The 144,179-nt window shown below is 39.6% G+C and overlaps 1 protein-coding gene across 2 annotated transcripts; it reads right to left on the bottom strand.

Annotated features, from left to right (window-relative positions):
• Nucleotides 1-26,876: 26,876 nt before the first annotated feature.
• Nucleotides 26,877-98,928, bottom strand: pik3r1 (phosphoinositide-3-kinase, regulatory subunit 1 (alpha)). 2 transcript variants are annotated; one of them, XM_059974445.1, is made up of 16 exons: nt 98,796-98,928; nt 96,218-96,907; nt 52,911-53,003; nt 52,313-52,387; nt 50,740-50,871; nt 49,387-49,588; nt 49,099-49,193; nt 36,328-36,430; nt 35,716-35,814; nt 35,447-35,627; nt 34,422-34,547; nt 34,085-34,227; nt 31,854-32,030; nt 31,180-31,254; nt 30,916-31,086; nt 26,877-29,907 (listed from the first exon to the last, which is right to left on the bottom strand). In XM_059974445.1, exons 2-16 carry the CDS (start codon nt 96,546-96,548, stop codon nt 29,718-29,720), a joined length of 2,193 nt encoding a protein of 730 aa, XP_059830428.1. In that variant the 5' UTR covers nt 96,549-96,907; nt 98,796-98,928; the 3' UTR covers nt 26,877-29,717. The 2 variants fall into 2 exon arrangements, with proteins under 2 accessions (XP_059830428.1, XP_059830429.1); XM_059974446.1 differs by lacking the exons at nt 49,099-49,193; nt 49,387-49,588; nt 50,740-50,871; ... (2 more) ...; nt 96,218-96,907; nt 98,796-98,928 and adding an exon at nt 38,681-39,243.
• Nucleotides 98,929-144,179: the final 45,251 nt, after the last annotated feature.

Genomic DNA, 144,179 nt, shown 5'->3' with positions numbered 1-144,179 from the left:
GGTGGTGAATCTTGGTGGGAAATGGTGAATAGTGTAGATGACTGACAATGAATACAGTGTGATACAGATTAAGTTGCAGATATGGGCAGAGACATGGCGGATGGAGTTCAACCCAGGTCAATGTGAAGTGTTGCTTCTTGGTAGAGCAAATGCAAGGAGACAGTACACAATTAAGCATAAGATCCTTATCGGTATTGTTGAGCAGAGAGATCTTGCGATCCAAGTTCACAGCTCCTTGAAAGTGGCTACACAGGTTGACAAGGTGGATAAGGCAGCTTGTGGAACGCTTGCTGTTATTCGTCGAGTTTAAAAGTCAGGAGGTTATGTTGCAATTTTATATAACTCTGTTCTATACCACATCTGGAACAGTGCATACATCTGGTCACCCCATTATAGGAAGGATCTGGAGGATTTGGAGAGGGTGCAGAAGAGGTTTACCCGGGATGCTGCCTGGTTGAAAGGGCATCTGCTATCATGAGAGGCTGGGTAAACTTGGGTTGTTTTCTCTGGAGGGCCAAGGCTGAGGGGAGATCTGACAGAGGTTATGAGAGGTGTAGATAGAGTAGACAGGGTGTATCTGTTTCCCAGGTTGAGAATTGCCTAATACCAGAGGGCCTGCATTGAAGGTGAGAGGGGGTAGGTTCAAAGAGGATGTGAGGGTAACTTTATTTAACTCAGAGGGTGGTGTATGCCTGGAATGCACAGCTTGGTATGGTGGTGGAGGCAAATACACTGGAGGCTTTTAAGAGACATTTAGATAGGCATGTGGATGTCAGGAGATGGAGGGATATGGACATTTTGTTGGTAGGAGGGATTAGTGTTTAGATGCTTTTGATTTGCTTTTTAGCCAGTTTAGCACAACATTGTGGGCTGAAGGGCCTGTTCCTTTGCTGTACTGTTCTATGTTCTATGTTTTTAAATAGAAGAAGCAATTCAAGTGACAATAGATTGGGAGCTTTGACATGAGAATAAGATTGACCTCCTGTCAAAGACAAACTGGAAGGTATAGGGGCTGGACTCCAGCAGCATGCCGTCTGACAATTACTTGTTGCTGAAGCTTTGATGCGATCTTACTTCCACCCCCACCACCAACACATGTGGGTAAGGAATGAAGAGTTCAGCTCCGTGGGCACTCCACAATAGGCCCAGATGAGTGTGGGCATATGGGGACCCTGGGCATAGACTAGCACAGCATGGAAACAGGCCCTCGGCCCAACTCTTCCATGCCAACCAAGATCCCCATCTAAGTGAGGCCCATTTGCTCAAACTTAGTCCATATCCCTCGAAACCTATCTTATCTGTGTATCTGACTAAATGTTTTTTTAAATGCTGTTATGCTATCTCCCTGTAACATTTCCTCTGGCAGTCTGTGTCACAAATGCACCAGCTTCTCATGAAGAATTTGCCCCTTAGGATCTTTTTAACCTGTTCCCTTCTCAGTTTAACCCCAAGCCCTTTAGGTCTTGATTCCTTTTCATTGAGAAAAAAAAACAGCATGCCCTTTCTATGCCTTCATGGCTTTATGCACCTCAATTAGCCCATCCACTTTAGACCTGTAACTGGATCATGAGTGATAAGAAAATACACAATTTCAAAGAAAAGTTGAAACAACCTGCTCCAAAAATTTTAAAATTATTTTCCACTCTTGCTGAACCTCATGAGTAATATTTGATTTAACAATTTGAGTCTTGCTTTTATGGTTCAGTTCCTTCATGGCACAAAAGCAGTAAAACAATTGCTAGATTAATTTTGATCTTCTTGTCACACTTTGAATGGCATACCATAGGCGTTGTGTTTATGGACATACAACATTAGGATAATATTCTTTGTTCACCAAACAACAATTACTTGGGTCTAATGCAGTTGGAATAAAATGAAGGAGAGCGTTGAGCAATAGCTATCACTTCTCTGTATTAGCACAGTAGAAATACGCAGAGATCAAACAGGTCAGGCATGAGCAGGCAGCCATAGATACTAATTCAGAACATCAATGTAGCTGCTCCAAAATCATGTTGACTGTGGATATAATGCTTAATAACTGAAAGTTTAGTAGAGCATTTACAATAATATTACCAGATTTGTAAAACAATAACATTGAACTCAGAAAATTTACCACATTCCTGGCAAAAAAAAGGGTCAACAGAAGCAAAGAGGAAATATTCTTCAGTTTTGTGGCATATCTTAAAAAAAAGTAAGGTGTTTGTGGTCAGTAGAGGCTATTGATAAGAGACACAGGATACCACTGCAGACCGAGGGTCAACCATTGCCCACTTCTTCAACAATGACTTTCTTTTCATCATAAAGCTGATGGTGATGATTGCATAATCTTCAGTTCCATATGTAGAACATCAAGTGAGACAGCCCATGCCTGCATGCAGCAAGACCTGGACAATCTTCAGGCAGGGATTAATAAGTGACAAGTAACAATCATATTCACAGAAGTGTCAGGCAGTGGTAATTCCCAGCAAGAGTCTAACCACCAGGAGGTAGGAAGGGACAGCCATCACTGGACCAGCAACACAAATATTGCAGGTACAAGAGCAGGTCTGAACTGATGGACTCACCCCCGGCACCTTTCACCACACCTCACACCAACCACAAGGCAGGACTGCAATGGAATGCAAGACAAAGCCACCTACTTGCTTGGCTAACCTCAACCACCCTACGTGCTCCTACCCTCCAGCACTCTGTTATGTGTGTTATCTATAACACGGCAGTGTATCGCTTTACAGCGCCATCTGTAAGATTGGCGTTCAATTCTTGCCACTGTCTGTAGGGAGCTTGTACATTCTCCCCGCGACCATGTGGGCTGTATTGGGGGGGACTCTGGTTTCCTCCCACTCTCCAAAGACTTATGAGTTAGGGTTAATAAGCAGTGGGCATGTTATGTTGGCACCGAAATCGTGGCAAGACTTGTGGGATGCCCCAAGAATATACCTGATGCAAATGACATTTGTATGTTTTGATGTACAATAAATGCCACAAACAAAGTGGATCTGTTTTAGGACGGCCCAGTAGTGTAGCAGTTTACAGAGCCAGTGACCGGGGTTCGATGCCTGTTGCTGTCTGTGAGGAGTTTGGGTGCTCACTCTGTGACCATGTGCGTTTCCTCCAGGTTAGGGTTAGTAAGTTGCCCCCAGCACATGCTTGGATTGTGTCGGTCATTGATGCAAGCAATGCATCTCACTACGTGTTTCGATGTGAATGCGAAGAGTAAAGCTAATTGTTAGCATGAACTGTGGTCACTCACGCAGACTACTCTGATAACACATCTGAAACCTGCAGCCTCTGTCATGAAGAGAAAACACCAGCACATCTGGATTCCCCTCCAAGCTTCACATCATTGCACTCTGGAAACATGGTGTGTATCCTTCACCACAGCTGGAGCGCTGGAACCTCCGCAGTGAGATGGTGCTACCGAATGCATGTGGCAGGTGTTCAAAAGGTAAGAAATTTGACAAAAAACATCACTAGTAACAACTTTTCTGAAGTAAATTGTTCTAAACTATCACTGCAAACAGTGAAGAGGTGAGTGAAGGCGAAGTCCATGCTAGTACGATGCAGAAGGAGGGAGCCATTCAGAGAGAAATCGACGCCAATACAAATGGCCCAGGTGTGAGGTCGGGTTGCTCTGGGCACTGAGCTAATATGGAGGAATTGAGAGCAGCATTGGGCTGGGCAGCACAATCTGGGCCCAGAGTGAGTTGCTGTGTGATACGTTCTAGGCCCAGGGCAAGTTGCTGGGTAGTGTGTTCTGGGCCCAGAGCCTTACAGTACAGCAGTGCCCAAGTTCTACTGTAAAGTACAATAGTTTGTTTAGACAATTTAAACACTGGCCCAGATATATTAGGAAGACAGGGTGTTGGGATCAGAGGTGAGAGCTGATTTCACTTGTTCTCCCACGATGATCACTCTTCTCTCCATGGTGCTGAGGATATGAATGTCTTCTGTGTTCTGTGCCAATTAAAATGATAGACTGATACTCAGGTTTTGAGCCTATTCCAGACTGCTCTGGGGTTGGGTTCAGATCTAAGGACTCATTATGGTTCGGAACGTTGTTGCACTCTTCTATTGTTAGCATGATTTGTGTTTTTCTCCCTTCTCTGCACTTTGGGTGTTGGTCTTTATATTTTTTTTAAATTGGGTTCTTTCAGGTTTCTTGCTTTGTGGCTTCCTGTAGCCAAACAGATCACAAGGTTGTATAATTTATACATTCTTTGATAATAAATGTACTTAGAAACTTCGAAGCACTCAGCTCAACGTCACAGTGGTGCTAGAAGACATGCGTCAGTTTAAGAAGGTGACTAACCTGCACTTAACAAAAGCAATTAGAGATGGAGCAATAAATGTTGGTATCACAGCATCCCCCGGTCCATCCTTCATCTATTTTCAGGATCATACCCCGACCCCAAAAACGGAAGAAAATAAATCAGTCAACCCCAAAAAAATCCCAAAATCAGATAATTGTACCAAAAACTAGGAGCTACATTTTGCATAGTGCAGCAAGCAAGTGAAGAACAATACATTGTTTGGAAATTAGGTTTTGATAGGAGATTTATTTTCAATATAGTTAATTATTGTGAGTCAAAGTGTGTAAAATTTTGTGGAGAGATATAAGATTTTTATTAACAAAATAAACTGCCGCATATGCTGGTAAACAGAAAATTTCCAACATTCAAACAGCATCTGTGAAAGGATATTACAGTTATTATTTCATGTCAGTGACTTACTGAACATCTTTAGCATTTTAACACAAACTGCTAAAGGGTCTCGGCCCGAAACGTCGACTGTTCTCTTTTCCATAGGTGCTGCCTGGCCTGCTCAGCTCCTCCAGTATTGTGTGTGCGTTGCTTGGATTTCCAGTACCTGCAGATTCTCTCTTGTTTATCTTTAGCATTTTACCTGTTTTAAAAGTTTAGTCATGGCACATGGACATTACTGACAGTGCCAGCATTTTGATTGTCTATCACTTTGAACATTAGAATTGGAAGTCAGGTGTGTCTAGTCCACACCAGGTAAGGACAGCAGAGTTCTGGCCCTATAGGGCATTAACAAACAAGATGTATTTTTTAATGACAATTCAGCAGTTACCATTGCCTAGGTGAACTGAAATTCTTCAAATAATTAAATTAATCTGGAATTAAACAGAGTCTTTGGAATTATCATAAAACCCACCGTAGCAGCTGGAGTCCTAAATTCAAAGTATTCAGTTCATCTGAAAATAAAGATCGCTGGCTGCCCTGATGAGATAGAATTCGGGACTTGACGTTATAAGTTGGCGCCAGACTGATCAGGACACACTGGGATGTTCCCTGTAGTTCTGCTCATTCCTGTGGTGTGAGACCGCACCAGAGAGAGAGAGCAGAAGAGATTCACCTCTCTGTCCTAGAGGGTGTATTTGGAGGGATTTGATAGGGTGGGCTTGCTTTTTCTGCGAAGGAGGCTTGGAGATGACTCAGGCGCTATGGTAGCATGGTGGTTAGCACGGCACTATTACAGCTCGGGGCATTTTGGAGTTCAGTTCTGACACCATCCGTAAGGAGTTCATACGTTCTTCCTGTGAATGCATGGGCTTCCTCTCGGTTTCCTTCCACACTCCAAAGATGTGTTAATGATTGGAAGGTTAATTGTAAACTGTCCTGTGATTAGGCTAATTTTAAATTGGTGGGTTGCTGGGGACCCTTTTCTGCTCTGTATCTCTAAATAAAATAAAAGAATAAAGAGGTGAGACACAATAGTTAGGGTAAATAATCCATCTCTTTCTTCCTGTGGCAGGGTTATCACAAAGAGGGCAGAGGTTTCTGAGAGGACGGAGCCTGGAAAGGGCTCTGAGGGGGAAGATTTTCTCATAAAGAGTCAGAATCAGAATCAAGTTTAATATCACCAGCCTATGTCATGAAATCGTTTACCTTAGCACCAGCAGTACATTGCAATACATGATAATGTAGAAAAAAAATTAAACAATTACAGTAAGTATATGTGCATATTAAATAATTAAATTTAAAATATTGCAAAAAAAAAATAATATTCAAAAAATAGTGAGGTGCTGTCCATGGGTTCAATGTCCATTTCAAAGTCAGATGGCAGAGGGGAAGAAGCTTTTCCTGAATCGCTGAGTGTGTGCCTTCAGGCTTTTGTACCTCTACCTGATGGTAACAGTGAGAAGAGGGCATGTCCTGGATAATGGGTCCTTAATAAGGACACTGCCTTTCTGAGGCACCACTCCTAGAAGATGTCTTGGATACTCCAGAGGCTAGTACCCATGATAGAGCTAATTTTACCACTTTCTATAGCTTCTTTTGGTCCTGTGCAGTAGCCCCTCCATACCAGACAGTGATGCAGCCTGTCAGAACGCTCTCCACCCTGCGGAAGTTTTCAAGTTTTTAGGTGACAAACCAAATCTCCTCAAACTCCTAATGAAACATAGGAACTGTCATGTCTTCTTTATAGCTGCATCGATATGTTGGGACCAGGTTAGATTCTGGCACCCAGGAACTTGCAATTGCTCACCCTCTCCACTCCTGATCCCTCGATGAGGATCAGTATGTGTTCCCTTGTCTTACCCTTCCTGAAGTCCATAATCAGCTCTTTGGTCTTACTGACATTAGTGCAAGGCTGTTGCTGTGACACCACTCATCTAGCTGATATATCTCACTCCTGTATCATCTCATCTCCTTCTGAGATTCCACCAACGATGTTGTATCATCTGCAAATTTATAGAAGGCATTTGAGTTATGCCTGGCCACACAGTCATGGGTATAGACAGCAGAGCAGTAGGCTCAGCACACATCCCTGAAGTACACCAGTGTTGATCGTCAGCGAGGATGATCCGCACAGGTTGTGGTCTTCCGGTTAGGAAGTCAAGGATCCAATTGCAGAGGGAGGTACAGAGACCCAGGTTCCGTAGCTAATTGATCAGGACTGTGGGAATGACGGAGTTAAATGCTGAGCTATAGTAAACAAGCAGCATTCTGATGTAGATGTTTGCATTGTCCAAGTGGTCCAAGGCCATGTGAAGAACCATTGAGATAGTGTCTGCCAATGACCTATTGTGGCGATAGGGAAATCGCAATGGGTCCAGGTCCTTGCTGAGGCAGGAGTTCATTCTAGTCATGACCACCCTCTCAAAGCATTTCATCACTGTCGATGTGAGTGCTACTGGACGATAGTCATTAAGCCAGCTCACGGTACTCTTCTTGGGCACTGGTGTAATTGTTACCCTCTTGAAGCAGATGGGAACTTCTGACCATAGCAGAGAGGTTGAAAATGTCCTTGAATATACCCACTAGTTGGTTGACACAGGTTTTCAAAACCTTACCAGGTATTCAATTGAGGCCTGTCACCTTGCGAAGGTTCACCCTCCTGAAAGACAGCCTGACATCGGCCTCTGAGACAGAGATCGCAGGCTCACTTGGGTGATGCAGGAATCTTCACAGTTGTAGTTATACTCTCCCTTTCAAAGCATGCACAGAGGCGTTGAGTTCATCTGGTAGTGAAGCATCACTGCCATTCATGCTATTGGGTTTCGCTTTGTAGGAAGTAAAGAGTAGCTGATGTCGAGAAAGCTTTGCCAAAGGCATATTGACAGACGCTTGAGAAGGCAAGACATGGATGGATATAGTCCTAATGTGGAGACATTTGGATGATTGTTGATGGGCAAATGGTTTGGCCTGGATGTGGTGGCCTGAGAGGCTTGTTTCCATGTTGTGTGTCTCAGTGACTCAATGAGACAGCAGCAGGCAGCTAACAAATATGTACATTACACCAATAAATCAATAAACTACTAAAACAAAACAGAGAGGAGCCAACAGTGAATAAATGAAATAACAAGAATGGCAAAAAATCAATAATGGCTGAAGGAAATTAATAAATTAATGATCAGTGAATAAACAAATAAGAATTAATGGATTTAAAGGAGTCATGGGCAAAGGGATATGAATATATTAATTGAACAGCAGTTGTACCAAAATCATCAACAATTGAATTGATCTGGAGGCCTTTGCTGAAGGCTCAAACTAAAGTCTGCAGGTGGGCCTTGAAAATCAATGATAATAATGCAGTAAATGCCAGTGGCTCAACAAGTAAATAGAGCAGAGGATGGTCAATGAATGAAGGAAACTTTGGATGTTACAGAGAAATAATAGTTTAATGGAGATACACTGTGGGAGATAGTATCGTCTTGGTCCCATGACTGTTTCCTTGCTAAAGTGGCCCTGATTTTCCTTTTGTAGAACAAATCAATGGCTTGAAATGATAACTCCGTTTCTCTCTGCAGAGGTGCTGAATGACCTACTGAGTATTTCCACTCTTTCCTGTCTTATTTCAGATCTCTACTCTCTGCACTACTTTTAATTTTAGTTGTCAGTATAGTAACAGGCATTTGCCGACTTCAGAAGTTCACTCCATACCACATCAGGTAAATTATTTAGTAATATTCTTTGAAACCCCCATTGCCTTGGGAATCTGAATAAAACTAACAAAAAATGCAATTCAAAATTCTTTGTTGATATTTTATGTCATCAACCTGAAACTAAGCATTGTGTGTTTTGCTCAATATTTCCAGCATTTCGAGAATCTCTTGAATCTACATGAACTCTTTTTCCTTTTTCACAGATACTGGCCGAAGATTTGAATGTCTCAAACATGTTCTGTTTTCAGCATCTTTAGATTTTTAGTTTTCAGTATACATTGCTTTAGATTTATAACGACCTTTATCTTGCATTCCAAAAAGATCACATCATACCAGAAGTCAATCTATCTAGGTCTTTCAATATTTGCTGGGTTTCAATGAGATCCTACCCTTAAGATAAAAATTGCAACAGAAGGTTATGATATGCTATCATTTGCGTCATTCACTCAGTTCTGTGGCTTTGGTCAGTCTTGCATTATCTGAAGACTGTTAGTGTTGCTAATTGGGAAGATGACATGAAGTCATTTTCCTGCCATACTGTTTTTGTGTAGAGGAATTCAATCTAATTCTATCAGTGATGGCAAGGTGTCAAACAAAGGCAATTTCCAAAACTCAGTCATTAATAGAAAATGCAATGTACCAATTCAGAAAACATTGTGACCACCAAAAAGAAGTTTGCCAAATGCAGCTATGGATAATGAAGTGTCATAATTGCATTGTCCACCTGGATTCCATGATTTTTATTAGATTTTTCAATACATTACTTTAGAATTTCTGAAAAATAATAGAATTTACAATAGCTGGCATGTTTTTTTTTTAAAAAGGTCTGCTAATTATTGACTTCAATAATCAAATCTTTCAGAAAACTGACCCTACTTCGTTTTGGGCTGTCCCTCGTTACTGAAAATGACCTGCTTTTACACAAATGGAGGGCCTCGGCCCAAACGTTAACTATTCATTCCTTTCCATAGATGTTGCCTGACTTTTCCCTCTAGCAATCTAGGAGCTGCAAGCTCTGCCACAGGTGGATTAACTGAGTCATTATCTCATCCAGCTAGCACTCATACTCCTGCCAGAGAGATGCGAGATGCAGTGCTCGATATTTTTCTAGTTGCTTCTCCTCTTAGCAGTTATGGATCAGGGATTTCCATGAGATAGTAAGGATGCTGTATTTTATTTCAAGACAGCTCTAGAGGCTTTAAAGCATTTACTCTGTACTCGTAAAATCACTCACCATTATAGGTGCTGTCTCTGTGGAGTTTGCATGCTCTCCTCAATCCCACATGAGTTTTCCTTATTGCTCCAGCTTTATCATAGAAACACAGCACGGAAACAGACCCCGAACCCTAAATGCTGAAGGAACTTTGCAGGTCAGGCAACAACTACGAAGGGAAAGAAACAGTTGATGTTTTCGGACTGAAACATCAACGATTTCCCACCACAGATGCGGCCTGATCTGCTGAGTTCCAGTGACATTGTGTACATTGCTTGCGATTTCCGCTATCCGCAGAATCTCCTGTCTACAGTAACAAGCCCTTCAGCCCATCAGGTGCATGCCAATATTTTTGCTTATCCACCTGAACCAAATGCTGATTAGCATATCTACCCTCCTATGGCTTGCGTATTTAAGTGCCCATCTAAATGCCTCTAAAATGCAGCAATTGCATCCAGCTCCACTGCCTTCTCTGGCAGGGTGTTCCTAATATCAGTAACTAGAGCAGGCATGGGCAAACTACTGCCCGCGGGCCATATATGGCCCGTTAAGCTTTTTAATCCGGCCCGCAGAACTTGATGAAATTATATTAATAAACCTTGTTAACGTTTTTTCCCCGCAATTCTGGCGTTTTCCCAATAGATGACGCACTCTATGTACATTGACCTTTGTTGAGGTGCAGCGTATTACTCCACATTTGCGCTTTACTCTTTATTCAGCTCGACCTATTTGTGTGAACAGGCGTTCAGCGTCATGAACATCAACAAAGCCAGCCACAGATCCAAGTTAACTGACCAACACCTCAGATCCATCCTGAGAATCGCCACAACAAAACTAAATCCAGACTTTGATGCGCTGGCTAAAAAGGGAGACCAACAACACTGTTCCCACTGAAATTAAAAATAAGTTTCTTCGTTGTGTTATGTAAAAATGCATTTGGAAATATTTTTTTCAATAAGCCTTACATGTTACATGTCATTTCTGTTAAGTGATGGACATGAGTACTGCGCAGGTGCACGTACGTTCTCAAAATAAAAAATGCGCTCCAGATCAAATAACACGCTCCGCATACTGGCGCGTTGTCATTGTTCTGTCTTTCTGCTGGTTGTTGTTGAGTTTTGGCACAGGGGACAATTGAATAAGAAGGAGCAGGACAAGTAGACCTGCATCTCCTACCGTTTTTGAAATAAAGACGGTCAGGAGGAGAGTGATGATGATAATATCTTGAAGGGTAACAGCATTTTCAGTGCTTTAAAATAATAACTGTTACTATTTAAAAAAGCTGTATTTTATTCATTTAATTTTCAGTGTTTTAAAAGTCATTTCAATAAATAGCTAAATACCATGGGACTTCAAAGACAGATATTTTGTTGTAATGCATTTGTTCATTTTCAATTGAAATTAAAGCACATGTTTTCTACATATCCCAAGATATTTTATTTTCTCTTTTGAGGTGTATTACCAAAACACTCCGTCCATCTGCTCCTGGTCTGGCCCCCCTGTCAAATTTTAGAACCCTTTGTGGCCCACAAGTCAAAAAGTTTGCCCACCCCTGAGCTAGAGGATATCAGCACTGAGAGGAATGGTTTGAGATTCAGCACAGACTCGATGAGCTGAATGGCCTCCTAAAATGTTAGGAAGTAGATAAATGACAAAGCCTCCAACTAGAGTGTTTGGGAAATTGGTTTCCAGCTTTTAGATGAAGTAGGCCACACACTGTAACTGATTGAATGTGATCAGATTCTCATTGCTTTGGCTCTTGGTCCCAGGAATAATGCTAACATTAGGTCACCTATCCTCCTGGTGGATCTGCGGATTTTGCAGAGGTTTTGTTTCTCCGGACTATGAAACCCATCACTGCTTCCCATGTGCTGCCAATAAAAAAAAATCTTTCAGGATCCACGACTTTGAAACACTCCAGATGAATGATCTGCTCATCTACAATGAATGCCAGCCTTGTTAGGAATATAAAGATTTATTAAAGATTAATTAGAAGGGAAAACAGTTCTTTTCTATCCTGATACAAGTTATGACCTTTTGAAGAGAAAGGAGGAATTTAACCCAGTGAAAAAAGTTTTATGGGAAAAGGGTTATAAATTTAAATTGCGCCACCCGGCAACCCTGATAATTTTTTTGGATGACGGAAAAAGAAGATCTTTTGCTGATTATCGGGATGCGGAAGAATTTGCACAAGAACTCCCAAATATTCACTAACCACAGCCAAAGATTTAAAAGTGAAATGGATTAAAGATGAAGACAGGGACAGTGAATGGAGTTGATGGATGTTTAAGGACAGAAGAATATTTAAATATATTCTTAATTATATGATACAGGGGGAGAAAAGTAAAAATTTGAGAAATATTAATCGGGAGTAGTGATATTTTTTCTTCTCATATATACATTTTTATGTTACGGGAGAGCTGGGGGAACTTTGGATCGGTTGCTATGGGACTCACGTGTGTAATCATGGCGATTGCCATGACCTGCACAACGGAGGGGGGTAATGTGTTTTTTCTTTATTCACAACATTAGTAGGGAGGGTATTTTGCTATCTTTTTTCTTTATAATCTATTTTTCTTTAATCTTTCGTTCTTTGCCTGGACAATCCTGGGGGGGTGGGGGGGGGGGGGGAGAGACACATAGCAACGCGGAGAATTTAAAAAAGATTCCCCAAGGTACTACGAAAGTTGAAAAGTTAGGTATTACTATAGACTGGAGTAACCCTGTTAAAAATAATGACTAATTTACTGAATTTTTAAAGTTTTAATGTTAATGGGCTTAATGGACCGGTGAAAAGAAAAAGAATTTTAACATACATTAAAATGAAAATAGATATAGCTTTTAGCTACATTCCATTTGAAAAAATTACTTATAATTTAAGAGATAAATACAAAATATTTCTGAAAATTTGGCACCCTTATTTACAAAAGATTGGATTAAATATATAGGTGCTCCGAAGATAAAATTATTGGTTATTTGGGGAAATAAATAAATATATATACTAAAGCTATTATGAACTCCGTGGAGCATGTGGGGATCTTCCGATATCCAGGCATTCTTTTTCTTTTTCTTTCCTTTTTTTTCTCTTTCTACAGGGATATGTTAGGGGGGAGGGGGAAAGGGTTGATTTTTTTTCCTTCTGTAACCATTTGAAAACTCAATAAATTTTTAATAAAAACCAATTAATATTATTTGTCACATGTACATCGTAACATACAGCAAAATGCATCTTCTTGCATCAATTCAAATCAGAGAGGATTGAGCTGGGGTAGGCCACCAGTATCACCAAGCTTCTGGCACCAACCCAGCATTCTCAGAATTTTACTAATCCAATCCATAGATGTTCAGAGTGTGGGAGGAAAGCAGAGCACCCGGAGGGAACGGACGTGGTGAACATAGGTGTTCCTTCCATTCAGTGGCAGGAACTGAACACTGACTGGTCACCTGGTGCTGACCGTTACACTACCTTGCTGCCCTGTGGCACATTACATGCTACACTAAACTCCACTAGAAAATGTCACACTGACACTTGCAAGTCTTAAGTTGCATGAACATGAATTTGTCATTCATTTGACTTATCTTTGCTAGGTTGAATATGAATTTTTGCATGGTGATTTGGATTTCAACTGACAGCATTCAAATAAATCCACCTACACCAAATCCCAAGTATAGTAAACAGAAAGGACAATGCTCAATTACAGCTCTCTGAAGCTGGGAAAACCTTTCATCTTTGTTCATGGAAATCACTTTGGTGCCGCATGCAGACTGTTGGTGTAACTCAACAAGACTGGTAGCACCTATGAGAAGTCAACATTCAGACCCCTCATCTAGCCAATGCCATCACCTAGGACATACCGTCTTCTCATTGCTACCATCAGGGAGGAGATACAGCAGGCAGAAGGCACACACTCAATGATTCAGGAAAAGCTGCTTCCCCTCTGCCATCTGATTTCTGAATGGACATTGAACCTATGAACAAAACCTCACTACTCTCTTTTTACAATACTTCTTTAATTAAACTTTCCCTCTAAATGTATGCACACATATTTTAAAACAGGTCCTTTTCTTTTTACTTTCTTTACTAACCCTTTAGTTAAGATTCATAAATATAATTCCATTAATATCGTATGCAGTGAACTGTCTGTTATTTTGTGGCACTGATTTGTAATATATATGCAGATGTTTGGGCACCCCGGTCAAAATTTCTGTTACTGTGAATAGTTAAATGAGTAGAAGATGAACTGATCTCCAAAAGTTACAAAGTTAAAGATGAAACATTCTTTTCAACATTTTAAGCAAGATTAGTGTATTATTTTTGTTTTGTACAATTTTACAATTGAAAAAAAGGAAAGGAGCACCATGCAAAAGTTTGGGCACCCCAAGAGATTTGAGCTCTCAGATAACTTTTGCCAAGGTCTCAGACCTTAATTAGCTTGTTAAGGCTAAGGCTTGTTCACAGTCATCATTAGGAAAGGCCAGGTGATACAAATTTCAAAGCTTTATAAATACCCGGACTCCTCAAATCTTGTCCCAACAATCAGTGATCATGGGCTCCTCTAAGCAGCTGCCTAGCACTCTGAAAATTAAAATAAATGATACCCACAAAGCAGGAGAAGGCTAACAGAAGATAGCAAAGCATTTTCAGGCAGCTGTTTCCTCAGTTTGCAATGTAATTAAGAAATGGCAGTTAACAGGAACAGTGGAGGTCAAGTTGAGGTCTGGAAGACCAAGAAAACTTTCCGAGAGAACTGGTGGTAGGATTGCTGGAAAGGCAAATCAAAACCCCCATTTGACTGCAAAAGACCTTCAGGGAGATTTAGCAGACTCTGGAGTGGTGGTGCACTGGCTACTGTGCAGCGACACCTGCACAAATATGACCTTCATGGAAGAGACATCAGAAGAAAACATTTCCTGCATCCTCACCTCAAAATTCAGCTTCAGAAGTTTTCAAAGAAACATCTAAACAAGCCTGATGCATTTTGGAAACAAGTCCTATGGACTGATGAAGTTAAAATAGAACTTTCTGGCTGCAATGAGCAAAGGTATGTTTGGAGAAAAAAGGGTGCAGAACTTCATGAAAAGTACACCCCTCCAACTGTTAAGCACGGGGGGGGGGGAGGGTGGATCGGTCATGCTTTGGGCTTGTGTTGCGGCCAGTGGCATGGGGAACATTTGACTGGTAGAGGGAAGAATGAATTCAATTAAATACCAGCAAATTCTGGAAGCAAACATCACACCGTCTGTAAAAGAGCTGAAGCTGAAAAGAGGACGGCTTCTACAACAGGATAATGATCCTAAACACACCTCAAAATCCACAATGGACTATCTTAAGAGGCGCAAGCTGAAGGTTTTGCCATGGCCCTCACAGTCCTCTGACCTAAACATCATTGAAAATCTGTGGATAGACCTCAAAAGAGCAGTGTGTGTATATACACACACACACACACACACACACTGAATTGCCATTATTACTTACATCTTCACATACATGAGTAAAAATCTTAATGTTACGTCTGTGCCTAAATGTGCAATGTGCAATTATAGTAATTTATAATAAACAGTATGGACAACAGGACAGTCAATGTAACATAGAAATACAATTGTGTCAGCCTGAATTAAGCAGTCTGATAGCCTGGTGGAAGAAGCTGTCCCAGAGCCTGTTGGTTCTGGCTTTTATGCTGTTGTACCGTTTCCAGGACGGTAGCAGCTGGAACAGTTTGTGGTTGGGGTGACTCGGGTCCCCAATGATCTTTTGGGCCCTTTTTACACATCTACAGAGTGATCTCTGCAGAGTCCTGCGATTCAGTTTTTATTATTATTCTGCCACATTACAAACTTCACGACACATGCCAGTGATATTAAACCCGACTGATTCCTACAGAGCATTGGTGTTGATGACGATCTGGATTAAAAGAGGACTGGCAACCCTAGATCCCGATGTCCCTGATAAAAGTGCTTCTCAGTTTGTCAAAATTTTAACAGATTAGCAGTCATGTTGGAGCTACCACCATGTTAACCAGTTGCTGAGTAAAAGAGAGGGCAGTATCTCTGACATTTAGCGGAGATTGTGAGTATTTCCACAACCATTGATGGATATGTGAGACATTGCATTTGGTGGATAAATTGCAGCTTTCATTTTGGAGTGCCTCAGGCAGGTAATTGTTGCTTATGGTTAACTCCCTCTCTTTGCTTTGGGGAACACTCAGCAGATCCTGGGTTGGCATTTAGAAAATGCGATCCCTTGCTAGTAGGTAAATAAACAAGTTACTTAGGACTGAAGCTTACCTTTTGGAAAAGTTGAACTACCACAGAAAGCAACCAAGACAAACATGGACATAAAAAAGTCAGAATTCCAAACACCTATTATGTAACTTGTTGAATGCTCAGTTTCATTAACTTTAATTATAGCAATTTTTAATATGATGTATATCTGTATTGTATGTGACAATAGAATACTCATCAGAAATAGTCTTTGCAGAATCTACTGGACAAAATCAAACCTAATGAGTTAAGTAATTGTTAGTTGCTTTATTACGTTGTGCTCATAAATATTGAAAACTCAAAGGTTTTGCATCAGAAAATGAAAACCCATTGACTGCTTTGCCGGAGCATCTCAATCCAGCTTTCACAAGTGAACTTCAGCCTCAAGTTTGCTTTTCTAGTCTTCCTCTAACCTTTGTGTATTTGAACTTCTACATTGTTTCAATGAAATCCAAAGAACAGCATCTCATCTTCTAATTCATATAGTATTGTCCCTAATACTTAACACGGAATTCAACAATTGTATACAATTCCAGCTCATATCTTTCCTTAGACTTAGTCAGTTCTGATGATCTGTGACACATTAAGGTCTCCATTGCTAGGTAATTCCAGAACAGCCTTTCATTACTGATTCCCCACAAATCACATTTCCAGCATTGTTTTCATTCCTTCTCTTCTGTTCTTATTCATCTCCCATTTACAACCTTCTTCAGGCAGTTCACCTACAATGAACAAGTGCTCTCCATGCTCCCTGAGCCAGCCTCATTCCTCTTGTAATATCCATAGAGTCATACAGCACTGAAAGGGACAGCTTGGCCCAAATCATCCATGTGAACAAAGGTGCCTTCCTGGGCTATGATCCTGTGTTCATATACCTGCTCTCTTCAGGGAGGCGGCACAGGAGCTTCAGGACCAACATTGCCGGGTTCAGGAAGAATATCCAACCAAGAACTTCAGGATATCCAACTAAGAACTTGTACTGTAGAAAAGCTAACTCCTGTGGGAATGGAATTTGTAACAGTGAAATACAACGATCAACAAGCCACTTTGGGCTTGTGTGTGGTAAAAACACCAGGACCAGCAATTTGGAGCCATGATTGGCTGAGACAGCTACAACTTGATTGCAGTTCCATCCACAATTTACATACCACATCCCCTGTAATAGAGCAAACAGAATGTGAATTAGGAAAGGTACTGGATGATGCCACAGCAGTGTTCAAGGATGGCACTGGAAAACTCAAACATGTCAAGGGTAAAATAGTGTTAAATAGAAATGCCACACCCAAGTTTTACACAGTCCATCTGGTTGCTTATACTGCCTTTGTAAAGTAGCCGGTGAGCTAGGTCACATGGAGGCTCAAGGAAAGGTGTAATAATAACAGGGTTGTCGTGGTGGGAGATTTTAATTTCCCAAATATCGATAGGTATGTCCCTAGAGCAAGGGGTTTAGATGAGGTCGAGTTTGTTAGGTGTGTTCAAGGTGGTTTCTTGACACAATATAAACCTACAAGAGGAGAGGCTGTATTTGATCTGGTATTGGGAAATGAACATGGTCAGGTGTCAAATCTCTCCATAGGAGAACATTTTGGAGATAGTGATCACAATTCTATCTCCTTTAGCATAGCTTTGGAGAGGAATAGGACCAGACAAGTTAGGAAAGCGTTTAATTGGAGCAAGGGAAATATGAGGCTATCAGGCAAGAACTTGGAAGCATAAATTGGGAACGGATGTTCTCAGGGAAATGTATGGAGGAAATGTGACAAGTGTTCAGGGGATATTTGCATTAGAGTTCTGCATACGTACATTCCAATGAGACAGAGAAAGGATGGTAGGGTACTGGAACCGTGGTGTACAAAGGCTGTTGTAAATCTAGTCAAGAAGAAAAGAACAGCTTACAAAAGGTTAAAAAAAGACTAGGTAATGATAGAGATCTAGAAGATTATAAGGCTAGCAGGAAGGAGCTTAAGGGGCCATGAGAAAGCCTTGGTGGATAGGATTAAGGAAAACCCCAAGGCATTCTACAAGTACGTGAAGAGCAAGAGGATAGGTTGTGAGAGAATAGGACCAATCAAGTGTGACAGTGGAAAAGTGTATATGGAACCAGAGGAGATAACAAAGGTACTTGATGAATATTTTGCTTCAGTATTCTCTACGGAAAAGCATCTTGGCGATTGTAGGGACTTACAGTGGACTGGAAAAACTTGAGCATGTAGATATTAAGAAAGAGGATGTGCTGGAGATTTTGGAAAGCATCAAGTTGGATAAGTCACCAGGACCAGACGAGCTGTACCCCAGGCTACTGTCAGAGACAGGTCATATTCTGCATGGAGGTCAGTTGCCAGTGGAGTGTCTCGGGGATTTGTTCTCTTCGTGATTTTTATAAATGATGTGGGTGAGGAAGTGGACAGATGGAATAGTAAATTTGCTGATGACACTGAAGTTGGGGATGTTGTGGATAGTGTGGAGGGCTGTCAGAGGTTACAGCGGGACATCGATAGGATGCAAAAGTGGGCTGAGAAGTGCCAGATGGAGTTCAACCCAGATAACTGTGAGGTGGTTCATTTTGGTAGGTCAAATATGACAACAGAATATAGTATTAATGGTAAGACTCTTGGCAGTGTGGAGGATCAGAGGGATCTTGGGGTCCAAATTCATAGGACGCTCAAAGCAGCTGCTCAGGTTAACTCTGTGGTTAAGAAGGTGTATGGTGCATTGGCCTTCATCAATCATGGGATTGAGTTTAAGAGCCGAGAGGTAATGTTGCAGCTATGTAGGACCCTGGTCAGACCCCACTTGGAGCTCTGTGCTCAGTTCTGGTCACCTCACTGCAGGAAGGATGTGGTAGCCATAGAAAGGGTGCAGAGGAGATTTACAAGGATGTTGCCTGGGTTAGGGAGCATGCCTTATGAGAATAGGTTGAGTGAACTCAGCCTTTTCTCCTTGGAGCGACGGAGGATGAGAGGTGACCCAACAGAGGTGTACAAGATGATGAGAGGCATTGATCGTGTGAACAGTCAGATGCTTTTTCCCAGGGCTGAAATGGCTAGCACGAGAGGGCAGCTTTAAGGTGCAGAGGAGATGTCAGTGGTAAGGTTTTTTTTAAATGCAGAGTGTGGTCAGTGTGCAGAATGGGCTGCCTGCGATGGTGGTGGAGGCAGATACGATAGGGTCTTTTAACAGACTCCTGGACAGGTACATGGAGATCAGAATAATACAGGGCTCCAGGTAACCCTAGGTAATTGCTAAAGATATGTTCAGCACAGCTTTTTGAGCCAAAGGGCCTGTATTGTGCTGAAGGTTTTTTTATGGTGCTATGTCAACTGGAGCCCAGGAGCAATGCCAGCAGCCAAGAATAGGTCTGTCAGGATCTGTGGTGATTTTAAGGTCATTGTCAAGTCAATACTGAAAGTAGATCAATACCCTCTGCCCAGGATAGAGAACACCTTTGCAAACCTTTCTGGAGGGAAAGGCTTCAGCAAAATGGACTTAGTTGAGGCCTACCAACTGAAGGTGATGATAGGATTCCAAAGTGTTTCTCACCATAAATACTCACAATGAGCTTTATCACTATAAGAGGCTTATTTTTGGAGCAGCATCTGCCCCTGTACTCTGGCAGAAGGCTGTGACCAGGTGCTGCAAGGCTGCTCTGGCACTTAGTTTTGCCTGGATGATATTAGTGATATTGGTGAGGTTGACAAGGGACGTCTCCAAAATCTCAAAAGACAGTGTTAAAAAGATGGTAAGATTATGGGCTTAGAGCATGACACAAGTGTGAATCCTTTAAATCAACCATCACTTACTGTGGTCACACCATTGATGCACAAAGACTACGCAAGTGTGCTGAGATTCAAATTCAGGCAGTGGTGAATGCCCCAAGGCTAAAGGATGTGTCATAGTTGTGGTCTTTTTAGGAATTGTCAAGTACTGTAATGGGTTCATGCCAAACCTGGCAACTGTGCTCTCCTCCTTGAACTCAATACTACAGATCCAGAAGGCAAGCCAATGAACAATGCAGTGTGAAGTGACATTCTGAAAGGCAAAGGAAGAGGTGATACCGGACATAGTACTCACACTTTATGATCGACATTGTCCAGTGAAGCTTGCCTGTGACACCTCACCTCATGGTGTAGATGCAGTCATGTCACGTTGTGAGTGATGGAAGTGGAAGCCCCATAACCTCTGCGTCACACTCCCATACCATTTATGGGAGCAATACACTACATATTTGAGTTAAGGTGTATTCTATATCAAGTTGGAGTTTATAGCTAAGCAGACAAGTGTGTTGTGTATTGCCACATGATATGTACACACCTCACTAAAGTAAAACTGAGCATACAGGTTCTCCCCGGCTCCTGATTTTTTTTTCCTTTTGGTTAGTTTCTGGAGTTACAAAACATAATAATGTTGGTTTCCTAGAAAAGATTGATATATTCAATTGGCTGTGAGTCTTGCAGCTGATAATGGAATACATAAAAGTTATTTATTAACTAAATAACAGCAGAGGATGGTGATGGCAAGTGCAGGCCTGTACAAAACAATACTATACAGAAGGAAAAGAAAGCAAACCCAAATATCAATTCAAATGCTTTGATTGTGAGGAAAAAGCATTACCCGCAGCATACATGGTAAAGGCCAGAGTAGTCAAAGCACATGTGGGCTTTCTTACTGAAAGAAACATTTTGCATCAGAAAACCACAAGAGCACAAGTCTTACAGAGTATTGGGGTCAGTGAGAACAAAGGAGGACTGCTATTTAGTGGGATTACAGCTGATCTTTTATGCTACCACCTTTGTTGATGACAGAAATATCCAAAGTATCAACATGGTACCAGATTGCTAATTAAACTGACATATCATGCCAGTTTAAACACCAAGGGAGTAGCCTGAGCTTGGAAGCATTCAGATCATCTTAACTATGAGCACCATGTGGAGATTGCACATTCCCCCTGTGACCACGGGGGTTTCCTCGTACATCTGAAAGACTTGCAAGTTGATAGGCAAAGCGCCATTAGTGTGCACATGATAGGTGGAATGAGTGAGTTAACGGGCATTGAGAATAAATTGAGATTGGTGTAGGATTGAAATAGTTGGATGCTTGGTCAGCATGCACTTGGGAGGTTGAAGAATCCATTTCAATGGCGTACAGCTCTACACTAATCAACCAGTATTGTTGGGGAAAGATTGGGTCAGAAAATTTATACTGGAAAGGAGTTTGGCATGAATGGTTTAATATCATACTTAATGGAAACTATGAACATGTGTTCCCAGGTATCTACACAGGTGTTCCAAATCTGCATCAGCACAGTGGGAAACGTGCAAAAAGGGAACTTGTCAGAGTTCAAGACTAACAATGTTCCTGTCAGGGTAAAAGCTGGGTTAACAAGTGTAGGAAACTGGATATAGAGGAGGTTTGGGGGAGAAGAGTATGACATTTATAGGGGATTTTAAAACGGGAAAGACCTAACGGGCAAAAGGTCAGTTTTAATTTTGTAGACTCACTTTAAAGGCAACATACACAAAATTCAACAGATTAGGCAGCATCTATAGAAATGAATAAACAGTTAATGTTTCAGGTCAAGGCATTCTTCAGGACTGGAAAGGGGAAGATAAAAAGGTGGGGGAGGGGAAGGAGGATAGCTAGAAGGTGACAAGTGAAGCTGGGAGGGCAGGGCTGGTGAAGGAGGAATCTAATAGAGGAGATTGGATCATAAGCGAAAGGGAAATAGGAGGGGATCCAGGAAGAGGTGATAGGCAGATGAGAAGAGGCAAGAGGCTACGGTGGGGTATAGGAAAATTAGTAAAATTTAAAATTCCCTCCCCTCTTATTCAATCCCTCTCCTCCACCTTTTTATTCTGACATCTTCTCCCTTCCTTTCCAGTCCTGAAAGGTCTCAGCCTGAGACGTCAGCTGTTTATTAATTTCCATAGATGCTACTTGACCTGCCAAGTTCCTCCAGCATTTTGTAAGCACTGCCTTGGATTTCTAACATCTGCAGAATTTCTCATGCTTTTTATTAAATCTATGGAACCAGAAGGTATGAGTGAATAGGTTTTATCTGTATTCACAATGGAATAATTGAAGAATTCACTGAAGGTGTAGTTGAAATTCTAGTGCAGATCATCCAAGTAACAGAGGCTCTAGAGGAGTTGGAGGAAAGGGCTTAAAAAGGTAGATAATTCCTTGGTTGGCTGCTGTGGTAGGCAAGACAAAAAATTATGGGGTGGCTAGGATGTTAAAAAAAATCATTGCCAGACACAAGTACTAGATGAGTGGAGAAGAGCAAACAAAGATGATAACTCTAGATCAAGAAGTGTTTCATGAACAGGGGGGAAGATACTAGAAAAAAAATATTGAACAAGGATTAATGGCCACTTGGAGATACGCAAAATGGCTTTGTCAAGAGCAGATCTTGTCTGGCCAATTTCATTGAATTCTTTGAAGGAGCAAAAGATGGTATCGATGAGGACAGGACATATGTAATTTACATGATTTTAGTAAAGCTTTTGACAAAATCACACATGGGATCCAGACCAAATTGGGAAATTGGTTCAAAAATTCAGTTTGCCATTAGGATTTAAGGATGATGGTAGAGGGATGTTTATTTATTTTGATTACTGAACAAGTCCCTCCCTGCCCAACAAGCTATGTCAGCCAACAACCCACTTACTTAACACTAGCCTAATCATAGAACAGTTTACAATAACCAGTACAGTGCACCACTAACCAGGATGTCTTTGGACAGCAGGAGGAAACCAGAGCACCTGGAGGAAACTCACGTGATCACAGAAAGAACATACACACTGCACCAGAAGTGAACTCCAAAGCCCACCACCCTGATTTGTAATAGCATTATCCTTACCTGTTGGCATGTGGCCAAGTGGTTAAGGTGTTCATCTAGTGATCTGAAGGTCGCTAGTTTTAGCCTTGGCTGAGGCTTCGAGTGTTCTTGAGCAAAGCACTTAACCACACATTGCTCTGCGATGACACCAGTGTCAAGCTGTATGGGTCCTAATGCCCTTCCCTTGGACAATATCACTGGCATGGAGAGGGGAGGACTTGCAGCCTGGATAACTGCGGGTCTTCCATAAGAAAAAACCTTGCCCAGGCTTGCGCCCTGGAAACTTTCCAAGGTGCAAATCCATGGTCTATCGAGACTAACGGAGGCCTGCATACATCCTTACCACATTACCATGATGAACAGACAGATTTAGGGCAAGTGATGAGGAGATATGAATGGGATTGATTTTTTAAAAGAACACACAAGGGGAAGGAACTGGAAAACACTGCTAGAGATACACAGCATGGCAACAGGCCCTTTAGCCTCATTCATGCTGATCAAGGTCATCTTCCTGAACTATCCACGTGTGCCTAGGTTTCTCTCATATCTGTTTAAACCTTTTCTAACTTTGTATCCATCCAAATATCTTTTGAACGTTGTAATTGCTCGCACCTCTACCACTTTCTCTAGCAGCCCATTCTGTATACATACCCACCACCTTTGAAAACCTTGCCCAACAGGTTCCCTTTCAATTCTCCTCCATTCACTTTAAAACCAATGCCCCCTAGTTTTAGACTCCCCTGTTGGGAGGAAAATTAAGACTGCAGCCAGTCACTTTATCTACGTCTCTGAACCTCCTTGGCTGCAGAGAAAATAGTCCCAGCATATCCAGCCTCTTCTTTTATCTCAAGCCCATCTTTCCGAGGAACATTTTTAAATTATTTTCTGCATCCCCCATTAGCTTAATGACATCCTTCTTATGAGATAGGCTATGCTGGGGGTATCCAGAACTAGAGGGCACAGCCTCAAAATTGAGTGGCAATCTTTTAGAACAGAGGTGGAGGATTTTTTTTAAACCAGAGTGGTGAATCTGTGGAATTGTCTGCCACAGATTGAAGTGGAGGCCAAGTCCATGGGCATATTTCAAGTGGAAGTTGATCATTTCCAGATCAGTCAAGGAATCAAAGGGTATGGATAAAGTAGGTGGTATGGGGTTGAGTGGAAACCAAGATCAGTCATGATGGAATGGCGGAGCAGACTCAATGGGCTGAATGGCCTAATTCTGCTTCCATATGTTATGACTGTCAAAAGCATCTAAGAAACATTGAGACAACCATCTGATTCAGCTAGGTATAGAAGGCTAAGGACCATGTGCTATTAGATGGGATACAACGCATCTGACTTCGCACTTTTCATCTACACTCTGTGGCCACTTTATTAGGCACCTGTACACCTGCTTGTTAATGCAAACATTTAATCGTCCAATCATGTGGTAGCAACTCAATGCGTAAAAGCATGCAAACTTGGTCAAGAGGTTCAGTTGTTGCTCAAATTAAACATCAGAATAGGGATGAAATGTGATCCAAGCGACTTTGACTGTGGAATGATTGTTGGTGCCAGATGGATTGGTTTGAATATCTCAGCCACTGCTGATCTCCTGGATTTTCAAGCACCACAGTCTCTAGAGTTCACAGAGAATGCTACGAAAACAAAAAGCAACTGGTGAGTGACAGTTCTGTGGGTGTAAATACCTTGCTAATTGGAGAGATCAGAGGAGAATGGCCAGTCTGGTTGAAGCCAACAGTAACTCAATTAACCACACAGTACAACAGTGGTGTGCAGAAGAGCATCTCAAAATGCACAATATGTCAAACCTTGATGTGCATGGGCTACAGCGGAAGACCACACTGGGTTCTACTCCTGTACCTAATGAAGTGGCCACTGTGTATACCTCCTCCCTCATGCCATCTGGCAAAAGGTACCGAAGCATTCAGACTCTCACAACCAGACTGTGCAACAGTTTCTTCCCCCAAGCCATCAGACTCCTCAATACTCAAGAGTCTAGACTGACAACTACATCATTTATATTGTAAGTTGTCCTCTACTATGCCTGTTGTCTTGCTACTAATTATTGTACTGCCCTGCACTGTTTTGTGCACTTTATGTAGCCCTGTGCAGGTCTGTAGTCTAGTGCAGTTTTTATGTTTTACGTAGTCTAATGTAGCCTTGAGCTGTCTCACATAGTCTAGTGTAGTTTTGTGTTGTTTCATGCAGCACCAGGGTCCTGGAGGAACGTTATTTCGTTTTTACTGTGTACTGTACTAGCAATTTATGGTCGAAATGACAATAATCTTGATTTGACTATTTCCTCATTCACTTTCCAGTGTACATCCTCGCACAACTCACAATGCCACCCAAGTTTGTATCAACAATCTTGGAAATAATACATTTGAATTACGGAAACAGCAAGGAATTAGCTATAAGCCTTCCAACCTGAAAATGCTTTGATTATTCCTATTTTGTCTTTTAAGTTCATTTTGTCTATTTAGTTTGCAGATCATGCTAATATACACGCCTACAATCTATGGTCTCTCATCTTACATGGCCCTTACTGAAAGCCTAAGAATTCAAATTTAAGCAGCAATCCCCAACTTCATTCTACCATTTAAACAAGCTAAGAGATTTATTTGCCAGACCCAGTTCCGCATTCATTAATCCACTCTGATTCTGCCCAATCCTATAATTTTCCCAAGTACCTTACTACCAATTAATAAATAAATGAACAGATACTCAAGATCATTGATCAGGTCACATAAGGTTGCATAATAGATACTGGTTGGAATTTTGAGCCCTACTAACTGCACCAACATCCCATCACCAATAGCCTAGTGAGCAAGTTAAGCACCTAGATTAAGCATTGTTGATACCATTTGGTAGCCCTTAGGTACTTAAGTCACTCAATAAATTGGGACCAACAATCCATTTACCACAGTACTATTCCTAACAAGGCCAATCAATGTAGATTAGAAATCGTTCACTAAATAGAAATTTAGTACAAAATCAATCCAAACTAATTAGGTAACCATAGCTTCCTACAGTAAATCAGGCACTGATGATCAATACGTTGTAAATATGCAAAATTGACTGAAGTTTGTAAAAATACATCAATGTTGCAAAATTATTGGGCAGCTTGAAGAATCTCCCCCTCCCCCAATTCTCCAGTAATATTAGCATTTACCGGTGGTAAATTGTATACACTTCCCACTGCTCAGCACAGATTTTAGCTATATTTCCAATAAATTAAATTGTTACAAACAGTACTTTTTATGCAGTTTTAAAGCAATGCTTAGAAAGGTGTCCGTTAGACATAATCCAAATAAAACCCATAGTTAAAGAAATGGTAATTTCATAGTTACAATAGGGCCTTCTCAAATAAAAGGGGTTTTTTAGCTCTAATGCCATTAATTAATTCATAGGTATGCAGTTACTAAGGATTTTCACATTTGTAACATCCCTCTATGTCAATATCCATAGCAACTACACACCTTCAGTCTTCATGGCTATTTAAAACAACGTAACACAAATCTTTAAGAATTGCACTTTGTAATTACATGAAACCAGTCACATTAGGCCATGGAATTCTACACTATGTATATCTACTTCCTCAGTTCCACACAGACTATTTCAAACAAAAAATCTTTATTCCTTATGATAGCCATAATACATGAATTATACCAAATTAAAATGAAAAACTATTAAACCTAGAACAAGCATAGCTTTGAGGATGTATTTTACAGTAATTGTATTGTCTTTTCAGACCATACAACCTATCCTGCTAGCTTCTGTAACTCTTTAATAAAGGGCATAGGCTTTTTAAACAAAGCAATCTTAACTAATATACAAACATTATTTGTACTTAAGGAATTTAAGTTTTTTTTAAAGAACTGAAAGGTATAGCAGCACATTGGGTCATAACTGCAGTCTCATGGTGATGAACCCACCAAAAGGCATAGCAGAACTGAAGTTGTTTCCAAAATCTTTTGAAAAATTGTTGATCATAATGAATTTAAAATATGCAATATGGAATTAATGCCTCAAGATCAACGGTACACCCTTTCCCCACTTTGAATGTACTCTACGTTCAAAGCAATCACTCAATGGAAGGTGGAATAAATTCCGGGCAGGATGATGGAAATTTTTTTAAACTCCCAACGTCAAGGACAAATTATGCAACTACATTTATTACTTCAAGAAATAAAATGGCTCATGAATAATTACAAGATTAATATCCTTTCAGATCAGTTTTGTTAAGATATGCATCACCATGTGAAAACACGAAATTCCACAATGAAGGAAGTTTCACAGAAATGCAACACTGAACAAAATGGCACACAATGCAAATCTTTTAAAAAGAGCTCATCAGCAGTAGTACCATTAAAAACAAAGAAGCATTTACACACATTTAAAGTCGCAAAGCTTCTTCAAAAAATACAGCTACAGCAAAATACGGAGAACATACACTGTAGAGACACAAACAACTGAATTTCAATACAGAAAGAAAATTCTGTGCGCATACCCATTTCAACACCCAAACATTTAACAGTTGAATTCAATTGGTAAAGCTCATCACGCATGGTACCTTTGGAAGAGCTTAAAGCATGCTCACGGAACCACAATTATTTTGTGCAGACTTTTTCTGTATTGTTTCACACTACCAAATGCATAAGCATTCTGATGTTGAAAATATTCAAATTGCAGAGTGGTGCACACAGAAATATAATATGAATAATACTAAAGCCTAGTACATTATAGTCTAATATCTTAGAATTAACATCTTCATTACACATTAAAAGTAAACAATGCCATTTCTCCTCATGCTGACATTGAACAAAATGACTGCAAATTGGATTACAAAATGTGCATAAAGGGTAAGCAAGCCCTCACTAGTTTTAATTTACCAAGATATCTTTTGTTTAAAAAATTAGAAGACCAAAAATGGCTTATCTGTAGAATTAAATTAACATTTATTTTTACACGATTGTCCTTCAGCAAGTTTAAGCTGTGTTCCGTGACAACTCAAGTTGCATAGTCATGGATGCTTGGCTATGTGCAGAATTAATTTAAGTTTATAAATTATACAATAGAACACTCTTTTAGCTTAGACAAACTTTGGCTCTAAGAAACGTTTCAATTTTCCTGCCACCCCTCCCTCAGCACTGGGACTTCTCTTAATTTCCACCACAAAAAGTTTATGAAGTTCTGAATTATCCAATTGTAAGGTTACAATGACCCTGTAAGCTGGATGATCCAAACTGTGCTTCAAATGAGCTTTACAATTTGGGATTGAAACATGAAACACCTCATATGCGAATAAAATCCACAATGGTACTGATGGTCAAGTTCAGAAGGTTGGCACATTACTATTTTATGCTACACGATGTAGCAGAAAGTTAGCACACAAGGATACTGCATTCTTTGCAAGGATCTTAAAATGTGCACCATTTTGCTACTGAAGTTCCAAAACACTTCTGCTTTTGCGTTGTGTGAAACAATAAACTGAATTACAGCAATGCACTGCGTAAGAGTAAGGATTTTGATATCAAGCATGTTGTTTTCCACTAACACGACCACTAAAAGTTTAGGTACACGGTTGCAATTATGCACATTAAATGGCTAATTTTGTTTTAAATACAACTGAGGTAATAAGTTAAGGGCCCTGGGCCATAAGTGCAGGACCATGGCCGAAATGAAAATAAAGATGAAGCAAATCAGAAAGAACAATTTGAGTATAGCAAGTTTAAAAGCCTGAAAACTGTAGAAGGCATGGAGAACTGAGTGACTCAAAGACTTCCAGTTTTTAAAACTGGAGCAAGAAGCTATTGTTAGCATTAGACTTGGGATTTTGTTTTCCTTTCGAAAAGGAAAATTTCTTTAGTGTTTTCGAGAGACATGAAATATGGTTGCTTGTTAGGAGAAAACAACGTGGTTAAACCAGCTACATAATACATTTTGGAAATAGATTGAAGTCTCATTTTCTAAATTTGCTTTTGAAATAGCCAAATTGCTATTCAGATAGAATTAACCAGTGATTTCGAACACATTCAGTTCCCACCCCCCCACTTTCTCAAAGCTGCGTTCGCAGACAACTTGTGTGTTCTGGAAACACCAACAGAACACTGCAAAAACAGACAACACTTTTAGGCAACAAAACAAAGCTTATATTGTGGGGTACTCTTGAGAATATGATATGCAATATGCAGGCTTGCATAGCAATATCTAAAAAAAATAGCTTTAAAATAGGAGAAACGATGTAAAATCTGCTGTGATTAGGATGATAGCTTTTCATTTTACTTGATCCAACTACCCCAGAACGGGATATTCCATATACATATATACAATGGTTTTATATACTGTACTGTGTGCCATTTTTGTAGAAGTCCTTTCCTTCAGATTTTAAACAGTTAATAAAACAGGCTTACATTGCCTCAACTCTAGAAACCTGGCACTGTTTGAGAGTGTCCCATTCACACGCACAGAACCCTTCCGAACAAAACATTCCCTTTTTCATCATAAACCTGGTACAAATGTTCAAAGTGCCAGCTTGCTACATGTGAAGTTCACTTTCGTTGCTGAATTATTCCATTTTGACATTTTTATCTTGATCTGGATCAAGGAGAAACAGGTCACTGGATTTTTAAAAACACTGATGTTCCTGCTTCAGATTTTTAAATATATTTCCATGGATTTGCAGTATCCAACATTCCAACCGGTAAATCCTTATGAAGAATGTAAACAAGCACCAATAGAAACAGGCCCCAACATCCCCAAAAAGGAGATAGTTCTGCAGTCCTCAATTAATAAGTGCTTTCTTTAAAAAAAAAAGCACTTTAGGAATTTATATTCAGAGGTCTAACACGGTCACTTCTCGCTCGTCTCTGGAAAGCTCAAGTCAACTTTGCACATCATTTCCCGAACCGGAATCAAACCGAATCAGAGCAAAGTGGTAGGAGCCATTTCAATGACCATCTAGCAGTCAAAAGCCAAGCCTTTAGCTTTCATCTTCTCTGATTGCCATATACTGGATAGGCTAGTGTGACATTAAGGGAGTCATTGTGCTGTACAAGTGATGTATGCTGATAATGTAGCACCAGTTCTCTAAGTGAGCTGTACAAGTTGTATGGCTCTGCAAATCCATATCCTGTGGGAGTTTTATTTATGACACAGTGTTTCACATCACCATCCACCCTACAAGAGAGAAAGAAACATTGTAAATTAAAATGCATTGGAAATAATAGTGCATCAACCAATAGCTTTAAAAATACTTTTTTCTTTCAGGTGGAGAAATATCAACCAATATTTTAAGCTTGGGTAACGTTGCCTGTCATTAAATCATACTACAGGATGCAACAGGAATATTCTAATAGCATGTTGAATTGTACTTTTACACTCCACATTTATCTGTAGTGGATGAGTTCACACCAAGCACTTTAATGGAGGTGCTGAACAGAGATGGTCAGAAAAATATAAAAAGGAATAAAAACACCAAAACAAATTGTTAAGGGATTGGCCCAAATCATTGGCTGAAAACTGCCTCTGACACTCATGCCCAAAATGTTCTAACATTACAGGGCTAAATCGTATGCTGGATATCATAACTCGAGCTCCCACTTCAGGATAGTACTGGGGTAATGCTTCATTGCTGAAGATAAAGCATCTCTGATGTAATGTTAAACCAAGGCTACATCTAACTGTTTAGTGCAGGATAGAGTCAATGCCAGTTTCTGAAGAAAGGGGAGTTTATGTTGTGGCCCAGGATATTCCTTAAATCAATATCAAAATCTCGTATGTAATCCTGTAACGTGGTTGCTGTATTCACATACAAGGCAACAGTACTGGCTGTGCCTGGTTACAAATACTTAACATAAGGAGGAACTCGCATGACATTAAATTTAGAAGTCCATTCCTATGAACAGCAGAACTAGCTTCCTCGTTCTCCACTTTTAGTAACACACTTCAAGCCTTTTGATGGCATTTATTACAATGTTCTGAAGTATTGCTACCATAGTGATTTTCACCTTTATGGACTTCTGTTAAATTACAATCTTTTGTTAATTGGAGGCAAGCTGTAGTTTGAAAGATAACACCCCGGTTGGAGAAATTTCTGTAGTATCCTGAGTATAACAATAAATTACTTCATAAAGGCAAGTTTTTAAACACACATAGTATTTGCCGCAAAAGGATAAAATTACATACACGACTGAACATGCGTAACAGCCTGGTTTGCTACTTTCTCGGACCAAGAATGTTCCATCCCGTTTTCCTCTCAGTAAGCTCTCTGCCCGAGTCCTGTTAATACTGCCTACATTCCATGTTCGCTCATCGTGATGAGGTAGATCTTCATCATCCTCCACCATAGAGTATTGACTAAAACAAATAAAACATTCCTTGTTCAAGCATCGATACTCATAGAAACAGTGCATAACCTTTTAATAGTAGTTAAAAATGGAAGTTACTTACTCTTCAGCATTCTCATTCTTAATGCCAAGCCACTCATTGATCTTCTTCTGTCGAACTCCCTTTTGTGTCAACCACCTTCAAGATTAAAAAAGTAAAATTGAGGGAAATGAACATTAGTGAGCAAGGAGGTGCAATACTTATAATCTCATTAGTACAATGGGTAAAAGAACAATCTAGTTATGACTGTTGATGTATTTGATGTCACAATCTAAACTTTGTATTGGAGCTATCTCAAAGACTTTAACTTCTCTAGTCTTCCCAGTGAAACGAACTACAATGGATATTCTAGATGATAAGCTTAATATTTTGATCTAAGATCGATAGGAGTCTGGAGAGTTATGGTCCCAGTGCAGGTCAATGGGAGTAGGCAATTTAAAATGGCTCGGCATGGATTAGATGGGCCTAAAGGCTATTTCTCTGCTGTTCTACTCTATGACTATCAGAAGCATATTACACCCAAGTTACATTCAATCATAGCTACTACATATTTGCTTTCTAATAATGAAAGAAAAGTTTCAAAGCCCAAAATACAGTGGATGGTAGAATTCAGAAATTGAAACACAAAATGCTGGTAATACCCAATAAGTCAGGCAGTATCATGGAGATATTCTGCCTTACCGCTTGAGTATTTCCAGCACCATGAGGTCTAAGTGACTTTCAGGCATTTTGCTTACGTTAGGTATTGGTCTCTCGTTTTCCTTAGCTGAATTAGGTCAGGTTTGATGCTATTCATCCTTTTGTCAATTTCCCTGTAATCAGCTGCTTGCTTCTTCAAATCTTCCTCCAATCTTCGTTTGCTGTCAACAATTTCACTGATGCGAGACTTCAGTTTTTCATAATTTACCATTATCCTGAAGAAAAATAAAATACATTATGAACATTGACTTTGAACACAACACTTAACACAAGACTGCGAAGTTTCACTTTAAGTGTTATTTCACTTATGTAATCAAAACACCATTTTCCTTTGTTGTGAAACTGTTCAAAACTCTTCTGAAATACATGCCACTAAAATTCTGATGTAGCTAGGAAAATATAAAATCATATAGAAGATGCTCAAAAAGAAAACTTCAACTGACAGTAAAGAAAACAGAAAAATGAAATAATACTATTAAATAAAAACATTTTACTATAAAATAGGCAAAAGTAAAAGCCAGAAGCTAGAAAACCAATATTCAAAATAAACCAGATTCAAGAAAAGAGATATTTTGTCTAAGCCTTCAAAGTTAAAGAATGAACACTGAAGAGGGATACAAAGCTTAATAAACTAGAGGGAAAACTTCACCAGGGATGGTTCCAAACACAGCTGCAAAATGAGGAGTAACCTCATCCCTTTAAAAACCCAGTGTTAGAGAAGTGCCAACAGAAGCTCTAAAGACCTCATCCCTGGGAAGGAGGGACACTCCAAGGAGATGGTCTACACCCAGAGACAATGTGAAGGACTGGTGCAGGACAGAGGACTCTGGCGTGCGGTTGTCAGTGGCGTATGCCGCAGATGGGGCTTAAGAAGGGAAGAAATCCCAGGTTTAAAATGATTGCATAACTAGATATTCAGATATCAAATTAAATATAATATCCAAATACATCAACTAAATGGGGAAAATGAATCATAGATGGATGAAAGGAATGTAATTCATACTGTCTAGTGTCCATAAAAAAGGCAAATTCCTGGATTAGTTCCCCCCACAGACTATTTGTATACATGCTTTGTCTTAAAGCAGACCAGACATTAGAGGCATTGTGAAAGATGGTAAAACATCTAGAAAGCCAAATGAAAAAGAATAGATTACACATATTCTTAAAATAGCTCTATTTATATAACCAAGTTCTAAGATTCATCAGAAAATGTAGATAAGGGCTGTATAATGGAGTCACAAACCAAACGTACGGGATGAGTGTTTTGTGGAAGAGTTGGGTTTAGTCCGCAGAGATGACAATGAGTTTAGTTTTGCCTATTTGCCACGCCACAATGACCTGCACATGTCCTCTTGCACTGTTATAATACAAGTTTGTGGACCAACACTTCATACTGCATCTGAGGATGATTCATGGGCTCTATACCAATTTTGACAACTTCAGGTTTGTAACTAATCCATTTGTATATTAGTTCAAGTTGTTCTTTTACCTGTTGCAAATATTTACACTAAGTTTAAAAGTAACTTCTGTCAGCAATGGTAACAATGTAGATGTCAGGACCACAGGGAATGACTTATTCACAGTCAATGGAAGCCCTTTTCATAACATTATTACTGTCTAAATGCCCCCACTAAACTACTAACCAGAGGATCTCTAATTTATTTCAAACATCCCATTGAACCCCATAGATGTTTGCCCCACCTTATCCTATCCTTCCCTTCCATCTCAGCAAGTTAGTCCTTCTGTTTATCCCAGGTGAAGAAAACTGAAATATTAACTGTTGTTATCAGATGCAGTATCTGACCTGCTGAGGAGTTTGCTTTTATTTTGGCACACAAGGCAGCTTCTTTTCGTAGGAATAAAGACTCCAAATTATTTCTTGGAAAGTATGAAATGAAATGGAGGTACTGAGTAAAGAGATATAGGAAAACGATGCATAATATTAAAAATAGCCAAGGAGTGCAAATACCAAGAATCTAATAGATACAAAGCCATGGGCAATTTGTATAGAATGTGGCTAAACAATAATTGTAGTGGGTGCGCGCATTTCTGAACTTCATAAAATACTACGAGGCTCTGCAATGAATACGGAAAAGATGAACTTGAGAGGATAAAACTAACAGAAAGGTTACTTCAAAGCTTAATGTAAATACCTGCAAACTACATTGCAAATAAAATGGTAAGATTTTATACATGGTTTACAATTGCCTGGAAATTAAAAGAAAATACAAACGTTTTTGTTCAATAGTTAAGTTGAGCAAATACGTACCTCTGGATTTCCTTTTCATTTCCTTCTCGCCTGAATTTTTCAATGTACTCCTTGCTGTACCTTTCCTGTGTTTGACACTGCTCTTCAAATATCTTGATTGTTTCATTAAATGCTTCAATAGCTGTCCTTTTCATTTGAATTTCCTAAATGAGAACACACAAAACATTCACAGATGTTTGGTAACCAAATCTTGCTAGTTAAAAAAATGTTTTCTTAAATGAGAAGGATCAGTGATTCAACTTAGTCACTCCCATAAACATACTTTCACTGATGAAATGCTTTGCAGAAATTCTCATACAGAAAAACATTCTTTTTTTAAAAAACTTGCAAGACTCACTTGAGATGTTCTTGTACATTCTTCATAAAGTCGGTCATATTCCCTGCTTTTCTCCTGGTACTGAGTATGATACTCGTGCAGTTTCTTGCCCACTGCTTCAATATTATCCTCTTTTACCACTTGATCCTGAAGGAAACAAAAATGTGACATTAAATAAATAACACTGGTTAACCCATGGCATTATGCAAAATGCTCATTTATAAATCAGACCTTGCTGGTTAGTAGATGCAGTTTCAAACAAAGGAGAATTGGTTTTTAGCCACATGGAAAACCAAGACTTCCAAACAAGTTCTAAAGCTCAGTGACAGATACAGACAGAATGGTATATTTTTCACTTTCCACTGCCATTGGGAATCAAATGTCAAACTCAATCCTGCTGAGATAATCCAGGTCAGACCTGGCACAGGATTTGCAAACTCAGTAGATTTTAATGGGGATTGGAAGGGCAAGGCAAGCTCCCTTTTTCCTAATTACTTCAGTCGAGATTAATATGTTAAATTGTGTTTTAAGCCAAGCCTTCTTTATATCTTTAAGAAAAAACACGACACAATTTTAAATATGGGTAATTTAAAAACTATTATAAATGAAGTTTCAGAACATCAGGTATAATCAGGGGTATTTAACCACAAATGGCAGAGGTAGCAAAGCTGATGGTGCAGCTTTGTCAGCGTCAAAGCTTTTTAATGGAGTGTTTCATGTACAAGACCCATCAGTCTCCCTTGGAGATGGTGCTGCTAGTGTACATTGTTGGAGCCAGGATACCATGGGCCAGAAGGCTATATCTTCCACATCTGTGCATAGTACAATGGGTATGCGGTAACCATGGATGGTGATCATAAAGCAGTGATACTTGTCAGCCAAATCTGGCCCAATATCATTAACTTTAAATTTACGTTAAATACAAACTTAAAGGATCTATTTTGTATTTTGAAGGCAAAATTTTCAATTCTACAAAAACCCAACAAAACATGTCTGTCTTCAATTGATGACACATCATTTAGAACAAAAGCACACAAAAATCATACCTGCTGGAACTTGGACACAGGATATAATAGTTTAACATCTAGCTTTGGGTTGTATTGTGCCAACGATTCATGACGATAGTGATTTATAAGCTCCACTACTGAGTTAAAAGTCAATGGGTCTGAGAAGCCATATTTTCCATCTCGATGAAAGATTTTGATCAACTTATTGTTGCCCCCTTTTCTGTAAAACAATTACATTTTCCAGTTTAAGTTTTGGCAAAACACTATTGCGTTACTTGAAGTTTATAACAAATATTCAGAAAATTTACCTCAAGGTAAGAGTGTAGTCACCATGCATTTTTGTAGATGCATCACGGACTAAGAAGGTACCATCAGCAGTATCACGTAGTTTTTCATTGACCTCCTCCCTAAAATAAAGAATTGTTTAATTATACATTCTACATTTAGCAGGATGCAGGTTAGGAATAAAGCAGTAAAAATAAAATACATATTGCTATGAAGTACAGAGATACCATTTCAGGAATTAGTTAACTTTATTTAAGCAGAACCAATTTATTCCAAAAAGAGTGCATGCACCTCTAATTGCAAACCACCACAGCCAAATGTTTTCCAGGTCTGCAGAGTTTTGTTTTAACCTACTGACTGGCAGGGGAAATATCCTTTTATCAAAGCTCTGATTTTTCACCATTTCTTCACCAACTTAATTAATATCCTCAAATGTTCCTTGTTGACACATATACAATGACTCAACTTTAGCTATTCAAATAATGACAGCTTCTAGTTTGGTGTTTATGTTTATTAATTTTTCCTGTTTTGCACGTGTACTTATGTTAGGCTAACAGTTTTAGCTTCATATCAGAGCTGATGTAAAATACTTATATATTTTTGTATACAAAGAACTTTTAAGGTTACAAACTCACCTTGAAATGTCTCCCCAGTACCATTCAGCTTCTTGTAGAGACATGTTACTACTTATCCCGTTATTAGTTACAGGTGTAGCTTTTGGTGGTTTTGGAGGCAAAGCTGTGTGAATTGAAAATAATGAAATTTAAGGATAATTTCAAAGTGCTAAAATGTTTCTTTTTCCATACCCAATACAAGTTTATAGTAACACAGATTTCAAGTTTCAAATAGCAAAGAGAATACAGTTTAACTTGCTATTCTCAAATGTTTAATTATATACTCTGTAGTTAAATATAACAATGTATTAACTTTAGACCATTGCAGTTGGTTAGAGTTAAAAATGTATGCCCGTTAGCTTCACCAGAATAACATTCTATGCTAACACACTTGCAATAAGCAAAAAAAAACAAGTATTACTTAAGGGAGTTGATTGAAACATGACTACAATGCAGGGGTCAAATACACTATTCCATCCCAAGGAAATATAACAATATTCCACAATATGGAGAAATTATCTAACTGCAATAAGAATGAGCATATCTCTCCAAATTAGCTTTGCAGAATCCGTTTTTGCTTTAGGATTCTGTACACAGGTATGTGCAAACCAAAAGATGCTGAAAATGAATTTAACTGATAGTGTCAAATTTCAACATAATTCTGAAATATCTTGGCTTATTTTCTGTAGGACAATTCTCACTCTACTTACACTACTAAATTCTAAGGAATTCTCAAAGCCTGCACCAAATTATATCAAAAACATTCTACAGCACTTTTAAAACAATGAAAAAATATGCATACACATTGTTTTAAGAAGCTTGCCAAGCAAAGATGTTTAAAATATTCAGCATTACACAAATTATATAGCATCGGGAAATAAAAGTCAATGACGTTCTTTTAAATGAAGTATTCAGAACACCAAACCTTAGCACATGTCAGAATAAATCTGACATTAAGGCATATTCTGCTTAAAAATTTCAAATATTCTATCAAATCTTTGCTTTCCAAAAAGTATCTAAACTCTATTCCAGATCCACTTAAGCCCTTCAATTGTTTTAATATGGGGGGGGGGGGGAGAAAGAGGATGTGTAAGAGGAGGAATGGGAGAATGGAAGCAGGGAGGTATGGCTTTGAAAGAGTTAAGATACTGACTGAAACCCTGCTCCAAAGCTTTTAAATGAACCATACAGAAACAAATTCTACAGCCAATAAAAACAATACTGCAGAATTTTTTTCAGCTCCAGTGGATATTAAACCGTCAAAGATCAGTCATTAATATACAGGAACTAAATACAGTCAGGCTCTTTATAGTTTTGAGTTGCACATTATGTCACAGAAAGAAAATGAACCAGCTACTATTATATAATACAAGTATCTAAAATGCAAATTAAAAACCTATGCCTTTTAGCTAACTTAAATTATTCTATAAAAATATTCTTGCTTAAGAGATATTTCCCCCTTTTAACACAATTTAACAAGCTTACTGATTAAAACTGCATATTATTCTTAATCTCTAAAAATATTCTGTAAAATTTAGAATTTAGCAATAATATTCTGCACTGATTAATTAGAACTATATACAAATTAAAATTAAAAGCAGAAAAATCAGCCTTGTAATATTTGGTCAATGTTAAGAGTTTAAAGCGAAGCAGCATTTCATCAGTTTGGCTGCTGAAATGTAGGTATTCTCCAGCACGAACAACCCTGGAATGCGCAACTTTCCTCTTAAAATTCAGCCCTTGTATCATGAAACTAGAATTTAACATTGCACATCATTTCAAATGTCAAACAAATCCTGCACTGGTCTCAATTAAAAAAAAAATTGCTACGACGCTTATCAAATACTAGTTTAATTTCTCAGTGCAGTTTCAGGGGCTTCCTTGCAGTCATTATTAGGTAATCACTTACCTCGGAATAGTTTTTTTTTTAAACTAAATGCACTCTTTAGTAATTCCAAGAAAAATAAACTGCAATGCATTTTGCTAAACATCAGCTTAGTTATCAACCTTGCAGCAAGATGAAACAGTTTTGGAAAATTTCTTTTGACCAGTATTATTGTAAGAATAAATATAGCTAGTTTTAGTCTATCATTATATAGAATTACAAGAATAAGTAAAGTATCCCCATGTAGCTCTGAAGTTAAGGGTCCAGTACAAAGAGGCTGGGGGTGGGAGAGGGGAATGGGGGAAAATAGGGGTTGTGGGTTATCTTCCTCATTCACAGTAACCAAGTCATGTTCTCCCGAAAAATTAAAACATTTCCAAATCCCGCATTGCTCACATTTAAAAAGGATAACATACATGTTTCTAATACGGAAAGATTGCACATATATACATTAAAACCAAATCTGGCTTGGTTTTATTGCAGCTTTACCTGGTGGATCCATTTCTATGTAAAACATCAAATCTGTAGCACAGTGAAGTTCTGTTCTATGGTAGTCTAATTCTAGTTCTTCCATATTCCAAACAGTATTGTACAATAAGATTCAAGCACTGCTGTTCAGGGTCAATCATAAGAACAAATGCAGTCTTTTTATAATGGTGTCTTGGAATTCATTTTAAAACCTATGAAGGGCTGCACTGTAACCTCTTACATCATACAGCACAGCCAATCCAATCAAGATAATGTCACCAGACCACTCCTGCTCATTTCCTATATGCAGTGCATTTCAGTATCATTTTATTTCTATTCCAAAATTCAGTAAATGGAAAAATTACATTTAAACAGACCTAGCAGACAAATCAAAATCCAGCAGATTATATTAGCACTAAAAATTCCCTTTCACATTTAAGGGCTCCAATTTGGTACATCCCACTTTTGGCAGGCTGACAAAACCTTAACTGCAGCACGTAGGCTCCTCAATGCATTTGGCAGTAGACAGAGCTAGTTCATTTCAAGAAGTGTTAGGACTTACACTTTTTTAAACATATTTTAACCCTGGAACACCAAGTTGAAGGTGAACTAAATTACCACACATTTCAAAATACCTATAAATTCATTAAAACATTAACAAAATATTAATTCTAGTTAAATGAACTAACAGCTTAAAAAAAAATATATATACATCAATTGACCTGAACAAACAATGGTATAGGCAAGGGTAGTGGTAGTAGTGCAAAGTCCAACAGGAATAACACATACACAGGACAAAACTCCGCACATATGTGCCTACATATATAAGAGCTTCGCTTTGAAATACTTTGGCATTTGGGATGAAGCATTTACTTTCTCCTAGCAAGATTACAAGATCAAAGTAGATCTAAATCAAAGTGAAGTATTTAATGCCACTCAAAAGCTGACTTCACTACAACAGTGCCATTTGGTAATTAAAATCACAGTATCAGCCAAAAACTCAACTAGATACAATCAAGAACCTATTCAAAATCCAAAAAAGCAACGATACAAGCTTTTAATAAACCATTTATGAAGAGTACTTTACAAATTTATAATTTTTGATTTTTTTTTTACTGCTATTTTGTCTGCTGGAGGAAGACTGCAACAAGATTTTATTTTGAACAAAATCCAATACTGAACAAGTGTTAACATAAAACCCATCATGGAAGCACCTGCTGCTTTCCTGATTATCAGCACAAATTATTTTAAAAAGTTCACTTTATTTAAATAATTAACATTAAAAAGGTACCATTAAAATAAATCATAACACTGCAGAAAAACACACTGATTAAATTCAAAGTTATTGATATTACTAGTGGAAAAAGATTTAATTTAGTTTATGACACCAAGACAGGAAAAATTAAACCTTCAGGGCTTTACCAAAGAGCCTAGGCCTTTGATGCGGACAACTTGTACAATCAAGTTAACGCTCAACTCAAACCAGTCTATCTTCCTGCACCTAAATGCTAAACTAGTACAGGTACAACTGACAGGTGATTTTTCACTGCCTCTACATAGCATAAACCGCATTCAAATAAGCCAGGGGTTCCAGCACCCCCATTATGGTAGGGATCCATGGCATAAAAAAAGTTAGGAAGCCCTAAACAAAACTATGCCAAGTACCATGAACAATGTGGCTGAGCTGGGTAAGGCAAATATAACTTAAAAAACACACTACGATTTGTAAGGGGGAAGAAACAAGATCAGAGAGTTTACAAGAATGCATTCATAGATAAACTAACATTTTATGATGCATTACCACTAATGTGTTTTTTAATGAACTATTTTCAGACAGGTTCTTCTACAACATTCTGGACAAACGAATGTAGAACAAAGTCAATTGGCTTCTGACTTTCCCAAGTGATTTCATGGCATCTTGCAGTTAATCACTCCAGAAATGCATGCAACTTAACGTATGAACTCTTTGCAATGACAGTGCAGGTACCTCTGCAGAGCACAAAGTTAATTATTAAAAAATGAACCCAAGTTCTGTACTTCCAGCACAGCCAGTGGTCTGTATTTAACTAATGATAAAGATCTTGCATTAAACATTAACCCAGGTTAGCTCAAATATTTGCTGAGTTTGGGATTTCTATCTTGTGTGCATGCTTGGAGGGGGTTGGTTTAGATGGTGGGAAGGAGAAAGACAGCAAGTTAGCAAGCTCTCATTAGTAAGAATTTTATTTTCAAGTGGTATTTCCAATGCATAAAATACCAAAGCCTATTTCAGAAACACTAAAAAAAACTTTAAAAACAGTCCCTGCAGGAAAGCAAAGTACCTCAAGCAGCTACATGCAGGAAGCAGCTAAGCTGGTTCAGCAAAAATACCAAAGCCTTCCTCAAGCCTCTTTCTTCCTCAAGCAATCTAACTTTGAATCTATCAATCCCCTCAGGTCAGACTACAGGTGCAAAACAAAACTGCATTACTTTAGATAGCTCATATTTCAGTCCACAGTGTATTTCAATAGAAGTGGCCACGTGGCAGGAAACACAGCTCACAGACTTGAGGAATACTCTCCAGAAGCTGAACTGCTCTAGGAAATTAACCTTCCAAACCAGCGAGATGTACTTAAAGGACAACTTTATTCTGCAAAAATCTTCTCAACTTGCTTATAGCTAGAAGCCAATTTAGACTTGTCACATTTGAGTATGAATGGGAATGGCCAAATCAAAAGCAGCAACACTAAAGACATTTGTATTCTTAAGGATGTGAGGCCCACCATAACAGCAACAAGACAACCATCTAACACATGTGCTGAAAGAATGACCTATTTTACAGGCCTTCCTCAATTCTGTCACAGTAACTTGTCTTTAGTCAATTTTATTCACATAAAAATTAACATGAGCCCATAGAGCGCAAGTTGAAAGTTCAAGCAACACTGTTGCTCTAATAACTTTGTTCAAGAAGCAGCTGCTAGTCAAGTTACTTTAGTGTCACATCCTGTCCACACTCCAAACCAATTTTGACTATTTTTTGCTCCTCTTTTAACCATCTTCAAAACACTGGAATGGGATGTAAACCATGCTTTCACAAAGCACTTCCCAAGAAAATGCTAAACGATGCTTTGTTTTTCACCAGGTCCTCAACTTGGGACCTTACTCTATTTTTGGTCCAAACATAGAAAGGCAGCCAATTCTGTCCAAGGGCAAATTGAGGGCATATCTTTTATGTCATATCCTGATCCTTTCTCCTCCCACCCCTTCGTAACATTAAAGCTCTTAAAACTGAATTTGATGATAAATTGGGGTAATCTCCTCAGTAGCTGCTGCCTTGCATTGTACGAAGGAAGACAGTGATCATATGGATCTCTCAGCTCCAGAATAAGTTGCACGAGTTTCAGTCCCAATCATCATCAGACCTTTCAGTATCATTCCTTCATAATATCCGAAATGTCATGTTTGGTGACTGGCACACTTTGTTCTATTACAAGTACAGCTCCTTAGCCAGTGAAAGTTCATATTCCTACACATCAGGACCTTAGAAACATTTAAGGTTGCTCTGACAAGTGGCAAATTACATCCATGGTGCACAAGCATTGGGCAATCTATATCAGAGAATCAAACAACCACCTTTTGATATTATGCTTGACAGAATGAATCATCAATATCTTGCAATCATTAATGATGAGATGCTTAACTGAACAACCAATATTGGGGCTGCAAGAGCAGATCAAAGGCTGGGTGTATAAATGACCCATCTCAATTTTTTAAAAAAATCTATAAAAGATGTAGCTTTTGAAAGAATACTTTACTCTTATCTGTTCAAGTCCAACTCCTAATAACATAAAAAGATTATCATCCATGATATTGTACTCTAACCAACTGATACCCAAACTTAATTATCCACTCCTTCCAGTTTACCATGTCTACCATCTGTACCATTTACAAGACATACTGCAAAAACTAAAACCTCTATTCAACACACTTCAACTCACACACTCTACCACCTATGAAGAGGAGAATGGCAGACATATGGAAACCATGCCCACACAACTGCTAGGTTAAATAGCTGAAACTGCCTCCCAATGAACCAAGGAATTTAATTTGGCACCAAGGTGTACAGGTTTAAGACCACTAGCTTCTCAGGAATAATTGGAGGTAGACTATATAAAAAAAAATGCTGGCTTAGCAGTAACTTTCACAATCCATACATGAAAAGTGCTTGATCATTTGTCATTCAACCACCAAATTCACTCTATGATTTATTCATTTGCAGTACGCTGGGAAGGATGGAATTTATTATGCATTCATAGTTCCCCTCGATATAGTTTAAGAGTCAACCACATTAACATGTTAGTAGTCAAATATAGATCAGACTGGATAAGGATAGCAGACTTGTGTAACTGATAGAGAGTAGTAAAGTGTGTGCATTTGTGTTTTTACAGTAGCACAAGCTTCACTAATCATTTTAGATTTAATCACTTTTACTTCAGATCCCATCATGACACCTGGGGAATTTAACTCCTCTCCAGACCAAAGGTTCTTCAAAATACCCAGCCCCATAACTTCAAATTCCAACAGACAATGCGACTAATGAAGTTATAATGAACTCTGAACTAAGTTTGGACATTTCCTAATTTTAGAAAGGCTTGAGGTATTAGATACAATGGTAGGCAGTTTTTTGTTTAAATATTGTTTACAGATTCTTAATTAGTGGGAGGGGTCATTTTAGAGGCTTCTATTGCTCAAAGCTTACTTGTACTGTCCAAAGCATTGCATCATATCATTCTACCTTTTTTCCTCCCAGTAATCTCAGACATTCATCTTCAAACTTAGCACTACTCCTAACATCTCAATGCATTTACCGTGTCAGTGCCAAGACAACCACATGACTCAAATACTGCATGCCACTCACCAACTCAATTCCCCTTCTCATGCAGGGCAAATAACATGCAAGGGATACCACTGGCTTCCATTGGACCACAGCCTTCAACAAGGTTAGGAATATCAAACAACACACACAAAATGCTGGTGGAACACAGCAGGCCAGGCAGCATCTATAAGGAGAAGCACAGTCGATGTTTTGGGCCAAACCCTTCGTCCTGACGTGTGCTTCTCCTTTTAGATGCTGCCTGGCCTGCTGTGTTCCACCAGCATTTTGTGTGCGTTGTTTGAACTTCCAGCATCTGCAGATTTCCTTGGGTTTGCTCTAGAAATATCAAAGATGAGTGTTACAGTGATACAGAATCCCCTTTCTCACTCAAGCATACTTCTGAGCAATCCTTCCTCTTTCTCCACCACAAACTTTTCCAGTCACAACTTCTAGTCATATGCCTCGATCTTGAGGTATCCGCCAGTTAACGCAAAAAAATTTCACAAAGACAGATGCTTGACTTCAGTTGCTGGCCTCCAGCTTACTAATCTGCATTGCTTTTCCTGTAGTTGTAATATAAAGGTGAAACCTACAAGAGGTTCAGACAGTAGATATTAGTGGCTCATTGTGGGCAGGGCAATGGTAAAGAATGCAAATACCAAACTCTTAAAGGTCACAATTGTGCACACCCTGCCCAGCAGGCTCGGATACTTCAATAAGATGCTAAGTGAAAAGGCTCAACGTACAAAATTCAACACTTGTTACATTGGGATGGCCTGAAGAAATCAGAGTACAGAAATCATTGAAACAAGTCGAATACAAATTTGGTATAGGGTTTTACACTGAGCTTGGAGCACAGCTTGCGGGAGCTAACAGTTTCATAACTTGTGAAACAAATTGAATGCATTGCTTTAAGTCGCAGCTCCCAAAGAATACAGCAAACAAAAAGCTGAGAGAACAAACATTCAAAATCAGGGCAGCACTGAGTATAGAAGTTAGTCCAACGCTATTACAGAGACAGTGACCCAGGTTCAATTCCACTGCTTTAAGTAGTCTGTAGTGTGTTGTCCTCATTACTGTGGAGGTTTCTTCCAAATGCTAGTTTCCTCCTAAATTCCAAACACAAACTGTAGGTTAATTAGTTACATGGGTGTAATTGGGCCAGAAGAATCTGTTACCTTGCTGCAACTCTAACAACAAACACCAGTTAATGCCATTAAGATGGAAGATCAGAATGCAAAGTATCTTGCAATTTCTCAAGGCAAACCAGTCTTTCAAAAGGTTATTTTAATTTGTTGCTATGATGTTTACACGGGAGTATGAACCAGCTACATTCTCTCCGGCCAGCATTTACCCTACCACCCTTGCTACTCTACTGGTCTCTATTTTGCTGATTAGTAGATAGTCCACCTGGATTGCTGCTACCCATGCTGAGCTGGTGGAGTCCATAACCAGGTCTCTAGACCTGCTCGGGAGCTCAAACAGCTAAGCTACCAGTCTGCCCCAGAAGAGTCAATAGCCTGTCTTTCACTAGCTAAGCTCTACCCAGCAAGGTTAATTTAGAGCAGGCAAAAAAGAGAATTCATATTGAACATCCTATGATTTGTAGAAACTTAACTTGGTGGCCAAGCAGGCAGCATTAAGGACCGTGACAGAAAGGAAGGCAAAGCATGTGACTGTCAATGGGGAACTGAGATCCCAGGTAGTGGAATTGTACTGCACAGACAGGAAAGAGATGTCTAGGTTGTACTTCCTCCTACTTCTCAGCTGGTTTAACCACATACCTAATTTTCTCAGAGCAACAAAGCTCTGAGCAAACAGCAGATAAAGCTTAATAAAAACTGACAAAGTACCCTATCAGAGCAAAGCTCCATCACATTTTGTGAAGCAGCAGTGCTTTCACTGTATGCAAGCTGCCCAAGAATCATTTGTTATGGTTCCCATTACGACTGAAGCCAGGAAGGTGGTATGCAGCATGATTCATTATCTATGATCTTGTACCAATTGCACATTAAAGTCCGTGGATTTTATTTGGTTTCAACATTAGTACTGCTTTCACTTGAGCACATGAAAATTATTTACAGTCAACTGCACACTGTTGCATGGGGAAAGACTCATTCTTGCAAAGCCAGTGTACTTTTCTCTAACTCTGTTGGTCTCTGACAACACAACAGTTGACTTTTTTTTAAAAAAAAGAAAACCAACAATATTCCTTGTGTGGAAGTGAATGGTGAAATCAAAAGATACAAATATTTCTCACTAGCTGAAAGATGCCAGATGCCGAAGTTTTTACTAGTCAGCTAGTGGCAACAATAAAATGTAGACTTACTACAGCTACATTACTGCTTGTATTCAATTGCAATTTAAACCACCTTGCAAAACCACAAAACACATGCAGAAGTGTAGCATTGAAGAAATAAATCAACTAAGCTGTAAAAAATTCATGAACTTTTAAATAACGCTGTTTGGAGTGGGGGTGATGTAGACTGGAGACCTTTTGGCTCAGTGGCTGTTCGATAAAGTGCATTAGTGCATATTCATTGAAGCACTAAGCTTCAAAATGGCAGCTTTGGCAACAAATCAGATTTGGACACTAATGGACATAATCTGGCTACTCAGCATACTTTCTGTGGATGCCTCAAACTAACACCTTCAAACAATATGATGCCCAGCAGTGACTCATCCATCATATACACCACTGTGGATGTATAGGTAGTTGTTGTGTCTAAAAATGACCATCATTTATTTCACTTAACATTATTAAAATATGAATTTTAAATAATGCAGCTAAATTTCACGGTGAGGACATGATTAATGGGAGGGGGTGTAATATAAAATTTCACAAATATCACTTCAATTTTCCTTAGACTCAAAAGCACGTTCATTTTCTTGATAACCCAAAGAAAGGAATAACGTCCAAAAGGAAGGAAGAAGCATGGGTTACAGAATAGAATCAAGCAATGCCCAGAGACAGTTTTGTTCAAAGTGATGAGTAAACTTCAAACATATTCATTTCCCAGAAAGTTTGGCAGCACGGCAATCTGGAGCTAAAAATCTCTTTCCCTAAATTACTGTTCTGTGATTTTATAGAGACTAGTTAAGTTAGTACAAAACAGTTGTTGAACTTTGGACTTCCTGGATTGCTGGGTATAAACAAACTAACCTCAGTGACATGAGAGGCAACCATTTCTACTTACAAGGTGACTTTAGGAACAAAACTGGAGGGCCCTTCACACATGAATATAACTATTCTGATGACCAAGAGTTTGGATAAAAAACCGTTTTGAAAAGGACAGAAAGGAGCAGGGAGAAGACGAGGACAGAAGATTTCCAAAACTGACAGTCCTTGACATGGTTGCCAAAGGAGGAGCGATTAAATTCATAAATGACCAGAATTTGAGCACTGCGAATATCTTACAGGTTTGTAGAGCTGGAAGAGTTTAGCTTTTGCTACCTAACCTGCATTTTGTGCTTTCATTTTGGTGTTGCAACATTAAGTTAGTTTGAAATACAAACAGAAAAAGCTGCAAGTAGCAAGTCGACAGCCGCTGCACAAAGAAAATTGGAGCTAATATTTTTGACTGATGAGGATAAGAACTGGGGAAAAATAAAAACACAAAAGAGATGATAGTGTATGGCAACCAAGTCCAGAGTTGGTGTGAATGCACAATTATGCAAGATGACCAAAAGGAATGGAAAAGGAATTTTGTAAATTGAAATTAGAAATTTGAAGCCATTTCAAGTCAAGAACATTATGGACTTAGATGAGGCTTTGTTCCTTGTGCTTAAGGTTTATAGAACAGAAGGAAGGAGATAAAGAATAGAATATTTTGACTTCAAATATTTATGGAATTGTAACTGACAGCACTAAATATATGACTGTAACAAATCATTGAGAAAGTAATTCCACATCTATTGTATTCTGATACTAGCTCAATGGTAAGCCACATTTTAAACAGACTATGGATAACTCATCGGGATCCCAAGAATGTTATAAATTTGCTTTTGAGTCCTCTTCAGGTGTTAAATAAATAAAATATTCCATTTATGGGAGACTTCTATAATGGTTAAGGCCAAGAAGAAAATTGGCAAAAAAACTCTTTTCACTAATGTTCTAACAAATGCTTGATTTTTTTACTTAACTACTGGCTTAAAGATAACTACAGATAAAAATTATGCAAATATTCATTTAGAAATTATTTAGTATGGACATTCATGTATCCAGTAACTGACACACAAATTACAATCATTTCAATGTACTGGTCACTGCTGAGAATACACGTGAGTCTTTAAGGCTTAACCATATGGGCTACTTTTCACCACTCCTATATCTGATTGACAAAGCAGGATAACTATTCATAGCTGCCACCATCCAGCACCCTCATTGAAGAGTCATTAAAAACAGGTTAAATTTTAAGACAGGGGTCGGCAATCTGTTTGCCTCTGTGGGCCAGACTGCGTATTAATGAGCGGACAGCGGGCCAGATAAACGCCATAAAAAACTTGAAATATGAGAATTATCCATTTAAATACATCTAGTTATGTACTGCCTCAAATTAATGAATAATGCATGCTAGAAAGTCATTTGTGCTTAAGGTTGCCCAACCCTGTTATAAGACTTAACCATGCTGTATAATATATATAATTTTAAATTAAAATTCAAAATTTTATATTCATTAAAATCTGAGCACAGGTCAAATTACTTCTCCTTCAGCCCACCAAAAACACATAGGCGGGAGGAACAAATGATTCGGCCTGCTAGAACAGTCTATGCAACATATTTGAAGTTCTACAGAACAAGTAGTTACTTAGGACACTCTTCTCAATCAGGGAAAGGACGTTAAATCATTTCCCCATCTTATTCAGATTGCTGGTTTTGACTGAAATTATATTGATAGTAAAATAATGAGATTTACACAAGAACATAGATAATACAAAGTATTAGTTTTGTATCATGAAATGGGTATTTAAGAACACCTTATTTTTCATGCAATTGATTTACTAAAAAGTTGCATGGAATTTTGATTTTTAATGTTTAATATGCAAGCTCAAGTGGCTAAAGGGAAAGAAAGAAACCAAATGTAAGGAAGCTGATTCTTCAGGTGGATCACTGGCATTCTTGCTGACTAGCTTCACATTCAATTCATTACTTAAAAACATTAAAAATGAGATCTACTATAAAAAAACTCAAAGTTAGTTCTTCACAGCGATCAACGTAAGACAGAAAAATAAATGGCTTTTCTGTACAACAAAACAAAATTATCCAGTGCCAGGTCAATCTTGTAGAATAATTTCAAATAACAGAATTTGAGGGTGGAGGGGGAGAGAGGGAAAGCTATACCAAGTCATCTTATTAAATGAGAATAAACTAAAATAGACATTAATGGAACAAACTTAGAAATACAAGATATGCATTAATTTTTTTTCTGAAATGAATAGTGTAGAACTAGATTAGTTCTTCATTCATAATACAAACTAAATGAGCTAGAGTCAGAACAACTTTTCACTTAACATAAACCATACGTTTTAAATATTCAGGTTTGACATCAAATCCTGAGCAACAAGTAATCACATTGAATCTTACCTGGTGCTGGCGCTTGTGCAGTCTGGGTTTCGTGGCATTCACTGGCTATAAGTACTTCTATAATTTTCGTGAGATATTCAGGATTTATATCCGAACTAGATAAGATTTTTAAAAAAAAGTTCAAAATCTCAAACCGTGGAAAGCAAGACATGTTTAAAATATTACAACAGTAAATTTAATCTTAAACAGTTAAAAAAAAACTATTAAATATCTAACCAGCAAAATGTTGTAATGTCTTGTGATGTTTCTCAAATACTTCAGAAACTCACTTCCTAGTAGCAAACATACCTTGCTGCTTGTTGTCTAAAAAGCAGAGGACTGAAAATTTCTGCCAAGACTCGTGCAGTTAGGTTGTTCTTCCCAGAACTTTGACAAAGTTTGCAGAAGTGCTTGATCAAATAATGAAGAGTAAGCCAATACTGCTGAGGCACATTATGGGATCGGATAGCTCTCCTCAGCAACTGTGCACACTCCTCTGTATTGAGTACTTCTGTAGTTAAAAAAGTTAGGTATCATGGCTGTCCATAACCAGGCAAAAGATCTACGAACATACTGCATACATTATCAAAATACATTACATCCAAATTCAAGGAAACAGATTAATAATGACAGTTAGTAATCCACGCCTGTTTTAAAAGAGAAACTTTAAGGTACTGCGGGCAACTAATGGAAAACTGCATGCATTGAGACACAGACCACAAGTACTTAGTATGTGCTGTACTATAGGTCTGCTATTTCTCTAATGCAAATGATTGGACAATTGATAGATAGAACAGATAGGATAAACCACATCCTTTCATTGCATTGTGCACTGACGTTAGTCACACACTGCAGACTAACCAGCACTACCGATTGTACAGAACATCATGCCCCTCATTTTTATATTTGTTACATAACCACACCCCAACTTCATATACCACAGGGTACATGTGGTGGTTTAAGTGTCTGAGAACTATGTACCAGATCAAGATCATGTTAGATGTTCACATCTTTATCCAGGTGCTGCTCAAGTAATTCATGGACAACTTACAGTCAAATAATTTTTTATTTATTCTAGTTTGTGCTGAATAAACTAAAAATCAAATTCTGACTTAAGTTAAGCCACCAAATAGATATAAAATGAATGAAAACATTAATAGTTTGGCATGGAGATAGGCCAAAGGGCCTGTTCCCCTGCTGTAGTTTTCTATGGCTCTTTTCATTTTGCCAACATGCACAAACAGATTTGAAGTTAACAATCAAAGCAAAGGTACAAGTGACCTGCCAAAGAATAAGACCAGGGCAAAAAGAGTGAGGTTGGGGACATAAAGTAGATAAGAAAAATAAGTCACTGAACTTTTCAAAAAGCTAAATCTATCCTCCAGCTACCTTGATCTTTTGCTTGCCCTTGGAAATCTGTTGAAATCTTTAAATCATCTTTGATAGTCAAGTGCAAAATTTACTCCTGAACATTTGGCAAACAAGTATCAATATATAAATGATATATATTTATCCCACCCCAACATGGCAACCTTCAATTCCTGAATGATTTTTAGAATTAACGTATTTATTTAAATAGGCTTTCCCTTTCGATTTCAATGCCCGAGATGTTTGTTTTAAAACAGAAAACTTCATTATAAATTCAAGTTTTTTCTTTCTTACCTTGAGCTATATAAACCATATCACTGTAGATGGATGTTGGAATGACAGGGCTTGGTAATTCCTGAAGATATTGCTTTAATGCCTCAGTTAGCGACTGCAGATCAAACTGTTCAACGTCCACTGAAGCTACATCTACCATAGAGAAATACATATAACTACACAGAACTATTTTCAAAACAAATCGGTTGTTGTGAGTTTCACTGAACTCTTAACTTTGTAGGGAAAGCACAGATTTATATGCATGGCAAATTCTGTTTACAAAAAGCAGAGGCATTGTTATGGGATACGTTTTCAGATAAGCCCAAGTGCAAGGCAGCTTTTCAGCATTAAAAAAAAACAAACTTCCATAAATAGCCATTTGAGGACACCCCAGAGGTAGGATTGAATAGTGCTGGTGTGTTTTATTAATCAGGAGGAGCCAAAGTTCAATCTGTAGTCCATTCTCATTCACAACTAGAGTAGTACCAATGGATACAAATACTGCCTTACTCTTCAGCAGGAGAGAGAAAAAAAAAGACATGGGTTTCATTCCACTGAAGTGTATCCTGGCATACAGGAGAAAACAAGTTAGTGGTCAACTAATCTGCCTTTGTTCAATGTCTAGATAAAACTGGTCTCAAATGTGAAATTCTAAATGTAGCTGGTACCTGTGATGTAAAGTTTATGTGAATAGTAAATATTGTACTGTATTGTAGCTGCAAAATGAATTTCACGACCTGTCAGTGAAAATAAGCCCAATTCTGATATTTATTAGAATAGACAGAAAGAATTCCTGTGCAATTTTTATCAGTTTTTGAATGTTATTAAAACATCAGTTCTTTACAAGATTTGCCTTTTAATTCTAAATGTGCTTATTGTGTAAATCAACACAAAACTGGATATAATTAAAATAATATGCAAAGGTAGAATTGACAGCAACAACTGTAATCTCAATGATTAATGAAATAAATTTATTTTAGAAAAATGAACTGACAGCATGTGTCCCTTGGTAATAATGTATTTTCACTGTTACTGCTGCTGTAAAACACCAAATTCCACAAAAGACAGTGAAAATAAACCTGATTCTGAAATTATTTCTGCAATACGGTCAATTTGAAACAGTACTAAGCAGCCCCCTAGTGGTAATCAAAAGAATATATAAAAGTAATTTTGTATGGAAAAGCCGAACCTATGACTACCCAGATTAGTTGTTTCTCTCAGGAGCTTCACGCCAAGGCTACATGAAGGCTATCCAAATCTACATGATTTAAAAAATTGTTTTAGTGAAAAGTAGAAGTTGTAAAGTTTTAGCCATAAACTATATTCTCTTCCACTCCTCCCCCAACTCTTTTTTGAAAAGTGAGAAAATACAATGCTTCATCAGTTTTGTTTTGTAATAGGTGTTGATGGGAGGGGAGTGGGGGAAAGAAAGAGGGAAGTTCAGGAAGGAAGAGTAGCAAGAGAGATCAAGAGACCATTTAACTGGTGATGCATGTAAGTAGTAATATAAACGCTAAAGGAATGCTGTGTATACATTTACATCATGACTTAAGTATTACAACTAGAAAAGGAGCCAAATCCAGTGCACACTTACCATAATCCAACAACTGCTTTAATTCAGCACCACCACATGAACCAGAAGTCCGATATAAGTTGACACTCTCAAGACCTAAGAAACAAATCAAATGCTTGCATTAAGTGAGCTTCAAGTTCAAATCGTACTGGAAGATTTAGAAACAGCAAGGCTAAGTGACAAGTTAACCTATCAGTTATAACTATAGAAATCATAAGAAATCACTAACATTACCAGATAAGGAGCCAATTTCAAGTGTAGAATAGGTCCTTCATTTCCGCAAGTTGCACTATCCTCAAACTACTGCTTTTATTAATGTTGCCAGCAACTCGCGCATTCAACATCATTCATTAAATTTTCCATCTGATGAATCAGCAAATCAGTTGGAAGTTGTAGTGCTAATGTTATTAACTAAAAATGACAATTAAAAATTGAAATATCTTAGTTGACTACAAATTATTATTTTGTTTGTAATTTTCTTACAAAAATGTAGTTACAAGCCATTTGTTCAGACTAAGTGTTCATTTTGGTAATCGTTTAACAAACATAATTCTATTATTAGTTTTAATCCAAAATTCTATTTCAGAAACTTGAATTATGTTTGGTTTAGCCATCTTACCGGTTCTTTCAATAGCTTCTATTAACTTCACAAGGATTGCTGGAGCCAGACTTGGGGGAGAGAACTGCTCTGTTAAATCTGGTAGAGCATGACCTGAAGAATTTCAAAATGAATGTAATTGTTAATACTCAGAAAATAATTATATAAATGTTTAAATTTTAAACAGCAAATAAATTATTGACAGTGTCAATATTGCACATTCCCTCTATCACTCTGGCACTCAGATTATATCTTCATTGCAATTTCCCCAAACATCACGAGAAGTTTTAGTTTAATGTTTGACTTTATGTGGCCTGAAGTACACCTTATCATAAAGACCAAAGAGCTACTCTGTTCTGTTTAAACAACTCCTAGGTTGTAATTTAACAGGTTATGAAAAAATCTGGCATAAATCGAGTTCAAACTGTTACTAGAAGGTAGAAGCTCTTTACTGTTCAACTAACATCAGATTTGTGAAACGTGCATCTAGTCAGACCAGCTCCAAAATAGTGTTTTAAATTAACTAGCAAAACTGGAAATACAGTCTGAAATTGAAAGGGGTTGATCAGAATTCATATTTGTTTAAACAGTGCAGCATGACTGTCACCAGATGAGGGCACTGCTGTGCACTTCTGTTTCTAGAATGATGCTCTGCATGGCATTAAACAGGAAAAGATGGCTTGTAACTGTTGTCTTATTTCAGTTTCAACTGTCATTTCATACATGCCCTTATTTCATATTTAGTTTTGCACATAGGTTAACAATCGAAAACAGCCAAAGTTAAATTAAAAGCATGCTCAGGGATGAAATAATATCCCTGTAAGAAGCCCGAATTATAATAGTATCAGCAATAAGGGAAAGACAGAATATTAACTATAAAAAACAAGTTTCTCTGTATGAGACACAGGAAAGCAGAATTGAATGATGTGTTTGATACAATATAAATGCTCCGAATGCAAGATTTCTATGAAATTCTGAGAAATATATGGTTTGCTGCTTGATAAATTCTACAAAACTGAAGGTTCCCCCCCCCACACAGGCAGGCAAGCAGGTCAAGAAAGCTGGTCAAACTTTAAAATTACGTTTTACAAAATATCAGCAAACTTTTATTACCTTCTCCCTCACTTATCTCAATTTCCTTTGCATGCTTCTTTATTTCTCTTCCAACTACTGCCTTTGGCAGCAGCTAAGTCCAAAGTACAATTTATTATCTAAGTACACATGTCACCATACACACCCCGAGTTCATTTTCTTCACAGTAAATACAAGAAACACAACAGAGTCAATGAAAGACAGCCCCCAACTGGCCAGACAAAGAATCAATGTACAAAAGACACACTACAAATGCAAGAAAAAAAAAGTATTAATAGAAATAAAGCAGCAATAAATATTGAGAACATGACACGATGAGTCATTGAACGCCAGTCCATAGGTTGTGGGAACAGTTCAGTGTTGAAGTGAGTAAAACAAATTTTTTTAAAATTCCTTTGTTTTGACAAGCCTGCATTGATCACTTACCAGTTGGCTACACCCCACAGGTGAACGTATTATCTGCCAGAATTTTTCTTAACATTTTCAGTTCAAACTTGGAACTGCTTTTCCCAAAGCTAAATTTCAAGCTTTCCAAACTTTTTAAACAGGAATAACCCCAAAATTCCCTGCATTGTCGTGATGAACAATTCCCTATACTTTTAAGTGCTACTATATGCTGTTAAATGTGAAAGATAGAATAAGTTGTACTCTTAAGTATGGCCCAGTGGATTTGACAAATACAGAATTAGAGAGATGATTTAGAAAAGTACAAGTGCTTTCTTTGTGTTTGTTTTTTTTTAAAAAGGTGGTCTTACTGACATCACTACTTCTTGTTATGACATGCATTTATTCTTCATTTCCTTTGATCATATTTAAGTGATAATTTGTGCAATTCTAAAATCTAAATTAGTGGTGCAAATTTCAAGGAAAGTGGTATACTGATCTCTACAGGACCCAATGTTTCACTTCCTAAATAGGAAACATTTAAATCCCTGTTATCGTACTACTTGTCCCACATTCCAATATTCATTGATATACTGTGTGATATCTTGCCCAAGACTTTTAATAGATTAATAAATGGAACATATTACCTTTGCTGACTTGACCAACTCCACTGAATTAAATGATTGGATAGGAAGTCTTAATAGGTATTCATTGCTTTTGATCTTGTTTATTAATTTAGAGACACAGCGCAGATCAGGCCCTTCTGGCCCAATGAGCTGCCCTGCTCAGCAGCCCACCTATCTAACCTTAGCCTAATCACAGGACCAATTAACCCACTAAATGGTACATCTTTGGATCTCTGAACTTTCTATTTTCCCCCTTTAGAGTGCATTCCATTCTGTGCAGTATCAAATATATGCCACTGATGGCATCCATCTGTTCTGATATTAAACTGGGGTCTTCAGTTAAGGATCTGTTTTAAAAACAGTAAGTGCTATTTTGGCTCTTTCTGCCTGCCCTATTATCCAATAAGATCATTTCTTTTGTGTGATACAGTGCAGAGTAGGCCTTTCCTATGAGCCACGCCACCTCAACAAACTCCAATAGACTCGATTAACACTAACTTAATCATGGGACAACTTGCAATGATCGATTAACCTACCTGGTAAATCTTTGGGCTGTGGGAGGAAACCGGAGGAACTAGAGAAAACCCTTGCTTTCCACAGGGAGACAGAGTTGAAATCCGGATCGCCTGAGCTGTAAGAGCATCACACTAACCCCCTCACTACCATATTCCCATCAACAACTATCCACATTTAAACCACACATTGATCTATTGTGACAGATGGCACATTTAAAGATGCAGATTAGTGCCATGTATGAACACTAGTTATAATGTCAAAACAATACAAAGCTGGGAGACCACTGCTTTAAACACAAGCATTTTCAATTAAAAAGATACTCAGGTTGTGTGGCCTCGATATTATCGCTCACTTGCTTTACCATACTTGAGGTGTTGCTGCCAACTAGGATTGATTGGGGTCTTTCCATCAAGAAGACCAAGATCCAGTTGCAGAGAGGGGTGTTGAGTTCAAATGAGGACAGTTTACCTACCAGACTTAAATGCTCAGCTGAAGAAGATGAACAAAAACCTGGCCTATGAGGCATTGCTTTCTAGGTGGGACTGGATGGAGTGATGGGCACCAGTGAACTGGTTTGAACAGTAGGCGAACTGGAAGGGGTTCAACGTAGCTGGAAGATGGGAATTTCTACTATTTGTTAAGCATTTCATGACTGCTGACATCAGTGCCGCTGAGCAGTAATCATATAGGTCCGTTACCGCTGCTCTCTTGGCCACTGGAATGATGACGACTGCCTTGAAGTGCATCAGAGATACTAAAGATGTCTGTTAAACCCTCTGTTAGCTGGGTTACGCTGTTCCTCAGCTCCTAACCAGGTACGTTGTCTGGCCCTGCAGCTTTGTGTGGATTTACCCTGTCACACCATTCAATTGGTCAAAATGGGCATAGAAAGCATTCAGTCCCTCAGGAAGGGAGATGCTGCTGGCATTGATGTGCAGGGTGTACTTGTAATCAGTTAGTTAATATACCCCACCACATGTACCATGTCCCCCTGGTGTCACAAAGTGTTTGTGGATTTTCTGTGCACACTCATGTCTTGCCTTCCTGATGGTACAGGAGAGCTTAGCTCTCGTTGAATTTTGAGTCATCCCGTCCCCCCGATCGGAAGTCAGCATCCCGATGCGACTTCTGGTTGTGAGGTTGACATGTCTGTAGAACTTTAGCAGGCAGGGCTGTTTTTAAGCTGACATGATTGAAGGCACCAACAACAACAAAGACACTATTGGGGTGAGTGGCTATGAGGTTGCAGAATGCACCGTGGAGCTCCTGGAGCTTCCCCAGCAATAGCAGAAGGTGAGGGGTGGGGGAGAGATGTTAACAGCAATAATCTCACTACCCTTGAACTCACTCAGCAAGTAGAAGGGCCATTTAAAAACTATGTGTGGTGAGCAGTGGGTCATTACTACTGAGGCACTCACCCAACAATTCTTATTGATATGGACACACAAACATCCTCCAGGAGGCTTGCTCTAGGTTAGAGCATTTCTGTCCACCCACAAGGAGATTAAACCTTCGGGCTGAATGGCAATCAGAAATGGTGTCTTGAAGCCATGTTTCTATCAGGATGGGTGTGCAACAGTCCCTCCATCTCCAGCTAGTCCAGACGCAGATGTGAGTAATCCAGCTTATTTTCAAGCGATCAGATGTTAGCAAGTAGAACTGACAGAAGTGCAGGCCTGCAGGGTTTCTGTTTTTTTAAGTCTTGCTTTGATACTGGCATGCTTTTGCGCCTGAGTGCACTGATTGAGAAACCTCTCCCCGTGTTAATCTGTAACCACATAACACTTTCCTCATTCCACTGGCTGAGGTAAACTCACAGATTTTAGTGTTCTTTATGATCAGCAGTGTTTTCAGTCACAGAAAAGATAAACAGAAATTTCACCATTGGTTGCAGCCAGAGTGGCCAATGCTACCATGCACACTGCCATCTTGTGACATCGTATCTTTGCCCAAGCTCTGCAATTCCTTTGTTAAAGAGGGGGATCTGGAGAAATTTAAGATATTCAAGTTGTCCCTCTTGCAGTAAACTTTTGATCACCTCTCAAGTCTCCTCCTTTGGTGGTTTCAGTAAAATTAAGTATGTGACACACTTTGGAAAGAGGGCAGAAGCCAGTAAAAAGGATGGGTATGGAGCACAAGCTGGTGGTGAATGCGAATTCCAGTTGAGAGGCAAAGACACAGTAGGTGGAGGGGCAGAAATGGAAATTAATTGACATCATCTCCAAGATTTTCACATCATTCCCATCCCCACCTATCTTCCTCCTCTCAACTGCCAGCTCATGTTCCCTCTCCTGCACCCCCCCAGCCTTTCATCAGGGCTGAAAAGAGGACAAAATTCAGAATCAAGAGTCTCAGTCCAACATGTCAACTGTCCATTTCTCTCCACAGATGCTGTGTGACTTGATATTCCTTCATTTTTTGCATTGCTCCAGACTTCCAGCAATGGTCTTGTCTCTATATTACTGTATTCAATGCAACTTTGTCACCAAACCAAACTTTGTAAAACATGGCTGATTTTCATCTGACAGCATTGTTCACTTAGATTATTTTATATCATTCAGAACACAATTTTTCATATATAATTGATGATTTGGAAGACGGGGCTCAGTATAGCGTAGCAAAATTTGCTGATGACACTAAACTGAGTGGAAGAGTAAATTGTACAGAGGATGTGGAGAGTCTGCAGAGGGATATAGATAGGTTAAGTGAGTTGGCCAAGGTCTGGCAGATAGAATACAACGTTGGTAAAAGCCAGATCATCCACTTTGGAAGGAATAATAGAAGAGCAGATTATTATTTAAATGGTGAAAGATTGTAGCATGCTGTTGTGCAGAGGGACAGAAGTGCTTGTTCATGAATCACAAAAAGTTGGCTTGCAGGTAACAACAAGTTATTAAGAAGGCAAACGGAATGTTGGTCTTCTTTGCTAGAGGGATTGAATTCAACAGCAGGGAGGTCATGCTGCAACTATAAAGGGTACTGGTGAGGCCACACCTGGAGTACTATGTGCAGTTCTGGTCTCCGTACTTAAGGATAAACTGGCTTTGGAGGCAGTGCAGAGGAGGTTCACCAGATTAATTCCAGGGATGAAGGGGTTAACCCACGAGGAGAGATTTAGTTGCCTGGGACTATACTCCCTGGAATTCAGAAGAATGAGAGGGGATCTTATAGAAACAAGAAATCTTGAAAGGGACAGATAAGGTGGAAGTAAGAAAGTTGTTTCCATTGATAGGTGAGATAAGAACTAGGGACATTGCCTCAAGATTCAGGGGAGAAGATTTAGGACGGAGATAAGGAGAAACTTTTTCCCAGAGAGTGGTGAATCTATGGAATTCTTTGCCCAGGAAAGCAGTTGAGGCTTCCTCACTACATATATTTAAGGAACAGTTAGATAGGTTTTTACATAGTAAAGGAATTAAGGGCTATGGGGAAAAGGCAGATAAATGGAGCTGAGCTGAGTTTACAGACAGATCAGCCCTGATCTTACTGAATTGCAGGGCAGGCTCGATGGGCCAGATGATCTACTTCTGTTCCTATTTCTTATGTTCTTATAACTGCTCTTCAATAGCAGAAGGCTGCTGACTTATCTGACTTATCCTCATTTTTTGGCAGCCAATTTAGAACTAATGCCAACAATTGCAACCATGTCAAAACTTTCCATGCATCAATATACATCTGCTTACAAGAGTCAAATTGCTTAGCAGATGGTGTTTCTAATCAATTTAACACCACCACCAGGATATCCCAGTTAATTCTACCATACGCAACACATTTAACTCTTTCCGTAAAGAGTACAACACTGTATGTTTCTTCAATGCATTGAATTACTCAAGTACCGAAAAGATGAAAGGACATTTAAAGTTCAAATATATTGACGTACATGTGTACCATATACTACCTTGAGATTAATTTCTTTGCAGCCATTTACAGGAAATACAATAGACTTTCATGAAAATGTATAAAGACTAACAAACCACCAATGTGCAAAAGACTTGCGCAAATAAAAACTGAGAATGAGTTACGAAGAATCTTTGAAAGAGAATCTCTGCTTAGAATAGTGACCAACACATCCTAAATTTTAATTTTTTGGGTTAAGCAAACAAAATCAATGGTTAACTATTACAAATAGTTTTCTGCTCACCCTGGATAAACCAGTTACTACAAGAACTAAACAAGGATGGATGCATCCAAAATCTAATTTAATCTTGTGCAGTCAAAATGATAAAGATGCTGGAAAGAGATTGTTGGGAATGAATTGCTCTGCCCATCATGGTGAACACTGCTCACAGCAAACTCACATTAAATTCAACTTCCAAAGTAAGTCAACCACAAAAAGGGAGCAGAATGTATTGCAATCTGCAATGGACTGGGGAAGTAAAGAGAACTGCTAGCTATTACCTGTGAGGGCCTTGGGAGCATGCTGATTTGGGCATTTGAATGTGGGGTTGCCAACTCTGGGAAAAGTGACATGTGTAAGCAGGTGTGTGAATTACTTCACATTAACAGTTTGTTAGTGCAGTGTTCCATTCAAATCTATTTGAATAGTTTTAGATGGCATCACTTGGATTAAACATGGAAATTCAGATTTGTACACAAGATTCAAATATGGCAAAGGACATCATTCTGGTCTCCTGGTTACATTCAACAATGAACTCAAAAGTCCAAGTTTGTCATTTCTATCCCCCCACCCACTCCCTAAACTGCCTTTTTATTGCTTAAAGCAAAATTCACTATGCAAATTAACACTAATCAGTGTGACAGATGGATTCCAGTTTCCAGTGGGTCAAAAGAAACTTCAGCACATCAGTAATATTTGCATGAAATGTATTTAAGAAGTAGCCCACCGAAGTAGCCAGCCTTCTCAACCATCCCCTTTATCTGAGGGAGCTAATGGTGCAAAAGGTTATCGATATTCTATTAAACTATTCACCTGCCCTAATTATATCTCAATTCCATTTATCATCTGTCTTTGAGTAGTGGCTTCCAAAATTTCAATCAATGATGAAGGAGTGACACTTTTCCAAAGCAGGAAACCGGCAGGTGGTGTCATACCTCTGCATCTGTTGGCCTTTTCCTTCCTGCACTGGATTTTGGTAATTATCCTTAATATATATGCATCATAGCCTTGCACATTGAAATGCTGCAATAACTGGTTTAGGATAGTATTCCAGCTTTCCATTACCCCTTATGATGAGATGCTTCTTGGTATCAGCAATAAATGAACTGGCTCTAATTTTACTATGTCCCATACCTAATTCATTACAAACATAATCATTAGAATATTCTGAACCTGTGCTTGAAAATAAAGCCCAACAGTCTAGATGACAGACATGGCTACACTCAAATGAGTCAACATCCAACGGGTACATATTTTCTAAAGTTACAACCGATTAAAAAGACCTCTTTCTTACTTCCATTTACCATCAAGATTGCAAAAGCATCATTTAGTTTATCTCTGAAAATTTTAGTCTTCTTGGGATTTAGAAAAATCTTCCCTTTTTGCTCCCTTATGAACAGTAGAATGTTCTCACACAGTCATATAACCCAAAAAATTCTGCTCATGTAAATGGATGGTATGATAAATGAAAAAAGGACATAAATGGAAAGCATTAAAGACAGACACAGCACACGAGAATAAGGTATATATAAGTTCTGTCCAGCAATACCGCCATGGAAGGTTAGTCAGCCACAAAAAGAAAAACAAGGAATGAACATGGTTATAAAAGGTTTGTATCAGTACAATGATGGTTCAAAACTTAAGGTGATTCACAACTAAAATCAGTTCCATAACATGCAAGTGTTTTATTCCCCTATTTTTTCCTGCCCTCCTCCAACCCAAATTCAGAGATTATTTCTTTGCAATAGCTCTCATCTTCAGTATTGGCAGTAACAAATAATTTAATCAAAGATTGAAGTTAGTAAATCTACTATGCCAACAAGACACTACTACATGCCTGGTGCAAAACTGACTTTTAAAAAAGTGATTAAAACTACTACGGGCATCAGTTATGTTTTGTACTGTGCAGAACTTAAACAGTCAAAGCCAAATACAGCTACAGAAAAAATGTGCTTACAATGAGAAGGCTCCTTTCGTGGAATCAGCAATGAAGCACGAGAATAACGAGAAGCAAGTTTGCACTTCAGAATTTGTGTAACTTTGTAGATTCCTTTACTGCTGTTCAAAATAAATTTCTCACTTAAAGTAACCATCTTCATCAAATTCAGGCAGATCTTGTCATCAACTGGATGTTTAAGCAGAGGCACTAAAAGAAATCGGTAGCCTAGCTAGATGGAGTGCACATACAGAATCATCCAACGGTCCGCACTTTCAAAGTTTGCAATGAATTTGATGCCAGTAAGGTTGGACTTCTGATGACACATCACAACTGTCAGATTCCACAGGTTCTATTTTTTAACCAGGCTAAGCAACAACCAATCATACATATCCTCCCATGAAAACCTTCCCATCCAAACTACAGATCCTGGCAACAAATTCTTAAGCAGAAATAAGCAACACTGCCTTGCGTGACAACAAACTCAGTAAAGTAGTGATGTCCTATATCATCTAGCATTTCAAAAGGACATGCTCAAATGGCAACTTGTAGATTAAAAAAATACAAGTTATTCTGTGAATTCTATTTAGATTACAGTGATACAATTCCCTTTAATGCAAATTGCATTCTTCCCAACTATTTACTAATGACATACTAATTTTGTACATTACATTTTGCTGACAAAATCATACAAGAAATTCCTGCAGCTCTTAACCAAAGCAAATTCTCATGTGATTTTTCTAATTTTCTTCTTTCCATGCAAAATGGAAACACCATCAAAATTGTCTTCTGATCCACAAAACCAGGTCGGCTTTCAAATTTGATCAAGTTATTGTGACAAAAATAATGGAGTTGTGATAGTAACTAGTTAGAAGGCAAGCATTTTCAATGTTTCCTCCTCTTCCTCAGCTGTACAAAACATTTGTTAAGCCACATTTGGAGAAGGTGCAGAAGAGGTTCACTAGGACATTGCCTCGATTAAAGAGTCCTAGCTAAGGAGGGAGATTGGACAAGTTTTCATCATTTTCTCTGCTGTCAGAAGCGGAGGGGTGCATGATAGAAGTTTATAAAATTATGAGAGGCATAAGACAGGATGGATGGTTCAAATTTCTCCAAGGTTGGAAATATCAAATACCAGAGTGCATAGCTTCAAAGAAAAAGGAAGAAAATTTAAAGGAAATGTGCAAGTTTTTATTTAAGCGCACAGAGATAGGAAGGTGTCTGAATTATAGCCAGCACAGGTATTGAAAGCCAAAACGCCCACTCCTCTGCAATATTCTAAATCCTCGGTAAATGTCAAACCTCTTTATCTAAATTGATTTGTTGTGACCAGGAAGCACGAGTAAATTATTCGAACTGTTGAGGTAGAAGTAGAATTTTCATTTCCAAATCTATTACTTACTTAAAAGATGATTCTATGCAAGCCTAGAAAAGTAGTATATTTTGTAATTAACATTTTATTAAACAGCAAAAAGGGCAAGCTTGTCAACAGTCAACTGAACATTGTAGACACAATTGCCCTATAATTACAATTTCATATTCCTTAGTGGAGAACTCAAGTCAGTCCTTTAATGGCATTCCAAGCTTTTTAAAAGAAATATTCATACACTTTAGCTCTGTTTTTGAGAGCAAAGAACAAATTGAACAATGTAAAGAGAATGAAAAATTAATCCCCTCTTCTTATACTTCTGAGGTGGAATCAGAAATGGTACCCAACATGAACCCACCGATGGTACCCACTACAAGTCCTATCAAGCAGAACAAAGACTTTCTAATTACTCAGAAAGACAAGGTTAAAAACAAACAAACGCAGTGGCATAAAAACCAATTAAAATGCACTCATATTTCAGTTGTGGACTTATTTTTGTATTGAACATTAAGCTAAAGTCTTTGGAGGGGTGGGTGAGGGGAGGAGTTGGAATCATTGTCTATGCTAATATGAAGATAAACATTCTCAGAAAATAAGAGGGGAGAATACTGGTAGAAAAATTCACTGGGCTACAGAACCTGGTCAAGTAGTTCTAAATATGCATTTTGTTCAAATGGTTTACTTTTAAAACAACTAACAGTAGGTAAAAGCAATGCTTTGCAGAACAGAGCACAGGACTCCCAAGAAGTTTTAAACTGGAAATTCCATTACAATTAAGCCCATTATACTGTTAACACTTTACATCAAAAATCAGAATAACAATTGTTTGAAATAATGAACAGTAGTTTACAATGAGACACTTCATGTTTATGCTCTTAAATGACATAAAAGGTGAACATGAAAAATCTGCCCAGTCTTTACATATTGTACAAGTCAACACACTATTTTCAAAAACAGTAAGAATGTACAACAAACAAAATGCTGGAGGAACTCAGCAGGCCAAGCAGCATCTACAGGGGTAAAAAACCATTTCAGATCGAGACGCCTCAATAGGGTGTCGACTGTTTTCTTTTTCGATCGCTGCTGCTTGACCTGCTGGGTTCCTCCAGCATTTTGTGTGCACCGCTTGGATTTCCAACAACTGCAGTTTTGGGCTGATCCCATGCAAGAAGGAAGCTTTCAAACCCGCCATGATCCTAATATATGAACACTCTGATTTCATACCCCTATTCCTCTTCACCTCTGCTCATTTCTACTGTACAACATCATGGTGCATTATAGTCAGGAAATAAATACTGTTATCAAATTTATTCCCCAATTTTCTAATTAGATATGATCTTATTTCAAATGGAACAAAACTTAAGTCCATCATGTATGATTTTCCGTTAACACTGGAATCAGGATGAGAATGCAGCCCCAACTTCAGTGAGTCATAGTGAAGAATATCACCAGTATTATAAAAGATAATTCACCAAGTATTTCCTTCATTCGGTTTATTTAAAAAAGCTCAGCCCTATACCCCTCTCTCATAATATCAAAAAATCAGATTTCAGGGGTTAACAAGCAGTTTACCAAATGTATTTTGAGCTCCCAGTAATCCATCCAATTCCAACAGCATATATTCTAAGAAAAGTATGCTATAAATAACAACAGATGGTTTTTGTAAGGTCTATTGATAATTACTGCAGCTCCATATCACAGGCCAAAGATTCATCAGCATGATAAATTAGGTTGTCCTCTATAAGCATATCATTTTGTAGCTTCTTAAGCATTAAAGTTTCCATATACCCTAACCATAGTCCAGATTCCCCAAATCAGGAGAATGCAGTTTACATATTGATTAATATGAACTTGACCTTTCAATCGCTGCAACTTTTGACACATTCAACTCTGATTACAGTATCAGTATCTTTATTTTTTCCCTGGCAATAATGAGTCAACTATAAAAAGGGGAAAAAGTTAACAATTTTCATAACTTGCAGAGGAACTCAAAGTTTGAGGTTCCAACTGCCAACTTTCTACAACTGAAAGCTTCTAGAAACATAATGAAATCTAATTGATTGCATGTACTGTGCATGATTCAGGGGCTTTAGATATAACCATTTTAAATTTGGATAGCATAAAATTGAGTGTTCTCTCTCTAATCTTCCTTCCAGCCAATTTTAGTGAATTCCTTAACATACCTCTATACACCCCAAGCTTTAACTACTAAATAACAAATCACTAAAGAACAAATAGTATGCCCATCCTATTCAAACTGAAAATTAAAACTAATGTGGACAAATGTACCAAGAGTAAGCTGACTGATCACTCTGGAGATGCAACACAAAGGTATAATAAAACTCCATTAAATCAGTCATATTTTAGGACTCTGGTGATGCTAGCCATCAGATTTTCCAGACTATCTAATACTATTGTACTAATTCTCCAATGTGCATATAGCTCACTGTTTCTTACAGGTTACACAAAGTATCGTTTCAATAAGTCAGGTTAGAAGATGAGAAACATCACCTGGTGGGCAAGCAGCCAAAATATTAGGACTCCAGAATAGTTGGATTACAAATTGTTAGTGTTTTATTGTTCTGCAAAGCATTTAAACAATTAATAAATGCATAATTAGTGCACATAACCACAGCAAGTTATATTTGAACCAATAATCAAGATTCCTTCCCACACGCCCCCACACCAAGTTTGACCACAGTCTGCAAAACCTTGTAGAATAAGAACCAAGCAATGATTCATAATGAAACAACCACATCATGGTGATAAGGAAATTGATAATCAATAAAGTCCTATTCATTTTTTGCTGAGTTCCAAATCAAAGGGTGATCTTATTGAAGTGTCTGGTGTTCTGGGCCACCTAACTGCTTGGTTGAGAAGAGCTGAACATCTAAAGACTGGAATCAAAGGCTCTCAGGAGAGAAGCAAGATCATTATGAATGTTTTCCACTATTCAAATCTTCCCAACTTTGAATATTGAATATTTTAAGTACTCATCCCACTTCTGCCTTCGTAGTAACAAAGTTAAAGTTAAAGCAATTCAGCTAAAATAGCAAAAGATTTCCCTTGGAATGATCACACTGGGTTAAAAAGTTTCCTTTGACAAAATTATGATCTTACCACTAGGAGCCAGCATACACAATCAAACGTGCATCTGACTTCCACATAGCTACAGTCTGCGAGAGCTGGGGTAAGAAACCCAGCTAGTATTAGAAATATTAAAAATACTTGAATTATACAAGATGTCTGTAGGCACTCAAAAAGAAAACTGGTCTACTTTGATTTTATCGTACTCTTCCCTCTCCCAATCACTCACAATGTTTTGGTTCTGAGAGATTAGGAAATGGACAAATAAAATGCAACAAATAAAAAACAAAACAAATTATACAATGAACAGCAGTTAAAACAATATTCAGTCTGTATTGAGCCCATGAAGACCACGTTTAATCGAAGTTGAGGTCGAGATGGGCTTCTGGCTATTAAGGCAGTAACAGAAAGTAGAGAATGTGCAGGAGAATGAGGCTGAGACAGAAGAGCAACCAAAGCCTTGATGAGTTTGAACAAGCCTAGAACAAGTTTGAAGGACCAAATGTCACTTCCATGACTTTTGATTTTATGGTACATCTTCAAGCTAGAATAACAGATCAAAGAGGTGAAGAGTCACATCAATTTATATTTTAGCATCAGAGCTTCAACAACTTTTTAAATGAAAACTGTAACCACTTGCTCATCAACTTGCACTAAGTAGTCTCAGCTTGCACAAGGTTATAATGCATTACTCTCAAGCTTCCAAACAACCACAATCTGTATTAAAAGTCCTCCCATAAAGTTATCCCAGCAGATGGATCAGAATATGCTTAACCTAAAATAATGATGGTCAAACATTAACATTTTCACAAACTTTCATTACAATTTTGCTTTTTCTAAATTATGTTGGTAGTCCTAATTGCATTGCAGAAATATTTAAAATACCTCATGTTCATTTTCAGCTGAGAATATGTTAGTCATGAAAAAAAATGGCATTAGAATTTTAAAGCAAAATGATACTAAAATGCAATAGAGTGTAGAGTGAACCACAACAATCCCTATAACCCACAACCACCAGTTTCCAAGGAACCATTCACAAAGGAAGGCAGTTAATAGATTCTGATCTGCAGTCAGATCTAATTAAAAACTATCTTTATTCAGAACAGCAATTTTAAAAAAGTTTGTTATAGCTTATAAAAACTGTTCAAGTTTTTAATTAATCATGACAGTACATTCACCTGGTTGACTGCAACAGTTTAACTCAAATCTTCATCTCACCTGCAGAAGGTATACTCATAAGCAAAATTTGCATCACATGTCTGAATAATAAAGAGACTTGGGTAAACTTTGATATCAAGTGCTAAGAATTCCATGACTCCCAGTTTCCTTCACGATTTTAGTTACAGCTCACCCTGTATCAAGACAGAATTTTATGTAGATTGCCCAGAAAGCTTAGCATTTCTGATTATCAAAATTTAGGATAAGTAACAATAGCATTTATGATTTTTTAAGATATTAAATTGTACTTGAACAGAAAATAATATTGGTTTATGGACCTTCACAATTAGTTTTACATCTAGCCCCAATACTTGCCAAACCAAATTCTTAACATGAAAAAGAATTCTGATTCTTTACTGATTGGGGTGGGGGGGGCACAGATAAGGGCAATGCTGGAGATGATCTTGAGGAAGTCTCTTTTGCAATAACACACAAATAAAAATAGGCATTTTATATTTTGTTCCTTGGCCTGCTGCTCAATATCCTAAATAAGCAACAAGCTTCTATAGATGTGTGGTAGAGGGTATATTGACTAGCTGCATTCACAGCCTGATATGAAAACACCAATGCCCTTGAACGAAAAATCCTACAAAAAGTAATGGATACAGCACAGTCCATCACGGGTAAAGCTCTCCCCACCACTGAGCACATCTACACGGAGCACTGCCACAGGACAGCAGCATTCATGATCAGGGTCACCCCCCCATAACCTAGGCCATACTCTCTTCTTGCTGCTGCCATCAGGTGATACAGGAGGCTTGGGACTCACACCACCAGATTCAGGAACAATTACTAACATTCAACCAGACTCCTGAACCAGAGGGGATAACTTCACTTGCCCATGACTGATATGTTCCCACATTCTAGGGACTCACTTTCAAGGATTCTTCATCTCATGTTCTAGATTTTTATTGCTTGTGTATTATTTATTTTCTCTTGTTTTTGTATTTGCACAGTGTGGTGTCTTTTGTACATGGGTTGTCCGCCCTGTTGGTGCAGTTGTTCATTGATTCTTTTACGGTTATTGGATTTATTAAGTACGCCCAGAAGGAAATGAATCTCAAGGTTTATATGGTGACATGTATGTACTTTGATAAATTTACTTTGACCTTTTGAATTCACAGAAAGCAATACTTCTTGGAAATTGTAATCACATTAACACCTTAATTGTGAACTTGATAACCAATTGAAGCAAACTCCTCTAATATGACTTGATTCTATCTGTTCTCCAATTGAATTACTTGGTATGGATTTAAAACTAAATGGATTTGCATTCACGATCAAACAAACCTCAATTTAAGTCAATCTGTAGTATTGTTACCTGAAAATTCAGCAATGCATTAATCTCCTGTTTTAGTCAATAATCAGTCACTCAGGTACATCTGAGGCCAAGATGTCAGGTTACTGAACTGGAAGCAAGAAGTCATTCCCTTCACACGTTGCACAAGCAAATCCAGCAAGTTAGAGGACTAGAAAAAACATTCCTTTGAAGTTAATCCAGACAAATTATGTAAGAGCTCAAATGTTAGGATGAATCAAAATGAATGATTCCTTTGGATCTGACATTTATCCAAAGCATGTTGGGGCATGGCCAAGTGATTAAGGCATTCGTCTAGTGATCTGAAGGTTGCTAGTTTGAGCCTTGGCTGAGGCTGCTTGTGTGTCCTTGAGCAAGGCACTTAACCACACATTGCTCTGCAACAAAACCAGTGCCAAGCTGTATGGGTCCTAATGCCCTTCCCTCGGACAACACTGGTGGTGCGGGGGGAGGGGGTGGGGGGGGGGGAGAGACTTGCAGCCTAGACAACTGCCGGTCTTCCATTAAAAAAAACCTTGCCCAGGCTTCTGCCCTGGAAACTTTCCAAGGCGCAAATTCATGGTCTATCGAGACCAACGGAGGCCTACACATACACTATCCAAAGCATTAAAGGGACCCAAATAAACATGAAGGATTAATAATGACGAGGGAATCCACAGACACTGGGAAACATGGAAATAATGCAATCAGTTTCTTGGACCAGAGGAGAGAGCCTCAGATTTTAAAAACATTCCTTTTAAACAGATGAAGAGGAATTTCTTTAACTGGAGGGTAGTGTATCTGTGCCACAATTCACTGCCGCAGGCAGCCATGGAGGATGCAATGGTGTCTAAATGGGGAGAAGCCAGAGAATAGGGTCAAGATGGATAATTAATCAGCTAAGATTGAACAGCAGAGCACTCGATAAGTCAAAGATCCTAATTTTTGTCCTATGTCTTACGGTTTTCAAAAATGCAGACAGATTTTTTAAAGGAAGAAATATATAATTATTAGTTAAAAATGAATTGTGTGAAGAGTCTACTTAACTTAATTTATTCACTTTGGGGCAACTGCTGGCCAGACCCACGATCAAACCAATCCCTCCCCATAAATATGCTTACCCCATAGAGATGAGCGGATCCAAACATTCAGGGTCTCCCAACCTCAGACAAACTATGATGCTTCAATCAATGAGTCACTAAGACCCTGCCTCATGTCTTTAACAAGTGTTATGCAACAGAACAATATTATATTCTGCCACAAGTGTTAAGACTCAACTACAATTAAGTAATTTTTCATGAAATGTGAAAACTGACATTCTGATTTGTTTAAAATAATTTAAAGCATTAAAATGAAGTAAACAAAATACCCGAGTTACAAACAAGAGAAAGTCTGCAGATGTTGGAAATCTGTGCAACACACACAATATGCTGGAGGAACTCAGCAGGCCAGGCAACATCTATGAAAAAAGTACAGTCAATATTTTAGGCCGAAACCCTTTGGCAGGACTGGAGAAAAAAAAGCTAAGGAGTAGATTTGAAAGATTGGGGGGGGGGGGGGGGGGAGGAGGAGGAACAAGAGGAGGGGGGGAGGAGGAACGAGAGGAGTGGGGGGTGGAGGCATTACTGGAACTTTGAGAAATCAATGTTCAAGCCATCAGGTTGGAGGCTACTCAAATGGAATACAAGGCATTGTTCCTCCAACCAAATGCGGCCTTATCCTGACAGATATGGCCATTCCCATTCTGATATGGCCATGGATGGACATATCAGAATGGGAATGAAAAGTGAAATTAAAATGGGTGATCCCACTTTTTCTGGCAGATGGAGCGTAGATGCTCAGCGAAGTGGTCTCCCAATCTACATTGGGGCTCACCAATATACAAGAGGCCACACCGGGAGCACCAAACACAGTATTCGAGTTTATCTCTTTCATCCTAATATCCAAGTTAGGAAGTAGCACCAGAACCATTATACACAGCCAGTCCGCAGTAAACTCCATGTAATATTTCCAAATGCCTTTCAGAAGGCAGATACTCAAAGCCAACTCAGTGCACAACAAAGATAAAACTTTAGTATGACGCAGTTATTAGATGAGTTCCGATGGTAGAATTGTCAAGGAGTCTGACAACACTTGGTACAGAAGGTCAATGTAATGGAGGCGGCAAATTTTCGAATGATTGGACTAAGTATACACAAAAACATAGAGGCCAGATCTGTAAAAGCCTCGGTAGAAGTGCTAAAGTAGCCTGAATGGACTCAAACATTTTGTGTTTGATAAGAAGGGGCTCCACATTGTGGTGCCAAAGATACTGAAATGAAACAAACTTGTACACATGACTTTGAAGCTTCTTCCAATCAACAGGTTGCACCAAAAACACAAAACTGTCACGTAGCATAGTCTATTGAGTTTACAGTGGGGAAAAATAACATTAATGTTTACTCTGTAAATATCTGTGATGTTGCAGCGTAGACATTAACTGATTATGGATAGAAGGTATTCTAATGATGGAAAAGGAAGTCCATGCAGTCGAAAGGAAGGCAGAGATTTAATTTTGTTTTAGAACCCTTGAGGCAGTGTAAGCAACCTAAATTACGTTTACTACCACTACTTAAAATAGCCACATTAAGGATGGTGAATAACTGAAAATCAAGGTGTAATGATTTCATATTTTATTCCTTTAAATTTGAAGAAACTTTCCTGGCTAAGAGTATAAACAGTAAAAGAAAGTAAGAGACACACTACTGTTAAGTTGATTTTATTCTTCTACCTCACTCACCAGTCCCAATCTCATTCATCTCACAGGAATTTAATGAGACATTTATTGAATTAACAAGGGATCTGGTTAGTTTGAACATCAGATTTTAGTTTGTACAGCATTCTATGAGTCAAAAACGATAAAGTAGAAATGAGCAGATTGGCATACAGTAAATCCATATTTCACTTTAAGTGTTGGCACTGTGATCTCCTGCACCAGCTGCGATCAGTTTAAGTAGAGCTTCTTTGAAAGAATTCAGCCCTGATGGTACACGTAGCCACAACCATAGGGTCTCATGGAAAGATCAAACTTTACCCTAATGAAAGAGGGTCAATGATAAACCAAGAACTAAATGAAGCAGTAACCATGCATCTTTTAACCAAAAAAAAAGGGATGCCAATGAAGCTCAATTTCTTCTGAAACTTGCATGCTGTCTTGATTAGTATGTTAATATTTTACAAAGCATAGTAGATTGGACAGCATGTGAAGACACAGATATGGCTATGGGTATTCCTGGTAGTTTTCAGGAATGGATTAAAACAAAAATCAATTTCTTTAAAATTAATCCACCAAAAACAAAACAACCAAAAAGCCATATATAAATAACATCTTTACAGAAATAGTTTTCTTATATATTCTCTAGGATAACTTGCTTCTAAATTAATTTTAAGAAATAAGTAATTTTCCACATAATTGCTTAAAGTATTGTGTAGGATATGAGCAACTATTCATACACTTTGAAAGATCTATCCAGATGTCCCAAAAGAGTAGGAAAAATCTAATTTATAACTATTATTCAGTGTAATTAGATGAAGCAGTTACTGAATTTATTATGCAAGCTTTGATCCTTGATCAGTAAGAGCAAAAGCTAAATTTCTAAAGCAACTGGGAATACTAAATCAAAGGATGCACTGTACAAGGATCTGGGAAGGTACAGTTAAAGTAGATCAGCTAGGATTTCATTAAACAGACCAAAATCTATGAGCTGAATAGAGTACAAGTTACCAAATTTATGTTTGCTGTCAGCTTAAAAGTTATAGCAATTTTCCAAAAAGGGAATAAATATAATTTACTAAGTGTTCAAAGATATTATATTTCACACACTTAAAGTCCACATCTTTAAAGCTGCTTTGAATAAGTTCCAACAGTGTCCAGTGTTACTTCACCCATGTTTGCACTGTTTTCTCTAGCAAAAATAACTAGAATTTTCTTTAGTTCACATGGCCCTTTTTGCCTGCCATGCAGTTAATCTGCCAGCAGACAAACTGTGCTCCAATTCTATGCTTTGCCAATTTAAACAAAAGGCTCCTTGAGCAATCAAGTAATGAAACACACATGTATATACTTGCACGCACATACGAGGGAAAAGCAGGCCTTAAAGCTCCCAAATTAATTAGAAATCCTAATGGCATAATTAAAAGGAGGAGGAAAATATCAAATCTGCATTCCCTGAAGCTTCTTAGACTGCAGTTAAAACTTCAAAAATACAATTCATGCGCTGTTCAAAGCACCATTGGAGTATGGAAAAGCTAGTGTTGCAGCTCCGGTGGATAACAGTAAACAATAACCCAGAACCCATGAAAATTATGGCACAAGACAAATTTTAAAAAATCAGTTATAACACAATGGTAGTGTAAAATCAAATGAAATTTGGTGGAACACAGCCCTTAATCCAAGCAGTACAGCTGCAAGAGACTCCACAATACCTTGTTCCAAAGGCATGCTTAATTGAGACCATTAATTAATCACCATTACACTCACAATTAAAGAAATTGCAAAGTAATGCATTTTTTAACATCTTAATTGTGCAAGTTCAAAAAAAAAAGGAGCTTGAACCAGAATTAAGTAAATTGAAATAAGTCACTGGAATATCCAAGAGTTCATACTTACCTGTGGTGAAATTGTTTCAATGAGATTTCTGATGCAAGACGCTCAATGTCTAAACTATTTTAAGTACATTGTTTTCCAGTTAAATTCTTGGAGAATACTTGCAATACTTTTCCTGTCATATTGTGGCAAGAGTGCACCACAACCAAAAATGTACCACTGCAACACATGGGCTACTTCAACACCACCAGAAAAACCCACAACCTCCACCCCCATGATTTAGGTCATCAGGCATCCAAGAACCTGCCACTGAGATGTTCCATGTCACACACAACCCCAACTTTGAAATGCACCACTGTTACCCAACTGCAGATGGACTTAAATCCAGCAAATTCCTACCTGAAATATTGTGGGACTATCTTCAATGGGACAACCGCAGTTCAAAAGTGTTAGCTTAGCTGCACTTTCTAGGGCAATTAATGGATGGCAAAGTGGTCCCCTTCTCACTAATAAAAACCCACTGAAAGGACAAATTTCTATATGCTGCATACCCAAGACCTTGGATCATACAACAGATAAGGCATTACCAAGTAATAGATCCACATCCCTTCTATCATTAAAGAAGCCAAACTGCAGAACCTTGTGAATGAAGGCAAGCCATGAATCACCATACTCACCCACTCGCAACACATCAGCCCGCAATGGTTTATCAAAGTCATCAAGCATCTTTCCTCCACCACTTTTATTCTATTAATTACAGACACTACAAGGCCAGACGACACACCATAACGGCATTAAATCACAAGCACCTTGCTATGACATTCCCTCCATCATTTTGATTATCATTCCACATCCTCCCTTATGTGGACATCATTCAAATCAATGATTGTTCACATCCTTCAACTTACATAGTTTTTCTTCAAAAGGATGCTAGAATGCTTTGTGAAAACATACTTACAACTGCTAGAACACTAGAAAATAGATCAATAAAGTTAAAATGTCAAGCAAAGAAAAGTTACTAGCAACACAAAGAATGCTGGATGGTCTTAGCAGGTCAGGCAGCATCCATGAAGGGAAATAAACAGTCACATTTGAGGCCGAGCTCTTCTAGCATTTTGGACGTATTGTTTCAGATTTTCAGCATCTGCTGTCTCTTTGTACTCGTATTAAGGGATTAAAAAAAAATACTATTCTGCTGGAGATGCTTACCATTCAGCATCTGCAATCAGAAAATATTAGTCAATGCTAGATATCCATCTTTCACTAGAAATGGAATGAAGCCATACAGCTTGTGGTTACACTTCAAGAGTGAGTGAGTGAGTGAGTGAGTGAGTGAGTGAGTGAGTGAGTGAGTGAGTGAGTGAGTGAGTGAGTGAGTGAGTGAGTGAGTGAGTGAGTGAGTGAGTGAGTGAGTGAGTGAGTGAGTGAGTGAGTGAGTGAGTGAGTGAGTGAGTGAGTGAGTGAGTGAGTGAGTGAGTGAGTGAGTGAGTGAGTGAGTGAGTGAGTGAGTGAGTGAGTGAGTGAGTGAGTGAGTGAGTGAGTGAGTGAAAATAAAAAATGACTTTTCTGCAAAATCTAAGACAGTAGAGATGAAATGTTATTTTAACATCTCATTAGTTATAAACTGTTATTAATAATCATTGCACCATTTTAAAGAAAATTACTTCCATCACGAAGTGATAGGGAACAATAATTTAAAGGCAACTCTCCCCAGCAAAGCAGTGTCAATGTTAGACTAAATGTTTACACACAGTTACACAAAAATTGGAACAAATTCAGCCTTCTGCATTCCAACTGTTTCTTTGGGGAAGTGTGGTACGAAAGGTCAAAAGGCCATGTTCCAAAAGCTAGCAAAAGCCCATAAGCATTTATACCATGCATATAGCAAGTATGGAGTCAAGTCCTTTTTGGGTAGCTGGATTTTCATTAGTGCATTAAAGAACTTTGAACACCAGCAAAGGGAAGCATTTACAAATAAATTAGGCAAGAATCAGGTTAGATAGCACCCCAAATGCTGACTGAATAATGGAACAATTGCAAAAAACAGTTCACAAATTCTGTATTATGCAAGGGGTGAGAAGAAGCACTTGATTTAATGGTGACAAATTAGGTCATCAACTAAAAATTGGTAGGCTCTCTAGGACAGGAGTTCCCAATCTTTTTTCATGCCAGTGAGCCTAACATTAACCGTGGGGGTCCATGAAATCCAGGTTGGGAATCCCTGCCCTGGGAAATTATTCCTCCACCACCCCCCCCCCCAACACTGTTCCAAATCAATTAAAATAAATAATACTCCCAAGCTACCCAAGACTGGCAAGATGGGGAAAACAACTGCCCTTTAATTCTGTATAGCTTGTTCCATGTTTGCACTCTAAGCAATATTTCATAGAGGACATTGATCACTGATCAAAGTATTTCAAAAAGAGCATGTGTCCTCTACAAAAGTAACATTGTAATGTTGTTATACATTAAACAAATTGAAAGCAGGATTAATAATAGTTTAGTATGGAAGGCATTTATAGCAGTTACTAGTCATTTTGCCCATTCACCAATCCTTGATCTTCCACTGTCCAAATCCTTTCTACATTTGCTTGCCAATTAAAAGTGACCCTTTTCAACGGGAAGTTTCTGCTCAAGGGGTCTCATTATTTTATGCTTTAACACAATGTGTTAACATTCTTCAATTTTTCTGTTCAGAAACAACCCAGACAACTCACTAATTCAGAAGACATTCATTTTCTCTCTCAAAACATTCTGTTGAATGCATCTTTTGCTCGTCCTTTGTATTTTCATAGAGGCCACAACCCAATCAGATGATATCATATCATGAAGTTCCATTTCTAGAATTCCACTAGTTGTTTACTCTAAAATTCTAGCTTTAAAGATATTCTACAGATGCCGTGGTCAGAAATGAACACAAGTGCCAGCTCCATGAGCATTTTTCTCTAAGAAAATTGCTGCAGTATGGTATAGGAACTTAATGATCAAGTTAGTGGTCTATAATCTAAAGGCTCGACCATGCTGGCTAGGAAATTCTAGCAACTAAATCAGGGGTAAAAAGCAAGCAACAAAAAAGAAAAAAGATGGCTAAAAAAATATTTTTCACCAATGCCGTTCTGTGTCTAATCCCTATCCAGGGGTTATCCCTCATCTTCAGAAACATTCCAGCAAGTCATTTCCACACATTCTTCACTTCTTCACCCAAAGTTCTGTGCTGAGAAATGGATTAGAGTTGCAGCAGAACTAAGTTTTATATGGGTTTGGCTGTAGTTTGTCAAGTCTGCATTAGCAGCAGAACTCATTGAATTTTTCAGCTGGGCTTAAGAAATATAATCCAGTCTGGAAGAACATCAAGTATTACTTCCCCACTCCCCACCCAACCTTTTCTTGGACTTAGCCTGTCACACCCTGAGAATAAGCAGTTCAGAATTGAGATGTTTAAATCTTGCCTTAAGATAACAGTTTGACCTGACTTAATGGGAGATAAATTCAGATTCTTTATTTGCAGTTTTATTTCAAGCAACAGCTCAATGCAAACAGGCTTAGGAGAAATTTAACAGACAAAATGAAAACTGATAATGCAGCACATCATTGAAGTTATCCAAAATATGTTCACCATGGAAACCATGTGGCATAGCAAGCCAAGTTGCAAGTGAAGATTTCCATTTCCTCAATTCCAGCAGAAGCAATGTACTTCATTACTTCTGCAATACAAACATAACATTTCTAAATCACTGATTTGGCCATGGATTTTGAAATGATCTCCACAGCTTACTCTTTGGATACCCTAGCTTCAAAGAATACTTATGCAGTGGAGATTTCCAAAGTGTCAAAACACACCAAAAACACAGGAATAGGCTACAGATTTTCATTTCATATTTCATACTTTTAAAACAATATAGTGTATTGGTCATCTAGGCCACCTTCTTGAACTACTGAAGATAACAAAATTAAAAACTCAAAAATGAAATAGGGGAAACAAGCTATTTTCTTTCCTAATAATTGTAATTTAAGTTATTGTTACATACCCCATCATTACATACTATTTTTTCCACATATGAAAACAATGCAGAATACACACCCTTGCAAAAGGGACCAATCTGTCACAGATGGGAACATAAAAATCAAAGAATACAAGTCATGTTAGAGAAGTGCAGCCACAGACATACAACTTTTCCAATGAGTAAAGCTTCACTTCGTGCAAATAAAATTAACTGAATTACTTACTGTGAACTTCAGCATTAACCAACTGCCCAATGCCAACTGCCACTGATTCCAATATAGAAAAGTTTCATTTTAAAATAATATCCACTTTGATCAACCTTTAAGACTTAATTTAATACTTCAACTTTCACCATCCTTTAAGGGATTACATTCCAGATAATGACAATCTGCTGCACAAGTTCTTCATTATGCCATGTTAATAACTACTCATACCTCTAGAATAAGACGAGGATTGAATAGAGGGCCACATAATTGCAAACCATGTCCTCTATTCTGTTACATCTCAAGCTGAAGTCACTTTTCTGCTTAAGGCAGAAAGAAACTATTTAGGCTGTTTATTGAAACTAGTATTTTGGCAAGCCCTTAAGATTTCAATTTCCAACAGATGTATCTTTAAACTCCAACAGAAATGGCCCGCAGCACCCATTTCTCTTCATTTCAGAGGTCTAGTCAAGAGTGCATCAGAATATCTCAACAATGCAGCGTATTATCTAAAGCTTTCAAAACTTTATATCCCTTGAAAAAGATCAATGATGCTACTTTCAGAAAAGTAAGGCAGTTGAATCTCTGAACAGCTCTTCATTTTCAGTCAAACTCAAACCATTATCAAAGCATATCAAATACAATGAACATTTCTTTGCAGTCTTGTTTCCTTCTGGTACAGTATAACCAATAAACTACTTCAATTCTTTTTCCATTTTAAAGCACAGAACAGCATGAACAAAGCATGGTTTACACAAAGGTAATAGGACAGAATTTATACAGCAAAAACATTAAAATTATTGATATACATTATTTATCAGAGTGAGGATTACTTCAAGATCAGTCTCCATTACTGAGCAGCTAGTAACAAATGATAAAATTACTGTATGCAAACACAGCCAATGATTATTTCCACAAATGCTAGATTGAAGTGAATTCCAAAGTAAGCATAAAGTACATACAATCATACTAAATCATTCACATCCTCAGAATATCCTATTCTATGCCAACTAATGATTTTGATGAAAACAAATCAAAATACATACATTTGGAATACCTGAAATACAAACAGAATCATGCTAAAGGGGTGGGGGGGGGGGGAGAAAGAGAACAGTCAATATCAGAGATCAAACTCTGCTATAAACAGAATTCCATACAACTGTTGTATTTGATACAGAGACAAGGTTGTGTTGAGACAACCAGATATACCAGGTGATGTTTCACAAACTTACAGTGAATCTCAATACAACAGGGCAGAGACCACAGGTTGATAGGTCAGAGGGGGAATGTGACAGTATCAAAGGTTGTGCCACAAGTAGTCTGCAAAACAGTCACACAATCTGCATCCGGTTTCTCCAATTAAAGCAGCACATTGTGAACATTGATTGCATGCAGTTGACTAGATCTGAAGTGTTGCTGCATCTCAAAAGAATGCTGTGAGGTAAAAGGACAGGTGTGACACCTGCTGCAGATGTGTGCAATTCAAAGTACCCTGAAGGGAAGCAGCTGGTAAGAGCAGATCAGAGAGTTGCATAGTGAATTTTCCTTTTGGACTACTGAAAAGGGATGAATGGGACAGGTCCACAACATCTGGTGGGGAAATGTCATTGAAGGCAATGTAAAGTAAGTACAATTTGTAAAATGCAAGGCTGGTGTGGTGAAAATGACCAGAGAACTCTATCATCGATCTGAGGAGAAAATGAAAGCAAAGTCCAAGAAACTGATATTAGATCTTGTTTTTGCAGTTTCCTTCTATACATAGTGTACCCCACCCCTATTACAGAGGAATTGCATTCTTCAAATAAAATGCCTGCATTGCAACTTTCTGTAAGGCAAACCTTTTATCACCCCATTGAATCCCAAATGGAAGTGTCTCTATAGGAAGGATGGTCAATGGTTCAAAAGGTTCATTATCAAAGTACGTATGCAAAATACAACCCAGATTTGTCTTTTCCAAATAACCATAATACAGAAAACTATAGAAGTAATGAAAAAAGACATCAAATCCCCTCCCCCACACGAAAAGAATCAAGAACTCGCAACCCCCCTCCCCCGCACAAAAAGTAACAGATCACCCACACCCCCGGCCCGCCAACTGGCAATAAAGAATGGGTGAGAACACAAATCAGAACTGAAAGATGGCAATATGAACTACAGCCCAATCTATAAATCTCAAAATTTTGTTAACATCTCTGAGAGCACCAGGACCCAGCAGTAACACCCCCACCCTGTGGAAAAACAACACCAACCAGCGGTTCAAACAGTACTGTTCCCCAAGGATATGCAAAATTTGGGCAAGGGAATTCTGACTGCATTGCGAGTGAAAGTAACTATTGTAATGTAACAGAATTGGACTTATCATCTGATAAAAAATGCTGTACAAGTATCAAAGCTGCCTAGTTCAAACAGAACCACTTATGTGTCCTGCTGCAGCCTGCAATCCTCGCCTTAGGTAATCCAATTCCACTTTCTGTACACATTCCATGTTTATATATTTCTCCTCCACTCCCACCCACCACCACAAATACCATAAGTGATTATTTTCATTTCTTTTGAATTTTTTGTAAATCCCATAAAGTGAACTTGCATTAATCAAACTATTCTAATAGCCCAGTAGCGAATGTGATCAAAAACAATACTAGTTTTGCAGAATATAGAAAATTTTCCTCCAGCTCCAATTTGCCTCAACTTTAAAATCAGATTTTGAATTGCACCAACATGCCAAATGAGTGTAATAATTATCATAGTAGCCTTATTGTATAAAATTGCATTATACAAAACACCGGTGTCCATTTTCAGCACTCACTACCATTCTTTGATTTACAAATATTAACTCATTAAATGACGTGCTCATAGGGAGTATTACAATTTAGTTGCTTATGGTAGGACATCTCAATAAATATAATCAAGATTAGACTTAAAAGTCAGTGTCAGACAATTCAACAGTACAACGTGACACTAAGAAATTGCTAAAGGCTATCACACACATGAATATCTGTTAAAGGCGCCAAGAAAGGACAGATGATACAGGTCAATGGCCTTTCAGGGAAAGAACTAAACATTTTTCATCAATCAGGATTCATAAATTCTGTACTCAGAATTTTCAGTCTTCTTGTCCCTCTTTCCCTTGTGATATCAAAGTGATATCAATATTAAGAAAATTGGTGACCATAGTTACAAATGAGATTTACACTCTGGTCAAACAGATTGTTTGATTATGATTGGAGTAGGATTACTAGCCCATTTACAAAATTAATTAAATTCAGATTCACAATTTGCAGGAAGCAAATTTGAACTGACAATCTTGAGCATTTTTTCATCACATCTTAATTCCATGTCCAAGCAGGCTAGAAGTTAAAGTTTTAATATTTGTACATTGAAACAATGAAAGTACAGTATTAAATATGACCTGCCTTTAAATGTTCATTTAAAAGAAAACCAACCCCCAGCTCCCTCCCAGGACAGGAGTTAGCAATTTCTAAGTTTGACTTCAGGATGTGGCTATTCAGACTACATCCCCTTGTAAAAAGCAAAATGGCTTTGATAGTTAAAGTAAGCTCATACAGCAGTTCAGTGGAACATTATCACAAATCATACCTTGATTCTTTATAGGTAGTGTTAATTGAAATAAGTCTACTTTCTTGAACAGTGTAGGTTAAAAGTCAGATCAGAATTTTTGCTAAATAACCTGACAATTGCACAAGTGGAACTCCAAAATAGTACAATTCAGAGAGAAAAAAAATCAGTTTTTAAAACTAATAACTTAGAAGAACAAGTATTTTCAGCTCCCCAATCTTCATAAGCACTTATTTTAAAATTGATTTGCAAATCAAAGAGAGAATCACAATTTCCTGTATTTAAACTTTTAATTGCTGTAACTTGCCAAAGCTTTCTAAAGCATTGGGAAAGCTTTTCAAAAAAAGATTTTAATTGGGCAATATAAACAAGCCAATAATTAGTGACAATTGGCATTTCTGTGCAAGATGCCAATTATTTTTTAAATTGAAATAAACCTGTTCGTGTTAAATAAACCAAGGTGAATACAGAGCACAACACATGAACATTACAGGAAATCCACCAGATTTACTCAGTATAGAAAGCTGAGAAGCACAAAGTTGAATCAAATGAAACTGCAGAAGAAATCACAACATTAACTGATTTATTCAGCAAAGGTACGTGCATTATTGCACCCTAATTCAAAGAGAAACTGCTAGATGTACCCAGCAGAGCAGGCTTAACTTGTGGAAGGAGAATCTGTCATGAGAAGTTCTTTCAAAATTGTGAAGACAAGGGAAAGAGGGACAAGACTGAAAATTCTGAATACAGAATTTATGAATCCTGATTGATGAAAAATGTTTAGTTCTTTCCCTGAAAGGCCACTGACCTGTATCATCTGTCCTTTCTTGGCGTCTATAACAGATATTCATTTTATTCCCTCCATCTTCACCCTTCACTTGAAAATTAAATCTATTTTACAAATGTTTTCAGTTCCAATAGAATGTCAATCTGAAACAAATTCCATCTTCTCTCCACAGAATCTGACAATTTGCTGCACATTTTCAACATCTAATGAATTTTGCTTTAAGAGAGAAACTCCTTTGCAGGACTCCTAACAGTCACATTTCAGCAAATGATTCTCCCAAGTTTTGTCCCAGGATGACATAGGTCAGACAGAAAAACAGATCCAAGTCATTGAAATGTAAAACTCTCAACTACCCCTATGTCTAAAGTGGGGCAGGAATTTTCAATTTAACATTGAGAACCTTGATCCACGTAGCAATGGCGAACAGAAACTCTGCATAAAGAAAAACAGCAAGCCACCTCATAAACAACCCCCTCTATCAGCCACTGCCTGGTTCATCTGTGCAAGATTCTACAGTTCCTACCCAATAGTCCACAAAATTTGAGTAGAATCATCCATCTTTGACTGAGGGTTGTACATACGCATTTTTTTTAAATAGAGCATGATAACATGTACACAAAATGCCTTATAAAAGGCAAGTGCTGACAGTGACCCAGTAAAAATTATTAAATTAACAAAAAATCGTGTTATCAAATAAGGAGAGTCAGAAGAACACTAGCAGTTAGCAACAACTCCATGCTTGGTTGATGCTCCGAATTACAGCAGTGCTGAACATTCACTAATTGGAAGCCCAATTACCAACAATCTTGTAGTACAAAATGTTTCTGTACATAATATAGGTGCTTATGACGTTAAGTATAAAAAAATTCTAGTTGTCACTCAACACCACATTATTATATATTAAGGATCTTGCTTTTAAGAGCTTATATGTAAAGAAATTTCAAGATGCAAATCCTCTGCTAGGGAGCTGCCCTCCTACTAACATAACCCATCCCCTCTACTTTGATTAAAGGGTAGGTGATTTTCACTTAATGAATTTGCTGCCTCAACACAAACAATGCCAAGGAGTTTGCCACAAGGAACCTTTACTTTTGCGTACAGCTGGAAGTGCAAAACAAATTTCATCTTCTTGCCCTGTTGTAACAATGTTAACACTCCCTATCATGTTTATTTTAGACTCAGAACATTAGACTCAGCATTTAAAGAGATTCCATAATAATCACTCAAGGCCTCTAAAAATGTATTCAAGAAACCAAAATAATATGCTACAAGATTAAAGTTGAAATGATTTTGGTTATTCAATTGAAATTCAGTCTTCTCAGAATATTTGTAATAAGAGAATTAATTTCTTAGTTTCTAAAGAACAGCAAGAACAACAATCATAGAGGTATGAAGTGAGAAGAAACAAGTCTTATTTTAGTCAAATTATTCAAATATTCAAGTCAAGTTATTAAGTCTTAAAGTAGTCTATTAGGCAGCATCTCTATTTTCCCAATGCAACATCCAACTGTTTCCAAAACAATTCGACGAGTATCTAGCAATGAAAACATCCTGATTCAGGATTTCAGTGTAAATATACCTACAGATAAGACGACAGCTGGAGATCTAACAAAATGCAAAGTCTATAACATTAATAAATATTTACAGAATGCCTTTAAAAGGAACAAAACATTGATTGTGCTCATAAATATTTACAGAATGCCTTTAAAAGGAACAAAACATTGATTGTGCTCTTCTGACATTCTTTGTAAACAAAAGTAATAGCAAGACATTAGAACAGATGATCCAAATATTGAAATACAAGTTTTTCTTTAAAAAAATTAAAATCCGTGCGGGGAAAAAGGTGGAAATACTTCAGGAGGCAACTCATGAGCAGTGTGCCCAACAGCCAAACATGTCTATAAACGAAGGGAATAAGTTCAGGAATGACTGAACTGAACCCAACCCTCTCAGAATGTCATCTCTCTCCACAAGTGTGCCTGGCCTGTTAAGTATTTTCAGCACTTCTGATCTGATTCCTCCTAGGAACGTTAAGGGGATTATTCATTTAGAGGAAAGAACACGTTGAGATTCGTAAACAAGTTAGAGACTTTGAAAATTGCCGCCTATTTAAACAATGCCCCTATGCAATTCAGCAGCCACCAAGGAGATGGATGAATAGGATTTGATGAGTGGCAAGATACAAGCAACGGATTTTCTATACACCTCAATTTTTTAAAGCATGATGGAAGACAGCCAAGAGTGAAATTATTAAGCCTAGAGTTAACAAACATGGATTCAGATGGGCCAAGGCAGGGAATAATGTTACAGAGGGAAAACACGGTTGACTTGTGGACTAGAGGAACAGGCAGGGAATATTTCGAAGGACATGCTCATGCATTTTGAAGAGAAAGGAACATGAGCTCAATTCAAGTATTCAGGAAGAGGGAAACATACATACACATGGGCTCCAGCCCTATCTGAGACCTCCCATCCCATCCTGATATTACATCAACATCTTGTGGTCACATAGCCCCCATGAGGTGCTGTCACCTCAACCATTTGTGAAGCAGAGGGATCTACACATTAGAATAGGATAGCTTGGAACCCAAAACCCCAGACCACCTCAGGGATCTTTAAGAAACACTTGAAATGCAGTTAAGATTAAATTTGAATTTCATATTTAAAATTACATTTAACATGCAAATCAGTTAAACCATTACTATTAATCAAATGTGAAAAAATGCACCATTCATCTTTATCAAGATTTACACATATGTGACTACACTACATAAACTAAATTTTGGGCAGGTGGAGATTGTCACCTGTGGTTGGCAGCTCATCTAGAAAGAAAACTCTGATCTCAAACCTCTGCTGCCATGTGGCTATAATGACTCATGGAGAAGGCTTTGGGAGTACACCTCAAGGAAAAATCTGAAGCTAAGGCAGGGGTATGTTGAGTTCAACACTGACTGGCAGCTCCTGTGATGTGACTGATACCAAACTGTATCGATTTATTAGCTGCGTAAACTGGGGGTGGGGGGGTGGGGCTGCTACTTGGCTTGCTCTCTATATTGTACTGTCCTGGCTTGAGTACCATGCAGACAGATGGGATCTGGGATGCAACATCTATGGTTAACCCTGACCTCATGGAAATGAGCTAGCAATGGCTGGTGCAGTTTCCAGCTCCATGACTCTGTACAAAATAAGGTACTGTGGCGACCCATTTCCTGGCGCATCCGAACCGACTCACAATTAGATAGCCTACGGGGGTTTGCGAGCACAGAGCTTTGGAGCCTCTGCGCCATGGGGGGCCGGTTGGGGGAGGCTTAAAAGTGAGGCTGAAGTTTTCGAATAAAGTTTTTTCCTTCAACTGCAGTTACCGACTCCGTGTTGTAATTTTAGCGCTGCGTGTAGCACACCGCTACAATTGGTGACCCCGACGGTCCAAACGATTTTTGGACCAGAAATGACCGACGCCGCCTCTGTTCATGTGGTTTCGTTGAAACTGCCGGGTTTCTGGACACAGCGCCCGGACCTATGGTTCCAGCAAGCCGAAGCCCAATTCCACGTTCGCCAGATCACCTCAGAAGACACCCGCTACTACTATGTGGTGAGCTCCCTCGACCAGGACACAGCGGCCCAGGTCGCGGAGTTCGTACAGTCGCCCCCGGCAGACGGCAAGTACACGGAATTCAAAGCCCTGCGCCTCAGGACTTTCGGACTCTCATGGCGCGAGCGGGCTGCCCGTTTACTGCACCTGGATGGCTTGGGCGACAGACCTCCATCGGCTTTAATGAATGAGATGTTGTCTCTGGCCGACGGACACACATGCCTCATGTTTGAGCAGGCATTCCTGGAGCAGCTGCCCGAGGACATACGCCTGCTGCTATCCGACGCGGATTTCAGTGACCCCCGGAAGGTGGCAGCCAGGGCGGACTTGCTGTGGAACGCCAAAAAGGTGAGCGGGGCGTCCATCGCACGGATCTCCCAGCCACGCTCCCGGCAGCAAAGCAGTCCAGGCCCGGCCGCAGAGCCTGCCAACCCCCGGCCCAATGAACACTGGTGCTTCTACCACCAGCGGTGGGGCGCAGAAGCCCGCCGTTGTCGCCCGCCCTGCAAGTTCTTGGGAAACGCCAGGGCCAGCCGCCGCTGATGGCTACGGCGGCTGGCCATCGGGATAGCCTCCTGTATGTGTGGGATAGAAGGTCGGGACGCCGGTTTTTGGTCGATACTGGGGCTGAGATCAGCGTTTTACCTCCGACGAGTTACGACACCCGCAGCAGGACACCGGGTCCCCCCCTGTGGGCCGTGAATGGCAGCACAGTAAGGACCTATGGCACCCGTCAGGTGCAGCTACAGTTCGGCTCCAGCCAGTTCACGTGGGATTTCACACTGGCCGCCGTAGCCCAACCGCTTCTGGGTGCGGATTTTTTGCGGGCTCACAGCCTACTGGTCGACCTGCCCAGGAAGAGACTGGTACACGCCGAGACCTTTCAGACGTTCTCCCTGGGTGCAGCCCAGTTGCCAGCCCCTCACCTCGGCTCCATCACGCTGTCCGACAACGACTTCACTAGGGTCCTGGCGGAGTTCCCATCGGTTCTGGCACCGCAGTTCACAGCGGCCATGCCCAGGCACAGCGTACAGCACCACATCCCGACCCAGGGACCACCCCTCCACGCCCGTGCTCGGCGGCTTCCCCCGGACAAGCTCCGACTGGCGAAGAAGTTCCAGAGGATGGAGGAATTGGGGATCATCCGGCGGTCAAACAGCCCATGGGCTTCCCCCCTGCACATGGTGCCCAAAGCGACGGGGGGCTGGAGACCGTGCGGCGACTACCGCAGGCTGAACGAGGCTACCACACCGGACCGCTACCCTGTGCCGCACATTCAGGACTTTGCAGAAAACCTGCACGGCGCACGGATCTTCTCCAAGGTAGACCTCGTCCGAGGGTACCATCAAATCCCGATGCATCCTGACGACGTCCCCAAAACGGCTCTCATCACCCCTTTCGGCCTTTTCGAGTTCCTCCGCATGCCGTTCAGCCTGAAGAATGCCGCACAGACGTTCCAGCGGTTAATGGACGCAGTGGGACGGGACCTGGACTTCGCGTTCATCTATTTGGATGACATCCTCATAGCCAGCAGCAGTCGTCAGGAGCATCTGTCCCACCTCCGTCAACTCTGTGCCCGACTGAGTGAGTACGGTCTTACAATCAACCCCGCCAAATGCCAGTTCGGACTCGATACCATTGACTTCCTGGGCCACAGGATTACTAAAGACAGGGCAACCCCTCTGCCCGCTAAGGTAGATGCGGTCCGCCTCTTTCCCCGACCCACCACGATCAAAGGCCTTCAGGAATTCGTAGGTATGGTCAATTTCTACCGCCGCTTCCTCCCTTCAGCTGCCCGGATCATGCGCCCCCTGTTCGCCCTGATGTCGAGTCCGAGCAAGGACATTACCTGGGACGAGGAGTCCGCCGCCGCTTTCGTTCAAACGAAGGAAGCTTTGGCGGACGCCGCAATGCTAGTACATCCCAGAATGGACGCCCCTACCGCCCTCACAGTGGACGCATCAAACACGGCAGTCGGTGGGGTGCTGGAGCAATTCATCGCAGGTCGCTGGCAACCCCTGGCGTTTTTCAGCAAACACCTGCGACCACCCGAGCTTAAGTACAGTGCTTTCGACCGGGAACTGTTGGCGCTCTACCTGGCAATCCGGCATTTCAGGTACTTCCTCAAAGGTCGGCCCTTCACCGCGTTCACGGACCACAAACCGCTTACCTTTGCGTTTACGAAAGCATCCGACCCCTGGTCGTCCCGCCAGCAACGCCACCTGTCCTACATCTCTGAATACACGACGGATGTCCGGCACGTCTCGGGTAAGGACAATGTCGTGGCGGATGTGCTCTCTCGCCCTACTGTTCATGCCCTTTCCCAAGGGGTAGACTTTGAGGCACTGGCAGAGGCGCAGCAGGCGGATGAGGAGATTCCGAGTTACAGAACCGCAGTCTCCGGTTTGCAGCTCCAGGACCTCCCCGTAGGCCCAAGTGAGAGGACCCTACTCTGTGACGTCGCCACCAGCCAGCCCCGTCCAGTCGTCCCGACAGCATGGCAGCGCCGCGTTTTCGACTCCATTCATAACTTGGCGCATCCCTCCATCCGGACAACTGTCCGGATGGTTTCCAGCAGGTTCGTTTGGCACGGACTCCGCAAACAGGTCAGTGAATGGGCCAAAACGTGCATGCACTGCCAGACAGCCGAGGTGCAGCGGCATACCAAAGCCCCACCGCAGCAGTTCCATCCCACCCACCGGCGTTTCGACCACATTCATGTGGATATCGTGGGCCCCCTGTCAGTGTCGCGTGGAGCGCGGCACCTCCTGACTATCGTGGACCGGTTCACAAGATGGGCAGAGGCGGTCCCGCTCACCGACACCACCTCCGAATCTTGCGCCCGAGCCCTGATCGCCACCTGGATATCTCGCTTTGGTGTACCAGCCCACATTACCTCCGACAGAGGCGCCCAGTTCACCTCCAGCCTGTGGTCAGCTATGGCCAGCCTTTTGGGGACTCAGCTGCACCACACAACTGCCTACCACCCACAGTCGAAAGGGCTAGTGGAGCGTTTCCACCGTCACCTGAAGTCGGCCCTCATGGCCCGCCTGCGAGGAGCCAACTGGGCGGACGAGCTTCCCTGGGTCCTACTCGGCATCCGCACAGTGCCCAAGGACGACCTGCACGCCTCGTCGGCTGAGTTGGTATACGGCGCGCCCCTGGTCGTCCCCGGGGAGTTCCTACCAGCCCCAAGGGGGCAAGAGGAAGAACCCGCAGCAGTCCTGGGCAGACTACGCGAGAAGCTCGGTAACCTGGCTCCCATACCCACTTCACAGCACGGGCGGCACCCGACCTGCGTACCCAAAGACCTACAGAACTGTAAGTTTGTGTTTGTACGAAGGGGCGGGCATCGGCCGCTGCTGCAGCGGCCATACGAGGAGCCGTTTATGGTGCTCCGGAACAACAGGTCCACGTTTGTGCTGGACGTTGGGGGGAAAGAGGAGGTTTTCACGGTGGACCGCCTCAAACCGGCCCATGTGGACCCGGCGCCTCGGCGCAGAGGCCGACCTCCCAAGCAGGTTCTGGCCCAGACTGTGGACATTGGGGGGTGTATCGCCGGTTCTGGGGGGGGGGTTATGTGGCGACCCATTTCCTGGCGTATCCGAACCGACTCACAATTAGATAGCCTACGGGGGTTTGCGAGCACAGAGCTTTGGAGCCTCTGCGCCATGGGGGGCCGGTTGGGGGAGGCTTAAAAGTGAGGCTGAAGTTTTCGAATAAAGTTTTTTCCTTCGACTGCAGTTACCGACTCCGTGTCGTAATTTTAGCGCTGCGTGTAGCACACCGCTACAGTACCACCCTAACCGGCAAATGCAATTTGTTAAAGGCTTACAGTGCTTTGCATATTACAAACAGGGCATGAGAGTACAAAGTTTAAATCTTACAATGTAATGAAGTCCAGATAGCACTGAGAACAGTTTAGGTACCTCACTAAATGTACAGCTTCTACATTATTGACACTTAAAACATCTGATCACCAGGACACCAACTAAAGAGATCATAGAAGATCAAGATTTAAATGAAATCTCATCATGCACAACCCAAAGCTTAACCAACCACGCCCCACATATGCAAATGCTTTTAAAGGACAAGGTTTATTATACATTTTGTTAGATGAGGAAATCAATGCAGAGTCACTGCAGGACTGAGGAGAAACTCAAAAACAAATGCCTTTACACTAAGTTAAAAGAAAATGGAACATTTTGTCGCAGTACTGTGGATTAAATAGCTAGTTTTGTTACTGAATAGGACTAAAACTGGAGAAAGATGTACAAATCCATGCAAGCTCAAGAGCATCTAAATCTTGAAGAACATGCAAGAGACTGGTCAAAAATATTTCATTGCCAATATGTGGAGATAAAGAAACTTAAGAGTACAAAACATAGCCCAAGAGGACACATTAAAAAAAAGAGAAAAATTGTTTCTACCATTGATCAATAAGCAGAGACTGCAATTTCAAAATAATTGCCAAGAATAAAGGACAGGAAGGAATCTGTTTCTAGTGGATTAAGATGGCAATCTTGAGAGGTAGAGGGAAGTAGCCAGGCCTCTTATCTTTTAACCTTTTTAAAAAAAAGATTAAATAGATGCACATGTTATATTAAAAGATTCTTTTGTGATGAAGGCTTGAATTTTAAATGGGCAACAGACCTGGTGGCTTGGAATTTAAGAAATACTAATTAGTGTTGCAGTGTTGATCGCAACTTCACTTCTGATTTTAACAACTGCTTGTGTTTTGTTCTAAATCAATATGGCATAGGTTGAAAGCTTGTCAGCATTTGACAGTACACAAGTTTTTAATGTAAAAAACATTCCTCGTCTATAATCTTATATCTTATAATCTTATATCTTATTATCTTTATAATGAGTGTGTAAAATTTGTGCTGAGAACTGAAGTGGCAGGATGGAGAGGGCCTGTCAAAGGATGGAAATTTGACATTGTCCTGTTGCAGTGGTACACATTGTTTAAGTGGAAAGGGACAGGTTTACAATCCAAACCACTTCCAAAGGCCACTTATAGAAACCACATTTTATTTTTTGAAGCCATTCAGAAAACTACACTAAGCTTCCCTTATAAAACATCAGCTAACTGTTCACACCTTCCTTTCAGAAAGCCAACAATTCCCACTGCCCTGTATCAGGAAGCTGAATGCATTTCCTCCCTCTGCATCCTTCCTGTGCTAACAATTCATATACAAGTGCCCATCTCTAACGAAGTAACAACTAGGAGGGAAGTGGTGGTAGGATAGTAATTCAAATGAATCTTAGTACCCATTATGCCTGTACCAGATTTTCAAAAAGTGCTCCAAAATACTTTGAAGTGAAAGACTTACTTGCCAGTACCAATTTTAAACTCAGTTTTATTGTCATTCAACTGTATACACGTATACTGCCAAATGAAACTATGTTCCTCTGGAACAAGATGCACAACAGTACATATAGTTCACACATATAAACACAAAGCAATATTACCACAAATAATAAGGTGCATATACAATACAAATTAAAAGGCAACCAGTGTAACACTGCTGGTATGTGACACCTCATATGTGATGAAACTATTGTGAGATTGTCTTATGGCCTGGGGGAAGAGGTTTCCCCATCCAAACAGTTCTGCATTTACCATAGACGCGTATTTAAAGCAGTATGCAGACTTGGATGTGAATTTGGGTCTACAGGGTGAGGCGGAACTTAATGGCCTCATTAGGTGGAGCCCAAGTTGCACAGTGAGATAAGAGGTCCTATTTCAGGTCCTGCAGCCACAGCCTCTATAACACTCCTCCTATTACTTTGTGCCTTTGCTAGATGAAACCACAGGTCACTCTTTAATGCAACTGGAGATTCCTGGAAAGCATTGTCTGACTACAGTAGCCAGACATGACAGATACAGATCTTGCAGGGACAACAAATTGAAGTGGGCAAGACGGTACCACTCTGCAGAGCAGAAGTTTTCCACTATGAACATCAAGATCAGCAGAGAAATTAGAAAGCAATCTGGAAGGGCTGGAACTCCAAAATTTAGAAGGTTCACATTATTGAGCAGTGACTTGCAGCCAAGATTCTGAAATCTAACATTTCATCTTTAAGCAGTATTCCCTCTAAGCTGTGCAGGTGCACAATTGTGCAGTAACTGAAATATTCCTGTGCATGTAGCCTCTGTTGTCATGCAGCTGGAATTTTCTTATATTATTTTAATTTAAAGTGCTTCACAGTTTTCAGGCCATGCAAACATTTCCTGCTTAGGCAATGGTTGGCCCACACAACTGTAAAAAAGTGAATGTTGCTTATAAGTCATAAATATACACTCTATGGAGCAAGAAATAACATGCCAGTGATCCATATGACCTTGATGTCTACCTACATTAATCCTATTTGCCTACTGTGTAAAAAGGCAGATACATTTAATTGTCCTCCAATACTCTGGCAGCTCATACTTCCAACTATGAAAAACATACCTCTCAGGTCTCCTTTAAATCTCTTCTCTCTCACCTTAAATCCATGCCCTCTACTATGTCCTTGCAAAAAGAAAAGTGGTCTATTCTATCTATGCCTCTCAATTTTATAAACCTCAGGTCATCACAGCCTCCTACCTTCCAGTGAGAATAAAGCCAGCCTATCCAATCTCTCCTTGTAACCACAATGCTCCATTTCAGGCAACTTCCTGGTTAATCTATTTTGTACTTTCTCAATTGTTACCACGTCCTTCCTGTAGTTGTGACCAGAACTGTACACAATACTCCAAATACAATTTAAACCAATGTTTTACACAGCTGCAACATGACATTTTAACTCTCATACTTAATGCCCAAGCTTATGTAGGTAAGCATACCAGAAGGTTTAATAATTAAGGCAGGGTATTATGGTATAGATACAGAAATAACACTCCACTGATGGCTGTCATTACAATTGAAAACTTCAAGCCATTTATGAACAAAAGTCAGCCATTGGTCTCCATAAAGTATTTTCAAAAACTTAATCAAACCTATAGAGCCTTGCCTCTGTATATAACTTACCACACACTGAAGAAAGCCAAACCAAATCTAACCCATAGGTACCTTAAGTGGATCCACTCTTTTCAAAGTAGCAACCAAGGCTGCATTAAGATATATTTCCAGCATTTTGTATACATTCACTTATAGCCTAGCTAACCAAATAGTATTTTTGGAAAAAGTTATATTCCAGTTAAGATCCAATGCTGTGGTTAAAACCAGGCCCCAAGTATACAATTTTCAAGCACGTTTTCAGTTCTTTGTTGTAATTCCAATTTTAGCACAACAGACTGGCATTATTTGTTGAAGATGTATAATTTGAAAGGAAAGAGGTTTCTTACAAACTAGGAATCAACTTTTCACCTTCTCCGAAGCCTGCAGAACTTTGTAACTCAGTCCTCATTCTTCCAGTTGCAAAAGAAATTGCAATTGATAAGAGGTAAGTGTTCCAGATGAATGAATTTATATTATAAATACCAGGAGTTTAAAAGAATACATGGGGGAATGGTTAAGTAATGACTTCACTTAGGACATCTCACTTATTACAAAAATCTTCCCTAATGCCATTTTGGCAGAACTAATTGGCACCAAATTGCATCACAATCTCAGATCAAACAGACTGAAGAACCAAACTGCCAAACTGAGTGACTGTTCTTTACATCAAGATTCCATTTGTGACATCAAGGTGCCCTGGTAACATTATCACTGGGCATCAAATGGGGAAAAAACTAACCAATGGTCAAACCCCAAAATGAAGATAGTTGTGGCTGGGGGTCAATCTTCCCAGCCCAGCATACTACTTCAAGTTCTTCAGGATAGTATACCTGACCTAAATATCTTCAGCTGCTTCAATGACCTTCATTCCTTCAAAAGTAGTGGGGATATTCAATGATGTTTGCACAGTTAATTCCATTTGCAACCCATCAAAAATGAAGCTGTCTATGCTTCATTTAGGCATGGGCAGGCAAGTAATGATTGTGCTACAAAAACAGAAATCACCACCTCTAAAAATTGTGTTTGTTGTTCAATGGCAATACCATCACCAAATCCCCAACCTTCACCATGGGGTTGGTGGGGAGAAGAGGAAAGAAACTGGAGTAAGGAAATCACAACTAACCAGAACCTCAAACAGATGAGAGGAAAAAAAAATCTGTGGCTAGGTGGGCAACCAGGAAGCTGCATACCCTGAGGGAGTGACTAACTCCAGGACATGAAAAATCCTTTCCACCATCCAGAATGTCCAAGTCTGGACTGAGTTGCTCCAACAACTCTTATGAAATTTGTCACCTCCCAGATCAAACCGGACTGCTTGATTAGTACTAGATTGATAATATGATTCCCTCTGCTACACTGTGGCTACAGTACCCATCATCTACAACATCCTCTGCATGTACTTGTCCAAACTACACCAACAGCACCTCCAAAACCTATAGCCTCTAGCCTCACTTTGAAGGACAAGATCTCAAAATATATGGAAACATTTCCCTTTAGTTAAACACCATTGCAATTGCTGTCCCTTCACTGTTGGGTCCAGACTGCAGAATTCTCAAACAGTGTGCAGTGATTCAAGTTGGTGGCTCACGACCACCGTCAGTCAGGAAATTATAGATGGTAAAAGGCCCAAAATTTCTCAAGGTTGACTTAGCTTGGTAATAAGAGGAAAAGGGTAGCAATGGAAGGTTATTTTTTTGATTGAAAGTCTCTGATTAGAGGTATACAAGGAATTACACTGGGACACATAACATGTATAAAATACATTAATTACATGGAAGTGAAGGTAGGAGGTATAACTACGCTAGAAGTCTGCTTATTTTGCTCATAATTTGTAAATCTAAGTTTACATCAACTTATCTTGCCCTCGTAATGTACTGCGTGCATCTGCAAAAAGCTTGTTTTCATGGCATTTATACACTGTATGTATAAGTATGACAACAATAATGAACTTGAAACTAAACTAAAGATTGCAGATGTTGGAATATGGAGCAACACAAGACAGAGGAACTGAGCACGTTGGGCAACACCAATGGAGGAAAACAGACAGTGTTCTGGACTGAGACTCATCAGGATCATCTTCCCTCTATCTTTCAGTCCAAATGAAAGGTCCCAAAATGTCAGCTGTCCATTTAGATGCTGTCTGACTGATCCAGTCCCTTTAGCAATTCCTGTGTTGAAACTGGAATATTTTGCTGTAACACGATTATGGCGTAGTAGATAACAAAGAGGATTGCCCTAGGCTACAGTGTTATATTAGTCAGCTGGACTGATAACAGACAGAATTTAATCCCAGCAAGTATGAAGAGATGTACTTTGTAATCTAAAGTAGAAATAATTGGGGCCTAGAATGTATTGACAAAGAGGGACTTGGGGGGGGGGGGGGGTACAAATCCATAGACCCCTGAAACTGGCTATACAAGTAGACAGGCAGTGAAGGTGGCTCAACTTCATTAAACATTAGTTATGCCAAATCTGGAGTTGTATATGCAGTTCTGGTTGCCACATTATAGGAAGGATGCAAGCACACTGTACAGGGTGCAGGAAACATTCACCAGGATGCCGTCTAGATTGGAGCATTTCAGTTTTACGAACAGAATGGGTAGAGAGGATTTATTTTCTCTGCAGCAGAGAAGACTGAGAGGTCATTACATAAAAGTATATAAAATTGAGGCTGGTAGATAGGGCTGGACGATCAGAATCTATTTTCTCTTCTCCAATCTTCCCCCACAAAGTGGGGGTGTCTAGGACAGTAAAGATGCAAGGCAGGGTGTAGGTGGTTTAGTGGGCTGAAGCCATCATATTCACCAATGGAATCTACAAGGATTCCTGTAGGATGCATAAACAAGACTAGAAATTTAACCTACCAGTGGTACATTCTATCAATTACACAAGAATAACACTGCGTGACTGAGATCAAAAGCATAACACACTAAGTTAATCAATGGAGGTTCTCTATTTTGTGAGAAATGTAGGAAAAGTAGCAGCATTTTTACCATTCTTTGAGTCTGAAAGAATGAAAATTTGCTCAGTAACATTTTTAATTTCTCTCAGACTTTTGCTATTTCCTCCTTTCCTCAACTCTGCACGTGTGAGTGAGTGATACTGTCCTCAGCCAACTAATACAAGGCAGGGAGTGCAACTCATTGGTCTCAAAGGGCAGACTGAACAATATAACTGTTCTTATTCTCAACAAGCTGTTAAAGCTAAATTCATACCCTCAAGATTTACAGGACTTTAACAGGTTTTAAAAATGTCACCTAACATTGTACATATAAATTACATGAGTTGGCCATTTCAATCTGACTATTCGCCATGATTCATCAAGAACATGTCCATCTTCCTGAAACCCCATGATTCCTTATCTACCAACTTGTTTTAAATGAGACAGCCTTTACAAAACCCCAAAGTAGAAGATTCAAAGCATTGGCCATTCTTTGCAATCCCAATAGTTTATCTCTTAATTTGAAATAGAGGCCTCTGGTTCCAGACTTCTCAACCAGAGGGAACATCCTTAGCATTTGTCAAATGTTGTAAGACTGTTGTTAGTTCCAATTACTTACTGTCTGCTGGTATTCAACTAATTCTACCCCAGCAGAATTTAAAACCTTCAGATGAGAGACAAACTAAATTTATGCAGGCATTTTCCCCAATCAGTTAACAGACTCAAAAAGTCATTTTCATGAACCTACAGATTAATGTGTAAATATCCTGTTAAAAAGCAGAAGCAAGCCAGATTTTTAAATTTAGCCAACAGAATTTGTTATTGCTTCTTCAACTTTCCATTATATTAGGCACAAATTAATCTGTGGAAATATTCTTTTTCTAAAACTATGTGCCTTACTACTATATGCATTACTGTATCACTGGAGTTTGGATACAAGCTCCAACCCCTCAACCCACACCAATCCTTCCCAGATTGTATCTTGTATCCCAAGTATTACTGAAAAGACTGACCTTGTTGCTCAGCATCTTCCGGTCTTGATGGATTTGGAGCCACAGGCAACGGCCTGGGAGGACGTGGCTTGGGTGTCGGCGGAGAAATTTTCCTGCGACCATAAAACTCTACATAGGTTCCTGGAAAGTCACCCCTTTCTTGCGTGGTTTCATTTATGCCCGTGAGCCAGCCAATCTCCTCTGGTCTTGTCTCATCTCCCTCGCTGAAACCCAGGGCTAACAGAGTACTTTTGGTGACAATCAGGATATCACCAGTATGCAAATCAATGTCTTCTTCACGCTCTTTTTTGTATTCGTACAAAGCTCTATACTGATAGCCATCAGCACTCATTTTCTCTCTTGTTATTAATGCAAAACATGCAAGATGTTTTGCCCTTTATGTAGACATCAGGAGATGAAATTCAAAAAGTACGGATGTTCTTCAAGTGAAAATGGATTCTCCAAATGAAGTATTTATTAATAGTTGCTTGCTTAATCAAAAGTCCCTGAAACTACTCTTAGCATTTCCGAAGATTAGTAATGCTGTTCTTCAAAAGAAATGCTACTACTTAGTACTACTCAATGGCATCAGCAGATCCTTTAAAGATTCCTGAGGTGAATTATTCAAAGTATCTTTTAATGCTCCATCCACTATATCCCGAAAACATCAATTTGCATCCACTGATAATTGACTTTCTGACTGGCTATAACCTAAAAGGAAAGACGAATGTTTTGTTAATAGAAGTTAATATAACGCTTCTTAAACAAGGATTAAATGATAACAGCCCACTCATAAATTCATATAAAGTTAGCTGATCCAAATGAAGAATTGAATATTATGCATTTGAATATGGTCCAGAAAATGCAGAACTAATTTACAACCGAGTTTAATATAAGATCGAACTTTATATTAATAGCTTGAGGTTGGTCAGTTATTAAAAGGGGAACAAATTGCCAGAGCTATATTGGCACTGAAGTAAGGAACCATCTGTAGCATTACAAAATTACATGATAGCGGCTTCATATCACTACCAAATTTGAAGTAATGCTAATTTTTGAGACATTTTGTGAATCCCTTGGTGTAATACTTGACCCCAAAGCCAAGTTTAACATGGGGTATTATTCCAACTGCAACACCTAACATACCAGACAGAAATTTGATGCTACCTACATAAAAACATTAAAAAACACAAAGCCAGTGTCAGTAGTTTTGATCATCCATGCAAACAAGGAACAAAGAACAAGATCAGTGTGGAAAAAAAGCTCAATCGTGACAGTTCATCAGTTAAACTGAAGATAAAGGCAATCCAATAAATTTCTGCACAAAATTACCACGACAAAATCTAAAACTCTGAAAAGCTTTAGACAGCCAATCATTTATCAAACTATCGACTTCGTTTACAATTAGTTCATGCTGAGTAAACATGCAACAAATAATGTATAAACAATATCTTGAATAGCAATTTTTCCACTATGAAGTCCTTAAGTAGAAAAAGAAAATTAAGAAATACACAGCAGTTAAGTCAGTATCCATGGAGACAGGAACGGAATTGTCATCTGACGATTACCAGTATAGTTATTTTATTTCAGATTTCCGACATCTGCAGTTTGTTTCTGCTTTGAAGAAAAGTGCAAACTGGAAATGGGAGTCTCCCTGGGCATTGTACCATGTGGATCTGATTACTCAAACGAACCTCAAAAGTTCAATGCACTGTACCTTTTGGGAGCATAAAAAGTATATTTGAGACGTGTGGATGAGGACGTTAAAAAGTTGGGCACGACTTGCTTGCTCAAATCTAGTTTTAAAGCGATTTATTTCTTTTTGTCAGATTGGCGTACGGGACAAGCAAACAGCATTGGAGATCAATTATAACTGTAGCTGCAACAGTGAGAGCTATTAAGCTTCTAAAAACTTGCAAAACGCATTTGTGTATTCCAAACACAATACTGCGAAAAAAACCACCAAATCGGTTTATAATGTACTGCATCTCACAGAAAGATAAGTTGCTTAAAGAAAGGCTATCAGCGGCCTTACGGTCAACTGCATACAGTAAGCCGAGGCTCCGCATAACAATCCATATGGACCGTATTAATGTAGATACGTGGTTGGCGTAAGCTTGCAGAATGGGGTATTAGTTTATTTCATTGTAACTATTTTTTAAAATCAAATTAAGAACGATTTTTACTGATGTAAAGACTGTTTATAAGCAATCTTGGAGAAAAGTTCAATAAAATAATAGTTTATTAACAGGATAACTAGATTATTTATTAAGATTACTGAACGGGCACGATTAAAATACTCAACCCGCTTTGCATTTCCCGAAATAGGGAACGTGGGCGGTTCCCCCACCACCACCACCCGCGAAGTTGCCCCTTTCGCCTCCGCAGAAGCAGATCGTTAACCTTTTTCCTACGGGGCCTTCCCGCCTCCACCCTCGGCCACCCCCTGAACTGGGACTCCCGGAGGTAGAGTCCCCCTTCCGTCCGGGGAAGCCGGGCCGTGTCGCTCGGCGGCGGCGGCGGCGGCGGCAGCAGCCCCGCTCCCGTAAACTGCCCCCTTCAGCGCCCGTGTTTGGCCGGGGTCGAGGTGCCCGCTTACCTGGTGTACGGGGGTAGAAGGGCCTCCCGGACCGGCCAGCCGACCACTGCCGTCACCCAGCCGCCTCGCTCGCCAGTCCGCGCGGCTCCTCCCCGACGCGCGAGTATTGTTCCCGTCGACACGCCCCTTCCGCTTTCCCCCACGCCCATTGGACGGCTCCGCTCACGATAGGCGCTCCCCGCTTGCCAATCACTGTCAGCTCGGGCGGCCGGCTACTCGGCGCTGGCTCCGCCGGCTTTCAAGGAAGCCAGAAGCCTGAACCGGTGGTTCATTGCGCTGCATTCCTAAAACTGTAGATCCTCACGCCAATCCCTTCTTACTGGCGGAGTCGCCTCTTTGCAGTTATAGCACTCGCGGTGGAGAGCTCCCAGCCCTTTGGTGTTGCTCCTTACCAAACACGTTGACGGTAATATCTTTATCGTCTCGCAACACCCAAAACTTAACGCCATCTTCCCGTTCAGCCGCCGAAGATGCAGTAGCCTTTAATCCCTACCCATCCAGGGACACGTACCTTTCTTAAAAATTAAAAAAAGAGAATCTGAAATGAAAACTGAAAATACTTTCAACGGACCTATTCATTTCATCTGTTATGATCGCTCTAATCTTGAAATCTAAATTCCAAGATTTTAAGCTTTCCCCTTTCTACTACCTCATTGTAAATTTGTGAAATGTTCTGTGCGGATAATATGCAAAACAAAGTTTTCACAAAGTTTTTCACTGTACCTAGTAGGTACATTAGAACAGTAGAAAGTTTTTGACAGGAACAGGCCATTCTACCCAACAAAGTTTGCCAAATTCCTATCCACATAGTGTGATGAAATAACTATTAAGTTTAGATTGGAAAGTCTCTAAGGTACTACACCACTTAGGTAGTTTGTTCCATGTGTCCACAACTCTCTGTGTAAAGAAATGTTTCCTGATGTTAGTCTGAGATTTCTCTTTAGCCAGTCTCCACCTATGCTCCCCTGTCCTTGATACAGGATTAATTATGAGGTGGAAGCTGGCATCCTCCTTTCTTATACCTTTAATGATTTTTGAACACCTCTATCGTGCCTCCTCTAATTCTATTTAAGCAAAACAGATTAAATTCTTTCAATCTTTGTTCCAGCTCATACCCTGCAGAGAGTCTCATTGCCATTCTCTGAACTCTCTCCAACGCATTCACATCCTTCACACAATATGGTGGAGAAAACTGTATATAATACCCAAGGTGTGGCCTCACAAGTGCATGAGTCTACCAGAATGCCCAAGTCCTTCTCATACACTTTCTCATGCACTTTCTAACTCAACACACCCCACTGTATATTTATATCTAATATTTCTACTTCCTATATGTAACACTACATTTACTTAACTTCCATCTGCCATTTATTTGCCCACATCTAGATTTTGTTTATATCTAACTGTATTGATTCTGCTGTTTGAATGCTATCAGTTCACAGCCCCCCCCCCCCCTCCGGTTCTGTGTCATCGGCAGAATTTACTAGTTTATTTGTTATGTGAATCATTAAATCAAAAACAGTAGCAGCTCCAAAACTGATCCCTGCGGAACCCCACTTGTAACGCTTTCTATGTGTGAAAATGTTCTTCCCTCCATAACTCGTTGTTTTCTGTTTTTGAGCCAATTTTTCACACGTTTGTACTCCTTACCCTGAATCCCTACCTCTGGTAATTTGTGTATTAACCTCCCGTAGGTACCTTGTCAAATGCCTTCTGAAAGTCCAAGTAAATGATATCAACTGCACTATTGTTGTCATAAATTTTAGTTACCTCTTCATAGAGCTCCAGCATATTAGTAAAACATGATTTCCCCTTTTTGAACCCCACGCTGGCTTTCTGCTAAAATGCATGTTCTTATCAGCTGCTTTTCCACCCCCTTCTTTATTATTGCTTCCATTACCTTGCCTGTGATACTCATTGAGCTTACTGGTCTGTAGTTACCAGGATCAGTGTGGTCACCCTTCTTGTATACTGGGACAAAGTTAGCCCATTTTAGTTCTTTGGGATTTCACCAGTGTTCAACGACTTTTGAAAAATACATGTTAGGTGTTTGTATATATAATTACAGATCTCTTGGGTATATGTGGTTTGGCCCTGGAGATTTATTAACCTTCAGCCTTTTCAGTTGAAGCAGGACTTCATCTTCTATGACCTCTAAGTCATTTAAAACATACTTATTTTTCTCTACACTTACTAGCATATTGCTAACATCATAATATGAGTTAAGAGTGTCCACTATGTCCTTCACTGCGTAATTTAACACCCCGCCCCGTTATTCCTAATACACTTAACTCCTTCCTTGACTTTTCATTTACTACTAAAGTATTGAAAAAATCTCTTGGGGTCAGTCTTAGCATTATCAGGAATACCCTTCTCAACCTGTCTTTTGGCAAACTGAATTTCCCTCTTGATTATAGGTCTCATATTTTCATATGCTCTATGTTTAACATCATTACTACTTATTCTGTACTCCTTGTATAGCTCTCTTTGCTTCAATAATTTTTATATATATCTTTATTCATCCATGTAGTTGGTCTATTGTTTTTGCTTCTCCTGACTTGAGTATGAACATTTCCTGCACTGTGTGTATTACCTCTTTAAATCAACCCCGTTGTTCCTCAACTGACTCAACATCAAGCAGTTCCTGCCAGTTTACCTTCTGAAGTCTTTATTGTTTCTGCACAAACTTCGCGTTCCTGAAAGTTGATTTAATGGGTTTGGTTTTACTGATATACTTTCCCAAAAAAACTTCGAGACGAACAATGTTATGATCGCCTGTTCCTAAAGGCTCAACAAATTCTGTACTCAAAATTCTGTTCTGATTGTTACAGGGTATCAAATCTAGACAGGCCCTCTTGTTGGTGCATTAACATACAGGGTCAAAAAAACAATTTTTCAATAATTCAATGAATTCACTTTCCTGTAATCCATTAGTCACTGGGTTCTCCCACTCAATATTTGGGAAATTAATGTCACCCATAACAATACCATCACCCTCAGAACTTTTTTTTAATATTCTGATAGAGTTGTTCATTACAATCACTGCAAGTACTAGAGGGCCTATAACATACACCCAATGTTATTCCTTTATCCTTATAGATTAGGTGCCAATAATAAATTAATTACTAATACTCAGCAATTTTGGAGAAGGAAGCTTGGTGAAGCAGCCATTTTCCTGCACTTCTTTCAATTAAGTGTACGGCACTGTGTACTTGGGTTGTGCCTGCTATGTTGGGGAGACCAGTGCAGAGGTAGAGTGCTTTGCCAAACATTTCTTTTCACAGGAGTGGCTGTTGCCTTGCAATGGCTTGTCATTTTAATTATTCATTCCATTACCATGCTAAACTCTTACCAAAGAAGCTCAATGTAAGCTTGAGGAGCAGCCCTCAGTCATGATAAACAGTATGATATCATGATAAACCCTTCAGGATTTAGTATTGAATTAGAAGAACATATAAAGTAAGAGCAGAGGGAGGCCATTTGTCCTGCCCAGAAATTGGAGAATTTGTAATAGTAAATATGATACGACAGAGGAATTAAAACAAATGTTATCCCTGTATTCAAGAAGAATACTCAAAATCTCCAAGGATTGCTGAGGAATGAAGAATCAAGGTTCATTCTAGAGGTGTCAATGAAGCTATTGCAAAATCTGGTAATCATCCTCCAAAATCTTATAGAATTTGGATTGGCTGCTGCAGACCGGACGGTAGAAAATGTGTACTTAAAAATCAGAGAGAAAACAGGAAACTACAGATCTGTTAGACTGACTTCAGTAGCTGGGAAAATGCTGCAATCTATAATAAAGGATGTGATTGATCTGAATCAACCTGATTTAATAAAGGGAAATACCGTTTATGATTTTATTGTAGTTATTTGATATGAAATAGATGGGTTTGTGTGATGGAGTTTCATTTTTAGAAGGCTTTTGATAAGATTCCATGCAGAAGAGCACATGGAATCATGGGTAATATAGAATACACTTTGAAAATAGCAAACAAGGTGTAGGAATAAGTAACAAGAGAAAATCTGCAGAGGCTGGAAATCAAAGTAATACACACAATATGCTGGAGGAACTCAGCAGGCCAGTCAAAATCAATGGAAAAGGGTAGACAATTGACATTTCAGATTGAGACCCTTCATCAGAACTGGGAAAAAAGTGATGGTGCTGAATAAACAAACTCTTACTCGATGTCAGCAAGACTAAGGAGCAGGCGACTGATTTCAGGCGGAGGAAACCAAAGGTTCATGAGCAAGTTCCCATTGGGGATTCAGAGGTGGAGAGGGTCAGCATCTTTAAATTCTTTGGTGTTATCAGAGGACCCATCCTGCACCCAGCATGGAACAACAACCATTGAGCACATCTACACAGAGGTTTCTTGCACTGGCTATATGCCCAGTTGGTGCAGTCTTTAATTGATTCTATTGTAGATTGATTTTATTAAGTGCACCTGCAGCAAATTAATCTCAGGGTTTTGTGTGGAGATAAATAAATATGGTGATAATAAATTTACTTGGAACTTTGAACTTTTGAACAATATCTTAGGAAGGATATACTGGCTTTGGAGGCGGTGCAGAGGAGGCTCACCAGGTTGATTCCAGAGATGAAGGGGTTAGACTATGAGGGGAAATTGATTCGCCTGGGACTGTACTCACTGGAATTCAGAATAATGAGAGGAGATCTTATAGAAACATATAACATTTAGAAAGGGACAGATAAAATAGAGGCAGGAAAGTTGTTTCCTCTGAGTGGTGAGACTAGAACATAGCCTTAAGATTTGGGGAAGTAGATTTAGGACAGAGATGAGAAGGAACTGCTGTTCCCAGAGAGTGGTGAATCTGTGGAATTTTCTGCCCAGTGAAGCAGTGGAGGCTACCTCAGTAAATATATTTAAGACAAGGTTGGATAGATTTTTGCATAGTAGGGGAGTTAAGGGTTATGGGGAAAATGCAGGTAGGTGGAGCTGAGTCCATGGCCAGATTGCTGAATGACGGAGCAGGCCAGATAGCCCTCTCCTGCTCCTATTTCTTATGTTCTTATTCCATGTGCAGTCTGATCAATGCCTTATAAAGCCTTTAGCATGATACTCTTGTCCTTATATTCTAATTCTCTCAAATGAATGCTAACATTGTATTTTCCTTCCTTACCACCAACTCAACCGGGAAGTTAACCTTTAGGGAATCTTTCATAAGGACTCACAAATACCTTTGCACTTCTGATTTTTGAATTTTTCCTTTGTTTCGAAAATAGTTTACACCTTTATTTCTTCTGCCAAAATGGATGACCATACACTGCCCTATACTCTATTCCATCTACCACTTCTTTGTCCATTTACTGAATCTGTCTAAGTCCATCTGTAGACTCCCTGCTTCCTCAATGCTACCTGCCCTTCCACCTACCTGCATATTGTCTGCAAAGCAGCCCACAAAGCGATCAATTCCATCATTAAAATCATTGACATATAGTATGAAAGCAAGCGGTCCCAACAACATCCCTGTGGAGCATCACTAGTCACTGGCAACCAACTAATAAAGGCTCCTTTTTTCCCCCCCGCTCTTTCCCCCTTGCCAGTCAGCCATGCAAGTGTCTTCCCTGTAATACCATGGGCTCTTAACTTGTTAAGCAGCCTCATGTGTGGCACCTTGTCAAAAGTCTTTTGAAGGTCCAAGTAAACACTATCTACTGCCTCTCCTTTGTCTCCCCTGCTTGTTATTTCCTCAAAGAAATTCAACAGATTTGCTAGGCAAGATTTCCCCTTGAGGAAACCATGTTGGCTTTGGCCTATTTTATCATGTGTCTCCAAGTATCTAAAATGTTTGTATTTTAGTATCATCTTGTCTTACATTTCTTTGTTGCAACTTGATGGTAACAGGTACATATTGTACACAATTATTTCTACATTTTTATAAATAGAAAACAAGTTCTTAGTGTATAAATTTGATTTGTAAGATTCTTTGGTCAAATATCACCTCATTTTATCATTAATTTTTTTGCTCCCTACTCAAGAAGACAGTTTTCTTTTCAAATTTCCTACATAATTGTTTCTTGGACTTCAAAATGATTGGGGCACCAAGTCTTTTCATTATTTTGTGATAGCAATACAAAAGGTGTTAAGAGTGCGAAGACTTTCTAAAGCAGATTAGCTCTGGGAAATGGGCCATGTTAAATGCAATAAATATTAATTGGAAAATCTTGAAAACCGTGATTAAGAAGAGGTACGAAAAAGGTTAGCTGCACTTAAAATGTGAGTCACTTGGTCAAGTTGGAACCCTTTCCAGTTTGCTGAGGAACCCCAGTCATCATTTTCCAAATATATATAGAATACGGGGACAGTGCCTAAGAAATGGAATATTACAAATATTCCTGGAAGAGTGTAGGGTAAACCTAGAAACTACGCAGTTTAACTTGGGTGATATGGAAATTTCCAAATACAGTATCATGGATAGAACTGGAAGTCACTTGATCAGTGTGCATTGATTACCAAGAGTTACCATGTACTTGTTAAAAGCAAATCAAATCTGACTAACTTGGTAGAAATTTTCTTGTGATAGAAAGGTTGTTAAGGAAAATGAGATAATAATTGGCTTCTGTATGATAACATGCCATCAAAATTGGAAGCAATAGAATAAACAGGGAGCATTGTCGCAGCAGCGCAGCACCTGTCATCGTGGACCCTAGTATCACTGCTGCCATAGGGAAGAAGGTATAGGAGCCTCAGGACTCACACCACCGGGTTCAGGAACAGTTATTACCCTTCAGCCATTGGGCCCTTGAGTCAGAAGGGATATCTTTACTCAACTTACTGGCCCCGTCACTGAATTGTTCCCACAACCTATGGACTCACTTTCAAGGCCTCTTCATAGCATGTTCTCGATATTTATAGCTTGTACTGTAGTACATTACTGTGTGGATAATAACTAAGTGATTAATCAAATGCATCCTGGGATTGTTCACCTTAGAAGAGAGGAGGTTGTGAGCAGATCTGATAAAGGCATTTAAAACTGTGGATGGAGTAGGCAGGTGGAAATTGTTCTAATTGGCAGAACAGTCAACAACTAGGGGAATAGAATGAGGGTAATTGACAAAGGAATCAAATGTAATTTTGGGAGTTTTTGTTTCACAGAGTGAGTGCTTAGTTTTTGGTATGAAGCATAGGGGTGGTGGTTTCAAATGAAACATTTAGAAGGGAATTAGATAAGTATCTGTAAGGAAAGAGAATTTAGGACTATGAGGAGAGCATGTCTTTGATATGGTATGGAGATTTTGCGCCAAATGGCCTTTGGAAGTATAATGACTCTGTGATTTTATGATATGCTCATCTATTTTTTTTTGTGTGTGGTTTGAACTGTGAAATATATTTTCCATTTGGTCATCAGTAATATCCTGTTTGAGATAATTTCTCTTTGCACTCATTGTAACCCTAACTTTAGAAAAGGCATACAAGCAGCTATTTTGTTATTAATGTCCTGTGCCTCTCCATACTTTGGCAAACTCCTGTACCCATGTTGCCCTGAAGACAGGTGCATTTTTGTCATGAACAATAAAAAGAAGTTTGCCAATGAGTAAAACAAAAACCATAATTTAAGTCAGAGGAATATTTTAGTTTCTTAGTGGTTTTAGTAAATTATGTGTAAATGACAGTACTTGGAAAGCAATTTACCTCTCTAATAGTTTTCATTGAATTTTCTCCTCTTCGCAGCTCTTTAGAATTCTTTCCTGGAGGAACTTCTATGACCACAGCAATTAAAATGTGTATCAGCCACTTATTACTATAACATTAAGTTTACACTTCAAAGAGCTTGGTTGAATTCTTTCCTGGGACATTTCTAAGAGAATCAAATACTTTAAGCCACCTTACCTAAACATCAATGTGCCACCAATCTATTTTGCTACTTACAGTTGAACACTGCTGAATCAGAATCTGGTTCATTATTGCTGTCTTATTGAATGTGAAATTTGTTGTTTTGCAGCAGCAGTTCAGTACAAACACGTAAAGTTATTATAAATTACAAAATAAATATATAGAACATAAAAATGAATAATAAGGTAATGTTCATGGGTTTATGCACCATTCAGAAATCTGATGGGAGAGGGGAAGAAGCAGTTTCTGAATTATTGAGTGTGGGTCTTCAAGCTCCTGTATCCCCTCCCTGATGGTAGTAATGAGAAGAGGACATGTGCCTGATAGAGAGACCCCTTAATGATGCATTGCCTCTTGAAGATATTCTTACTAGTGGGGAGGATGTGACCATGATGGAGCTGGCAGAGTCTACAACCTCTGCAGCCTCCTGCGATCTTGTACGTTAGAGTTTCCATACCAGAATGTTTGCCACTGTACATCTATACAGTCTGTGGTGAGATACCAGATCTCCTCAAACTCCTCATGTCTGTCTTCTTCATGATTACATCAATGTATTGGGCCCAGGATAGATCCTCCAAGATGTTGCACCTGGGAACTTAGAGCTACTTACACTTTCCACTACCAACCCCTCAGGGAGGACTGGTGTGTATTCTCCTGACTTCTGCTTTAAGAAGACCACAATGAATTCTTTGGTTTTTATAATTTTGAGTGCAATCTTATTGAGGGACCATTCAACCAGTTAGTCTATCTCACTTTTTTTACACCTCTTCATTGCCATTTGAGATTGTACCAATAAGAGTGGTGTCCCAAATGGAGTTACAGATGCCACTTGAGCTGTGCTGGTGATGAGTGTAGTGAGAGTAGAGCGATGGGCTAAGCACATATCCTTGAGGTGGTGTGCGTTGATTGTCAGTGATGAGGAGATGTCAATGATCCAGTTTCAGAAGGAAGTATAGAATCACGCATTCAACTATCTACTGAACAACAATCAGTGACAAAAATGATGGAGGATTTTTCCCTCTTAAACCCAAGAGCCAGTATCACTGTGCCAGCAAAAGGGAGCAATGAACACAAGTCAATGCCTTGAACTTGGAACCTTCTTAGGATCTATCATCCTCTGTTCAACAAATGAGTCCAGAGTCTATCAGATGTTCTTTAACTTTCATGGTTCTAGCAACAATATAGTTCCTTTAATGAGAACATGTTCTGATGTAGTGCCTTCAATATTGTGTATCATTACAAGGTGCTTCATCGCTATGTTTGAAAGGAAATTTGACACCAGAATTGGACAAAAATTTGCACTAAGAGGAACCATAAATGGGAAAGTAACAGAGAACTTAGGGAGGAAGTACCAGAATTTTGGCAGTTGAAGCACTGCATAATTAGGAGTCCACCTAGATCAACGTGTACAATGGTGATTAGTAGTTGAAACTTAATGTGAGTTAGAATGCTAGCAGCAGTGTTTTGAACAGTCTGAAATTAAACAATATTGTAAGGTGAGCAACTGATGGAGAGAGCCCTGGAACAGTTACATCCAAAGATAACAGCAGATGAGCTGAGGCAAGGTTGGTGGTGGATATTATTCGAGAGGTAGGAGTGAGAGATCTTGCTATAACTGATTTAATGACCCTGGCTAACTTGTAAGGCTTTTGTGTTGAATAGGCACCAGAGGACATTATCAATTCACTGACTGCTTGAAAAAGCTTGTGGAGAAGACTTAATGGGCCAAATGGGGCTCCTATGTCTTATGGTCTTACAGTTTAAAAATCTAAAGGGCATCTACTGCAAAATGCAACCTTCTTGTCTTCAAAGGTGCTTGGATTCCTGCAATGCTACCTGAGGATGTGCAATATGTACTGTATTTGTTTCACCATGAAATCCTGTGATCAGATTTTAGTGAGCTAGAAAAGAAATTAGAAAGCAGGACTTCAAAGCATTACCCTTTCTGCCAAGTGCTGACAAGTCCAAGGACATGAGAACAAAGCAAATGAAATGTATTGGCTGGAGGGATAGTGCAGGGGGAAGCACTTTACATTTCTGATGTTTTGGGACTACCCTTGGGTGAAGGGAATGATTGCAATTGAGCTGGAGAGAGGACCATTATCCTTGCAGTGGCATTTGTTAATGCTGTTTGGGACGATTTAAACTAGTAGTACGAGGGAGGGGGACCTCAGAGAATTTTGGAAGGAAAGAAACAAAGCAAGAAATAGAGTTTGGAAGCATAATATGCAAAATAAATTGGCAGCAGAAACAAGTGTGCTAAATGTAAATGCTCAGAGCATTCCCAACAAAGTAGATGAAATAATAACATGAATAGAATTAACTGAGTATCATCTAATTGCCATGATTGCAGGGAGACCAATGCTGGGAAATGAATTTTCAAGGCTATTTTGTCATTTAGGGAGGAGAACTAAAAGGATAAGAGTGCAATTAGCTTTACTAATAAGGAATGGGTTCAGTGGAGCTGTAGAAACAACGCTGGCTCAGCAGATCGGGATGTAGAATTAAAATCAGTTTGGGTTCAGGCTAAGAACGATCAAAGGGAAGAATAAATATGTTGGACTACTTATAGTCCACTGAATAGTAGTTGTAATAGTGGGATGGCATAAATCAGAAAACCACAGTTGCAGAGAGACATGCCGGCTCCACCTAGACAGACATAAGGACATAAGAAATAGGAGCAGCAGTTGGCCATCCGGCCCATCGAGCCTGCTCTGCAATTCAATAAGATCATGGCTGATTTGGCCATGGACTCATTTCCACCTGCCTGCCTTTTCCCTATAACCCTTAATTCCCTTACTATGCAAAAATCTATCCAACCTTGTCTCAAAGATATTCATTGAGGTAGCCTCCAGTGTTTCATTGTGAAAGGAATTCCACAGATTCACCACCCTCTGGGAAAAGCAGTCCCTCCTGTCCCCCAGTTCAGATATGGCCAAAGTGCAGAGTGAGAGACACTGAAGCAGGTCAATAGATCACAGATTTTAATGCAAACAATGTTAAAGGGAAAGAAAACAATAAAAGCTAGGCCAAACAGGGCCGTTATCTAAAACTCTCAAATGGAAAATGAAGCCTACACTGCGGCTGATAAGAACAAGTGAGAATTAAATGAATACCACTAGTCTTCAGAGTCAGTTGACTCAACAGTGCAATTTCTCAGGCGAGGCAGAATGCAGGCAGTGAAGTGTTGCTGTGTCCTGGGTTCAAGTCTCGACAAATGCTATGACAGAACTGAATGGAGTTAAAGACTATCACAATGAAATAATAATTAGCTGACATGTGCATATTCACAAGCACAATTGCTGATTCTGCTGCGCTGCTGAATCCATGGTTGTGACACCTCCTCATCTCTGTCCTAAATCTACTCCCCCGAATCTGAAGGCTTTGTCCCCTAGTTCTAGTCTCACCATTCAGAGGAAACAACTTGCCTGCCTTTATCTTATCTATACCTTTCATAATTTTACATGTTTCTATAAGGTCTCCTCTCATTCTTCTGAATTCCAGCGAGTACAGTCCCAGGCGACTCAGTCTCCCCTCACAGGTTAACCCCTTCATCTCCGAAATCAACCTGGTGAACTTCCTCTGCACCTCCTCCAAAGCCAGGATATCCTTCCTCCAGTAAGGAGACCAGAACTACATGCAGTACTCTAGGTGTGGCCTCACCAGTACCCCGTACAGTTGCAGCATAACCTCCCTGCTCTTAAATTCAATCCCTCTAGCAATGAAGAACTACATTCCATTTGCTTTCTTGATGACTTGCTGCACCTAAAAACCATCCGTTGTGGGCAGAGGTTGAGGGTAGGCTTGAACCACGGATCTCCAGAGTTTGTACACTTTGAATATGTAAAGCAGAGATTGATATCAGATGTATTTTAAGTTGAGATTGATCGTTTTTGATTAGCAAGGATATCAAAGGTTATGGGGAGATGGCAGGAGAATGGGTTTGAGAGGGAAATCTATCAGCTGTGATCGAACGGCAGTGCAGACTTGGTGGACCAAATGGCTTAATTCAGCTCTGCTGTCTTATGAAATGAGAGATACATGCAACAAGGGTAAAACATTAATCACATGAAAGTTTAATCTACTTTTAGAAATGAATGTAATTGTGTTGGAGAAAATGCAGAGACAGAATGTCTGCTGGATTGGAAGACTTCAGTCCTAAAGAGCAATTGGATAGGTTGGAGAGAGGGAGGCTAAAGGGTGTGCAGATAGAAATATATAAGATAATGTCGATTCTCGTTTTTCCCTATGGCAGGGTTATCAAAAATAAGGGAATTCAAGTTTAAGGAATATAGTTTTGGTGCCCTTATGTAAAACTATCAATTATAGTTAATACAGATTATTGTACTGACATTATTAATTTTAAAACAGCGAAGTGCAATAATTCAACAGAATGATTCCAGGAATGGCAGGTTTAACATGGCAGAAAGATCGTTTTCTTCAGAGTTTAGAAGCATAGGAGAAGATCTCATTGAAACTTCTAAAATCCTTACAAATCTTGACTGGATTGATAGTGTGGATATTTCCCCTGGATGATAACTCTAGAACCAAGGTTGAATGTTTCAGAACCAAAGGTAGACCACTTGAAACTGAAATAGGGAGAAATGTTTTCATGAGAAGAGCGGATATCTTTGGAATTCTCTTCCCTAGAGAAATATAGAGGAGCAATCACCGAGTTTATCCAAAATGAGATCAACAGGACTCTTGAGTAACACTCATAAAATGCTGGAGGAACTCAGCAGGTCAGGCAGCATCTATGGAAAGGAATAGACAGCGGATGTTTTAGCTTGAGACCCTTCATCAGAATTCTCGACAGACAAATTCTGGGTATTCAGGGGAAAGCAGGCAAAGGAATAGTGCAGCAAAATAGCATTGAATGAGAAGGTCAGCGACGGTATTGATGGATGGTAGTGTAAACTCCAAAGGTTGTTGTATTTTATTGGCATGCCATCTCAAGGACATTTGGCATTGACAAATTATTCTGAGTCACAGGAAAAAAGATCACCTGGGAAATCATTGTTGAACTGTTGCTTATTTACACTGATAAGATCTCCAATCAGTTAAACAGGGTGTAACAGTAATTCATTAAAGAACATTCTCTGGAGGACAGGAATAAGGAAGTCATGATGAATGTTTATTAAACACTGATTTGTCCATAACTGGGGGCTATATCCAGTTGTGTCCAATTCAAAAGCTTTTGAGAAGGTGCAGAAGATATTTATCAAAATGCGCCTAGGGGTATGAGACTTTAGTTACATGTATAGATTGGAGAGGCTGGGCTCTTGTTTCCTGAAACAGAGGAGGTTGTGAGCAGATCTGAGGTATTTAATGTAACACACACAAAATGCCAGAGGAGCTCAGCAGGTCAGGTAGCATCAATGGAGATGGATAAAGATTCAACATTTTGGGCTGAGATCCTTCATCAGTTCTTCATGAGTGAGATACTCCTGAACTGCTGAGTTCTTCCAGCATTTTGTGTGTGTTACTCTGGATTTCCAGCCTCTACAGAATCACCTGTGTTTCGGGTATTTAATGATCGGCCTGGAGTCAAGGGGAAGTTTTGGGCATAGGGTCAAGAAGCGAGGGACGTGGAGTTAAAGTGATTGTCAAGAGAAATAAAATAAATATGAAGGAACCTTTCACCCAGAGGTACTATCCAAATCAGATTCACTTGTTGTATTTAAAAAGAATATGTACTGTATCTGAAAGAAAAGATAACTGATGGTATATGGGGAGAGAGGAATGTGTGGGCCTAGCTGGATTATTCTTTTATGATTTCCTAATTCTGTCACCCTCCTCCAGATAAAGCAATGTCTTCAGTTCCCCCTTGCATCCTTTCTGTCAAGTTCATGAGAACACTTTGAGGTATTTATTTATGAAATATTAATTGTTGAATGGGCAACTTGAGACTTGTAATAAAGTAGAATTCTTGAGTGAAAATGTTGAGAATCTGTTGCTAATGAGCCAATTACCAGTCGAGTTTTGCATGATATTTTGCTTTCCAACTTCATTTTGAACCACTCTAAATCACTAATGAAAAATAATGTCTTCATGCAAAGAGTGAATGTGATCACTGTCACTCTGACACGGAGGCAGACGTCAGAACATCTATTGAGAGTGTGAACCATCTCAGGACATCAGGCCCTGATGGTATACTTGGCAGGGCACTGAAAATCTGTGTCAACCAACTGGGAGGAGTGTTCAAGCAAACACGAGGAAATCTGGAGATGCTGGAAATTCAAGCAACACACACAAAATGCTGGTGGAACACAGCAGGCCAGGCAGCATCTATTGGAAGAAGTACAGTCGACATTTCAGGCTGAGATCCTTCATCAGGACTAACTGAAAGAAAAGATAGTAAGAGATTTGAAAGTAGGAGGGGGAAGGGGAGGTCTGAAATGATAGGAGAAGACAGGAGGGGAAGGGGTGAAGCTAAGAGCTGGAAAGGTGATTGGCAAAAGGGATACAGAGCTGGAGAAGGGAAAGGATCATGGGATGGGAGGCCTAGGGAGAAGTCGAGGGAACACACACCAGTCCTCATCGAGGGATCAATGGTGGAAAGTGTGAACAGTTCAAGTTCCTGGGTGTCAACATCCCTGAAAATCTATCCTGGGCTAACATATTGATGCAATTACAAAGAAGGCAATCCGTGTTCTGTTGAGGATTATTTAGTCTGTTCATATATTCAGTTTTTACTATTGACTATTGTAGTTGTTGATTGCTCATGGCTATTTGTACAATTGTCTTGTAAATAATTGGTTGCTATTGAGTTGTCTGTTATGATATTATGATATTCTTGGCGCTGAACCACAATCAATTCTGGTACGTTTCACATAAAGTGCTTCTGATTCTGATTCTGATTTCATCAGGAGTGTGAGGAGACTTGTATGACTCTTACAGATTTCTACAGATGCACCGCGGAGAGCATTCTAACTGGCTGCTTCGTTCGCTGTCGGGTGTGGGGGAAGGGGGCACTGCAGGAAGATGTGAACTCGTTCCGCGTCATCATGGGCACTAGCCTCCCCAGCATCAAGAGGTGATGCCCCAAAAAGCTGGCATCCTTCATTAAGAGCCCTCATCACCCAGGGCATGCCCTCTTCTCATTGCCACCATCAAGGAGGAGGTACAGGAGCCTAAAGACACACACTCAATGCCTTAGGGATAGCCACTCTTCCACCACCATCAGATTTCTGAATGGACAATGAACATGTACACTACTTCAATTTTTTCCCCACTCTTTTCCACTACTTAATTAATTTAGTTTTTTAAAAATATATTTCTTATTGTAATTTATAGTTTTTTATTATTATGTATTGCAATGTACTGCTGCTACAAAACATCAAATTTCATGACATATGACAGTGATATTAAACCTGATTCTGATGAAAATACAGATCTGGCAGATGAGTTATTGTGAAATTAATCCATGAGGATACAGAGACCAATAAGTAGCTAAAATTCAGAACTGTCTTAGTAATATTGTGCACAAGAACGGAAGATCAGAATAAAATAAGAAAGCCTCTTGGTTCCTCAAGCTTGTTTTACCATTCAAAATGTTCATGGCTGAACTATGCTGGCTTCAGTTCCTCTTTTCTGTCAGTTTCCCATAATGCTCACAGTGAAGATGTCCCTTGAGATTGTGGCTCAGAGTTGTTTTTAGGTTTGAGGACAGAGTGGGGATGGGGGGGGGGGGGGGGGTTAGTGTTGAGTTGGCATGTGGTTAGGACGAAGACCAGCAATCCCCATGATTGAGGATGGTGGTCTCTGGGCCCGCAGGACAAGGCTGGTGACTCCCTGGGCTGGTGGTCCTTTTGGGCAGGAGGCATGAAGGCCAGTGACCACTTAGTTGTTGAGTCCTGGGGTCAGAGGTACATGTGAGTCTGGAGATCGAGGCTTGGAGTTTAAAAGGCCGTGATCGACAGGTCCTGGGACTGATACCAGAAGTCAAAGCCTGAAGGTTGAAGACTGAAGTAGGCGAATCCAGAGGTCAAGGCCTGAAAGTCGAAGCCCGTGGGTCTGGAAGTCAGAGGCCTGAAGGCTGTGTGTCGGGACAAGAGATTGGAAACCTGTCTCTGTGTGTGAGTGAGATGGTGGAAAAAAGGACTTGTTTTGCTCTTGTTGTTTTGATATGTTTCTACTGAACGTTATGGGCATGCTATTTTGGTCCCAGACTCTTGCGTGTTGCCCCCAGTACATCTTTAGTTTATTTTGGTTGTTAACCCAAACAATGCATTTCACTGTATATTTCAATGTAAATGTGATAAGTAAATTAATTGAACCTTCACATCCTAGATCTCTTAAATATTTATCCACCTTTAAGTATATGTAATGATTTGGTTTCCAGCACCCTCTGGGTCAGAGAATTCCTGTGTTAACTACACTCTGAGAAAACTTCAGTTTTAAATGTCTCGTCCCTTACTTTGTAGCTGGTTGCTGTATCACTATTATCCATATTATCTCCCTACAGCCTTTCCTTGCTATGTTATTGTGAGTTAATGAGACAGAATGATCATACTGACCTGGATATCCCTGAAAGCTGGACTGTAACCTCCCACCTGTCTCAGATACAAAAACACCAGGGAAGAGGGCTGTTTGACCACACAATTAGTTCTGATTTAAGAGCATTTAATGATTTTATCTGGATTAATTTGTATAATTGTTCATTATTTGCAAATGGTCTAATTTTAGTTGTGCAGAGAATACACTCAGTGATCTTGCAGTACCATTTGAAGTGTACATGGGTGATCGGTATATACCTTCACAAAGCTGCCAGGTAATGGGTGGATCAACATTTTCTTCAAGTCCTTGTGGAAGAGAGTGAACCATTTACACATTTCCCTAAACAAGGCTGTCATACCGTTGGGCATATCATCCAACTGGATTGTTATGTTGTATGTGGAGACAGATGTATTGGTTTTATATGCTGCACCTAGGTATCACAGAACACTGAGCTGCTGACTGGGCTGCAGCTAGAAGACCAACAACTTGATGGAAGATGCATTGTGATTCTCTACAAGTCAGCTGGTCTTTCAGCTGAGAATCTGTCCCCTGCTTAGTGTAGTCATCTAGTCCATATCTACTTCCTCAATTAGGAGCTGCAGGATACTCTTAAGTGAAATACATTCTCTGTTTAGTTGGATGGAGATAGGTGACTTATCATTTTGTTGTATGCCAAGAGCTATATTTGTGGGGTTTTTTTTGTCTCTTTTAAGGTGTTTGGAGTGTATACAAAAGATTAATTAATTGGAACAAAGTTGGTTGTCTGTTTTTAAGATTAATTTCTTATGAACAATGATTTTATTGAATAATCTTCCATGAATTAGGTTTTATAAATGATATCACAGTACGTATGGATTTAAACTTTCCTGCATGCTTCATGCAGACTAGATAGAAAATGGAATATAAACCGTAGAACAGTACAGCACAGGAACTGTCTCTTCAGCTTACAATGTTGTGTCAAACCAGCTAAAAAACAAATCAATAACACCCAACACTAATTCCTCCTACTGACACAATGTCCATATTTCTCCATCTTCCTTACATCTAAACATCTCTGAAAAGCCTTTAATATGCTTACCTCTACCACCACACCAGCCAGCACATTCCAGGCACCCACGATTCTCTGAGTAAAAAAAAACTTACCCCTTACATCCCCCCTACCCCCTTTCACCTTTCATGAATGCCCACTGGTGTTAGACATTTCAACCCTAGGAAACAGATCCTGTCAGCCTCGCCCTTCTGGAGAAAACAACCCAAGTTTATCCAGCCTTTCGTGATAGCACATGCCCTCTAAACCAGGCAGCATCCTGGTGAACCTCTTCTGCAAAGCCTCCACATCCTTCCTAGAGTTGGGTGACCAGAACTGTATAGAATACTCAGGGCGTGGCCCAACCAGAGTTGCAACATAACCTCTTGACTTTTGAACTCAATGCCTCAACTAATAACAACAAGCATTCCATAAGCCTTCTTAACCACCTTATCAATCTGTGTAGACACTTTCAAGGAGCTGCAAGTTGGATTCTAAGATCTCTCTGCTCAGCAACACTGTTAAGCATCTTGCCTTTAACAGCGTACTGTCTCCTTGCATTTGCCCTACCGAGGTGCAACACCTCACATTTATTTGAGTTAAACTCCATTAGCCCATATCTGTATTACGATGTATTTTTTGTCAGCCTTCTACACCGTACACAACTCCACCAATCTTGAGAGGGATAAAAAAAACTTGAAGTGCAAACATCAAGTTAGAAAAAAAACCTTGATACTAATGTTGGCCATTATTCTCTCTCTCTCTCTCTCCCCCCCTCTCTCTCCCTCTCCCTCTCCCTCTCTCTCCCTCTCCATCACCATTTCCCCATGACACAGAAAGAACAAGGCTTCTACCCCACCTTTATGACTATTGAGTGGTCTCTTAAAATGATAAGATGGACACGTGATCTCACTGTTGACCTTGCTCCACATGCAGGGCGCTTTCACTCTAATTGTAACACTATTCTGCATTCTGTTAACGTTTTCCCTTGTACTGCTCCATTATCTCCCTTCTTCCTCTGCAACGTCCTTTCTCTCCCACCTGCAATATCCCCTGATTACAAGTGTTTATCCCAAAGTCATGGGTCCCGGCCTTTTGCTGCTTCATCTTCTTCTGCCTGGAAGCCAGACTGCATAGCAGATCTGGCAGGAACCAGTTCCAAAAATGATGCAGAATCTCATTAAATTTGGCAGGATTTATAGTCCTTCTGCCAAGTTCTTGAATCATTTTGGCTTTTTTTCTCCCTCCTCAGTAAATATTGGGGCCTTTAGCTTCTAAACAATGTTTACAGAAGCTATTGTTGAACAAACTGCATTTAGCTCTTTTGAAGCAATGGGTATTTCCACTGGTCACTTCTATCACATTCAATTAATTTTTCTGCAATACATACGAGGAATCTTGCTCTAAACTTAATCACTGCTAAACAATGGAGAAAATGTATTAATTTAAAGTATTATAGTTGATGACTTAATGTCTATGTTGTGGAAAAGTAAGGTCCAACACCTTTGCAATACTATAGTTGCCAGCTGGCTTATCCAAGTAAAAGTAAAAAAAACACTTGAGATGATCCAGCAACACTTCCATTGAAGGTTCATAAATACCATGGACCAAATACAACTTTGAAGCAAATGATTTTTTGATTTTAGTTAACTCCAACCCAAGAAGTTTCTAGAATTTCCTGCACAGAAATATGAGGTAGTGCCTTTGGGGAGGTGCAAAAAATGCAGAGGGACAGAAGGACAGCACACAGAACATAGAACAGTACTGCACAGGAAGAGGCCTTTCAGCCCACAATTTTGTGCCAAACCAATTAAATTAGTAATCTAGTGGGCAACTAAACTAATCCCTTCTTCTCACACAATGTCCATATCCTTCCATTTTCCTCATATTCATGTGTCTACCTAAACAACTAATGAAAGTCCCTAATGTATCTACCTCTACCACCATCCCAAGCAGTGCATTTCAGGCACCCACCCCTCTGTTTAGAAAAACACTTGCCCCCTCATCTCCTTTGAAATTACCCCCTCCCCTCACCTTAAATGTATGCTTTCTGGTACGAGACATTTCAACCCTGGGAAAAAGATACTGTCTGTCCACTCCGTCTATGCCTCCCATAACCTTATAAAGTTAAGATCTCACCTGGACTGTACATACCTGCTGTGTGGTGAAAAAAGCACTACAGCGCCTCTTGAACTTCTTCAAGTTCAGCATGAGTCCCCAGATCCTCAGGATTTTCTACAGGAGCACCATCAAAAGCATCCTGACTGTCTACATCATCTCCTGGTACGGAAACTGTACTACCCTCAATCGCAGGGCACTGCAGAGAGTGGTGCAGACAGCCCAGCCTATCTGTGGATGTGAACATCCCTCTATTCAGGATATTTTCAGCAGCAGGTGCATATAAAGGGCCCAGAAGATCATCAGGGACTTCAGCCACCCCAACCATAAACTGTTTCAGCTGCTTCCATCTGGCAAACAGTATCACAGCACCAAGACCAGGACCAACAGGCTCTAGGACTGCTTCTTTCACCAGGCCATCAGATTTACCAATACAGATTGATCTGATTGCATATCTGACTGTACATACATGCATACAGAACAATTATGTATACAATCTTAGTGTTTGGGCAATATCCTCCCACATTTCCCTTTTTTGTTGTGTGTACAGAGTGACAGAGATGCAACATTAAGATTTTTACTCCCTCATGTGAGATGGATGTAAGAAATAAAATTCTATTTCTAATTCTAAACATCTATCTGATCTGCCTTCAGCCTCCACCATTCGAGAGAAAACGGCCCAGGTTTGTCCAACCTCTGTCCATGCCCATGTCCTCTAACCCAGGTGGCACTACCATTTAAGTAACACACATTGTTTTGGATAGTACATTACAGAAAATACAGTGGAGAGGGTGCTCAGAGGATATTTAAACATGTTGCTGGAACTGGACATTTGTAGCCATGAGAAAAGAGTAGATTAATTGGGATTGTTTTCTTCGGAAAAAGAGGAGATTGTGGGGAGGTATTTAAAATGAGAGATGTATAATATTATGACAGACCTATATGGAGCAGATAGGAAGGACATCATTCCCTTAGTAGATTTTCACAGATTGGCAGAAGAAGCTTTTTCGCATTCTAACCAGACATTGTCCTTATCTATGGTACCTCTTGGGGGGGGATGTGGGGTCAAAGAGATTGTTAATGGGTGGTCGGGGTTATTGATACTGCTAAAGGCCCAGTGTGCTCCTGATAAATATCTTTGATGGGTGGAAGGGAGTCCTCAATGGATCTCTCAGAAGTCCTTGGAAACTGTCGAGACGGCAGTCAGACGCTTTGCAATTCCCCTCCTATACGCCGATGCAGCTGGTCAGGACACTGCTACTGGTATTCTTGTAGAAATTGGTTAGAATGACTAACAAAGGCACAAACAGTTGAGTTGCCACTATCTATGCTGTTACTTTTCTATGTCCTGTAATTGTCTTAATCTCAAATCAGTTCTTTAAGCAACCATGGTTTTATTTGATTCCATAGACTAGCATCAGCCACTTTTAAGATCAAAAGACTGGCAGCTGTGAAGAAATTACTGGAAATCAGACTGGAAATAAGTTCTGTTAAATATTATACATGTATGTTGATCAGAAATTAGGAGCAATTAAATCTTCATTTTTTATTTTGCAGTGGCAATGGAAGCCAACTGTAAGTCCCAGGTGAAACTTTACTCACTGCCAACCCAGATATAACATGTGTACGGTCAAAAAAACTCTTCTATCCTCTTGAAAAAAATGTGAAGAAACAGAAAGGGACCAGGAAGCTTTTAAACTGAGTTCAATCTCAACCTTGGTGGCTGTCTATGTGGACTTTGTGTGTTCTCCCTGTGACTGTGTAGGTTTTGCCCCAAGCTCCAGTCTCCTTCCACATCCCAAAAACATTTTGGGATGGTAGGTTAACCATCAACTTTCTGAACAGTCCATAAGCTCACAGACACTACCTCACTATCCCTCCGATGCACTGGAGTGGTAAGTTAACAATCAGCTTTCTGAATGGTCCATAAGCCCACAATTCCTCTTATTCGCTGTTTATTTACTTATCTATTAAATAATTCTTTAACTATTACAACTTCATAGTTTGCAACTTACTGAGATCCTGAGAGCAATGCCACCTTGAGTTTAGACATCTCACACTTACAGTAGCTCCTGGTAGGGTCACCCATGGTGGAAAGGTCAAGGGGATATTCCAGTCAAAGAGCGATCCAACCAGATTTTGCTGTTCTTCACTGAGTAACAGTTTTAGCTTCATCTTCCCATCTGACCTTAAGTTGAAGACTTACTCTACTGATTTTAAAAGTATGTGCATAAAGTTTCCAATTTCATGTTTTATCCTTGAGAAGGTTAAGGTTATTTATACTTAGGTATTTTCTCAACTCCTCTCATAAACTCAGAGAAAAAGTTAAACATCTGTTAAAAGTTATCATTACAATCAATTTAATTACTAATACATGTAGATGTATATGGGGAATAAAATTGACCATTGAATAAAGTTGAACCTTGATCCTTGAATTATATATCATGTTACAAATAATTATGTTCCATTAGTTGAATTAGATTAGGATTTCTCAAATTGTTATTTCAGATATTACTTCAAAATTAAGTTCAGTGTTCAAAATTCAAAGTAAATTTATTATCAAAGTGCAGATATGTCACCATTTAGAGGCAAAGTAAAATTCAAAGTCGAAGTACACTTACTATCAAAGTATGTATACTACATATAACCTTGAGATTCATCTTCTTGCAGGCAGCCACAAAACAAAGAAACGCAATAGAACTCATTAAAAAAACACGGTCAAACATGCAATGTGCAGAAATAGAAACAAATCGTGCAAACAATTGAAGTTCATGAAATTGAGTCCATAGCCACAAAGTCAGTCATCACTTTTGCTAATGAGTAACCAGTTAGTTACAGGCCACAGTTCCAGTTCAATGCAGAGATGAGTGCACCACTACACCACTTCAAGGTGTAGTGAGCTGAACTAGGCCCATCCCTTACCTCTGGTCATATCACTCTGAACATTTCAATCTGGCCCAGCGCTGTCCTCACTCTTGGACCTGGGCCATGCTACTTCGATACACTCTCAGACCCGTACTCGACCATTCCAGTTCGGCTTGGCACTTAATTCGGTCGGACCAAGGGTTGTTCCTCACTCTCAGAACTAGGCTAAGGCCCTGCTGCCTCAACTCAGCCTTGCCTCCACCTCCTCGCCTCGGTTTTGCCTTGTCGAATTGCCACCAAGTCCGTTCCAGCAATGGCCAAACTTTGGCTCCTTCCCCACTAGGTCTAGGCCCTACTGCTTCGATTCAACCTGTACACGTTTTACCACAATCATTCTGCACCTTAGAAACTTCAGTTCACATCGCAAAAATGCCCAGTTGTACGGGTGTTTCAAAAGCTCAACTCTGAAAGTGAAGTTATAACCTATTGATTGCAGAGATCATTTACCATAAAGAGTACAATTAATAAAGACCATAAGACCATGAGATATAGGAGCAAAATTAGGCCATTTGGCCCATTGAGTCTGCTCTGCCATTTCATCATGGCTGATCCAATTTCCCTCTCAGCCCCAGTCTCCTGCTTTCTCCCAGTAACCCTTCATGCCCTGATTGATCAAGAATCTATCAATCTCTGACAAATATACATAAAGACTTTGCCTCCACAGCTGCCTGTGGCAAACAATTCCACAGTTTCACCACTCTCTGGCTAATGAAATTCCTCCTTATCTCTGTTCTAAAAGGATGCCCCTCTATTTCAAAACCAAGTCCTCTGGTCTTAAACTCATCCACCATAGGAACCATCCTCTCCACACCCACTTCTTTCAAGGCCTTTCACTAATCACTAGGTTTCAATGAGAACACCCCTCATTCTTCTGAATTCCAGTGAATACAGGCCCAGAGCTCTCAAACACTTTTCATACAATGAGCCATTCAATCCTGGCAACATGTTTGTGAACCTCCTCCGAACCCTTTCCCGTTTCAGCACATCTTTTCTAAGATAAGGGGCCAAAACCTGCTCATCATACTCCAAGTGAGGCCTCACTACTGCTTTATAAGGTTTCAACACTACATCCTTGCTTTTATATTCTAGTACTTTTGAAATGAATGCTAACATTGTATTTGCTTTCTTCACCACACACTCAACCTGCAAATTAACCTTTAGGGAATCCTGCATAAGGACTCCCAATTTCCCTTGCAACACAGTTTTCTCTATTTTCTCTCTGTTTAAAAAATAGTCAATCCTTTCATTTCTTCTACCAAAGTGCATGACCATAGACTTCCCAAAACTGTTCCACCTGCCATTTCTTTGCCCATTCTCTTAATCTGTCTAGGTCCTTCTGTAGCCTCCCTACTTCCTCAAAACTACCTGCCCCTCCTCCTATCTTCACATTGTCTGCAAATTTTGCAAAAAAGCCATCAATCCCATCATCCAAATCATTGACAAAAAACATGAGAAGAATTGGTCCCAACACAGACCCCTGTGGAACACCACTAGTCACCAGCAGCCAACCAGTAAAGGCTCCCTTTATTCCCACCCTTTGCCTCCTGCCAAACAGCCAGTGTTTTGTCCATGCTAGAATATGTCCTGAAATACCATGGGCTAATAACTAGTTAAGCAACCTCATGTGTGGCACCTTATCAAAGGCCTTTTGAAAATCCAAGTACTCACCATAAACATTGTCTATCCTGCTTGTCACTTTTTCAAAGAATTCCAACAGATTTGTCAGTAAAGATTTTCCCTTGAGGAAACCATGCTGATTGTGGCCTATTTTATCATGTGTCGCTAAGTACTCTGAGGCTTCATCCTTAATAATCGACTCCAACATCTTCCCAACCACTGAGGTCAGACTAACTGGTCTATAGTTTCCTTTCTTCTACCTCTCTCCCTTCTTGAAGAATGGAGTGACATTTGCAATTTTCCAGAATTCTGGAGCCATTCCAGAATCTATTGATGCTTGAAAGATGATTACTAATGCCTCGACAATTCCTTTAGCCACCTCTTTCAGAACTCTGAGGTGTACACCATCTGGTCCAGGTGACTTATCTATCTTCAGACCTTTCAGTTTCCCAAGTACCTTCTCTCTAGTCATGGTAACTTTACACACTTCATATCCTCCAGCACCTGGAACTTCCACCATACTGCTAGTGTCTTCCACGGTGAAGACTGATACAAAATACCTATTCAGTGCATCCACTATTTTGTTGTCCCCATTACTACCTCTCCAGCATCTGATATCCACTCTCACTTCTCTTTTACACTTTATGTATCTGAAGGAACTTTTGGTATCTTCTTTACTATTATTGGCTAGCTTACTTTTGCATTCCATCTTTACCTTCTTAATGACTTTAGTTGCCTTCCACTGGTTTTTAAAAATGAATCCTCCAACTTCCCTATTTTTGCTCTATTATATGCCTTTTCTTTGGCTTTTATGTTTGGGATGTGCATATCCTGCACCTTCTGAATTGCTTCCAGAAAACCCAGTCATTGCTGCTCTGCCATCATCCTACCAGTGTTCTTTTTCAATCAATTCTGGCCAACTCCTCCCTCATGGTTTTGTAATTCCCTTTACTCCACTGTAACACTGATACATCTGACTTTAGCTTCTCTTTCTCAAATTTCAGAGTGAACTTGACCATACTATGATCACTTGGCCCTAAGGGTTCTTTTACCTTAAGGTCTCTAATCAATTCTGATTCATTGCACAACACCCAATCTGGAAAGGCTGATCCTCTAGTGGGCTCAGCCACTGAACTGCTCTAAAAAAAACCATCCCGTAGAAACTCTCGAAATACCCCCTCCTGTAATCCAGCACCAACCTGATATTCCCAATCTACCTGCATATTGAAGTTCCCCATAACTATTGCAACATTGCCCTTTAGGCATGCATTTTCTATCTCCCTTTGTAATTTGTAGGCCGCATCCTTACTACTATTTGGGGGTCTGTATACAACTCCCATCAGCGTCTTTTTATTTTTTCCGATCCTTTGCTCTATCCACAATGATTCAGCATTTTTCATCCCTATGTCACCTCCTTCTAATGATTTGATTTCATTTTTTTACCAACAGAGCAACACCACCCCTTCTGCCTTCAACCTGTCCTTTCGATACAATGTGTATCCATGGACACTAAGCTCCAGGCTATAATCTTTCAGCCATGATTCTGCCTAACACGTCATACCCCACCAATCCGCAACTGTGCTGCAAGTTCATCTACCTCATTCCATATACTGTGCGCATTCAGAGTACCTGCAGTCCAGTATTCACCCTTTCTGATTTTGTCACATCATGCGCAACCATATGATTCCTAACTTTGTCTGATGTCTTACCAACGACTGACTCCACAACCTCTCCACTAACTGTTCTGGCTCTCTGGTTCCCATCCCCCTGCAACTCTAGTTTAAATCCCACCATGTAGTATTAACAAATCTTCCCACTAGGATATTAATCCCCCTCCAGTTCAGGTACAAACTGACCCTTCTGTACAGGTCTCACCTTTCCTGGAAAAAGGCCCAATGATCCAAAAATCTTATGCCTTTCCTCTTTCACCAACTCCTTAGCCACGTACTAAACTGTATAATCTTCCTATTTCTAACTTCACTAGCTTGTAGCACGAGTAGCAGTCCTGAGAACACAACCCTGGAGGTCCTGACCTTTAACTTAGCACCTAACTCCCTGAACCTTATCACTCATCCTAGCCATGTCATTGGTACCTACGTGGATCACGACTTCTGGCTGTTCAAACTTCCCACTTAAGAATGCTGAGGATCTGAAATACCCCAGACCCGGGAGGCAACATACCATCTGGGAATTTCATTCTTGCCCAAAGAGCCTTCTGCCCATTCCCCTAACTAATGAATCCACTAAATAGTTAATGATTTTCTTTGTTTTGTTTGCTACAGGCAAATAGGCTCTGTGCTTCACCAGCACCATCTTAAGCTGAAAGTTTACAACCCTGAGATTAATTTTCTTGCAGGTATACTCAAGCAATCCATATCAGAATAATAACCAAGAGAGAATCAATGAAAGACTGCACCAACTGGGTGTTCAACCAGCGTGCAAAAGATAGATAGATAGATAGATACTTTATTCATCCCCGAGGGGAAATTCAACATTTTTCCAGTGTCCCATACACTTATTGTAGCAAAACTAATTACATACAGTATTTAACAGTATAAATATGATATGCATCTAAAATCACCCTCCCAAAAAGCATTAATAAATAGCTTTTAAAAAGTTCTTAAATAGTTTACTGAAGTGCATTGAGTGGTAACTTAAGCTCAGTCCTAACCCCGGCACTTTAACATGTCTTGCCCCTGGTGGTTGAATTGTAGAGCCGAATGGCGTTGGGGAGTAATGATCTCTTCATCCTGTCTGAGGAGCATTGCATTGACAGCAACCTGCCGCTGAAGCTGCTTCTCTGTCTCTGGATGGTGCTGTGCAGAGGATGTTCAGGGTTTTCCATGATTGACCGTAGCCTACTCAGCGCCCTCCGCTCTGCCACTGATGTCATACTCTCCAGTTCTGTGCCCACGACAGAGCCCGCCTTCCTTACCAGCTTATTAAGACGTGAGGCGTCCCTCTTCTTAATGCTGCCTCCCCAGCATGCCAGCACAAAGAAGAGGGTGCTCTCCACAACTGACCGATAGAACATCTTCAGTATCTCACTACAAACATTGAAAGACAACAAACTGTGCAAATATAAAAAGCAAGAAATAATAATAACAAATTAATAAGCAAAAAAAAAACAAGAGTCCTTGAAAGAGAACCCACAGGTTTTGGGTATGTTTCAGTGATGGGGCAAGAGAAGTTGAGTGAAGTTATCCCCTTCGGTTCAGGAGCCTGATGGTTGAGGAGTAATGACTGTTCCTGCACCTGGTGGTGTGAGTACCTTTTTTCTGATGGGAGCAGGGAGAAGAGAGCATGACCTGGGTGGTGGGGGTCCCTGATGATTGATGCTGCCTTCCTGCTACAACACTCTTTGTAGATATGCTCTGTGGTGAGGAGTCTTTACCCGTAATGGACCCGTCCATATCCACTACTTTTTGTAAGATTTTCCATTCAAGGGCATTGGTGTTTCCATACCAGGCTGTGATGCAGACAGTCAATATACTCTCCACCACACATCTATAGAAGATTGTCGAAGTTTTAGATGTCATGTCAAATCTTCTCAAACCCCTAAGAAAGTAGAGGTGCTGCCATAATTTCATTGTAATAGCGCTTATGTGCTGGGCCCAGGACAGGTCCTGCAAAAGGATAATGCCAAGGAATTTAAAGTTGCTCTCCCTCTCCAGCTCTGATCCCCTGATGAGGACTGGCTCATGGACTTTCGCTTTCCTTCTCCTGAAGTCAATAATCAGTTCCTTGGTCTTGCTGACATTGAGTGAGAGGTGGTTGTTGTGCACCACTCACCTAGATTTTCAATCTCTTTCCTATATGCTGATTCATCACCACCTTTGATTCAGCCTAATTAAGTTGCTATTATAATTGCAAAAATCATCAATATTGTGGTTTTTGTTCATTGATGGTCTGATGGTTGGCAATAGGTATCTTGTTTTAAATTTCTTACAGCATAATTCCTAATTATTAGCAATATGAATGGCCCAAAATGCTGACTATTTATTCATTTCCATAGATACTGCCCGACCTGATTTCCTCCAGCAATTTTTGTGTCGATTTCCAGCTTCTGAATTTCTTGTGTTTATGAGTTTCTTTTTATTTACATAAACAAATAAGGTATTGAACCATAAAAAATGCCTGCATTAAAATAGTAGGCAAAAGAATACAGTACAATAAAGATATTAACCAAATCGGTTGGAATTATGATCAACAGCAATTTTCACGCCAATAACTATTAATCTGCAGCCTATTGATCAAATGCATATTGGTTCTTTTTAAACAATAACAAATTACATCATGCCATGTTCAAAATCTTAACAGGAAGACTGCAGATATCAGTCTTGAAACCTCTAAACTTCACATGTTATTAATGTCACAATACATGAAGAATGGATTATTTGCAGACTGTTGGTGGTGTATTGCTGATGAAGTCAATGATATTGTGTATTTCATCTGTGACCTCATGTTAAACTTTAACGTTTGAAATCACGTGCATAGACCCAGACAGGAGGAGTCAGTAACTGTGAGATTTGGCATCACAGTTCTGTGGCACCTAATGCTTGGAGTCTGGAAACAATTACAATCCTGAACAAAATACATGAAATGTAAATGTATTACAGATAGCTGGGCATAATTTCAAGGATACCAGTTATTATTTTGAACAAATATTATAAATTGCCAGAATATTAATGTTCCAGTGTATGACTTCATATGGGTCTTTTGGTTATTGACTTGGAGTAACTCCCACTTTACTTACTGTTTGTTGTATGGGCGTTGAGGAGTATTTCACCACCAAAACATACATTCATTCATTACAATAATATTATTAATTCTCATGTAGCAAGCAGTTTGAGCTTTGAGGTACTTTTCACAACATGACTGATGCTGAACAGTATTCAGTCTTCGACATTACAGGAGGAGGCACAATTCATTGTCACTTTCTTGGCTGTGGAATATTAAGAAGATGATTGATATTGCAAACCACAACAGCCATCCACTTACACACCAACTTTACAATGATTACTGTCATGAATTATTTTCAATAAAGCAATCAGCAGAAACATCTGTAACTAACAATTTGTGCAATATAATTTTAAAATCTTATCTTGATCATCAGTAATATAATCTATTATTTCCCCTCTGATATATATTAATATACACCAAACCTTTGTCCTCTACTAATGTGCTGTCTGCAGATCCATGTAGTCATGACATTGGGAACCATTTGGTTGTACATTTCCCTGTCAAGAGAAGCAGTGTGTGTCATTTACTTGGATTTTCAGAAGGCATTTGATAAGGTGCCACACTTGAGGCTGCTTAACAAGATAAAGTCCTATGGCATTACAAGAAAGATAATGGCAATGGATAGAGGATTGGCTGATCGGCAGGAGGCTGAGAGTGTGAACAAAGGGAGCCTTTTCTGGTTGTCTGCCAGAGACTAGTGTTCCTCAGGGGTCAGTATTAGAACCACTACTTTTCATATTGTTTGTCAATGATTTGGGTAGTGGGATTGAGGGCTTTGTGGCAAAGTTTGTGGATGATACAAAGATAAGTGGAGGAGTAGGTAATGCTGAGGAAGCAATGTGAATATAGCAGGACTTGGACAAACTGGAAGATTGGGCAAAAAAGTGGCAGATGGAATACAGTGTTGGGAAATGTATGATAATGCATTTTGGTAAAAGGAACAAAAGTGCATTCTATTATCTAAATGGGGAGAAGGCTCAAACATCAGAGGTGCAGATGGTCTTAGGAGCAGTCATGCAAGACTCCCAGAAGGTTCATTTACAGGTTGGTAAAGAAGGAAAATGCAATGTTGGCATTTATTTCAAGAGGAATAGGATATAAAAGCAAGGAAATAAAACTGAGTCTTTAGAAGACAATAGTCAGGCTGCACTTGGAGTATTGCTAACAGTTTTGGACCCCATATCTCAGAAAGAATGTGATGCCATTGGAGAGAGTCCAGAGGAGGTTCACAGGAATGATTCTGGGAATGAAGGGGTTAACATATGAGGAGCATTTGGTAACTTTGGGCCTGTACTCACTGGAATGTAGAAGAATGTGGGGTGATCTCATTGAAACCTATTGAATGTTCCAAGGACTAGATAGGGTGGATGTGGACAGTATGTTTCCTATGGTGGGAGAGAGAACACAGCCTCAAATTGAGGGGCGACCTGTTGGAAATTTTTTAGCCAGAGAGTAGTAAATCTGTGGAATACTCTGCCACAGACTGTGGTGAAGTCCAAGTCTGTGGGTATATTTAAGACAGAAGTTGATCGTTTCCTGATCAGTCAGGCATCAAAGGATATAGCAAGTAGGCAGGTGTATGGGGTGGAGCTGGATCAGGATTAGCCATGATGGAATGGTAGAGCAGACTCGATGGGCTGAATGGCCTAATTCTGCTCCTATGATTTATGATCATGTTCATTTGTAGCTGGTTCTATTTAATGCACCCTGGAAATCAACCGCTACCTGATCAGGTACAGGACATAATTACAGAAGATGGAAGGAGACATGAGTTCTGAGTGACAGGTGCAGTACCTGAGAACTAAACCCCACCCTCACCCTCATATCTCATTCAGGCAAACACAAAGGTATAGCTCTAAAAGTAAAAGAGCAGGGGGAATGTGTCCATGAAATAAGTTGGGCCTTTAGGGATTTCCGTGGTCTCCAATTTCAAAGTTCAACCATCAAAGTAAATTTATTATCAAAGTACATATACATCACCATATACAACCCTGAAACTCATTTTCTGGAGGTGTAACCCAAGTTAATTAAACCCAAAATTGTAATGTTAGAAAGTTCTTCCTGTGGAGGACTGGAAAGAAGGTTTACCGATTTAAAGAAAAAGAATTTGAGAAAAACGCTATGCGAGGGAGGGACGGGCTGGACACAGAACGGATATGGAGAGAGACACAGCATCGATTAGAAGCTGAAGTCATGAGCAGTTAAGAATGGAATTAGTAATATCTTTACCCTACTAACTTGAAATCCCTGGAGAAGAGACAATAGCGATAAAAGATTTATTGAAGCTATAGGTATAACACTCAACAGCTATAATGAGACAATATCGGCAGAGACCAGTGTCCAAAATTGCTACCATGCTGAATCAGTTCTGCAAAATCATACCAAGGCATATGGTCAAGTTTTGTACAAGTTTACAAATTGGCTTACTGTGCATGATCAACTATTTCATCCAACAAACCAAGATGGCGAGATACCCAAGATGAAGAACCAGCGCGGGAACGAAGTGTGTAATGATGCAGAGGACTTAATATGGTTGAATGTATAAGCTATTTTCATTTGAAAAATCCAAATTTGATTTTCTGCAAGAACTGATTATTTTTGCAAAGATTTTGATAAGTTACTGAATGAGATTTACTTTGTTTAAGAGTTGTGATGTTGGAGAATTGTCATGAAAGGAGTTAAACTGTGTATATATAATTTTTGAATTTGAATTTAAACTTGTAGATATGCTGCCTGGAAGTGAAACTGAAGTTAGCTCTAATACGTGAGAATGTGAATTATATTTGGTTTTCTAACTAACTAGGGATAAGTAAAAAGCGAAGTTTAGTCTGTAAACTTTTAAATAGGGAATAACATTAGATCTAATTGGTTAGAGAAATTGGAGTAACAAAGGTTATTCTAATAAATATTCCTGATTCTAATTAAAAAAGGAATTTGTTGTGGTTTGATATCTAAGATTTGGAACGTAAACAGAATGTTGGAATTTTGAATAGTTCTTGCTCATGTAAATATTTTGTACATTTTGTTTTTTTTCTTATAAACAAAATCTTATTTCTAGAATTGTGTGGTTTCTATTCACTGCCTCCTTCCGATACCTGGATTCTTCTGATGGCCTATTGGCACCCAGTGTAAATTTTCTCTAAAGAGTGTGACGACTAGCCACACAGAATAAGGCTGGCGCTACACAGGTGTTACAAGGGCATACTCAATAAATCCATAATAGAATAATAACCATAGTAGAATCAATGAAAGACCGCACTAACGAGTATTCAGCCAGTGTGCAAAAGACAACAAATTGAAAGAAGAAAGAAATAATAATAATAAGAAGAAACAAATAAACGCATTACAAGGTTCTGCAACAGTTTAACTTACTTACACCGGCACAATCAAGTGGCAAACATCGTTCATCAAAACCTTGCTTTAAAATACAAACTCATAAATGAAATCACACCTTACCATACGTACATCCAGTTTGAGAGGCAGAATACCACTAATTATATTATGTCTAATCAGTTGTTACAGACAAGACAATCCATAATAACCATCTGGATATAGTAATATATTTGATATATATAGCCATTCCAAACAAATAACTTACAGAAATCAAGAAGTTTAAAAAAAAGCAGAAATTTGCTGAGGAAGGGGAAATTGAAAAACTTTGGAACATGTACTAATAGTAATATCAACAAATGGTGTCATCCCAAGGGCACTACACAATACGATTAAACAATTAGGGCTATACAGTAATATCTCTGTAAATCTTCAGAAACCCACAATAGTAAACACAACAAGGATACACTGAAAGTTTCTAGCAATTGACAAATGAGCATGCTTGGCTATGCCCGTACCTCAGCCTTACCTGCTTGAGCTAAGCAAAAAAAAAAGGAAGAAATTAAATAATTAATAAAGAACATGAGATGGAGAGACCCTGAAAGTGAATCCATAGGTTGTAGGAACATCTCAATGATGAAGTGAAGTTGAATGAAGTTAACTGTTCCCGAACCTGGTGGTATGAATCTTGAGGCTCTGGTACCTACTTCTTGATAGCAGCTGTGAGAAGGGGTGGTGATGGTCCCTGATGATGGATGCAGCATTCCAGGACAGTGTTTCATGTAGATCTGCTCAATGGTGGGAAGGGCTTTACCCATGATGGACTGGGCCATATCCACTATTTTTTGTAGGATGTTCTGTTCAAGGCCGTTGGTGTTTGCATACCAGGCTGTGATGCAGCCAGGCAATATACTCTCCATTACAGGTTTACAGAAGTTTGTTAAAGTTTTAGATGTCATGCCAAATCTTCACAAACTCTTAAGAGACGCTGCCACGCTTTCATTGTAATTGCATTTAAGTGCCAAGCCCTGGACAGATCCCATGCAATGATTACACACCGAGGAATTTAAAGTTGTTGACCCTCTCCACCTCAAATTGTCTGGTGAGGACTGGCTCATGATCCTCTGGTCTCCTCCTCCTTAAGTCAATAATACTGGTCTTACTGACTTTGAGTATGAATTTGTTGTTATGGCACCACTCAGCCAGATTTTCAGTCTCCTTCCCAAATGCTAATTTGTCACCACCTTTGATTCGGCCAATGACAGTGGTATTATCAGCAAACTTAAGTGTGGCATTGGAGCTGTGCTTAGCCATGCTGTCATAAGTGTAAAGGAGTAGAGCAGAGGACTAACCACACAGCCTTGTGGTGCAGCTGTGCTGATGGAGACTGTGGAGGAGATGTTGTTGCCAATCTAAAGCAGGTGGGTACCTCAAACCGCTGAAGTGAGAGGTTAAAGATCTCAGCAAGCACTTCAGCATAGGCCTTCAGTACTTGGGCCAGATGTGCTGTCTGGGCCAGATGTTTTTCATGGGTTCATCCTCCTGAAGGCTGCTCACACGTCAGCCCCAGAGATGGAAATCACAGGATCATTGGGGGATGTGCAATTTGTGATGGTTCCTTCATGTTTTGATGGCCAAAGCAAGCATAGAATGCATTGAGCTCATTCAGAAGCAAAGCCCTGTTGTCGCTTATGTCACTGGCTTTTACTTTATAACTGGTGATAGTATTCAAGCCCTTTCACAACTGTAGAACATCCTTCATTGATTAAAGTTTAGTTTGGAATTGCCACTTCACCCATGAGATGCCTGTGAATTTACAAAGATCATTAACATGAAGATTGCTGTGAGATCAGGGACCATCTCAGAAAGGCCACACACCCTACCACCAATGCCAAGCTAAGTTTAATGCTTCTCAGACTGTAATTTAGGAATAGCAAAAGGCCATCCATGTTAATACTTCTACATAGGGGAGGACCTTAGTAGTGTCTGCATATTTTGTTACTAAGGGAAGCCTGTACCTCATCCCTCATAGATAAGGACGACTAAGCATTGTAGAAGTCTTGTGTATGTCAAGAACTTCCTTTAAGTGACACAGTTCCTTCCTGTAACAACTCTGTTGGTAACATCCCCTTTTATTTAACAGCTATTGTTTAACATAATAAGCAATAGCAGAGGAGGAATACTAGCAGATAAACTTTGCTTTCTGCTTTGCTGCTATCTACGATCCAAAATTCTAGACATTTTTGCCTCTGTCTTATCCATTGTTAATTCTTGTGAACTCTATTCTTTGTTTCCTCATATTTCCTGTAGTATCAAACACTTTGTTTAGTCACTGTAGGGCTCTGTTCTTACTATATTCCTAGTACTCATTCTTTTGACATCTCTACTAATGTATTTATTTAAAATTCAATTGCATTTTTCCTTTTTGATTCTCTCTGGGCTGTTCATTTCGCTGATATTTGCTTGCCCAATGAATTGTACAAGAACATTGGTTTAAACTTTTGTTTTAACAACCATATCGAATTAAATGGTACAAAATACAATGATTCTTTGGCATTCATAATTTTTGGGTTATTATCTTAGATTCCTATGATCATTTATTTCATTAACTTGATATAGCAATTAAAGCCAACGCATGATAATGCAGCATGACTTTAGCCATATACATACAAAAAGATAACACAGGAAAACACCCTCTGGTTCCTTCAACATTTCTCTTTGTGCCCCAGTCCATGCAGGCCACAGTTACACAATCTCCTGGGTGGCGAGTAAACACAGAAATAATGTTAGGAATTAACAAGAACTCTCAGGAATTCCTCTCCACCTCATTTGTGACTGTTAAGATTTATTGGTTTACAGAATGTTGGTATCATTGGCAGTAATGACATTTATTCCTATTTTTCCCTAAACGGAGGAGGTGATGAAGAGTTAACCACACTGAGGGCTTGGAATCACACATAAGCCGGACAATGACATATCCCTGAAGAATATCTGCAAACTGGATGCATTTTTACAACAATGCAGTAGTTTCATGCTCACCATAATTAAGATTACTAAAAATTAAAATGCAGATTTAGACAATTACTTGAATTTAAACTCTTAAGCACTGTGGTGAAACTCATCCCTCTGGATGAATGGCCTAGATCTCGGAATACTGATCCAATAACTGAATCAGAAAGTTATCATTGTATAATACATATCCAGCAGTATCTCTTGTCCCTCTGTTATCTTTATCCTTCTTATGTTTTGGTCAGAGGTTTCTGAATTCAATTCCCATTTCAGTGACTTGAGCACTAACATTTAGGCCTAATTAATTCAGTACTGAGAATTGTTGAAGAATTGTTTGTTTTGCATGCAACATTAAACAGAAGCCCTGTCTGATCCATTCATCAGGTGATTATGAAAGATTGAAAGACGCTGTTCTGAACAAGGTCATAGATACCTGGTTTATCATTTATCACCAGAATGCTTTATTCAGTTACTTTCACATTGATATCAATGAAAGCCTGCTTTATACATGTTGTTAGCAGATTTCCTACTTGTCAACAGGGCAGACCTCTCTAAAATACTTTCAGGTGATATATGAGTACTTGGATAGACAGAGACTTATTAGGAATAGTCGGAATGGCTTTGTGCATGGTAGTTCATGTCTAACCAATCTTATAGAGTTTTTCAAGGATATTACTGGGAAAGTAGTTGAAGGCAAGGCAGTGGATGTTGTTTACGTGGACTTCAGCGAGAACTTGACCAAGTCCTGCATGGGAGGTTGGTCAGGAAGGGTCAGTCACCTTGCATTCAAGGTGAGGTAGTAAAGGGGATTAGACATTGGCTTTGTGGAAGAAGCCAGGGAGTGGTGGCAGATGGTTGCCTCTCTGACTGGTGGCCTGTGACCAGTGGGGTGCGGCAAGGATCGGTGCTGGGTCTGTTGTTGTTTGTCATCTATATCAATGATCCAGATAATAACATGGTTAATTGGATCAGCAAAATTGTAGATGACACCAAGATTAGGAGGGAACAGCCGGGAAGACTGTAAGAGCTGTAGACAGAGACATAATGTAAAGATTATTACTCCTCATGGATGTGAAAGATGTAAGAAATAAATACTTCAATAAATCAAAGTATTGAGTACAGGAGATGGGATGTCATGTTGAAGTTGTATAATCTGATGAGGGCTAATTTGGTGCAGTTTTAGTCCCATACCTACAGGAAAGATGTAAATAAGTTTGAAATTGATGAAAATATTGTTGGGACCAGAGAGCCTAATTAATTAAGAAAGATTGAATAGGTTAGGACTTTATTCCTTGGAACTTAGAAGATTGAAAGGAGATTTGATAGATGTATACAAAATTATGAGGGGTATAGATAGGGTAAATTCCAGCAGGCTTTTCCACTAAGATTGGGTAGGTCTACAACTAGAGGTCATGGGTTAAGGATGAAAAATGAATTGTTTAAGGGGAACACAAGGGGAAACGTCTTCACTCAGAGAGTCATGAGAGTGTGAAATAAGCTGCCAGCACAAGTGGTGCATCTGAGCTTGATTTCAACGTTTGAATAGGTACAGGGATGGGAAGGGTAGGGAGGGCTATGGTCTGGCAGCAAGTTGATAGGAGTAGGCAGTTTAAATGGTTTGGCATGAACGAGACTGGCCGAAGAGCCTGTTTCTGTGCTGTACTTCTCTATCATTCTGTGATATGCAGGGTGTTTTGGAATGGAATCCTTTGTATTTTGTAGGTCCTCTGCAAACAAATTCTAGGAATCAGCACTGGCTTGGAGTCCCTCTCCTCCAAACCACACCCACTTTGTGTAGATCATTTATGTAGATTACAGAACTTGTCTAGCTTCTTTTGAGCGCAGCATATTGCTACTAGCTATAACCTGTTTCTGTTATAGGTCTATGAAAGGAATTTGTGAAAGAAAATATCTATTAATGTACAGTTGATTTCCAAGCTTACAACATTCATATTGTTTATTAGTCTGAACTATTTTAACCAATACATTGACTAAACTCAATCCTTGCATGAATATTTCAAAGATAATATCAAGTTTCTCCAAGTTTTATGCTGCTCTGGTCTGAAGGGCTCCAGCATTTTCTACCTAGCACAATTTATAATGTGATTACAAGTTATTAAACCAGATAGCAATCCATTATTGCTTCTTATCAGACCCTTCTTTAAAGTCTTTATTCATTTGATTACAAGGAAACTAAGTGTCTGAAACAAGATCTTGGAGAGTGACTGTATAATTTTGTTTTGCTTACAATTAATCATCATATAAAATTTCCACACCATTGTCTACTTTTACAGAAGCCTCTTTGTGCTGACAATAGTCCCTTGTAGGCAGATGCATTAGAAATTGAACTCCATTTTATGTACACCTTGTGCTATGAGAACAAAATCTTGCTGGTGTTTACGTGTTTAGTGTTACCTTTATCCACATGTGTAATGTCACATATATTAATGCTTAAATTACTATTTTTTCAGATCAAGAGCCACTCCTCTGTTATAAGAATCTAACCCTTAGTAATAATGATTAGAGAGACACAGGGAGAGAGTCGGTATTTACCGATGAGTAACTACAAAGCACGTGGTTCACAAACTGAGTACCTGCGTGCCCCCGCACTAGAATTCCCTGACCCTCCATGAAGAGAAAAGGAATTACCTGGGAAAGGAGCCTGTGCTGGCCAGGTGTTCCTGGAAGTTCTGATCTCCACATGTTCATGGGGTTCTCCTCATCCATGATGCTTTTTCTCTGGTTGCTTGAGTCATTGCCCCTACGTTTTTGGAGCTCCTGACTTTTATAATGTTCCACATTAGTTGAACTGATGGATTTCCATCCCATTGGCTCAAGGTCACCTGACCTACCTGGGTCACCTTCTTACTGGCTCTAGTCCAGGTCTACAACCAACATTGTTCAGTGGTTTCTGCCCCCAACCACGTTCCTTTCAGCAGACTGGTTCAAACCAGTCAAAAATAGGTGACCCAGACACTGAGTGTAATGAGATTACAAATTACTTCCACGGTAAGTCTCTACTCGTCTGAGAATGGTCTCAGGTTTAGCAGATCATTAGCTGAAGCGCCTTGTGTCTACATTGAATTGCTCTGATTAGATTATCCCAGAACAAGAATCAGTTCAGAGTTCACAAAATGGGGGGAAACAAAAGTCAGTTGGTTTATCTGCTCCCCCTATCCTTGATTCATCCGAATCCATTGATTTGTAGACTGTAGTTCTTTTTGTCTACTTCCACTTTCCTTGATATATTCAAATCCACTTATTTGTAGATTGTAGTTCTTTCTGAAGATCACAGTTCAATCATACATCAGATTGAAGTCACCCCTGAAGTCATCCAGTGGTGAAACAATCACTGATAAAAGCAAGCAGATAGAACGCTGGGTAGAACACTACTCTGAGCTCTACCCGAGGGAAAATGTTGTTAGCTCAGCCATTGATGCCATTGATTGTCTACCAGTCATGAATGAACTCGACTCTGTACCAACTATTGAGGACCTCAGCAAGGCAATTGACAGTCTGGCCCCAGGGAAAGCTCCTGGCAGTGATAGGATTCCTCCAGACCTGATCAAACACTGCAAGAGCTCACTTCTCCAACCTTTACACAAGGCCCTCCATCAGTGCTGGAAGGAAGGAGCCGTACCCCAGGATATGCGCGACTCCAAAATCGTCACTTTGTACAAGAACAAGGGTGATAGGAGCGACTGCAACAACTACAGGGGTATCTCCCTCCTGAGTATTGTCGGCAAAGTCTTTGCTTGTGTAGTTCTGGCATTCCTACAAACTCTGGCAGAACGAGCCTACCGAGTCCCAATGTGGTTTTCGCACAAGGAGGTCAACTGTCAACATGATTTTCTCACTCCGTCAACTCCAGGAGAAGTACAGGGAACAACAGAAACCCCTCTATGTTGCTTTCATTGATTTGACCAAGGCATTCGACTTTGTCAGCAGGGATGGGCTCTTTCAGATTCTCCTCAAGATCGGCTGTCCTCCAAAACTCCAAAGTATCATCAAGTCTTGCAGTGATGACATGGGGGCTACTGTTCAGTACGATGGCAACTCATCAGAACACTTTGCTATTCACAGTGGAGTCAAACAAGGATGCATGTCGGCCCCAACATTATTTGGCATCTTCTTCTGTGCTATTGAAGCACGCATTTGGGACGTTGACAGAAGGCATCTATATGCACACCAGGTCTGATGGACGGCTGTTCAATCCTGCGTGCCTGAGAGCAAGAACAAAGGTGTGAAAGATCTTAATACATGACATACTCTTTGCCGATGACGCTGCTATAACCTCGCACACCAAACAGCAACTACAAACTCTCATGGACCGCTTCTCTAAAGCATGCAAGGACTTCAGGCAGCCTAAAGGAAATGTATGTCCTTGCCCAGAATGTATTGGAGACACCAGTCATTATCATCAACAATTACGATCCAGAAGTGGTCCACGAGTTCACATACTTGGGGTCGGCCATTAGTGACACTCTCTCCCTCGATGCTGAAATCAATAGGAGTATCGGCAAAGCAGCATCGATCCTTGCTCGACTCTCCTCGCGGGTCTGGGAGAATCTGAAAATTGCTACAAAGACCAAGACTGCCGTGTACAATGCATGCCTTATCAGCACCCTCCTGTATGGGAGCGAGACGTGGACCATCTACTCCAAACAAGAGAGGAAACTCAGTAGTTTTCACCTGCACAGCCTTCGCCTCATCCTCGGCTTCACCTGGAGACACAAAGTCCCAAACTCTGAGGTTCTCTCCCACGCTGGGCTTCCCACAATGTTTACACTTTTAAGACAACTCAGACTACACTGGCTGGGCTACGTCCGTTGTATGAAGGATGGTGGACTGCCAAAGGACATCCTCTATGGAGAACTAGCAACAGGCAAGAGTAACGTTGGTAGACCCCAGCTTCGCTTCAAGACCTTTGCAAGTGCAACATGAAAGCCTTAAAAATCAACACAGAGTGCTGGGAGGATACAGCAGATGACCGCAACAAATGGCGACGTACTCTTCAGCAACACCTAGAGCAAGGCGAAAGAGTGATTCTGAGTCAGTTTGAGTAGTGGAGAGCTAAACGGAGAGCACAGTGGACAGCGGACAACAATTCCATGATGCCCTACACATGCAGCAACTGTGGCAGAGCCTGCCGTTCCAGGATCAGCCTCAATAGCCACAGTCGACGCTGCTCGACAAACCAGTGACTACCAGAGGCGCAGTACCCCTGGTCGACCACGACCGACGGAGGCCACAGTTATTTCTGATCAATACCTCCACAGGACCATAAAACAGGAGCAGAATTAGGCTATTCAACCGGTCGAGTCTTCTTCACTATTCAATCATGGCTTATTTTTTTCTCTCAATCACATGCTCCTGCATTCTCCTCATAACACTTAATCCTCTTCCGAATCAAGAACCTATTAATCTCTGCCTTAATTAATTCCAATATTCTAACCTTCACAACCCTCCGTGGTAATGAATTCCACGGATTAATCATGCCATGGCTGAAGAAGTTCATCCTTATCTTCTAATGTCCTTTTATTCTGAGATTGTTCTCTCAGAGCCCAGATCTTTCCTTTATTGGAAACATTCTTCCCAAACTCACTTTATACTGAAAGGCCTGGATTCAATAGGTTTCAGTGAGATCCCTCCTCATTCTGAATTCCATTGAGTACAGACCCAGAGCCATCAAACTCTCCTTATATATTACGTTTATCATTCTTGAGAGCCTCTGCTTGACCCTCTCCCAGGCCAGCATTAGTTTCCTTAGACATAAGAGATCCTGCAGATGTTGGAAATCATCAGAGCAACACAAACAAACTGCTGAAGGAACTCAGCAGGTCAGGCAACATTTCTGGAGATTAATAAGGTCGACATTTCAGGCCAAGGCTCTTTATCGGGATTGGAAAGGAAGGGGAAAGAAGCCAGAAACTTTTGACAGATGTCAGAAGCCATTCTAGCTTCTTCCTCTTTCCTGTTTAGTTGTGATGAAGGGTCTTGGCCTGAAACAACTTCTTTCTTCTTTTGTCCGTGGTACTAATGGAATTTATGGCAGCAATGAAGGCCCTCCATCCCTGCCAGTGTTCACGGCTTACTTCACTATGTAGTTAGCTTCCTTTTGGTTTACTGTCAGTCAGGAACACAGTCGCACACAGATGTCAAAGGAGTCTTCATTGCTGTGTCCGTAATGGCTTTCTTTGACCAGTCAGGGTTGTTAGCTCTGAGCTGAGCCCCTGGACCTGGTGGATCAGTGCACCACTCTTAGTCTTACCTCTACCCTTTGGCCTTTATGGCACGGGTAACGGGTAAGTCAAAGGACAAAGCCCTGACTCCAGCTAGCCTAGCTCTCTGGGTCATTGAGGCACGCAAGCCACCAAACCACAACAAGGTTGTGGTCTTCTTGGAGGCTGGCCTGAAATATCTGCTGTTTATTTGCCTCCATCAATGCTACCTGATCTGCTGAGTTGCTCCAGCAGTTTGGGCCCCATATCTTTCCTCAGATATGGGGCCCAAATTCCTTACTCTTCTCCATATAAAGCCTCAGTAATATATTCTTGCTTTATTCCTTTGAGCCCTTTCAAAATAAATGCTAACATTGCATTTAACTTCTTTCCTACCAGCTCCACCTGCAAGTTAACTTTAAGAGGATCCTAAAGTAAGACTACCAAGTCCATTTCTACTTCTGATCCATCTTCCCTTTATCTTCAGTTCCTGAGGTTCCATCACTCATCCATATCACTGCATCACTCTCAGATTTGTGGAGCCCTCCCCTAATGACATTGTCCTAATTGCTGAGGAGGAATGGGCCTACTTTAAATTGCTGGAGCGCTTTCATAACAACACAGATGTCAGTTGAAATACCACTATCTCAACATCTCAATCGCAGCACAGAATTTACTGGCGAATAGTCTCAGTTAATTTGTGTTCCTTTGCATTAGTGCTTTGAAAAAATAACTTTGCTGAGAGACTTATAAACTTTACTAGTGCTTTTGTTGCCCATCAAATGCTCCCTTGAGAGTGTCAAATAATTGTGTGTAGAAAGTGTCTTTCTAACAAAGAGTTAATGGTTACTGATCAACCTTTCTTGTTCAGAAACTGGTTAACTAAAGTGTACTATTTCATTCCTTCAATTTATAGGCTTTTTGAAGTAATTTTTAGTGTACTCTATTATATTTTAAAAATATTTATTCTATTCCATCCATCAGAAGGGAGGCATTAGGAAAAACATGGCTGTTCTTAGCACTCTTGTTCCTGATTCGGAGATGTAGATGCTAGTTCCTTTCCATATGCAGTATAAAAGTCTATTGTAGCACAGAGGAAGAACTGTGCCTTCCAAAGTGTAACATCTTAGGCAGAATCTTAAACTAAGTCCTTTTATCATATCTGTCAAGTAGCCTAAGACGACTCCACCTTATGACATTAAAGGGGAGCAGCAATGTTAATGGGATCAAGACAAAGTTGTATTGATTGGAGAATGTGTGAGAAGACTATGACAGAAAGATGCTGCCATGGGGGAAACTAATAGATATCTAAAGATTAGCAAGTGAGAACTCTGCTAGGATTTGGCCGCTCCATCAAGGTGCAATGTTTACAATTAGTATGCTGATGTTCTGTTTAGTTGTTGTGGAAGTTACAGTGATCTCAGAAAGGAATGCACCTTGGCACCAACAGACTTTACTGCCGAGGAGAAATTGGTGCTCCTTTCAGAAGAAAGAAGGGCAGAAAATAACCATGCGAGCAAAGAAGTCCATGTGGATTCAAGTCCTGCTTCAGGGATTTGAACACAATATTGACGTTGGCCAAACAATTGAGCTATAAGAAACTGCAAGGTCTATGTCAGAGTTCTTTCTGATCTTCAAACATTTATTTATCCCCTTACTGACATCACCAAAACAGATTGTCTTCCATAGTCACAATGCCTTTTATTGGACTATGTTGGTGAAAATTGGTAACTACAGTTCCGATACATAAATGGCACTTACCATATATCCATATAACAATTACAGCATGGAATCAGTCCATCATGGCCCTTCTAGTCCATGCCAAATGCTTACTCTCACCTAGTCCCACCAACCTGCACTCAGCCCATAAGTGCAGAAGTAATTTAGTTGATTATATAATGCTTTGGTGAGTATCCTAATGTCTAACCTGGTTTAGACATTAGATGGTTTTTAAAAATCCTCTAATTCCACTATTTTTTACTATATTAGTACTTCTCCACCACCGACTCAACCTGAAGGTTAATCTTTAGGGAATCCTGCGCAAGGACTCCAAAGTCCTTTTGCATCTCTACATTTTGAATTCTCTCCCCATCTAGATAATAGTCTGCTAGTTTATTTGTTCCACCAAAGTGCATGACCATAAACTTTCCAACATTGTATTTAATTTTCCACTTCTTTGCCCAATCCCCTAAACTATCTAAGTCTCTCTGTTTCCTCAGCACTACCCGCTCCTCCACCTATCTTTGTATGAATGGCAAATTTAGCCTTCTCTTTTGGTCATGCTGTCTTTGACTTCCCTTGTCAGCCATGGTTGCCTCATTTTCCCTTTAGAATACTTCTTCGTCTTTAGGATGTATCTATCCTGTGCCTTCCAGAAACTCCAGCCATTGCTCTTCTACCATCATCCTGCTAGTGTTCCCTTCCAATCAACTTTGTTCAGCTTCTCTCATGCCTCTATAATTCCCTTTCCTCCACTGAAATACTGATACATCAAATTTTACTTCTTCTTCTCAAACCGCAGGATGAATTCTATCATATCATATTATGCTCAATGTTTCCTAAGGGTTCTTTTACCTTAGGCTCACTAATCAAATATGGTTCATTACACAATATCCAGTCCAGAATTGCCATTCCCCTAATGTACTTAACCACAAGCTACTCTAAAAAGCCATCTCATTGTCATTCTACAAATTCTCTCTCTTGGAATCCACCACCAACCTGATTTCTCAATCTACTTGCATATTGAAATTGCCCATGATTATCGCAACATTGCTCTTTTTACATGATGTTTCCATCTCCTGTTGTAATTTATATCATACATCCTGGCTGCTGTTTGGAGGCTGTATATAATTCTCATCAGGGTCTTTTTAGCTTAGTTTCTTAACTCTACCCAGAAGGATTCTGCATCTTCTGATCCTATGTCAAATCTTTCTGAGGATTTGATTTAGCGAAAACTGATGTCCAACCGCTGCTTGATTCTAATTGGTCTAATTTTATTTTTATATCAATGATATTTCAGGAATGCAACATTACCATAAATTACAATTAATCAGTTTAAATTTCTTCCAGAATATTTAATTGAATTAATTATATAGTCAAATATAGAAATCATGGAATTCTGTGCTAATTTGAAAAATATGTTTTACTTGTGTAATTGATTAAAATTTTGTGATGCTTGTATATACTTTTTTTTGTGATTAATATAGAAAATGGAATTCACTGACAAATAGCCTTATCTATTCTTGTTTAAGAATATTTTGCTTTGAGTTGGAATGTTTCCTCTGAACTATCACGCAGTTAGTTCAGTAATCTCACATCAGTAGCAATGCATGGGTACTACATGGATCAGTGAAGTCTAAAGGAGCAGGATCGCGTGCATCTTACATTCACATGGTCAATTTTGTTTTGAAAGAATGAAATTTAGAAAGCATTCACTTCAACAAGAACTGACAGATATTTTGTCTCTGTTATCTCTGAAAATCCCAACAAAATTGTTCAAGTGATTGATTGGCTGATACAGAGGAGTTAAGAGGATTGGCAAGGTTAGAGATAACATTTCATTGGCTATAAATGTGCTTGGGAATTAAATGCTGTAAAACTATTTTAACGAGGTTTCCATTTAACTAATGATTAAACAAAGTCCTTTGTAACATTTTAGCAGGGACCTGAGGAATAAGAGAACTTTGGCTTATATTTTACGCCGGAAGGAGATTTCTCTGCTATGATACTAGTTTGGGCAACCCTATGCTTCTTAGAGTCAGGATTGCAGGGAATTTTTGATGGGGTTAGGCATTCTGGATTGGCAGAGAAGGGGAGGGATGGTGTAGGGATGCTGGATATCCAGCAACCAAGGAGGGTCTAAATAACAAAGCAGGCAGAGAAGTTTGACGTCTGGAGGGACTCAATGACAGCTAACAGTTTGAAGGTTATCAGTGGAGAGGTGCTCTGTTTTAGTACTATTTAGAAGGTAAGGAACAGGCCATTTGCTGGGAGCAGGATAGGAGTCAACTGAGTAGGTCGTTGAGCCTAGAGGAAA

The sequence above is a fragment of the Hypanus sabinus genome, chromosome 7, assembly GCF_030144855.1.
Source record: "Hypanus sabinus isolate sHypSab1 chromosome 7, sHypSab1.hap1, whole genome shotgun sequence".
Classification (NCBI taxonomy): domain Eukaryota; kingdom Metazoa; phylum Chordata; class Chondrichthyes; order Myliobatiformes; family Dasyatidae; genus Hypanus; species Hypanus sabinus.
The sequence above is the reverse complement of the archived record's forward strand: the minus strand, read 5'-3'. Positions and strand labels throughout refer to the sequence as shown.

Bases quoted from the DNA above. Each gene is read 5' to 3' on its own strand.
- pik3r1 (XM_059974445.1), bottom strand. From the start codon at position 96,548: ATGAGTGCTGATGGCTATCAGTATAGAGCTTTGTACGAATACAAAAAA. The intron at 52,388-52,910 runs GTAAGATGGCTA...TTTGTTTCTTAG, and splicing joins AGAAGCTATTGAAAGAACCG to GTCTTGAGAGTGTCAACTTA. The intron at 35,628-35,715 runs GTAAATTTTCTG...ATTGTTTTACAG, and splicing joins GACTACACTCTTACCTTGAG to AAAAGGGGGCAACAATAAGT.